Raw genomic sequence first — 137,738 nt, 5'->3', positions numbered from 1 at the left:
CAGGGGACACGGGTTCGAGCCCTGGTCTGGGAAGATCCCACATGCCGTGGAGCAACTAAGCCCGTGAGCCACAACTACTGAGCCTGCACTCTAGAGCCCGCGAACGACAACTACTGAAGCCCGCGTGCCACAACTACTGAAGCCCACAAGCCACAACTACTGAAGCCCGCAAGCCACAACTACTGAAGTCCGCAAGCCACAACTACTGAAGTCCGCGTGCCACAACTACTGAAGCCCGGGCGCCTAGAGCCCATGCTCTGCAACAAGAGAAGCCACTGCAATGAGAAGCCCACGCACCGCAACGAAGAGTAGCCCCCGCTCGCCACAACTAGAGAAAGCCTGCGCCCAGCAACGCAGACCCAACGCAGCCAAAAAAAAAAAAAGAAAAAAGTTGCTGTTATGCCGAGTGAAGGACAAAAAGCTGACAATTTCCCTGTGGTTTGGAAAGGAAAATCTAGCGGGCAGGCCAGGGCCCCCGGGGAACACAGGGGCTGAACACAACACGGTGGAGGGGCAACCTCATTTCCACAAAACATCATCATCTGTCACACTCAGTTTGTCCAGTAGCTTGAATGCTGTTGTTCTTGTAGTTTGGTTTGTGCTTGATTTGTAGCTGTGCGGTGTAGTGGCCAAGAATACAGGACTCAAGACCCTGACTGTGTATGTCCAAAGCCTGGTTCTCCCAGCTGGGTGATTATGGGCAAAAGACTGAGGTCTCTGAGCCTCAGTTTTCTCTTCTGTATAATGGGGACAATAACAATCCCTATCTCGCAGGTGGTGGTAAGAACTCGGTGAGTTAATACATGTCAGGGGCACAGAGCAAGGGCGCAATAAATGTGAGCTAGTACAGTTATCAAGTTCATAGATATTTAGGGAAGAGAATAACTGAAATAATCTGTCACCTCTGGGGCTCTTGAGGCTTTCCCCCTTTAAATGGATGTTTATAATATTTGAGCTGGAGGAAGTTTGGGCTACCATGTGTGTATGGCCCATGTCCAGCCCAGCACTGTTCACGTGTGGTCTGGCATTGTGTTCCCCATCCCCGATTCCCTCCCCTCCCCCAACCCAGACTGAGATTGAGCTCTGCAGGGCAGGGAGGGTCTGTTCACCCCACATCCCCTCTGTCCAGCCTGGTGCCTGGCACAAACTAGCCTCCAGTAAGCAATGGGTGAATAAATGCATGCAAGCAGGCATGAATGAATGGAAAATCCAGCAGTGTGCATGTGACTTCATTACTGAACTTCCTCTCAGGTGATCAGGGAAGGCTTCCAGGAGGAAGTGGGGGGGGGTGGGAGTTGTAGTGAGCGGGGTATTCTAAGCAGAGGAGTCAGTCTGTACAAAGGTTTGGAGACCAGGCAGCATTTTATTCCTTCGGGAAACTGAAAGCAGATTAATCTGGGTGGAGGGAGCGGGTGAGGGCGGGAGGTCATGAGGGAGGAGGGGGCAGGCAGGTGAGCAGGGCCCAGATCACTCACCGTCAGGAGCAGGTAGACTTTCCCCTGAGCAGGAGGGGAGACAGGGCCTGGGATGGGACATCAGAGGCTAGGTGGGGAGCAAAGAAATCCCAGCTGGGCTGGTGCCCCACCCCCAGGGCTGCATATTGCTGTGTTGGCTTTGGGCAGGTTGCTTCCTCTTTCTGGGTCACAGTTCTTCCATCTGTGAAATGGGCACTGGGTTCTTATGAGGGTGGACACCAGACTGGACCACAATGTACACTCCCCTAGCCTGCTGATGGGCTGGAAGAATCTGTCTGCCGGTTGGCAGGACAATCTGGCTTAATGTATAATTACATCCTTACAATGTTCTTAACCTTCAACTCAGCAGTTCCTTTTCTTAGAACTTATCCTGAGATAATAATTTAGGACTTGTGAAAAGATTTGGCTCAGAGGATGTTCATCAGAATGTTGCCTGCGATGGCAGAATAATTGGAAACAGCCTAAATGTCCTGCATTAGGGAAATGAACGTGACGCTATCAAAACTGGTGCTGAAAATTTTCATCTAATGACATGCAAAGGTTTTCATTGTACATTATGAAAAGTTTTTACTGCAAAAATAGTACATCTCACTTTTAAAATATTCAAATCCTGAAGAAAATTATAAAGTAAAAACTGAAAGGTCCCCCTCTACTCACCAATTTCTACTCCTGAAAGTTAACCACTATTAGCAGTTTATTAAATTGTCTTTCAGACTTAGATCAATGTGTACACAAACATATAAACATATATACATACCTGTACATGTTAAACAACATATGTGTAAGATGGTATCTTATTAAGAACATGCAGAGTTTCTTAAAATATTATCTAATTACGTATATGGTGCTAGATTGTTATTGTAATGTCCCCCAAAGCATCTTGCCTCCCAGCATCCATGCCCTAGGGTAGGCCCCTCTCATGTCGAATTTGGATCTGATCATGCGACATCATTATCAGGTCCAAGGGACATTAGCAAGCACGAGGCAAGCAAGGGCTTGATGAGGGCTTGCACTTTGAGGCTTGTCCTTTTGAAATACTCATTCTTGGGATCCAGCCGCCATGCTGCAAGAAAGCTCAGTCTAGACTGCAGAATGATTAGCAGATACGTGGAGAGAGGTCCTGGAAGATGAGAGGCCACCTTGGAAGTTCCAGCCCAGCTAAGCTCCCAGTTGAAGGCATCCACATGAGTGAGCCCTGCTGATGCCTCGTGGGGCTGAAGAACTGCCCTGTTTCGGAGTGGTAACTAAGCAATAGATGATAGAAACATGGATTGCTCTGCAACTTTTAAAAAATCTTAACAATACATATATATATCGTTAACAGCCTCCTAGGTCGGTTCATATAGATCAGCTCATTCTTTTTTGTGACATTTCTTTTTTTTTTTTCTTAATTAATTAATTAATTTTTATTTTTGGCTGTGTTGTGTCTTCGTCGCTGTGCACGGGCTTTCTCTAGTTGTGGAGAGGGGGGCTACTCTTCCTTGTGGTGCGCAGGCTTCTCATTGCGGTGGCTTCCCTTGCTGCAGAGCACGGGCTCTAGGTGCGCGGGCTTCAGTAGTTGTGGCACACGGGCTCAGTAGTTGTGGCTCGCGAGCTCTAGGGCGCAGGCTCAGTAGTTGTGGCGCACGGGCTTGGTTGCTCCGCAGCATGTGGGATCTTCCCGGACCAGGGCTCGAACCCGTGTCCTCTGCTTTGGCAGGCAGATTCTTTATTTATTTATTTATTTATTTATTTATTTATTTATTTATTTATTTATTTATTTATGGCTGTGTTGGGTCTTCGTTTCTGTGCGAGGGCTTTCTCCAGTTGCGGCAAGCGGGGTCCACTCTTCATCGCGGTGCGCGGGCCTCTCACTATCGCGGCCTCTCTTGTTGCGGAGCACAGGCTCCAGATGCGCAGGCTCAGTAGTTGTGGCTCACGGGCTTAGTCGCTCCGCGGCATGTGGGATCTTCCCAGACCAGGGCTCGAACCCGTGTCCCCTGCATTGGCAGGCAGATTCTCAACCACTGCGCCACCAGGGAAGTCCCTAGAGTGTCTTTAGGATAAATTCCCAGAAGCAGAATTGCTAGGTCAAAGGGTATGCAGTTGAAAAGTTTTCACAGATATGGTTAAACTGCCCTCCAGGATGGTTGTACCAGTTTGTGTTCCTACTCACAGTGGGTAAGCGGGCCAGGCCCCCAACCCTTATCCAAGCTTGAAAAGCCACGTAAACAGCATCATTAGGCAGCACGAGTGTGTGAAAGTGTTACAGAAGTGGCGGGGGGAGGGCGGTGAGGTGCCGGACCGTGGGGAAGATTCTGTTGCAGCTGCAGGGAGCAGGGTCTGGGGCCCCAGCCCAACCCCACCTCAGTTCCTTCCTCTTCTGCTGGGGCAGCTGTGCTCAGCACATCCTCTTTCAGTGCAGCCCTTGAAGGCGCTTCCCCAGCAGACGGGCTTCACGGGTAGGCTCAAGTTCCTCCAGCCTTGACCCCTGCTCACAGTGATCCTCTGGCTCAGAAGGGCCCCAGCCCCAGTCCCCACCTCGTGCAAAGAGAGGAGCTTTCCAGGTTTGCCTGTGACTTTGGACAAACCTCTGATCTTTTCGGAGCCCATAACTGCTTTTGAAAAAATGTGGGGACTTCCCTGGTGGTCCAGTGGTTAAGACTCTGCACTCCCAGTGCAGGGGGCCAGGGTTCAATCCTGGTCAGGGAACTAGATCTCACATGCCACAACTAAGAGTCCTCATGCCACAACTAAAGATCCTGCATGCTGCAACTGAAGATCCCTCGTGCCTCAACTAAGACCTGGCGAAGCCAAATATATAAATAAATAAATATTTTTAAAAAAAGAAAGAAAAAATGTGGATGATAACAATACCAATCTTTGGGTGCTGTTCTTTATTCCTTCAGTAAACATCTCTCTCTCTCTCTCTCTCTCTCTCTCTTCCTTCTGAAAACATCCTAAAGAAGCATCCTGGTCTCTTGGTCCCCATGGTCTAATGGGAGGCAGAGCCAGACCAGGTAACTGCATAGGTATCTATTTTTATGTACTTGTATGTGGGGAATATGTCATCTGAAATCAAGTGCAAGTACGCAGGAACCTGATTTAGCTAGAGGGTGGGCAACGAGACAGCCATTGAGTTGAGACCATAGGATGAAGCTGCTAAAAGAGTGGAGAGCAGGGTAACTGCATTGCTGGTGGGTGGAACGCCTTGTGCAAAGGCCCCGAGGTGGGAGGGGCATGTCACATTCATTTCTGGGACTGAAAGAACCCGAGTGCAGAGAGTGAAGGGGAGAGAGGACTCAGATAAGACCTGAGGGGTTCACAGGATCACACTCTCCTTATGGACCAGTGTTGACCTTTAAACTAAGAACACTAGGGAGCCATTGACTGATGGTGAGAAGATTAAACGAGATAACATCTTGTAAATTTCTTAACCCATGGTTAGGGCACAATAAATGTTGTTATTATTATTACTAGTTTTAACTTTCTCCACCCTCTGGGGTATCAGGCCAGAAAATTCTCTTTGATCCCCAAAGGCCCTGACTAGTCTGGGTCAGCTGTGTCCCTTGACTGGGAAGGACCCCAGAAATAGCCCTAATGTTTTCAGAAATTGGAGTCCAAATCCAGAAAGCATCAGTAACTGGCCCCCAAGGCCACCCAGGGAGGCAACGCTGGGAACTCAGTTCTCGACTCCAGGCCCAGTGCTCTTGCCAAAAGCAAGTTCTCATCATCTCCCTGCCCTGCTTGAAACCTTCAAGGGCTCCCCACTGCCTCCAGAATGCCCACAGCCTGGCACTCAAGGCCCCCTGCTTGGGGTTATCTCACCCTGGCATGAACCTGCACTAAAGTGAAGGGCACTGTCCAGTGTTGCCCAGAGGACGCCCGAGAGCCTGCTGCCCCACATTCACTGGTGCTATCCCTCCGCCAGGAATTCGGGGAGTGCGGGTGCTCCAGTCTCTTCCCCAGTCATTCCTGCAGCCCATGGGGGCCCACCTGTCCTATATCAGTTTCCTACTGCTGCTGTAACAAATTACCACTTAGTAGCTTAAAATAACACAAATTTATTACCTTACAGTTATAGAGGTTAGAAGTCCAAAATGGGTCTCACTGGGCTAAAATCAAGGTGTCAGCAAGGCTGAATGCCTTCTGGAGGCTCTAGGAGAGAGTTCCAGCTTCTAGAAGTTTCCTGCATTCCTTGGCTCATGGTCCCTTCCTCCATCTTCAAAGTCAGCTGTGTAGGGCTGAGTCCTTCTCATGCTGCCATCTCTCTTTTTTTTCCTTCAGTCTCTCTCTTTCTCACTGAAGGATCCTTGTAATTACATTGGATGTAATCACACTCAGATAATCCAGGATAATCTCCCTATTTTAAGGTCAGCTGATTAGCAACTTCAATTCCATTTGCAACCTTAATTCCACTTTGCCAGGTAACCTAATGTAGTCACACTAATCATAGGATTGGAATGTGGACATTGTAGAAATTCCCCGGCAGTCCTGTGGTTAGGACTCGGCGGTTTCACTGCTGGGGCCCGGGGTTCGATTCCTGGTCAGGGAACTAAAATCCCGCAAGCCCCGAGGTGCGGCCAAAGTAGTTGCCCCCAGGTAGGAACCCAGGAGGGAGTGGGTGCTCCCTACATTTCTAGAGAGGAAACAAAGGCTCTTAACAGCACACCTTTGTGGAATGTGTTTGAGTTTGTAACTGAGCTTTCACATACTTGGGGGTAAGTCGTGTTTGTTTTGCTCCACATCCGAGAAAACTGTGGTTAGGAAGGTCAAGTGGCTGACCCAAGGTCACAGGTAAGAAATGAATATTGCAGGGCTCACCCCCAGGCCTGACCCCAGCTCCTCCCTTCTTCCCCAACCCTCCCTGAATGGTCTCACCCTCCCCAGACCATCTTCGTGATTTTCCAAGGCTGCTCCAAGGGAGTCCTGTGGCCAATTCACCCTTATTTCTGGCTGTTGGCCAAAAGTCAAGGGGTCATACTTGAAAGACTTCCTCAAACCCTGCAAGTCATGGCTCTGGAGGTTTCCGCCTGAACTGGAAGCAGGACTGTTTCCTACACACTGCCAACGGGGCTGTAATGGGTGCAGGTTTCCAGGGGAGCTTTTTGTCAATGTGTTTCAAAAGCCTTAAAAATGTACATCCCTTTTACCCATGATGTCACATGAAGGAAATGAACAAATGTAGAAGGAAATGAACATCTAGGTTGTGCATCACAGCATTAGGGAGAATAGCGAAAAATCAAAGCCAACCTAGATGTCCATCAACAGTGTCTCGATGAAATAAAAGGATGGATCCAATATTGCGGTCCCACATGGTGATTAAAAATGACAATGTACTGGGACTTCCCTGGTGGCGCAGTGGTTAAGAATCTGCCTGCCAATGCAGGGGACACGGGCTCGAGCCCTGGTTCGCGAAGATCCCACATGCCGCGGAGCAACTAAGCCCGTGCTACTGAGCCTGCGCTCTAGAGCCTGCAAGCTCGTGCACCACAACGAGGACCCAATGCAGCCAAAAATAAATAAATAAAATAAATAAATAAAAATGACAATGTAAGACCCACCAAGGTCATGTGACTTTTCTGTACTGTTAAACTTCATTGTAATAAAATGAGAGGAAAAAAAATTACAATAAAGGTGTACAAAGATGGCCTTGAATAAGCACATGAAAATATGCTCTGCTCCATAGTCACCAGGGAAACACAAATTAAAGCCATGACAAGATATTACTACACACCTATTAGAATAGCTAAAATTAAAAAGATTCACCATATCAAATATTGGCAAAGATGTAGAGTCACGGGAAATCACATATACTGTTGTTGGGGGTGTAAAATGGTATAACCATTTTAGAAAACACCCTGGTAGTTTCTTTTTTAAAAAAATTTATTTATTTATTTATTTATTTTTGGCTGCGTTGGTGTTCGTTGCTGCACGTGGGCTTTCTCTAGTTGTGGTGTACAGGCTTCTCATTGCGGTGGCTTCTCCTGCTGCAGAGCACAGGCTCTAAGGCTCTAGGGCGCCCGGGCTTCAGTAGTTGTGGCACATGGGCTCAGTAGCTGTGGCACATGGGCTTAGTTGCTCCATGGCATGTGGGATCTTCCTGGACCAGGGTTCGAACCCGTGTCCCCTGCATTCGCAGGTGGGTTCTTAACCACTGCACCACCAGGGAAGTTCCACCCTGCTAGTTTCTTAAAAAGTTAAACATACACTTATCACATGATTCAGCCATTCCATTCTAAGGTATTTACCCAAGATAAATAATAGTGTAGGTCCATACAAAAACTCATATATAAATGTTTACAACAGCTTTATTTGTAATAGGTCCAAACTGGAAACAACTCAAATGTCCATCAACAGATGAATGGATAAGCAAACTGTGGTGTAGCCACACAATGGAATATTACTTAGCAATAAAAAGAAATGAACTATCAATCCATTCAACATGGATGCATCTGAAGATAATTATGCTAATTATTTAGAAGTCAGATAAAAAAGAGTACATACTGTATGAGTCCATTTATATAAAATACTACAAAATGCAAACTAATCTGCAATGACAAAAAGAAGGATCAGTGGTTGCTGGAGTGTGTGTTGAGGGGGGAGTCTGGGAAGTGGCCGGAGGAATTACAAAGTGGCACAAGGAAAGTTTTTTGTGGGGGAGTATACGTTCATCACCTTGAATGTGGTGATGGACTCATATACATATGTTGAAATTTATATTATACACTTTAAATATGTGTAGTTTATTGCATGTCAATTACTCAGTAAAGCATTTTTTTAGAAAAGATGCCCTCCTTCCGGGTTTAAATAAGCACTAGGGACGTAATGTACAACATGATAAATATAATTAATACTGCTGTATGGTATATATGAAAGTTAAGAGAGCAAATCCTGAGTTCTCATCACAAGGAAAAAAGTTTTCTATTTCTTTAATTTTGTAACTCTAGGGATGCTGGATGTTCACTAAGCTTATTGTGATAATCATTTCTTTAAAAAAAAAATGTATATTTTATTTTATTTTTTTGGCCGCGCCCCGTAGCTTGGCTGGGGAGGATCCTAGTTCCCAGACCAGGGATCAGTTCGGAGTCCTAACCACTAGACCACCAGGGAATTCCCCAATCATTCCACGATGTATGTAATTCAAATCACTATGCTTTACACCTTAAGCTTATACAATGCTGTATGTCAATTATATAATAAAACTGGAAGAAAAAAAAAGTGCTCTCTTGATACATTGATGAATTTTAAAAAAGGGGGCGGGCAGGTTCCAACGATATACACAGTCTGATTTTCTTTCTGGGAAAAAAAAAGGCGTTTGCGTGTTGTGTATATTTCCTGGGTGATGGGATCAGAAGTGAAGTAGACTTTTTTCTTTAAACTTTTCTGCATTTACGTAACGGTTTTTAACAACCACACGTTTGCATTTATATTTTATAATAAATAAAACAACTTCCATTTTGCAAGAGGAAAACCGACTAAGCAGGGTCTAGCCCCGCCCACCCCGGGAGGCTCCTCCCCCTGCCCCGTCCGGTCCGGCTAGAGGCTGGGAGTTGACCGAGACTCAAGAGCTGCCTGCGAGCCGGTCCCCGCGCGCAGCGGTCCCCAAGGCAGTGACGAGAGCAGCCCTGCAGCTGCTTCCCGGAAAGCCCAAGGGTCAGCCTGGGCTAGACCAGTAAATCACCCCAGGAAGGGGCCCGAGCATTTCCTCTGCAGAGGGAGGGCAGTCAGGCGGGGAAATGCGTGCAGGGTTTGGATGAGTAAGGGGCCCCCACACATGCTTGGGTGAGGGATTAAGCTGGTGGGCATTTAGAAAGAAGAGGCGGTGCAGCCCAGCTCCCAAGGAACCAAAACAGGCACCTGGAAAACCAGCAGGACCTTCCTGAGTTCTTGGTGCCAAGGGCTCCCCCGCCTTCACTCTCTGCTTCCCTGGGCCTGTGGCTGGTAGGTAGTTCACCGGCCACCGAAGAGTAGTTCTGAGCCAATTTCCCAAGACAGAACCTCATTGGCCCATCTTGGGTCACGTGGCACACAATCTTGATCCAGCCAATGGGGAAGGGTCAAGTATACTAAGATGCCTTCCAAGGGGTTCTCCGGGAAGGGGCAGGCGCCGGCTGGATCGCTCCCCAAAGGCTGTCCACTACGCTCCACGAGCACACACGAACACAGAAAAATCTGACTGGGTGGCTTAGCCTCCAGACAGCATGGTGCCTCCCCATGTGGCAGCTGTTCTGAGGCGCCCAAGTATTAGAAGGACAGCCTGGTCCAAGCCCCCTCCCATGGAGCGGATCCCCACCCAGGTCTGTGCACATCCCTGGTGACAGCTGCTAAGTCACCTCCCCCAGGGCAGCAATGGCAGAAGTCCTCTGAGGAATCTGAACAAGGCTATGCGGAGAAAGGTCAGCTATGTCAGTAGGAGCAGGGGTGAAAAGATACGCACGGGGTGGACAGAGGAGTCAAGATAATGGTGATGGCTCTTGACCATCACCAGAGCTGCAGGGTCATCGCGGCAACACTGATGCAGCAACCACCACAACAAGGCACAGCAAGTCATACTTCCGACAGGCTAAGCAGTTTCCACGCAGGAGGACCGCGAGTAGGAAGCCACCAGTGCCCGCTACACACAGACGCTCAGAGCCCCTTGTCTAACTACTAGCGTTTAATGCTAACATTCGCACTGATCCAGCACCTTCAACAGGCCAGGCACTCATTCTAAGCACCTCATATATTACATCCTCTCATGCAGCCCTCCTAACAACTCCAAGAGGTAGGTACTATTACCCCCATTTTATTTATTTATTTATTTATTTGGCTGCGCCATGCGGCATGTGGGATCTTAGTTCCCCAACCAAGGATTGAACCCGTGCCCCCTGCAGTGGAAGCGCAGACTCTTAACCACTGGACCGCCAGGGAAGTCCCCTATTACCCCCATTTTACAGATGGGAAAACTAGGTACAAAGAGATTCAGTAAATTGCCCTGGTTCACGGGGGTGGGATTCAAACCTGGGCAGCCTGGCTTTGATGTCATGCTCGTAACCACTGCCCCTTCAGGCGCTGGCATGTGTCTGACACTGTTCCAGGCACTGGGATACAGACATCCTCCTTGTGGGCCTGGGGAAAATGATGCAAATAGCAATGACCCACATCAGGAGCTGTCGCTGTTGTTTTAAGAGCTGCAACTTGGTACTCTAAGAGAATCTAGGAACGGACCATCCTTGCTTGGAGGGGTCAGGGAGGGCTTCCCTGCAGAACTGATGCTGAGGTCTACAGAGTGACAAGGAGTGAGGGAGGCAAAGCGGAGAGGGCAGAGTCTACGGTAGGAAGAGGTCCAGGTGAGAGGGAACCACATGTACAGCATGCCCGAGATTAGGTAAGTGCTTTGCTGAGGGTCACCCCAGGCACAGGTGAGAAGGCATGATAAGGACCCTGCCCTGGCCTCCAGGTGACTGGCCCTGCCTCTCTGTGACCCTGCCTCACCTCCCCACTGGCAGTCACCATCAAATGCCCGCAGCTGTCTGAGGTGGCAGCAGGACAAACCCGTGGATGTATTCAATCGCTGTTTGCTACCAAGTGGCCCGGAAGGACGCTAATCACTTTAGTGCCCAGTTTGCGGGAGTCATGATGATTCAGGGAAAAAGCTACTTGCTGGATTCTGGAAGGGTATTCAGCCGATCCGGCTACCCAAGCGTAGAGATGCTAATCAGAGGCCAGGCCGGCCACTGGTCACCTCGAGAGTGGGGCCCCAGTGGTCTGTGGAGCAGCCCTGGCGTCTTTCCAAGGGCTTATTGTGGTCACTGCTGGCTTTTCTAAATGAGTTCAAGAGCAAACGCTGGGGTTTTCGAGAAGTGCTTCAGCCTCAGCATCTGATGACATTCTCGACAAGAATGGTCAATTTCTGGACCCCAACGACAACAGAGGGGCTGTCAACATGGGAGGCTGGGTCACTCTTGAGGGTCAGGCACCACTCAACAGGGCAAGACAATGGCTTGGGCTCATACTAACCAACTGGGCAGAGGTGGCAGCAATTATGTGAGGGCAGGGAGCTCACCGTCTCCTGCTCTTCAGGCAAAGCTGGTTTTGCCTTCTTGGAGGGAATGTTTAAAATGCTCTTGACTGTTGGCCCAGAGATTTCACATCTGGAAATTACCCCTCCTGGGATCCTCCATCAGCACACAAGGGGCATTTACAAGGGTGCACACTGCAGTGGCTTGAAGTAGTTAAAAAATGCAAGCACTGCAAACATATCCTGATGGAACTGGCTAAATCTAGTGTGGATGTCCTCACCATGGACAACTGCAGTCCCCAAAGAGAATGTTCCAGCAAGGGGAAACCTCTAAGAGTCACTTTTAAGTAAAACAAAACAAAACAACCTAAAAGTGACAAAACAATGTGTATTGTATTATTCCATTTTTCTTTCTTTTCTTTTCTTTTTTTGAAGATGCCAGTATTACAAGCTTTAAAAAAGCTACCTGAAGCATCTTAATGGAGGTCATCTTTGGGAGGGGGCATCACAGGGGATTGTCACTTTTTAAACTTTCACTTTCTAGAGCATGAAATTGTGCTGCTTGAATTTTTTTTTAACATCTTTATTGGAGTATAATTGCTTTACAATGATGTGTTAGTTTCTGCTTTATAACAAAGTGAATCAGCTATACATAAACATATATCCCCATATCTCCTCCCTCTTGTGTCTCCCTCCCACCCTCCCTATCCCACCCCTCTAGGTGTTCACAAAGCATCGAGCTGATCTCCCCGTGTTATGCGGCTGCTTCCCACTAGTTATCTATTTTGTGCTGCTTGAATTTTTCAAAGATGAGCATATGTTACTTTTGCTTTGAGATCTTTTTTTTTTTTTGGCCACGCTGTGTGGCTTATGGGATCCTAGTTCCCGACCAGGGATCGAACCTGGGCCCCTGCAGTGAAAGCACTGAATCTTAACCACTGGGCCGCCAGGGAACTCCCTGAGATCTTTCTTTTTTAATGTAAGCATTGACCACTGTAACCTTCCCTCTTATTACTGCTTTCGTTGTATCCCGTAAGTTTCGGTATGTTGTGTTTTTGTTTTCATTTGTTCTCAAGATATTTTCTCATTTCCCTTGAGATTTCTTCTTCGACCCATTGAGTGCTTAAGAGTGTGCTGTTTAATTTCCACATATTTGTGAATTTTCCAATTTTCCTCCTGCCACTGATTTCTAGTTTCAATCTGCTTCAGAGCGTGTGCTACATTTGAGATCAGCAGAGCAGTGACTAAAAAGAGAAAGAGAAAGTCTGGATAGCACAGTGGTGAAGAGCTCAGGCCCGGGATCCAGACTGCCTGGATTTGAAGTCAGCTCCATCATCAATTATCCGTATGACCTTGGGCATGACATCACCTGTCTGTGCCTCAGTTTATTCATCTGTGAAATGGGACATACCTAATGGGACTGTTGTGAGGATTGAAAGAGTTCATCTGCTAAAAACCTTAGATCAGTGCCTGGAGCACATACTAAGGTTCAGGGAAGTGTCAGCTGTGATGATTGGGGGAGGACGGGACAGTGGCAACAGCACAGTCTAGAGGATGTTTCCGCTGAGCCTTGTATGGTGGCCACAAGCATGTACAATGGAGCTCCCCGCCCTCCAGGAGCAAAAGGGCTCCTGAGCCCCAGTGTGATGCTTACCCTGTGGAAGGATTAGTGTCAGTCGTGTTCTGTGTTCATTTGTTCCTTCCTTCTTTCTTCCACTCACTCACCGGCCCCCTGTTATGTGCTTGGCCTGGGAGGGGGAATGGACATGAACTCTTCTGTGAAATGGGGATAACGATTGTCTTAGTCTGTTCTGGCTGCTATAACAAAAACACCACAGACTGGGTGGTTTACAAACAACAGAAATTTATTTCTCACAGTTCTGAAGTCAGGGAAGTCCAGGATCAAGGTACTGGCAGATTCGGTGACTGGTGAGAGCCTGTCTTCTTGCTGTGTCCTCACATAGCAGAAGGGGCAGGGGAGCTCTCTGGGATCTCTTTTATAAGGGCACTAATCCTATTCATGGGGACTCCACCTCATGACCCAAACACCTCCAAAAGGCCCCACTGTCAAATACAATCACGCTGGGGGTTAGAGTTTCAACATATGACTTTGAGGGGGTGGAAACAAACATTTGGTCTATAGCAGTGATGGAACCCCCTGCAGGCTGTTGGCTTTTGAGGAGAACTTAGGAGCACAGGGCTTAGCCTGGGGCATGGGCCCCCAGGGCGAGGTCAATACACAGAAGCTGTTGCTTAGACAAAGAGAAGTGACAGCATCAGAGCATCAGGGCCTCCTTGAAAGCCAACCCCCTTGCAGGAGAATGGTCAACACTGCCCTGCCTTGGGGCCACATCACTGTATCGCTGTGCTGATTTCAACCCTCCCCGCCAACAAAACCTCACTGAGATCACCACTCTTACCCAATTGTTCACACTTGTACCCCCAGTGCTCACATCAGTGCGTGGCACAGAATGGGCACTCAGTTTTTGATCCAGTCGAACAGGCACTATTCTAAGCACTTTACAAAAATCATTACTCATAACATCCCTGGGAAATAGGTACTATATTTCCATTTTAGAGATCAGGAAACAGAGGCATAAAGAGGTTACATAACTTGTCCAAGGTTTCACAGCCAAGTAGTGGCAGAGTTGGAAATTTGAACCCTGGGAGGTATTTGTTGAAGGAAGGAAGGAAGGAAAGGGTGAGGGGCAGGGTCTGGGGTCTGTAGTTCTGAAACGCAGAATCAGAGAACAGGGGCCTTAGCAAGCATCAATCTCCACTCCACTCCCCTGCTGTTCTACAGGTGGGCAGTGGGGACTAAGGTCTGGGAGGGTGGGGCCCTAAAGCCAAGCAGGAGAGTAAAATTCAGGATTCCCAGTTCCCAGTCGGGAGTTTGGGATGCGTTAGAAAATCCCAAGTGTTGAATTCCTCACTGTCACTGGAAAGAGTTTCATAGTGAGTTGAGTGGAAGGGACAGGTTACAAGACACGGTGTGATGTTAATAGCTAACATTTGACGAGTGCTTCCCCTGTGCCAGGTAATTTACAACGCCCTTTATGTACATTTTACTACCTTGTAGAATCCTCAAAAGAATTTCATGAGGTAAGTATGGTCACTAAACCCATTTTACAGCTGTGAAAATTGAGGCTCAGTGTCTCCAAGCGACTGGCTCCAGGTCATGGAGCTAATGAGTGAAGGAGTCTGGGACTCATACCCTGGCCCCTGCTGCAGCCCCTGTCCCCCACTGATCCCCCAGTGCCTCACCACTAAATGGCACCACTGATGATTTTCACATTTAAAAATAATAGCTGTTATTATATATAGAATGGATAAACAACAAGGTCCCACTGTATAGCACAGGGAACTATATTCAATATCCTATGAGAAACCACAATGGAAAAGAATATATGAAAAAAGAATGTGTATATATATATATATATATATATATATGACTGAATCCCTTTGCTGTACAACAGAAATTAACACAACATTGTAAATCAACTATACTTCAATTTAAAAAAAAAGCTGTTGCTGACAGTAACACCAGGCACTGTGACTAAGAAATCATAAAATAAGCAGAGCTCAGCAAGGGCTAAAGGGCTGTGTGAATGCCTAAGAGGTAGGGAGGTGACCTGGGAACACTTCCTCTCAGTAAACACAGCCCTGATCACTGGGTGAAAGGTGTTGGACTCCTGACCAGTTAGGTAAGTTCAGGGTCCACCTGCCGACTCCTGGTCTGCTGGGTGGGGGTCTGAAAAGGTTCAGAAGACCAAGTCTAGCTCTGGAGGTCCCCTCTGAGGTCGCCTAGCACACGGGCAGGCTGCCTGAGAAAGGCCTCAGGCCAAATCCCTCCCTCTACCCTGGTCGAGGCCAACAGGGACACAGTGACACTTCCCAGAAATGGGACTTCTGCCTGCCCTTTCAGGAAACCCTCAGAGGCCCCCTCCATGGCTTTCATTTGACTTTGCACAGAAGGAATTCAACTGGACTCTATTTCCAGAGTGGCTCTGTGCCATACACTTTCCCCTCATAACTTGTATAACTGTGCAAAGGTGTCATTATCTCCATTTTATGGGTGAGGACACTGAAAGAGGTTAATAACTTGCTTGAAGCGATAGGGCTGGGATTTTTTTTTTTTTTTCTTTTCGTTTTTTTAGGGCCGGGATTTGAACCCAGGTTGCTTTAAACAAAAGGAAGGTCCCGAGAACTGTGTGTTCATGATGTACCTTGAGATACAGGTGGCAGGCAGAGAAGGGAAAGTTAAAGAGGCTAAATTCCCTTTTTTTTTTTGGCCACGCTGCTTGTGGGATCCTAATTCCCCGACCAGGGATTGAACTCGGGCCCCTGGCAGTGAGAGCACCAAGTCCTAACCACTAGGCTGCCAGGGGATTCCCAAAATTCCTGAATCTTACAGGCCATGTAGGGAGCTGGCCTGGAATAATCACATCATCCTCTCTCTAAAACCTTCCATGGCTCCCCTTTACCTTTAGCATAAAGCACAACCTCATTAACATGGCCTGCAAGGCCCTCCTGTAGGATGGGGCCTGCCTACCTTTCTAGGCCTGCCCTCACCCCTCACAGATCCTGGGCTCCTACATTCTCTCAGCTTAGTCTTTCCTCTCCACCAACTCCCCTCTCTCCTGGCTGACTTCTATCCATTGCTCAGGCTCAGGCTTACGTGCTACTTCCTCAGGAGAGTCTGCCCTGACCACACACACCAGGCCAGGCCTCTTCTGTGTCCTCACTTCTCCCTGAGCTCCTCCTGACCTCAGGTGTATCACAGCTCTCATCACTTGGGCCACATCTACATGCCTGCCACTACAGCCCCAGTCCCAGAGCAGATGGCGTGATAAACATCTGTGAATGAAAAATGAATGAATGAAGTGCTTGGCAGACCTTGGAAGGCTGCGGTAGGCAACAGACAGAGGGGGAGGGTGGTGAGGTGGCTGGGCTGACCTGCAGGTTGTATTAATGACAATACTGCAAGGGTAGGGCCAGCGCTCAGAGGTGGGAACACAGGCTGAAGTTTGGACTTTGGCCCATCAGCGATCTGGAATCCTGGGCTGAAGGCATGCTGGAGCCGAAGCCCTGGTTTAAGAAAATAAGTCTGGCCTTGAAGCTGTAGGGGAAAACGAGCAGCTCTGGGGAAAGCCACCCATGGGCCTCTGGACACAATGAAAATGGTGTAAACACACTCTCATGTTTCAACCTGGGAATCTGGCCTGATTTTACACAGTGTTGGGTCAGGCATTGGGCCTTGGCCTTCACACACTCACTAATCAAATCTGGCCAACAACCCCAGGAGATAGGGACTGCTCTGGCCCCACTGGACAGATGGGAAAACTGAGGCTCAGAGAGGTTGAATGACCTTCCCCAAGTCACACAGGGACTCTCCATTGCTGCCTTAATTAAACTGTATCACAGCATACTCAGAGGTGGGGGATCTAGACCATCCAGACTTGCACTGTGTAATACGGTAGTCATTAGCCAACTGTGGCTATCTAAGTTTTTAATTTAAATTCAATGGAGTTTAAAATTCAGTTTCTCAGTCACACTAGTCACATTTTTAAGTGCTCAATAGCCACATGTGGCTAGTGCTTACCATATTGAACAGTGCAGAGATGGAACATTTCCATCATTGCAGAAAGTTCTATTAATAGTGCTTGTCTAGACCATGGAGGTGGACAGTTCTACAGAGACCACTCAAATCAATGCTCTTATTTAGCAGATAGTGAAAGAGAGGTCAGGGACTGGTTCAAAGTCACACAGTGAATCAATGACAGACGTAGAACTCAAAACCCGGGTTCCTGACTCCCAATCCAGTGCTCTCTCCACTGAAGTAGGTGGATTCCTATCTCTTAGCTGGGGTTTGGTAAGAGCTGCTGTGAGGCAAATAGACACCATAAACAAAGTCCAGTGACCACTGATTAAGTGGAAGTAATACTTTAACATTTATAACAGAGGTTGATATCCAAATATGTAATAAGCTACTACAAATAAATAACAAAAAGATGACAACTCAAATATTTCAAAATGGACAAAGGATATGGCCAGGCAATATACAGAAATTCAAACTGCCAAAAAAAGATGAAAAGATGCTAGTGCAAGAAATGCAAGCATGGTAGTAGAGGGTGTTTTGTTTTGTTTTGTTTTGTTTTGAAACAGATTGGTAAAGATGGAGATGGGAACGGGCACTGTCTTATACTGCTGGTGGGAGTATAAATGGGTCCAACTTTTTGGAAGGCAGTTTGGCAGCACCTCTCAACAGTAAATATGTAAATACCCTTTGACTCAGTAATCCTTGGGCTGGAACCCGGGCTGCCTGACTCCAGATCTCATGTTCTGAACCATGACTGCTCTCCACGAGTGATGGTCAGGCTTGGGTTGGAAAGGGCAGAGTTGGCTGATCAATGGGGAGACTTGTGGACTTGGCCGTGGGAGGTTTAAGCAGGACAGATCACCGTGGGTGAGTTCTTTGGAGCCTTTATCTTCATGTGTGACTGGCTCAGATATTAGCAAGGAGCCTAGCACAAATCGATACGCCCTTGGTCAGCTGCTGGGGTGGCTCAGCTGCCATTCCAGTTCTGCAAATAATTGGAGCCGAGTCACCATTGAATCAGCACTGACTGCCTGTGGCAAGCAGCGCTGGGAAAATGGCTTGACGTGGCACTCTGCGCTGGCTGTCAGGTGACTGAGAGAGCAGGCCAGCTGGGTAGCTGCCTGCCCTCAGGGTGATTTGGGCAAGTGGCATTTTCCATCCCAACCTCGATTTCCCCTTTCTTTCTTCCTTTCATTTTCTCTTCCTTTCTTCCCTTTTTTCCTCCCACCCTCCCACCTCCCTTCCAATGAATGCCAAGTACACACCAGTTACTGTGACAGAAAACAGAAGGCCAAGCCCTCATTTCTCCGCACACAGATGGTTGGTAACTTGGGGGCACAGAGCAGGGAGTGAGCACTGTGCCTGATGTGGGGGAATGGGGTGGGAGAGGATGCTTGAGCTGAAGCCTGACACTTAGTAGGTGTCACCAGGTGGGCAAGAGGACAAGGCCAGGACCTTTGAGCAGGGCGGCAGGGGTCCGAGCAGGGCAGGCAGGGAGAGGCTGAGCAGTTGATTCCAAAGGGGACTGAATGCCTGGCTAAGAACTTTTTTTTTTTTTTTCTCTAAGAACCTTTGACTTGCTCTCGCCTTCTGAGATGGCCCAACTCTGTCTGTGAAGTGTGTTTCTCCCAAGGCCGTTCTCACCTTTTGAGATGGACCGCATTCTGTCTATGGAATGTGTACCTCTCTAAAGAAATCCACTTCTTACCTAAAAAAAAAAAAAAAAAGAAAGAAAAAAGAAAAGAAACTTTTACTTTTACTTTATCCAGAGGGTGTTGGACAAGCATGGAAGGCCTTTTGTTAATAATATCCTTATAATTATATATTATTAAATCATAAAATAAATCTATCATATTACAAAAACCAAACAATATCCCAGAATATTCATTAAAATAATAAACATTTCCCCCCAAACCCTCTCCTTAGTTGAAAGCCTCTGGTAACAATTTAGTGTATCCTTCAAGATTCTCTTCTATGCACACATAAATAGATCTATTTTTCTTGACAAAAATAAGCTCATCCTTTATATACTGTCTGTGATTGCTTTGCCACGATAGGGTGGACATCTCCCGCCTTGCCACACACATCTCCAGCATCCTTCTCAACAGCTGGACAGCATCTCACTGATGATGCTTCCCTTCATTCCACAAATATGTATTTATTTAACCCTATTGGGTACTGGGTATTGTCCCAGGTGCTGAGGATGGAGCAAGGCACAAAACACAGTCCTTCCCCTCAAAGACCCCCTCTTCCTACTGTCAGACATCAGGCTGCTGCCAATATTTTAGTATAATATATAATGGTGCAGGGCCATCTTGCACATGTAACTTTGTACGCATGTGTGAGTATTGCTATTGGGTAACTTACTTTAAATGGACTTGTGCATATTGAATTTTGATAGTTATTGGCAGCACCAAGGAGTTTTAAAATAGGAGGTGACAAGGTTAAATCTACAGTCATCCATCCATCCACCCATCCATCCATCCACACATCCATCCATTCATATATACATCCATACATATGTATGGATATATGCATATGCATGATATATATGCATCCATCCATTGGACAACCATTTATTGACTGTCTATCATGTGACAGGCCATGAACTGGATGTGGGGACACCATGGGTGAGGTGTCTGATCCTGTGAAGCTCATGCTGTAACGAGAGAGAAGAAGATAGCATCACAAGAGTTTGTCTAGGGCCAGATAAAGGTAAGGATTCTCTAAGGGTACCCCCACTTTCTCCAGCTGTGATTCTGTTCTACAGGCTGATGTCCCACGCAGTTCTTCCATTCCCCTCTACTCCTGCCTCACTCCTATTCCAATGCTTCAGCTCACTTACCTCCTGACTAGGAGAACCTGGTACCATTCAGTCAAATTCAAAATCCTGGGAATATTCAAAAAGTTCTAGTGGGTGACTATTGTCACTTCTCAACAGGTGTTCCCTCTCTCTTCCCATTGTTCTGGCTCCACCGTGGTCTGAGCCACCAGTTTCCCGTTGGAATGGCTGTAATAGCCTCCTCACCTGTCTGCCTGCCTCTGTTCTCGCCTGCTGACGATCGATCCGTTCTCCAAAGAAGGGAAAGAACCGGAAACAACTTTCAAACTGGAAAGAACTTTCGTAAAGGTATTTTGGACCTTGTCACCAACCTGCTTACATCCTCCCATGGTGTCCTTTTGGGCTTAGACTAAAATCTAAACTCCTCCCAGGCCCAGAGGGCCCACGTGAGCCGGCTCCCGCCTGACTCCACGCCTCTCTCTCCTCCCTCCACACACTCCCCTCCAGGCACACAGAGTCCTGGAAACATGCCAGCTCCTGACTCTGCTCCCAGAGCTTCCTGTGCTTGGGGCCCCCTTCTTATGTAGGTCTGGGCTGAGATAACCCCTTGCAGAGGCCTTCCTTGATCATCTAAATCAGGACTCCCAATCTGATCATCCTCTCTCAAATTCTCCTGGGATTCCTTTTCCAGACCACTTACTTGTCTGAATTATCTTGTTAGGTACTGGTTTACCTCATATGTCCGGTCAGGGCCTCAGGGAGGAAGGACAGGCTATGCTTGGGAATTTAGGGGACTGGAGAAGTAAGGAAGTGCCAGCCTGGAGCTCCCTGCTGACTAACTCGCTCAGATTCCCATGTCCCTCCATGCCTGAGCCTTTTGCAGGCACAGCCTCTTCTGGAAAGGTTGATATTCTTTTTTTTTTTTTAATATTTATTTATTTTCTTTCTTTATTTTCTTTCTTTATTTTCTTTATGTTTTTGGCTGCATCGGGTCTTCGTTGCAGCACGCGGGGTCTTCGTTGCGGCGCGGACTTATCTCTAGTTGTGGCGTGGACTTCTCTCTAGTTGTGGTGTGCGGGTTTTTATTCTCTCTCTAGTTGTGGCAGGCGGGGTCCAGAGTGCATGGGCCCTGTAGTTTGCGGCACGTGGGTTCTAGTTGTGGAGCGTGAGCTCAGTAGTTGTGGCACCAGGGCTTAGTTGCCCCGCGGCATGTGGGATCTTAGTTTCCTGACCAGGGATCGAACCCCTGCCCCCTGCATTGGAAGGTGGATTCTTTACCCCTGGACCACCAGGGAAGTCCCAAAGGTTGATATTCTTATTCCTAATTTATAGATGAAGAAATTGTGGCTCAGAGATGGGAAAGTTTAGGGTGTCTCCTTCAAGATTCCTTCCTATGCATGCAAAACTATACCCAAAGTGTGCGTGACACAGGTGGTCGGTGTTGTGTCAGCCAGATTTCGGACCCAGTTCTGTTGGCTCCAGGGCAAGCAATCCTAGCCAGACCGTACTGAACCCCCTCTCGGTTTGGAGTCCCCGAGCCTTGGTGTTTCGAACCAAGGCCATACTACCAACATGCAGCAGAACCAGGATCCTAACTCAGGTTTGTCTCACCCCAAATGCGGCGTCCTGTCCTGGCACCTAGCTCTCTCCCTTAACCAGGACCCACCTGGGAAATGAGGGAAGGGAAACTTCCTGGGTTCCCAGCCCAGAGGCTCAGAGAGATAAATACCCCACCCGAGCTAAGTCTGGCAGCCAGGCCCACCCTGCTTCCTGTTGGAGAGGCCTGGGGTTACTCACGGTCACAGCTGAGAAGTCAGCCGGGCCTTGGGACATCCTTGGCTGGCTCCCTCCTCTGAAATCCCCTTCTGGGGTCAGATAGCCGCAGGCCTTTCCCCTGTGGAGCAGGTCCAGCCAGGATTAGTGAGAACCACCACCCCTACCCCAGTGTGAGCAGCACAGCTTAGCACTCTAATGCCTGTGCTCCAGGGTCAGGACCCTAATCAAGTAATTTAAACTCTCCAGGCCTCAACCTCCCTGGCTGTACATGGGGATACATAAAAGTACTGGGAGCTGCTATTATCATTCTTCTCCTATCTGGCTAACTGTGTTTTTCAAATTATGGGACAAACTGGAGAGAAGTACAGGTTGCCACCCATTTTATGGCTGGGAATCAGGAAGGAATCAGAAATCTGAGTCCTCAGATACATGTCCCAACCTAACTCATCCCCAGGTGCACTTGATTCTGTCTCTCAAATGCCTCTCGGACTCCAGTTTTCCTGCAGTGCTGTGGTTCCGCTGTCATCATCTCTGGCCTGGATCACCACAACAGGCCTCTCACCCCTGTTTCCCATCTTCTCTCTTCCACACTACCTGTAGTCAGAGCAAGCTTCTTCTAACAAAAAGCAAATCTGTCTGGGTCACTCTCCCGCTCAAAACATGTGCGTAGCTCCCCTCCTTCCTCTATCTACAAGACTCTGCAAGATCCAGCCATTACAGGCCTTCCAGCCATACCTCCCGCCTCCTGCATCTCTCAAAGAGCCACAGTGCAGGAGCATGGAGGTACTCACAGCTTTCTGTGGGCATTGCACTCTCTGGCCGCCAGGCCTCTTGAGGCTCCCTCTGCCTGGACCCTGCCTGACTCAGGGTATGCATCCTGCCAGTGGCTTGGATAACTTTGTGAGGCATTCTCTCTGAGTCCCCCTCCCCTCCACCCCTGCCTCCACTGAGCTCCCTGTTAAGTCCCCCATTACAGTCCTCATCCACCAGATTTGTCTCTGCCTGTGTCCCTGTCTGCTTCTCCACCTGATCTTGAGCTTGGCGAGGTTGGAGATGGCAGGCCCACCAGTCTCGCTCCTAAATCCGAGCCTGGCTCAGGGGCACCTAAACATTTGGGGACTGAATCAATGAACTGCAATATGTTGAAAGCCTGGGAAGTAAAAAGCTCCTGAATTGGTCTCTGTGTCCAGGGCAGTTAATGCAGTCAGGGAGACCCGCCATAACTAGGTAAGAAGCTAATCAACAACAAAAGGCTTTGATAGAAGCTTGGAAAGGGAGAAGCTGGTTCTATCACAGGTTGTGTGATGAACTGCTTTAACTCAAGCCCTGGCGAAGCCTTTACAGGCACTTCCCTCCTCAGTGCTGAGAAATAGAGATTCGAAGCCAAACACCTGCATGGTCTAGTTCCGGCCACCTCTCTTGGGTGTGTTTTCTGAAAAATGGGACTCGCTACCTTCCGGGCCTGATCTAGTCGTCAACGAACTCAAATCTGGGAGGACACTGGAGGGCCACTTCAGCCATAGTGCTCATATTGTTTCTTCTCGTCATTGTTTCTCCTTTTCTTTTGCTCGCGCCCTCCGCCTTGCCGGCCTGCCGGCCCCGGCTTTCCGCCCCGCGACCTCCCACTGCCTCCCCAGGGCCCCTAGCCTTTTCCCTCCGCTCCGCCCCGACCGAGGAGGCGGGCCCAGATGGGCGACGCACCAATCCGAACGCCTCAAGCTGCCTCGGCCTCCCGCGAGTCCCGCCCCACGCCGCCGTCCGCCAATCGAGCTCCGCGCCCGCCCCGCCGGGCCGCCCAATCGTGGGCGGGCTGAGCCCCTGGCGCCCCGCCCCTCCCGCGCTCCGCGGCGGCTCCGCGGGCGGCCGCGCTGGGCCTCGGCATTCTCCGAGCTGGGCCGCGCAGCGTCTGGCGGGCGGTGGCGTCGGGCTCGCAGGCGGCGGCGCTGCTGCTTGCGGGGGTGCTGGCCAGAGGCGGCGGGTGAGGCGGGTGAGGTGGGCGCCACCGGCAGGCCGGAAGGGCGCCTCAGCTCCGCCGGAGCCCGCGGAGCGGGACGCAAGACCGAGGAGGAGGCGGCTCTCCTGCTGCCTGGAGCCCGGCCCGGTGCCCGCCGGGAGGGGGCAGTGGCTGGACGTTCCCAGCCCGGAGAGGCCCCCAGAGCTCCCGGCCGCCCCCTGGGGGTGCCCTCAGCCTCCCCGGACTTACCTGCGCAGCTGCCTGGCACCCAGGAGCGGGAGCGTGGGCACGGCGTGGGCGCCTACCCCCGGCCGCCAGCGGGGCGGGGGCGGGGCCGCCCTCGGCCTCACCGGGCCGCCCATCGCCCTCAGTCTCACCGGTCCGCCCGCTGCGCCCAGTCGCGCGGCGTGAGCTCCCTAGGGACCGCGGCTCGGGATGCTGTCCGCCAGCGCTGCCGCTCGCGCGCCGCCCGCCACCCCTTCCCTTGACTCCTGGGCCATGCCCCAGTGTTTACATGCCGGTGAAGCCCCCGGCCACTCCGAACCCTTCCAAGCCCCAGCTCCCCGAGGGTGAAGCCAACCGGCCTGCGAACTGGACTGGTAGTTCAGACCAGGGCCCTCCGGACTCAGATCCCCATCCGCTCTGCCGCCTCAGCCACCATCTGGGCGGGATCCGGCTCTGGTGTTTTGAGGAGGGGGTGTGGTGTAGGGAAAGGAATCCTGGGGATTTCTGGCTCCCCCCCTTTTTTTGGCCTTCGGGGCTTCAGACTCAGGGAACTCGCTCATGGCTTTTTTGATGAAGAAGAAGAAATTCAAATTCCAAACCACTTTCACCCTGGAGGAGCTGACTGCGGTCCCCTTCGTGAATGGGGTCCTCTTCTGCAAGGTCCGGCTGCTGGATGGCGGGGATTTTGTCAGCTTGTCGTCAAGGTAGGAGCTGGGGCAGGCCTGCCTGCGGGGAAGGGGGATAAATGAGCCAGATCTAGCCACTTGGCGAGTGTGGAAGTGCCTCTTGGGGTCCAGAGAGTCCTGGAGATTATGTGTGTCTGGGGCAGGTTTGCACAAGGCAGGAAGGACTGAGTGATCTGGGAGGTCTGGGCCTGAGGAAGCTGGCAGGGTGCTGGGCACCCATCTGCAGGTGACCAGCCAGATACCTGGGGGTCTGTTGTTTCAGCCCCCTTGTGGGGCCTTGCACACACAGCCCACAGTAGGCCCATTCTGCAGACTAGTATGAAGAGCCCAGCGGGGTTTGGGCTCGAAGGGCTGAGAAGGGGAGGAGTGTTCCAGGGCATCTTGCACCCAGCTGGCCGCTCGGGCTGTCATATGATTTAGAGCCCGGGCCAGCCACAGGTTCCCTGGCACTCCCTGGCTCCTGGGAAGGTCCAGCCCCAGGCACTCCTGGTCTGGCTGGAGGGTGGTGGCTGGATTTTGGCCTGCCCAGCCCCCTCTGAGTCACTGCCCTCTTCTGGCTGGAGCTGGGCTGCTTTGCATTGCAAATGCCCTTGTCAAGGAGGCTGCTGCCCTCTCTGAAAGAAAGAGGCTCGGTCAAGTTTAGTTTTTGTGTTCTTCCCCATCCTGCAGGTCCAGCTGCCCGGCTCATTGCTGAGGGCGGCTGAGTTCCCAAGCTGCGCCCACTGCCTGGGCCCATCTGGGGTCACATAGTCCTGGAGTGTGACAGATGGGAGTTTGAGTCCTAGCTCGGCCACTTTGTGGGCCCAATACACGTCTCTCTGTCAGAGTTGTGAAGAAGTTTCAGCAGAGAGAATGCGGTGCAGGGCCTGGCCCAGTGCCTGTGACCCACTGGCTCCCTTCCTTGGTCTGTCCCTTTGCTCCTCAGGCCTCCTTGTGGGCCCAGTTAGCTGGAGCTGCCTCACAGTTCTGAGATGAGGTGCCTGTTACGGATGGAGAAACTGAGGCCCAGAAAGAGGGAGTAAGTGGCTTGCCAGGGACCTCGAAGGAGGCAGTTGTCAACTGAACTTGGCCTGTTTGGAGACCTGTTGGATGAATCTGGTGGTCGAATGTTCTGCTGGGAGGAGGGAGAGGAGGCATACAGCCGAACCCAGATTTAGGAATCTCCAGTGTGGGACAGGGTGGGGTGCCTTTTCTGTGCACTTGGGTCCGCTCAGGCTGGGAGCTGCTTATCTGAGGAATTCAGACGAGGGCTGCCCTTTGCTGTGGGGGTGGGAGGCTGTCCTCGTTGCCTGGGAAGCCTGTGATCCCGTGGCCACCCACAGAGTAGCCCAGCCTTTCTGGGAAAGGGCTGTGGTGCTCAGAGCTAGGGCCTGGGGTCAGCCAGTGAGTGGCCGGGTGACCTAGGGCAAGTTACCTAAACTCTCTGATTCCAAGAACCAGCAATTATTGGTGCTTTGCTCCCTGTTTCACTAGCACCTCTCACTTAACCTGTTGACTATGCCATGGAGCAGAGTGGAGGTTGGGGGAGGCCTGTAGTATTGTTATTCCCATTTTATAGAGGTGGCTCAGAGGCTCAAAGAGGGATTGATTTCTCTGCGTTAGTACAGCAGAGCCCAGATTCAAACTCAGGATGCGCTTTTAGCCTGTTCTGCCTTTTCTGCCTTTGAGCCTTAGTTTCTTCTTCTGTGAAATGGGAGAAGTCATACCCACCCCTAGAGTTGTGATGGGGAATGGGTACTGTATATACCATGTCTGGCCAGGCAGATTGTTGCAGCAGCTGTTGTTACTATGGTACAGGGGCCCAGGCCCCAGCCCCTCCTACGTCTTGGGGGAACCAGGTGGAGTCAGCAGAGGGCCTACATCTGACCTGAGGGCTGGGGGCAGGGTCTTGGATCCTACTGAAGAATTAGTATTCAGCCCCAGGCTGAGGTCTCAGCTGGCTTCCCAGGCCCTGGGGCCACTGTCACCCTACCTGTCAGCATTTCAATTGCCCTAAACCTGCCCCCTCATCCGGGAAAGTCTGGAAAGTTCCAGGTCTCAGCCCACAGTGTCTGGATTTCACCTCTCTCTCCCCTTCTTCCCTCTTGGCAAGGGGCCATGGATTCCCTGAACCCGGCTGAGCCTGCCTAAACAGGCTTTCCCAGCCCTCATCCTGGATGAAACCTGAGTGGCATGAGGAGGGAAGAGCTGACATTGAACCCCACACAACTGGGCACTTAGTGGGCTCTGGGTACCTGTTTGCTGCTGGGCATGTGTGGCTGGAGGGAACAGACACGTTGGGACCTGAGGCTGCTTTAGAGCTGCTTTGGCTTTTGCCCAGGAGATGGGGGTTCCTGGGTTCCTACCCTTCCACTCCCATCCCCCACACCCTGGTCTGCAGCCTGGGAGCCCCTCTTCACAGCCCACCTCTCCAGAGGGCCAAGGCCCTATTGTTTTCGAGGTGGGGTAGGGTCAGGGGTGACGAGACCTGCTTAGTTTATTAGCACACTGTCCGTAACCCCAGAGACCCCTGACATGTCCCAGGGTGTGGGGGTGGTGGCAGCATGGGTGGTGTCTGAGCAAAGCAGGCCCGAGGCCCCACTCCTGCAGCAGCCACCCTCCTAGCTAGAGTGTTTCCCTGTGTGTTGGGTGCCATGGCAACAGCTGGGTACACAGCTCCAGCCTGACCCAATTTGAGCAGGTAGAACAGGTGGTACATTGCACTGTTCCCCAGCCTCATCTTTCTGAGGCCTCCTTATGAACCATAATCCTCACAGCTACCCTGTTCAGTGCTACGTGCCAGGTGCCGTGCTGAGTGTTTTTGCACATGCTGTGTCCGTTCATCCTCTCGGCCATCCGGAGAGGTCACCTGGCTAGAAATGCAATTGGGAAAATAACCATTTTATCATTAGGGTTTAAGCTGCTTTTGACTGTGCATTATTAGATGCCAGGGACCTGCTGAGCACCTCGAATGCATGATCAGCTGAGTCCTTGAACCACCCCGTGAGCTGATGAGGAAATTGGGGTCAAGAGACCTAAAGTGATGGACCCGTGTCACTCAGCGAGGGAGTGGCAGAGCTGTGATTTAAATGTGGGCAGGTCCGGCTCCAAGGCCCTGTCTTGCCTTGGTGGCAGAGGGCTTGAAGTAGCTACAGCCTCATGTCATGTCCTCAGACTTTTGAAGGAGGTTCTTTTTAGTGGGTTGGGTGGTACAGGGAAATCCAGATTTGGATCATTTCAAGGCACTGGGCTAGATCCTGTGAGATCTGAGGAAAAGGGGCCTTGGGGCCACAGGTGGGGATGGGGCTGAAGTCCACTGCTGTGGACTTGGTGCCAGGCACGGGCTGGCACTGGGGCACAATGGGCATTTGCCAACATCTCTGCCTAGAGGCCTTCCAGCAGACGCATCCAAATGGCATCTGGGAGGCTTTCCTAGGGGTCCCAGGAGGGATGCGTCCCAGCCAAGTCTGGTGAGTCGGGAAGCAGTGGACCAGGCTGTGGTCTCCCTAGGGCAGGCTGGGCACAGGCTTCCAGCCTTGAGCCAATCTGTCTTTCAGGCAGGAGGAATCCCAAACATCCTGAGAGGTCTCTGTGCCGAGCTGGCACTGGTCCTGTGGCCTGCCCCATGCACGTGGCTGGTGGTGGGAGGGAGCGAGAGGGAGGCGTTGATTTACCTAACAGCAAGTCCTCTCTGGAGGAGACAGGCAGGGCGAGCCTCCTAGGCCAATGGATGGGGAAACTGAGGCTGGGGACAGGGAAGTCACTTGTTCAGGGTCACTTCATAGGAGGAGCTAATGGCACAGCCGGATGGGCTCTGGTTGGCCCTGACTTCTGTCCCATCTGCAGTATCCCTCTTTGCACGAAGGGGCAGGCTGGGTCAGAAAGAGAAGAGGGGCCCCTCCGATGGCTCTTCCTGCTCTGCACTTGGGTGCCAGGCTGTCTAAGAAGCAGACTGTGTGACTTGGGCAGGCTCCCACCCATCCTTTCTTTTTGGCAACTTTGAATTTTCCACTATCTCTTCGGTGGGGTTTTTATTTGGGCATCCTTTTGAAAGAGGGCATGCCTGCTCACAATACAGGTACTGACTTCTCTCTGTGGGCCTGGCCTTGAGCAGGCCAGGACGGGAGACCTCCGAGGGATGTTTGGGATTTGTGGGGGGCATGAAGAAGACCTTGGACAGGTCAGCTCTGCAGCTGGAGGCCCTGTGCCCGGGCCTGGGGAGGCCAGGTCTTTGCACACACACACCACAGGCTTGGCTGGGCCTCTGCTTCCCCGAGGCCCTCTCCCTCCCTCCTTGGAAAAGGCTGCAGCTGCCACTTGAATCTGCTGCCCTGCGAGGCCTGCTCTCATGCACATCTTAATGTGGAGGGAGGGTCATGTGGAGATGGACACACAGTTCTGTCTCTTGGGCCCAAGGGTGCAGGGATGTGGAGGTGCAGTGGGACCCTAAGGCAGGCAGGACATCCACTTCCCTTCACAGATCGGGAGCTCTGGAGACCGAGTCGGGAGGGGGGAGGAGGAGGAGGGGGAGGAGGCTGGCAGGCACAGGTCCCTTTTCCACATTTACCGAGCACCCTCTTGGTCCTGGGCTTTCAGAGGTGACCGGGACCAGACAGCCTTGCTCCCATGGAGCTCCCCATGGGGTGGGGGCAGTATGCCTGCAGGCATCACAGAGGAAGGGCTTCCCTGAGGAAGTGACCCTTCATGGGAGCCTTGTGGGCCGAAGGGAAAGCCCTCCCTATCACAGTGATGTGCCCCATCCTGAAAGCATAAGCTCCGTGAGTTTGGGAAGAGGTCAGGCAGAGGTCCCCAGCTGGAAGGCACTTGGTCAGTGATCTAGGCAAGGGGCTGGCATGGTTGGGGAATGGAGAGGGGTGGCACGGGGCTGGCTGCAGTAAATGAAGATGGGGGTAGCTGGGCTGGACAGTTCCTGGCTTTGGGGGTCCAGCCGAGGGGCAGGGGGGCAGTGTGCCTGGATGCTGGCTCTTGGCTGCCAGGTGGAGAAGATGCCAGGGTGCCTGACCGGTACTCAGTAAGGGAAGTTGGAGTTGTGGCCTGGCTGGGCCGTGGCAGGCAGGGGGAGGAGAGTGGGCACACTGGAGAGAAGGTGGGCGGGTAGAGCCGGCAGGTGGGTTTCCTTGTCCTCAAGTTCCTGGCACCACACCCAGCACTTAGTAGGTGCTGGAAGATGGAAGTTCAGAGAGTGCACAGTGGCCAAATGCGGCTGGGGTTTTGTTGCCCTATACAGTGCTCTAAGAGTTTCTGACAGCATAAACAAAAATCTTTTAAATCAGAAGATCGAGCAACGGTGTCACGTGGCAGCATCTGGCCCAAGGGGCTTTGCGCTACCTCCTCCGTGGGCTGCCTGCTCTGGGCTCTTGCTGACCCCCTGCATGCCCTTGGATCCCTGACGGTGGTCTGCCTCCCTCATTTACTCGGGCCAGCCTGGTCCCCGGGGCCCTTGTGGAAGGCCTTCCGTGCACAAGCTGGGGCCTGAGGAGGCGGGTGCTTGTGGAGAGATGTCTTGCTGGCAGGCTGCAGAGACCACCCATGGCAGCCAGGCTGTGGCACCAGGCCAGCTGCGGGCTCCCTTGGGGTCAGCCTGTGCGTGGCCTTGGTGTCTGCTCCTTGAGCCCAGCCTTTGCCGCCAGCTGGCCACACCATTGGCAGGTGCCACCCTGGCGGCCCCTGCCACCTGCCTGCCAGCCTGGCTGTGGCAGAGCCCTGACCCGAGGTGATCTGGCCCTGTGGAGCCAGGGCTGTTCCCCGAGGCCTGTTCCTCACTTTGATCTCTGTTCTGGGAGCTACTCTGGCCAGGGGTTCTTAGTAGCAACCACACCATGTGTCGGAGGGCCCCGAGTGCCTTTGAACTCTGCTTGTTCACTACCTGGAAGTCCTGACTTGCATTCACGAAGCCCTGCCTGGACCTCATGATAGCTGCTAGCATGTCTGCTCACGGGCCTCGCGAGCCTGGGGACTCAGTATGTGGAGTCTGGTGACTGCTGTGTGGTGACCTTGCGGTCACTTGCCCGCTGCTGGGAGGAGCAGTATAGCACCCATGGCAACCAATATAGATTTATCCTCATCTCATCAGACAGCCACGGAAAGGTTTGAGCAGGGGAGAGACATCAGATTTGCTTAGAACGAGACCTGGAACTAATTTGGGGCGAGGGCTGTCTCTCTTCATTATCCACTTGGCCTGGCAAGTGCTTTGGGTTCTGAGGCTACCAGACCTGCCCCCAGGGCCTCAGATGTGCTCTGTGACCTGAGGTCTATCACCCTTGGGCCTTCTGGCTCTCCACGAGGTCACACTGTGCCGTTGGTGGCCTTGGTGAGGCCTGAAGCTGCCCAGCCTGTGCCTGGCCTTGGTGTCTGCTTAGGACTGTCGTTGCAAACCCTCGGTCTCTGCTGTGAGCTTCTTTTGGTGGCCTGGGCTTGGAATGGCTCTCAAATGCAGGCCTGGAACCACCCACCCCCCCATCTGCCCAGATGTCAACTGGGAGTGGCCAGCCCGCAGTTGGGAGGAAGGAGCCCCGATGGAGGACGTGCCACCTGTTTGTTCAGGCTGATGGCTTGCCCTGCACAGGCCTGGGGAGGACATTCCCGTCCTCTGCCTCTTGTCGCCTGTTTGACCTTGGGCAAGGGACTCAGTCTCTAAGCCTCAGGGGCTGCTGGTGTCTGCCTCGCAGTGTTCTTGGGAGGACCAAGTGAGATAATGCCTGTCAAACGTCCAGCTCGGCCGCCCATCCTTCCACCCCTGGCTGAGTCAAGGTGGTGGGCTGGATGGCGCACCTCAGTTGCCCTTCTGTGGCAGCTGGAACTTCCCTGTGGGCCAGGACTGACTGGGGTGCTGTCTCTGTCTCATGATTCTAGGGGTGCCGTGGGGAGAGGCTACTTCCGGAGGGGTGGGAAGCAGGTGAGGAGCACACCTAGTGTCTAAGGAGCTGGGCCTCACGCTGGAGCTCAGGGTCCCCAGTGGGGCCTGTGCACTTTATTGCCTCTGTTGGCTTGAACCTGCCCTGTCTTGGGGTGCTTGGCTCCGAGCCAGTGAGAGCTGGAGGGCTCCCGGGGTGGGGCGGGACTAGGGTGTAGGGGGCTTCTGCCTGCGGGAAGAGGCCCTCTGCCCAGCCAGTTCTGGGACCCACTCTGGCAAGCAGAAGACCGCCCCCCACGTGAGGCAGAGGGCAGACTCTGCTGGGGGACGGGGGAGCAGGGGAGAAAGCCAGGGGCCCTCGGTGGGTGGCAGGCCCCTGGTGCTCCCTGACTTTTACCACACCTGACTTTTCTAGTTGTTTGCTTCTGCGGTTGCCTTGTCCTCAAGCTCCCTTCCCCCGCTTCTTCACCTGGCTGAACTCCTGCTCAGCCCGAGAGCCACCTCCTCTGGGAGGCCTTCCCTGGCCTCTTTTGGCCTTGTACACCCCTGTGGGCCATGCGTCTTAGCTCCTGCCCCAGACCGTGGGCAGGAGTGGCCTCTGTTGCATCTTACTCCTGGGGCTTCCTGCCGAGGGTTGGCGCTGGCGCAGGGCTGGAACTTTTCTCCCTTGGCCCTGAACCAGTGTGGGCGCTGATGGTGCTGGACCAAGTGCCAGTCACCGCCAGCTGCTTGGGCCCAGCCCCTCCCCACCCTGGTGCGGGAGGTATCAGCGCGTGTCAGGAGCAGCCCTCGCCTGCATACCATGCAGCTGGGCACTGCCTTGGGCTCAGAGGCTGCGATTGAGAGGCAGCTGGCCACACCGATGGGTTGTGTCGTGTGGCCCCTGTGTGTGGAGTGGGGATGCTCCTGGGGGATGGGGAGGCGGCAGAGGCTGGTGCCTGCCCCGGGAGGCCCCTTGGCAGCTACTCACTGGCTCTGTGACCGTGGCCAACAGCCTTGTCCTCTCAGCCTGGGCTTGCTCCTCCATCAAGTGGGGTGCGGGTGCCCATGTGGGGGCGGGAGGGCTCCCTAGATCAGGGCGACCTGCTCGCACAGGGCCCGGCACCCGGCAGCTGAAACCAGACTAAACGTGCTGGGGAGGGCGCTGGGGAAGGCAGAAGTCTGCGCCCTTTTTGCACGCAAGGCGCCCTTACTTCCCACCACTTCCTCTGCGTGAGTGCTGGACTCTCTGCAGACACACAGAGGCAGCACACCTGCGGCTCCCCGACGCCCAGTCCCTCAGGGACAAGTTCCTGAGCACCTTCTGTGTGTGGGGCCCCCGTGCAGCTTCCCGGGGTTCCAGCCCCGCCCCGCAGTGCCCTGCCCCGAAGTGCCCCGCCCAGGAATGGATGCTGGGCTCCGTCCCAGGGACAGTGGGTGAGTAGGTTGGGGTGGAGGGGAGAGAAGAGCAGCACAGGGCAGAGGGAGGCAAGGGCAAGAGTGCTGAGCAGGGAAGAGCTAGTGGCCTGGGGGCTCAGAGTCGGGGGAGGCCACGGGGAGGGGCTTGGACTTCTCTGACCAGGGACCCACAAAGGGGTGTGAATCAGAGTCAGAGTTGTAGTTTAGAACCCCCAAGGGCAGCCATGGGGTTGACCACTTGGGACTCCACATTGTAGGAGGGGAGGCGGCTGTCAGCTGAGAGGAGCGGTTTCCCACCTCTGTCATCATGGAATGATTAAAAACAAAACTCGAGCCTGCTGTGCAGCAGCCAGTGCTACTCACAACAAGGACAGTGTCGCAAACAACCTCGAGGGAAGGAAGCCAGACACAAGAGCATGCTGTGCGGTGCCGTTTATATAAAGTTCAAAAGCATTCTGATTAAAAAAAACCCATCCTGATACGAGTCAGGATGATGTTGTCTTTATTGGGGTGGCGGTCATGTCTGGAGGGGACTTCTGGGACCTGTGAAGTCCTGCTTCTAGGAGGCTGGTTACACAGGACTGCTCTGAGAGGCAGCCAGCTGTGCACTGACATGTGCACATGTCTGTGTGAGAAAGGCCTTGAGACACCCACACCTTTGATCGTGCTGGGCACCTGAGACCCTGGAGGAGGTCCTCAGGTCTTTCCAGACTCTTTCTGGCAGGGCAGCCTGAACCATCCCTACCCAATAAGCATCACTTATGAGCCTTAACTCAGCAGTTGCCAGCAGTCTTCTCTGGCTGGGGATTTTCCTCTGCCTCTTGCAAACCCTGGCAGGGGCTGCTGGGTGTGGGGCTTGGCGGTTCAGAAGGAGGGCGGGCTCCCAAGGCTGCCAGACCACCGATCTCTCTGAGCCTCACTTTCCTCTTCTGTGAAATGGGGTGATAAGCTCCTTCTTGGTGCTTGGATTAAGTGGGTTACCACTCCCCTGCCCCAACGCCCCCGTTAGGTGCCCAGCATAGCCCCCGGCACAGAGTAAGTGCTCAGGAAAGGCTGGCAGTGGTTGGTATTAATGCAGGGCAATTATTGGAGAGGATCCAGGGGTGGGAGCAGGAAGGAAAGGTTCACCTTCCTCCTGCTCTCCCCTTAATTGTTTCTCTTCTCTCTTCCTATGTTTCACCCATTCAGCAAACATTTGTGATTAGAGCCAGGCTGCTGCCCTGGCCCTGCACTGGGCACTGGGTCCAGCATTGGCTGAGACAGCCATGGCCCCTGACCTTGGGCCCATGAGCCAGGGGAGACCATTAGACACATCAGCTCTCCAAGCAGTGCTGAGCACGGTGGGGGAGGGGCGGCATCAGCCACTCCTGCCTGCTCTGGCCCTGACTGCTGTCTATGGGGATGGGCCTTTGACTGGGTACTCTCCCTGAATGCAAGAGAAGGCCTGACCCAGGGCTCCAGCACCTCCTAAGGGTTTTCTGTCGGCTAAAGAGGAATCACATGGACCTGGGTGAGAATGGCCATGCCCCTTTTGGATGCAGACAAGACCAAGGCCCAGGTTTGTTTCCCAGTGTCCCACTCAGGCCTGGCTCATAGTAAGTGCTCAGTTAATGTGTGTGGACTAAGTGAATGACAGGGGCAGTGATTAGCCCAAGGTCAGTCCATGAGCCTGCAGGAGAATCAGCTGTCTGGGGAGGAGGTGGAGATTGGTGAGTCCGGGCCTCCTGGTCCCACCTGACCCCGAGCCCTTTGTCTTGTGGTTGGAATCTCAGAGAGCTGCTGAGGATGGCCAGCAAAGCAGGTCTTAGTCTGTGCTGGTTTTGTGAGGAGACGTGACTCTGGCTGAGTGGTCCCTGATTATTCCTCGGTCACCTCAGAAGTCCAAGGAGCCGTGGGGAATGCGGTGTGGAGCAGTGGGAACACCTGGGGGCAGATGAGAGATGGTGATGACCTCTGACCCCTCAGTGACTACAGAGAGCTGGAGAACATGACCTGACCACAGCTGGAGGCCCCTTTCCTGGAGGTGGAAATATCAGTGGAAGAAGATCTAGGGTGGCCCTTATTGGGAGCAGCGCTGTGAATATCACTAATTTAGTCATCAGAGACTTACTGAGCACCTCCCATGTACCAGGTGCCATCCTTAGGACATGGGAAGCAGCAGTGAGTGAAACAAAGGCCCTGCCTCCAGGACCCCTGCGCTCTGGGACATGGACGCCTCCTTCCATTTTCACCATTAATAAGACCCATGTCCAGAAGAGGAAGTAATTTGTCTGCAGTCGTTGTGGGGAGGGTGCTTTCAGGAAAGGCTATGGGGTTGGGTAGGGGCTCAGAGGACAGGGACATCCCTGTGACTCACTTGAGTCCAGCTATTCAAGGAACTGGGCTCCAGGGATGGGGATACCTCCCTCCCGTTTCTTCCCTTCCTTGGGTGATTCAAACACCACCCAGGCGTGAGTCAGCCAGGAGTGGCCTGAGCTTGCCTGGGCTACCTGCCCGTCCACCTCCCAGGACGTCCCAGCCAGGTTCAAGGTCTGGGGAAATGTCCTGATCCATGGTCCTGGGGTGGGGAAGTGGGGCCTCCATCAGGGCCCTGGCTTCCTGTTGGACCATCTGTCTCAAGAGTTACTTTCGATGGTAGCGGCCATATCCCCCTTTCAGTGTGAGTGTCCTCTGGGTATGTGCCAGGCCCTGTTCTCTCATTAGGCCTTTTAGCAAACCCGTGAGACAGGGTAGGGCAGTGACTGAGGCCCAGAGAGGTCGTGTCCAGTGAGTGGCAGATCCTGGCCTTGGTCCCCAGCCTATCTGCCTCCTGTACCCTTGTCTTGTGAGTGAGTGGTCCCACTGGGGATCTCAGGGGCTCAGGAAGGGAAACTCCCTGTGCACAGCCAACCCCACAGCTCTGTGTTTTACAGTCGTGGGTTCTGGAATGGAGGAGGGAACATTGCTACTATAGCCCAGCTGCGGCTCCTTGCTTTGAATTTCGAGGGCCTGGGCCCAGTTTAAGATTCTGAGGTCAGACAGCTATGGGTTCAGATCAGATCACGGCCTTCTCCAAGCCAGACCTGGGGTCGGTGGCTTCTCTGCTCTGAATCTCAGTTTCCCTGCCTGTGACGTGGGGATGATGGTAGCTACCTCCCAGGCTTGGGGTGTGGACTCCAGGAGGTCAGGCAGGGAGAGCTCTCAGTTCAGTGCCCAGTAAGTAGGAAATGCCCAGGAGGCAGGAAGCTGACATTATGGACTTTTATAGGAACATTTCCCCACTCTCCCTTCGACCCTGGATTGACCAGGCTTGGTCCCCAACACCAGCAGGTCTTGACGAGTTTGGTCCAGTGCCCTGCCCCACTGACCGTACACTTTGACCTCATGACCACCCCTCCTTTAGGATAAGACTGGTCTCAAGGCCGCCTCTTCCCTGGTATTGAGACTCGTGAAGGGTCAGCCCACAAAGCGCAGGGACATTGACGGCTGCTGCTGTCCCCTGAGAACAGCTTTTCTATCTTAGAGCATCTTCCCAGCGGTCCTGCAGGGCGGTGGGGGGGGGTGCTCCTGAGGTAGGGCTTGGAGGTGCAGTTCACCCCTCACCTCTTGAGTGACCTGCGGACTCCCTGAGTGTCCATTTGCTCATCTGTGAAGTGGGTGCTGATCGTGTCTGCAGAGGGTACATGCTTGAGCAGCACCTGGCACACAGAAGGGTACCTGGGAAACAGGAGCCAGGCTGGGCCACATTTGGTGATGGGGGCACCTTCACCCAGGTGCCTGGGTTTGGACCAGCACTTGGTCAAAGCCAGCAGTTTACTTTGGATTCCTTTCAATGGCCTGCTCTCCTCCTGGGCTGTGCATCAGTTGAGAATAGCATGCCCACACGTTCGCCTGGGTGATGGGGAAGCTCGAGCTGCCTGCAGAGCCTGCCTCTGGGTCCAGGCACCTCTGCGAAGGCGGAACCAGCGAGGCAGCGTGCCTGTGTCTGTAAAATGGGGAAGCCAGCATCTGCCCACTTTGGGTTTTTTGATGCGGTTCCAGGTTACCGGGCTGGTGAGTAGCAGGAGTAGAACCCAGGTGCCTCTGACTCCGGAGTCCTTACTCCTAATACTGATGCCTCTCCACCAAGCCTGAGTGGCTTGACTTCTAGGAACTTCTTGCTGCCTCATCGTGTCACGGGAGGAGGGGCTGGCTGTGTCAGAACTGCAACAAGCTGCTTCCCCTGCATGCAGCCCTGAATTCCTGGCAGGAGCCAGATGCTGCTGGGCGGCCACGTTGGCCACGTCACTGGAATGGAGGCTCTACCGCCCTGCAGCCCCTGGACAGATGCCTTGCCTGGTCCCCAGGGTGGGCCCCTCCCCAGGCGGCTGTACTCTCTTCTCTCAGGCGGCTGTACTCTCTTCTCTTCAGGGAAGCACAGGCAGATGTTGTCGATTTAAATTGTTTCCTTATTAGACTCTCGCCTTTCCTGGGCGAGACCCAGCCTGGGCTGGGTTTCATCAGCCGGGAACCTTGATTGCATCACTGTGACTGCTCGCTCTTCCAGAACCCCGGCCAAGGACCAAGGTCGGGGAGATCACGGAGTGGGTGTGGCTGAGGAGGTGCAGGCTGGACGTTGTGACTGCCGGCCCAGCGGGGAGGGATTCATGCGATGGGGCCTTGCTCTGGTTATCTCTCATCCTGGGGGCAGAAGGGGAGGAATCCGGGGACCAGCCCTTTCAGGAACACAGGAGGGCAGTGGGGCTGGGAGCCCCTGGGGTCCCACTCAGTTCTCATGGATATGCCCTCGCTTAGCCAGGTGCCCAGCTCCTGCCTCAGAATCACCTGGGAGCTGGTTTAAAAAGTCCAGTCCAAGGCCTGCAGCAGTGGTTCTCAACCAGGGGTGACTTTGCCCCCAGACAGTTGGCAATATCTGGAGACATTTTTGGTTGTCACAACTGGAGTTGTGCTACTGGCCGGATGCTGCCAAACATCCTGTAATGCACAGGACACCCCCCAAAAAGCAGAACGGCTTAAAATGTCAGTAGTGCTGAGGTTGAGAAACCCTGCCATAACAGAGTCTAGTTCTGGCAGGGCCTGGGAATCTTCATTTGTGACAAGCCAAGGAATTTTCAGTGTTGACTTGAGTCTGAGAAGCTCTGTCCTCCCAGGCCTCACCACCCCCATCCGTAGATAGTGGCCACAGTTGAGCTGCCCCCTGCCAGGCAGGCTCTGTGCTGGGTATACGGTGGTGACCAGACGGATGTGCAGACGAGTACTTGCAGCCAGGCTGCTGGGGAGGTGAGGGACTGAGGGTGGGTCAGGCTGGAGCCCTTCCATGGCTCCCCACTGATACCCCGGTTTCCCTTCTCTCAACTTCCTGCTCTGAGACCACTGCTGGCTGTGCCTTCACTCCGACTCCGGGGAGGGGCCCCAGATGGTCCCTGTCTATGAGAACCCTGTGGGCCATGGGCAGCCTGTGGCCAGGAGGTGGCTCCCATGGAATTGACCCCTCATCATCTGCGTGATGGAGACTGGGGGGTGCTAACGCTCTGAGATCTTGCTGCATTTCCTGGGCAGTGAGGCTGGTCTGGGCCAGGTGCTAGGGATGTGGCAGTGAGCCACCCTCGGGGAACCACGGAACCCGGACTCTGGGGTGGCCTTTTGCTGGGAGTCCCAAACTTCCCCATCTGAGAGGCCGAGGATGGTGGCTCACTTCAACCTGGTCTGCTGCCCTTCACAGCCTTTGAGGCATCTTGAGTTGTTGGGGCCCTGGGAAGAAGCATTCCCTCCTCCCAGGTATCCACTTACCTTCCTGCTTCTGAAGGGAACCAACATGGGGAAGAGGTGAAGGCATGGCCTTGGGTCAGCATACAACCCTATTTTTCTGTCCAACCTTGCTTGGGCTTGTTCTGCCCTTCTCTGGACCTCAGTTTCTTCATCTGTAAAATGGGAATGATAATGGCACATACCTCCTAGGCTTGTGGTAGTTTGCTCATGTATATAAAACACATGTCCTGTAGAACAAGCTCAATGAACAGGACTGGGTTTTACTGTTGATTAATTAAAGATGAACCTGGGAGGCAGGAGCGAGTGTTCTAGAGCGAGGGTCCCGCTCTGTGCAGCTCTGTCTTGAGCTCTGGGGAGGCAGTGGTGGCAGATAGGTGCCATCTGTGTGGGGCCCCGATGGTGGCCAGCTGCCTTTCTTGGTCACTGACACATGGTAGGGCAGGTGCTAGAAAGATGTGGCTACACACCCATCGTGCCGGTAGAATTCTCTGCATCGCCTCTCTGGGTGAGCAGTGGAGAAAGGAGCTGGACACGGCACCGCAGGGTCATGCGACAGCCCCACGCGGTGGGCAGTGTCACCCTTTCACAGATGAAATCGAGGCTCCCGGTGGTGGGCCTCCGGGTCACTCATGCAGCCCTACCCTCACCTGCCTGATTATCCCCTTCCCCCCGGCCTTCTCTCGCCTCTTCCTGAGAGCCACCTCCTTCCTTCTGGGTCTTCCTGGGCTCTTCCTACCACCTGGACCATCTCCCCGCGTCTTCGCCCAGCCAACCGCAGCCTAGAGGTCCCAGCTATGGCGTCACTGCCCCGACCAAGTCAGGCCCCCAGTCTGTTCCGCTTCCTCGCAGCCCCTTCCACTTCCTTGGAGGCTGGCGGCAGTTGTCAGTTGCTTTTTGTGTGAGTCTGTCTCCCCACTCAGCCGGGGGCTCCTGAGGAGGTCTGCTCCCGTTGTGTCCCCACACCCACGTGGGCCTGGCACCGAGCCGGCCTCCACAGTGAGGCTTTGTGGATGCATCATAGAGGCCCTGGTCGGGATCTGGGGCCAGGGGAGCTCCGAGGGAGACACCAGCCTGGTAGGATGCTCTGCTCTATTTCAGGACAACCCAGAAAGAGCCGAATTCTGCCAGCGGGCTGTGGTGGGTGGAGAGGGCTCGCCCTGACTCTCTGGGATTTGGACATCTAATTGTGTATCTTAAAGCTAAAAACAAAACTCCCCTGAAAACCCAGTCTCTGTAATTACCTATCCCTGGCAGCATGGAGCTGGGGACTCAAGCCCTGAAACCCCAGGCTAGGGAGGCCATCTTCATCTCTTACCAAGGGGCGCCCGGTCCTGCCGGGAGGGTGAGTGTGGGCTCAGGCCTTGAATCAGGCAGATGGGCATTCAAATCCCTTTGCTTTTGACCAGCTCTTCTAACCTCACACCCTTTTCTCATTTTTCAATTTCAAGTTCAATTACAGAAACAATTCTTGGACAGACACGAAGACAGTGGCCCTGCAGTTCCTCACCCCACCTTAGCCAGACCGGCTCCGAGCTCCCTCCTTCCTTCAGCCATTGTCTCCTCCTGCCCCTTTGCAGGTGGAACAAGCCACTCGGCTTGGGAGCCCGGAGTCCAGGGATCTGGACTGTGTCCTCTTTGGGCTTGGTGCCATCATCTTTACATTTCAGTTCTCAGCACATCTTCAGCCACGTTAGCGGGGCAAGCGGGGGTTGGGGTGGGGGGGCGGATGCACAGTCCTGTGTGTTCTTTTTTTTTTTTTTTTTTTTAAACAGAATGCTCAGATGATTTTTTTTTATTTTATTTTTTATTTATTTATTTATTTATGGCTGCGTTGGGTCTTCGTTTCTGTGCGAGGGCTTTCTCCAGTTGCGGCGAGCGGGGGCCACTCTTCATCGCGGTGCGCGGGCCTCTCACTGTCGCGGCCTCTCCCGTTGCGGAGCACAGGCTCCGGACGCGCAGGCTCAGCAGTTGTGGCTCACGGGCCTAGTCGCTCCGTGGCATGTGGGATCTTCCCAGACCAGGGCTCGAACCCGTGTCCCCTGCATCGGCAGGCAGATTCTCAACCACTGCGCCACCAGGGAAGCCCTCCTGTGTGTTCTTAATGAGCATCTTCTTTATGATTTTTCGTCATAGATGCTCATTTGTCGTAAGTTTTTCACACTCTTCCTCTTTCTGGCTCACTGCACCTGGGGAGTTGGGGAATGTATGCAGAGATCCACGTTTCCCACACAGGCCCTGTCCCTGCCCCCAGGGCCACAGTCCATCGAGGTCATGGCTGGTGTCAAGCGGTGCTCAACTTTCAGGATCCTGGTCACCCTTTAGGGCTCTTGGCAGCGCTGCAGTGGGCCTTTGCTGTTCCTGGGGTGGCTTTTTGGCCTCTAGCCTCCTCGTGCCTTCTTTTTTTTTTATTTTTTTAGTAAATTTATTTACTTATATTTATTTTTGGCTGCTTTGGGTCTTTGTTGCTGCGCGCGGGCTTTCTCTAGTTGCGGCGAGCGGGGGCTACTCTTTGTTGCGGTGCGCGGGCTTCTCATTGCGGTGGCTTCTTTTGTTGCGGAGCACGGGCTCTAGGCGCGCGGACTTCGGTAGTTGTGGCGCACGGGCTCAGTAGTTGTGACTCGCGAGCTCTAGAGCGCAGGCTCAGTAGTCGTGGTGCACGGGCTTAGTTGCTCCGCGGCATGTGGGATCTTCCCAGACCAGGGCTCGAACCCGTGTCCCCTGCATTGGCAGGCGGATTCTTAACCACTGCGCCACCAGGGAAGCCCCTCCTCGTGCCTTCTTAAACATGTCAGGCACATTCCCACCTCAGGGCCTTTGCACTGACTGTTCCTCGTGCCTGGACTGCTCTTCCCCCAGGCGTCTGTGTGGGTCACTCTCTCACCCCCTTCAGCTGTTTGCTCAGATGTCACCTTCCCATTAACACCTTCCCTGGTCATCTTTCCCTCAGGCGCCCCCAACCCAGACATTGCCTGCCTCCTTCCCTGTTCCTTTTTCCTCCACAGCACTTACCACCATCTGTGTGGTTTTGCCTTATTTTGTCTGTCTCCTTCCTGCTGCCAGACTATAAGCCCCTTGAAGGCAGTAATTTCTGTTTTGTTCACTGTTTATGTCCCTAGGGCCTTCAGCAGTACCTGGCACCTAATAAGTGCTTAGTAAGAGGTTTTTGAATGAATCAAGCCCCTGAGATTCCCTCAAACCTGGCCTGGCAAGCTCCCACCTGGGGCTCATGGTCCCCTGCTTGGCATCTTAATTCCTGTCTTTTTTTTTTAAATGAATGCCCCCTCACCCCCACCCCTGAGCCTGTGCTCATCTTTCATCTCCCCCCATTATCCCTGCCCTGTGCCTGAGAAGCCATACCACCTGACTGAGGGTGCCCAGCTCCCTCTCTCCAGAGGGCCCTGGAGGCGGCTGCGGGGCTGAGTCCTGGCTGTGCCATCTCTGGCTCTGGACACAGATGGGCCTGGAGTCAAGACCGGGCTCTGCTCCTCACCACTCTGTAACTGTGGGTGAGTTTCTCAGCCTTTCTGAGCCTCATTTTCCTCATCTGTAAAGTGGGCCACGATAACACCCAACTTGCAGCGTTCAAGAGTTCCAGGCAGCACACAGTAGGCCCACAGGGAATGGCCACTGCTGGGGTGTTTGTTTTTATCCTTGCTGTGACCTCCTGGGGTGGGCCAGGGCGAGGCTCTGAGCTTCTTCCCATGGGAGTGGTGGCATTTAAGAGTGTGTGTTTAGAGCCCTGTGGAAACATGAGGGAGGCCCAGGGCTGATCCCGTGAGCCCTGCCCCTGCCCACCTTCCCACAGCGGGAGAGGAAGCAGCCTGTTACCTGAGCCTGGAGGGCTCCGCATGGCTTTCTCTGGCCAGGCCTGCAGGAACCACGGTCAAGCAGGCTTCCTGGCCGGGTGTTCCCATGGCAGACTCACAAAGGGGAAGGGAGAGAGCCCACAATTCGATATCGGCTTTTGTTATTCCTCTGGGTGTTTCAACACGCCCAGCACTGTGAGCTTCCTCCTCAGGCTGCAGCAGCTGCTTCCAACTCCTGGCTGGCTGAAGCAAGTGGAGGGGGTGGGCAGAGATCTGAGGGTCCACATGGGAGCCCTGGCCGCCCCCTAGCTTTCCCTGCTTTCAGGCTTGGGCCTTTGGCTGCTTGGGAAGTATTCTGCTCTTTTCACCCATCCGTTCACCTCCTCAGGGCTGCTTTCAGCCTCTGCCTAAAACCGGAATCCATAATGGCGAGACAGAGGCACCGTCAGAGGAAGACTCAAAGTTCTCACCATGGCCCAGCATGACCTACCCCTGTTCCCTCGACAGCCTCGTCCCCTCTGCTCCCCTCCCCAGCCCCATTCAGCCGCTGGCCCCCATGCTGCTTCTCCACTTGCCAAGCTTGTTTCTACCTCAGGGCCTTTGCACTTGCTGTTCATGCATCAGGACAGCTCTTCCCCCAGTCTTTGCTCAGTCCACATCCTCACTTCACTCCAGACCTTGCTCAGACGTCACTGCCAAAGGGCTTTCCCTAACCACCTGCCCAAAGTAGCAGCCCCCACCTTCTCATCTCCCTCCAGTACTCCCTACCCACCTTCCTTGTTCTGTTTTCTCCATTTTTCTCTCTTTATTTGAACTACCATGTTTTCGTTTTGGTAACAGCTTTATTAAGATGTAATTCACAGACCACACAATTCACCCATTTAAAGTGTACAACTTGGGGGCTTCTGTGGTGGCACAGTAGTTAAGAATCCGCCTGCCAACACAGGGGACACGAGTTCAAGCCCTGGTCCGGAAAGATCCCGCATGCCGCAGAGCAACTAAGCCCGCGAGCCACAACTACTGAGCCTGCACGCCACAACAACTGAAGCCTGTGTGCCTAGAGCCCGTGCTCCGCAACAAGAGAAGCCACTGCAATGAGAAGCGCGCACACCGCAACGAAGCGTAGTCCCCGCTCACCGCAACTAGAGAAAGCCCACACACAGCAGCAAAGACCCAATGAAAATAAATAAAATAAATTAAAAAAAAATAAATAAAGTGTACAGTTTGGTAGTTTTTAGTATATTCACAGAGTTGTGTGACCATCTCCACAGTCAATTTTAGAACATTTTCATCACCCCAGAAAGAAACTCCATACCCATTAGCAGTCGTTCCCATTTTTTCCCACCTCCCCCATCCCCTGGCAATCATCAGTCTTTCTGTCTCTTATGGATTTGCCTATTCTGGGCATTTCATAGAAATGGAATCATACAACGTATAGTTCTTTGTGACTGGCTTCTTTCACTTAGCATAATGTTTTCAAGGTTAATTCACATTGTAGCATGTTTAGGTGCTCAGTTTCTTTCGATTGCTGAATAATATTCCATTGTATGGATATACCACATTTTATGTATCCATTCACCAGTTGATGGACATCTGGGTTGCTTTCACTTTTTGGCTATTATGAATAATGCTGCTGCGTACATTTGTGTACAAGTTTTTGTGTGGGCATATGTTTCATTTCTGTTGGGTGTATACCTAGGAGTAGAATTGCTGAGTCATATGGTAACTCTATGCTTAACCTTTTGAGGAACTGCCAGACTGTTTTCCAAAGCAGCTGCACCATTTTACATTCCTACCAGCAGTGCGTGAGGGTTCCAATTTCTCCCCATCCTCATCAACACTTATTATCTGTCTTGATTATAGCCATTTTAGTGGGTGTGAAGTGGTAACTCGTTATATAGTTTTGATTTGTGTTTCCCTGATAGTTAATGATGTTGAGCATCTTCTCATATGCTTATTGGCCATTTGTATATCTTTTTTGGAGAAATGTCTGTTCAGATCATTTACCCATTTTTATTTTATTTTATTTTATTTTATTTTTTTTAAATTATTTATTTATTTATTTATGGCTGTGTTGGGTCTTCGTCTCTGTGCGAGGGCTTTCTCTAGTTGCGGCAAGTGAGGGCCACTCTTCATCGCGGTGCGCGGGCCTCTCATTATCGCGGCCTCTCTTGTTGCGGAGCACAGCCTCCAGACGCGCAGGCTCAGTAATTGTGGCTCACGGGCCTAGTTGCTCCGCGGCATGTGGGATCTTCCCAGACCAGGGCTCGAACCCGTGTCCCCTGCATTGGCAGGCAGATTCTCAACCACTGCGCCACCAGGGAAGCCCTACCCATTTTTAAATTGGGTTGTTTGTCTTTATTATTGAGTTGTAAGTGCCCTTTATATATTCTAGCTACAAGTCTCATCATATATATGATTTGCAAATATTTTCTTTCATTCTTTGGGTTGTCTTCACTATTTTGATGGTGTTCTTTGAATCACAAAATTTTAAAATTTTTATGAAGTTCAAAATATCTATATTTTTCTTTTGTTGCTTGTACTTTTGTTGTCATATCTAAGAAACTGTTGCCGAATCCCAGGTCATGAAGAGTTACCCCTATGTTTTCTTCTAAGAATTTTATAGTTTCAGCTCCTAAACTTATGAGTTACTTATTGTATACGGTGTGAGAAATGAGTCCTGCTTTATTCTTTTGCACGTGAATATCTAGTTGTCCCAGCAAGGTTTGTTAAAAAGGCTGTTCTTTCCCCCATTGGCACCCTTGTTGAAAATTAACTGACCATATATGTGAAGGTTTATTTCTGGACTCTCAATTCTATTCCATTGATCTATGTGTCTATCCTTATGCCAGAACCACTCTTTCTTGATTATTGTAGCTTTGTAGAAGTTCTGCATTCAAGACATGTGAATCCCTTAATTATGTTCTACTTTTTCTAGATTGTTTTGATTATTCTGGTCCTTTGAATTCCCAAGATTTAGGATCAACTTGTCAATTTTCTGCAGAGAAGCCAGCCGAGATTTTGATAGGGATCATATTGAATTTTTAGATCAATTTGGGTGTATTATCATCTTTTTTTTTTTTTTTTTTTTGGCTGTGTTGGGTCTTCGTTGCTGCACGCAGGCTTTCTCTAGTTGCAGTGAGCAGGGGCTATTCTTCATTGCTGTGCGTGGGCTTCTCATTGCAGTGGCTTCTCTTGTTGCGGAGCATGGGCTCTAGGCACGCGGGCTTCAGTAGCTGTGGCTTGCGAGCTCTAGAGCGCAGGCTCGTCGTCGTGGTGCACAGGCTTAGTTGCTCTGCGGCATGTGGGATCTTCCCAGACCAGGGCTCGAACCTGTGTCCCCTGCATTGGCAGGCGGATTCTTAACCACTGCGCCACCAGGGAAGCCCGGGAGTATTATTATCTTAACAATATTAAATCTTTCAGTCCACGACTGTGGGATGTCTTTCCATTTATTTAGATCTTCTTGAATTTCTTTCAGCAATGTAGTTTGTAGTTTTCCAGAGTATACGTTTTGTACTTCTTTTGTTAAATTTATTCTTTTTGATACTATTGTAAATGAAATTGTTTTCTTCATTTCATTGTGGATGTTCACTAGTACTGTATATAGAAGTAACTGATTTTTGTATATTGCAACCTGGCTGAACTCATGTATTCTAATAGTTTTTTTAGTGGATTCCTTAGGATTTTCTACATATAAGACTAAGTCATTTGCCAAAAGAGGTAGTTTTCGTTCTTCCTTCCCACTCCCAGCAAAACGTAAGCTCATCACTGCTGTGGCCCCAGTGCATAGAACAGGGACTGGCACACGACTGGTGCTCAATTATTTGAATGAATGAATGAGGAGAGCCGCCATGGCTGGGTCAGATGATGCTCCAGCCCAGGGTTGCCACTCCTCCTTTGGCACCTGCTTCCTGAGGGTCCCTGCCCATGTCCGCTGCGGGGTTGGGAGCTCTCCCTTCCTCCCCCTTATCTCTAGCCCTGACCTTTTCTGTTTGTCCCCAGTCTGCAGGGGTTGCTGGAGCTCACCTTCCTAACAAGGTCAGAGCATTTTGGGGATTGGCCCCAGCCCAAATTGCACAGTGAGTGTGAGGCTGCGAGCCCAGGTCTGACCGACTGAGTCCTGTTGCTTCTTGTCACAGCCCTGGCAGGATGTGGGGAAGCCTTGGTCCCATCCTCAAAGCCTTGTGGGGCTAGGAGGGAGCTCCTCATAGAGGCTTGGCTCGGGGGCTTTCACTGGCCGAGAAACCAAGAATATGTTTGTTCCTCACTCATGCGGTTCCCTCTGCCAGGAACCGTCTCCCCCGCTTGCTACTCCCCCCTCTTCATTTGGGTCTGAGCCTGAATGCCACCTCCCTGCAGCCAGTCACCTTCCCTGACTCACCCCTTCCCCCACCCTGTCCTGGTGACACGGAGTCATCAGTGGGGTGACTGTCAGATGTCAGTCTGTGAATCAGGTCCACCGCAGTGTCCAGCACCTGGCACATACTTGGGACTCAGAGGCATGGGTAGACGCCTCGGGTGCAGATTAGGGCGCCGCTGGCTCCACAACCCCAGGGGGTTCTGTCTGCCATGCTTTCCCGAGCCCCTGACCCGTGAACCACGGTGATGGCTGAGCGCCCTGACTCTGCAGTTGGACCGTCCTGAGTTCAGATCCTGCTTTGTCCATCACCGGGGGTGTGACCTTGGGTGGTCTCCGGGAGCCTCAGTGCCTTCAGCTGTAGAAGGGGTGGCACAGAGTCTCCTTCTGGGGTTGCCGTGAGAAGCAGGCCAGCCCGTGTTCAGGAGATGCTCAACCTGTGCTGACCCTCTGCCCACCGGCCCCCGTCTGGCCATTAACCCGAGCCCCTCCGGTCTCCAGGGTGTGGAGCGGTCACTTCCTCAGCTGTACACTCGCCGTTCCTGTTAGGTGGGATGAGGCTGGAGATCATGCCTCGTACGCCTGCCCCTCCCTTCCTGAGCGCGTCCTGCCGTGGCAGGGGGGCTCATTTCCACCACGTGCCGCTGCCGCCCCCGGGGCCCACCGGCCCCTGAGGCAGCTGGAGAGGCTTGGTGGACTGCTCCCACTGGCTCCCACTCACCCCCAGGGCACAGGGTGCCTCCCCAGTGGGGGGGGGGTGCTGAATTGGTGGGCTTGGTTGTCATGCTCCTCAGGTCCAGGAGGCGCTCCAGGGGCTGGAAAGCCAGCACCGCCCCCCCACCCCGCCCTGACCCAGCGGGGAGGGTTGAGCATGTGGCACCAGAGCCAGGCTGCTTGGGTTCAAGTCCCTGTTCTGCTCCGCCAGTGGTGGGCCTCGGGCTGGGGTCTTAGCCCTAGAGCTCCCGGTTTCTTTGAACGTGAGCTGGGACTACGGGTAGTAGCTGCCCCAGACAGTTGCTGGGAGGGTTAGCGTGACCTTGGATCGCCAGCACTTGGAGAAGGCTCCTGTGGCAGCTGGTTTTGTGAAGTGCTTTGGGTGGTGCCTGGCACACAGAAGTGCCGTGTGAGCATTAGCTGTTGTTATTATTATTATTATCATCATTATTACTGGTGAAGAAGGGGGCTCTGGAGCCAGGCAGCACTGGGCTGAGGGCCAGCTGTTTCCTGGCTGGGCAGTACTGGGCAGTGTATCTAGCCTGAGTTTCTTCATCTGTAAAAAGGGCTGGGAGTCCATCCTGGGAACACCGTGTGAGGCTCACTTGAGATGGCCAGTGGCAGTCCAGCTGGGGGGAGGTAACGGGAGCCGAAGGAGCTCCCGAGACCCCAGAGCAAGGTTGCAGGTGGGACAGGCAGTGCTGGAAACAGACAGCTGCCCCCAGCCTGATCTCACCCTCGCCTTGTGTTTTTTCATTTTTTTATTTTTATGTTTTTGTTGTTTTTTTTATAACACGTACGCAAGCAGATTCTTGTTATGAAAATACAGTCACTTTGTGATACAAAGTGAAAAGTGAGAGCTTCCCTCCCCGTCCCAAAGGCAGCAGGGCCCTCACCTCCCTAAAAGTGGACCCTGTACCCTTACGCTCACTGTCTCTCTGACCCGCAGGGAGGAGGTGCAAGAGAACTGTGTGCGGTGGCGGAAGAGGTTCACCTTCGTGTGTAAGATGAGCGCCAACCCGGCCACCGGCCTGCTGGACCCCTGCATCTTCCGTGTGTCGGTGCGCAAGGTGAGAGGCCAGGGGGCGCTGGTAGGGCCACGGGGCTACTGGCTTTAGGCCCATCCCCTGAGTGAGTCAGTCAACCCCTTTGCTTGTCCTCCTTCCCTGGGAGTCAGATTGGGGGGTGGGGTGGAGTGGGGAGACCCATGAGGTCCCTGGGATCCCCTAGTCATCCTGCTGCCTTCGTCTGTTTCCCATGCAGGAGCTGAAAGGCGGGAAGGCTTACTCCAAGGTAAGCTGGGCCATGTGAAGGGGTGGCGGGGTGGGACGGGATGGGTGGATGGGACAGGCATGAGAGAAGCTCCTAGATGAACCTCCAGCCGCCTCTCTTGCCCCAAACAGAAGACGCCCTGCCCTCCATGAGATGTATTACTTTTTTGAAATATCTTTTTTTTTTTTTTTAATTTATTTTTGGCTGTGTTGGGTCTTCGCTGCTGCGCGCGAGCATTCTTTAGTTGCGGTGAGCGGGGACTACTCTTCGTTGCAGCGCGCGGGCTTCTCATTGTGGTGGCTTCTCTTGTTGCGGAGCACGGGCTCTAGGCGCGTGGGCTCAGGAGCTGTGGCTCACGGGCTCTAGAGCGTAGGCTCAGTAGTTGTGGTTCACAGGCTTAGTTGCTCCTCGGCATGTGGGATCTTCCCGGACTGGGGCTCGAACCCGTGTCCCCTGCATTGGCAGGCGGATTCTTAACCTCTACACCACCAGGGAAGTCCCAATTTTTTTGAAATATCTTTATTGATAGTCTTTGCACTTAACATAAAGGCAGTGGATGCTTGTTGCAGCACAAATGGGACAGAGGTTTTCAGAGGGAAAGGGTGGTTTCCACCCCATTCCTCTCTAGGCCTCCTCCTCAGACTCCACCATTTTGATTTGTTAGGGTCTTTCCAGACCTTTTAAGGAAAAAAAAAAAAAAAATGCATGAAATATACGTCCAGAGCAGTGAATAAAACGTGTGCATATGGTTTAGAGGATCATACAAGGAGCACCCTATGTGTATACTTGCGCACACGCAGGTGATATGATTTTTAAATTCACAAGAGGGACTTGTTCTAAACAGATTCTGCAACTTGGTTTTTTACTTACCAATACATCATGGGCATGTTTTTGTGTCATCACAAATTTCCTTGTGCTGTCTAACAGCGGCGGGGCCCATCGTTTGGCTGGGTGAAGAGGGCTCGGCCAGGCCCTGCTGTTGCACATCTGTGTGGTTGCCGGGCTTTCCCTGTGCCCACAGACAGTTCAGGCCTACGCATTAAAACCTTTTCCACTGCGGAAGGTGGGGGAAGACGGCTCTGGAAGGGTTACCTCTGGCTTTGAATCCGCCTGCTCTGCCCTAAGCCCCCTTCTCGTGGGGACTCTCGCCCACCGTCTGCGGCCTGGGGAGGCACCCGGCAGCAGGGGGTGGGCTCAGTCAGTCCAGAGGGGACATGCCTCTGCCTCACCTCACTCTGCGTGGAGAGCCCGAGGGAGGTGCTGTGCAGGGCGTGTTCCTTCCCACCGACCAGAGCCCAGGAAGCTCAGTGGACCAGGCCTTGTACTCCGCCTTGGCCAGGGCGCTGATGCCCTCTCCAGAAGCAGAGGGCAGGGTGGCTAGAACCGGGCTGTGGAAGATGCTCTCGGAGTGGAGATTTCTCCTCCTGTTGATGCGTGTGGGTGAAGGACAGCCAGGAAAGAAACTGCCAGCAAACAGCCGGAACATCCCACCTCCTTCCCCCTCCCCCCAACAATCCTGCTACGTCACATGTCAGACCTGCCAGGCCCTTCCCTTCCATTCTTTAATCAAACCTCCACCACAGGCTCAGCTCCCCTTAATCAGAGGAGGAAGCTGAGGCCCAGAAAGGTGGTGAGACTTGGCGCAGATCAGGCCTAGTGTCAGTTCTGGCTCTGCCGGTTAAGGTGTGTGAGCCCCTGAGCAAGTCACTTCCCCGCTCTGAACCTTAGTTTCCTTGTCTGAAGCATGTGCCCTAAGCTCTGCAGTAGAGACTTGCATGCAGCAGGTGCTCAATAAATGTCCCTGATTGGCTTGGTTTGTCTTCCAAGTCGCCAAGCCCAGCATCCCCCCAACCTCAACCTCCAGGTCTGGCAGACTTGGCTTCCACCCAGGAGGCCTTCTCAGCTCATACACCATGTTCTCACACTTTCTCGCTTCCCTCCGCATCCCTTGCTCCCTTCTGCATCGCAGGAGCAGCTGGGAGTTCCCACCAGCCCCTCACTCCAGCTCCCGCCAGGGTCTCCTGCTCACCCTGCAGTGCCCTCCACCCTCCCAGCCCAACGCCAAGTTCCCACGGGCCTTCCCTCCCCTCCTGTCCGCTGGCCTGGTGGCTCCCACAGCACGGCCTTGTTTCCCAGGGAACAATGCGTCTGTGTCACAGACAACAATGTCCTTTCATCTCGGGCGCTGCCCTGGTGCACGCTGGGACATGGCACAAAGGGCGCTTTGTGCAGCTCAGGGATGTGAGCTCCTGGCTTTGCCACATTGGAGCCGCCAGCCCGGGCCTCTGTCCTTGGGTGCCGGTTATGCAACAGGCATTCTGGGCCGTGGGGCGGGCCCGAGGGCTCTGCCTCCCCTCCCCATCCCACCTTGCCAAGCTAACCCTTGGGCTGCCAGCCATGCGCCCGCACTCCCCTCAGCCTCCCACCCTCTCCTCTGTCCCCACAGCTGGGCTTTGCCGACTTGAACCTGGCGGAGTTTGCAGGCTCGGGCTCCACAGTGCGCTGCTGCCTGCTGGAGGGATATGACACGAAGAACACCCGACAGGACAACTCCATCCTCAAGGTACCAGGGCTCCGCTGCCCCATCCGCCCCTTCCCAGCAAGGGGCGGGGGCAAACGTGCCCCGTGTCAGAGTCCCCCGAACGGTTGTTAAGAATACAGGTTCTCACCCCAGACAGGCAGTGAGAGACACTGGGAAAGACGTGGGTCCTGGGGTCAGGAAGCCACCATCAAAGGCCTGGCTCAGGCACTGGCCTCAGTTTCCCCATCCATAATCGGGGGTCGGGGTGGACCCAATAGTCTCTTTAACGCTTTGGTGAGCACTTTCGGTGAGCTCAGCATGGCTGAGTGCTTACCACCCCTTATCTCGTGGTGTCTGACAACAGCCCCGTGGGGTGTGGTATCTATTATTGGCCCAAGTTTTGCACCGCAGGGGGCTGAGGCACAGAGGTTAGATCATCCGCCTGGGGTCACAAGCAGAGCTGGCGCGTGACCCTGCGGTCCAGCTCCCAACCACTGCCCCACACGTCATGAGGCAGCCTGAGCCCCCAGAGCATCAGTGAGCAGATGGCCTGCCGTGCCCGGACCTGGCAGACCCGGCCGGCTGCTCAGAGGGCCCAGCCGGGGCATCACCCTCCCCCCAGGCAGCTGCCGCTTTGGCCTCTTGGGACAGAGATATCTGGGCATCCGCTGCCAGCATGCCTCTCTTCCTCGTCCCCACACCCTTCCACCTGGCTGAGAAAACAGTCTTGTTGTAACCACACCTCTGCAAGCTGACCCAGCGGGAGCATGTTATGCCTGGCAGAGCCGGGCAAGAGGTGGCAGGCAAGGGCTCTGGGGCCTCCTGGGCCTTTTGCCGAAGAAACCAGAGGCACCTGAAAAGGTCCAGGCTAGTTGTTGTGAGAGCCAAGCCCTTGCAGCCTCGCTCCAGTGGCCCAGTGCATCCTCAGGCCAGATCGAGGGGGCCCCAGGGGCAGGTGGCCTCCAGTTCAAGGCCATCTCCCCCACATCCTGTCTGCAGGGCCTTGAGCAGTCCCTTCCCCTGAGTCTGAGTCTCAGTTCCCTCGTCTACAGCCTGGGGCCATCATGTACTTTGTAGGTTGCTATCATGGCCATATGAAACAATCCATTAAAAACAAAGCCTCACCCCAGCGGTCACCATTTTTGTCAGAGGTGTCCCTGTGATCTGAGCACCTCTTTCCCACCCCATCACCCCTCTGCCTGTCACTCCGTCCCAGCCCAGATTTGGGGACCCAAACCTTGCCTTGTTTAGACCATTGCCAAAATCTTTGCCCGAGTGGATGTTACATTTCTAATGGCTTCTTGCTTTATTCAACAAACTTTCACAAGCCCCTGCCCTCTGTGTTGGAATCTGTGAACCCCTCCCCACCGCGTAGGCATCGAGAGCCTCCCTCCCACCTGCTCACCCGCTCTGAGGGCTGCGAGGGGCGCAGAGGATGGAGAGTGTCTGCGGCTCCTCCCTCGAGGGCCTCACAGTCTATCTGTAGTTTTGCAATGACAGTAGCTGACTTTCCCTCCTCACTCACCCCGTGCCAGGTGCCCAGCATCCTCTCCACTATTCCACAAGGTAGGCGTTATAATCAGTTTTGTCCTCTGCACGAGGAAACTGGGCTTCACTGAAGTTTGGTGGCTTCGCCAGGGCCAGCAAGGGACAGAGATAGGATCAGAGTCCAAGCCCATCTGAAGCCAGAGCAGGGAGGCCACAGGAAGGCCAGGCGCCTGGGCTGGGGCGTGGATGGGGCGTGGCTGATTTCTCCGGCTTTTGCACAGGTTACCATTGGAATGTTCCTGCTCTCTGGAGACCCCTGCTTCAAGACGTGAGTGCTGGTGCAGGGTGCCTGAGGGGTGGGGGCTCTGTCCTGGACACGGGGAGGGGGGACAAGGGACTGTCCCCTCCTCCAGGCTCTTGGGTTCCCCTGTCTTCTCCGACCCCAAAGTGGGGCACTCTGGTCACACCCATCTGTCTTCCCAAGGCCGCCGTCCACTGCCAAGTCCATCTCCATCCCAGGCCAGGATTCCTCCCTGCAGCTGACGTGTAAGGGTGGCGGGACCAGCAGCGGTGGCAGTGGCACCAACTCCCTGACAGGGTCCCGGCCCCCCAAGGCCCGGCCCACCATCCTCAGCTCAGGTACTGTTCCTCACCTGCCCTCCCTACCCCTCCCGTGGTCGAAGGCTTTTACCTCCCCATATCCCTAGGTCCCAAGGGGGATGCTTGCTGGGAAGAGAAGGCTAGTGGGATGGCGTCACCCACCCATGCTTCCATTAGGCAGGCGTCTGAGCCCCTCCTGTGATCCGGGCTCTGTGCGTGGCCCCAGGATCACAGCAGCGCCCTGGACCGAGACTAACCGGGTCCCTGGCCTAGCAGGAGAGACAGGTGTCAATGAGACAATAAATATGTCAAATGCATGTCCACCTACAGCTGTGACGAGAGATGTCAGAGAGACACAGAAGGTGTCCGCCTGGGGACGACCGGGGAAAGCTCCCTGAAGGGGTGTCATCTGAGCTGAATCTAGGGTGTGGTGTGCAGTGTTCCTGGCAGAGGGATGTCCTGTGAGCTCTTGCTCTGCTACTTGCTGCGTGACCTTGACTGGCCGTTTTGCCTCTCCAGGTCTCAGCGTCCTCCTCTGCAAAATGGGATCAGCAGTAGCAATCACATCTTGGGTTGCTCTGGGGATGAACTGAGCAAACGTACGTGCGTGCCTTGCCTGGCACGTAGTACGTCCTCTGTATTTCCCAGCACGTGTTTTGTTAAATTATCATTATTACTAATATTATGAAAAATGCAAATGAGCTTGAATCCCCAGAGGAATCAGTGTGGCAATTAAGAGGGGGAGGTGATACCAGGAGAGAAGGCTCCAGCCTGCACCACCCCGCAACCCTGAGTGCTGTGCGGGGTGAAGCACGCCCCTCCGAGCATGAGCCTTGGCCTCTGCACCTCTTCCCTGGGGGTGAGCTCAGAGCTGGGAGGAGGACTGCCCCTTAGCTGATCAGTAAGCAAGGCGGCACGCGGCGGCCCTAATCTGTGCCGCAAGAGCAATTAGGGCACAGGGCCTCAGGCCCTGTTTGCTGGGTGATTCTGCCCCAGAGGATGGGAGCAGTGAGGGACCCTCTGACCCCAAGGGCCAGCTTCCCTCCACTCCCGTTTTTCCTGCACACCCAGCCTAGTGGGGCCCAGAGCAGAAAGCTCGGCTTCTTAGCTGCCTCAGCCTGGCGGCTGCATGCAGGAATGGGGGCTCCCCAGCTCCGTTGCTCTCTCCAGCTTCAGGGTGGGGGTCCCCAGAGGAGAGATCTGGGGACCAGGCCACTCCAGCAAATATGGAGCCTTTTGTGCAAAGTAGAAGAGGTGCCTCTCCCACGGGGGGTGGGATTTGAGCCCCCACAAGCCTCTATAGCTGGTTTTCTGCCTCTCGCTCTCCCTCTTCTGCAACCCCTCAGATGTGGAGAACCTGCTGACTTGAAAAGCCATGTGGCTTTGGGTGGGGACACAGGCAGGCCTGGGGTCCATCCTATGGCCTGGGTGTGCTCATTTCCGAAGAGAGGATGGATGAGTCCTTGCTTCCTGTGTTGACCAGGAGGACTGGTCGGGGTGGGGGTTACTCATGGAGCCCTGGGCAGACCCTGCCTGGTTCCCTGGAATCTCCTGCTGTCACTGCCCGAAAGTGTGTTCCCCGCCTCCCGCACCCCCTTATTCACTCCACTCCAGCTACACAGACCCAAGCCCGTTCAAGCCTCAGGGCCTTTGCTTATGCCATTCCCTCTGTCTGGAAGGCCCTTTCCCTGATGCCTTATCTGGCTTGCTCCCTTCCACGCATCCTGAAGGTTTCGCATTAAGGCCACCTCCTCAGAGAAGCCTTCCCTGATTCCAGACTGGGTCAGACCCCTCCATACGCTCCCTGCTCTGCACCATTCGCCAGTTGTGGTTGATCGTGGGTCATTTTTGTTCAACATTCTTCTTTCCCACCATTGGTGCCTGTGACACCACGTCTCCTGTTCCCAGCACCCAGTAGAGCGCCCGGCGTGGAGGACGTCCCCAACAGATATTTGTGGAATGAACGAATGATCCTGGGTTCGAGTGGTGACCTGCGGCTCGGGGCAGGTTGCTGCTCCCCTGGACCTCAGCTTTTCAGTCTCTTAAATGGAAATACATAATGTGCTCTCCACCCCCCGCCACACTCAGTGAGAGGAGGAGCAAGGGCGAGGGCGGGCACACTGGTAACCCCTGCCCCTACCCGGCTTCCAGGGGTGCCAGAGGAGCCGGACCAGAACCTCTCCAGCCCCGAGGAGGTGTTCCACTCCGGCCACTCCCGCAACTCCAGCTACGCCAGCCAGCAGTCCAAGATCTCTGGTGAGTGCCCGCCCGGCCCCTTGCCCCTGGCCTTCCACCTTCCCCGGCTCCCGGCTCCCGGTAATCAACGTCCCCGACCGCCCCCCAGGCTACAGCACCGAGCACTCGCGCTCCTCCAGCCTCTCGGACCTGACGCACCGCCGGAACACGTCCACCAGCAGCAGCGCCTCGGGCGGCCTCAGCATAGCTGTGGAGGGTCCCGAGGGCAGCGAGCGTGAGCACCGGCCCCCCGAGAAGCCGCCGCGGCCACCCCGGCCCCCACATCTGTCGGACCGCTCGTTTCGGTAAGTCTCACCATACGTGCTCCTGGAGAGCAGACCCCGCCGGTGGCTCCCTGAGCCTCTGCTTCTCTACCTGTAACGGGGACAAGAGGGCCCCCGCCGCAGCGGCGTGGGCGTGGCTACTCAACCAGCTGACGCTCACAGGCGCGGCGCCCCGGCCTGGCACGCATGCTCAGTGAGTGGTTGCTGCGTGCGGTTTAGTGTCCCCTCTGTCCCCGCCTGCTCCCTTGCTCTGCAGCCTCTCAGAGGCTGGTACTTAACCTCTCAGGGCCTCCGTGGCCTCCTCTGTAAAACCAGGTCGTAGCAGCATCCGCACGTAGGGTTTGATGTGAGGGTTAAATGAATACAGTCTGGACCAGCTCTCACGTGCACTTTGAGCCTCCTGAGCGCTGCGGGTGCTTGGTCCTGTCGTCGTCGTGCCTGTTGCTGCCCTGACTGTTGTGACTCTGCCCCGCCCCGCCCCAGGAGGAAGAAGGACTCCGTGGAGAGCCACCCGACGTGGGTGGATGACACGCGGATTGACGCTGACGACATCGTGGAGAAGATCATGCAGAGCCAGGACTTCACGGACGGCAGCAATACTGAGGGTGAGCTGCCCGCGCCGGCGGGCCAGGGACGATGCCCAGGGGCTCCCTGGTGGCGCCGCCCCGCTCAGCCCCCATCCTTCCCTGTGTCCCCACAGACAGCAACCTCCGGCTGTTCGTGAGCCGCGATGGCTCCACCACCCTGAGTGGCATCCAGCTGGCCAACAGGTAGGGCTGAAGGTTCTGGGTGGGTCACGAGTGTGGCTCTGGGGCATAGTGGTGAGAGCATATGGCCTCTGTAGACCACTGACCTAGCTTTGAATGCCAGCTCTTGTCAGTGTGACCTTGGACCAGTCACTTCTCTCTGAGCCTCAGTTTCCCCATCTGTCAAATGATGTGGACCACACCACCTTACCTGGAAACCTGGGACAAAGGCCCTGGGTTTGGTTTTGGGGGTTCTGAGGAACCTTGGTAAGTGCCTAGCACAAGGCTTGGCACATAGCAGGGGCTTAATACATCTTTATTTTGGATTCTACTTTTCTTTCCCTTCCTCCTGGATCTGGGAACTCCTAAAAAATGATGATGATGACTTGTTTATTTATTGAACAAATATTTATTGCACACCAGCTACACACCAGGTACTGAGCTATCCGTAGGTGCTGGGGATACGGCAGTGAGCAACACAGATTTCTGCTGCATGATGTTCAGAGACGAGGAGGTGGTAGGATCAAACTTGGACTTGAACTCTACAGTTTTATAGAGTGCCCTCTCATGATCATTCACTTACAGCGTGCTTTCTGTGTGCCTGGCTCACTGAATGAGTGAACGAATGAGTGAGTGGTGGAGCTTCCCACCTGCGGGGTTGTGCTGAAGCCTTTTCCCCTGGTTCTTGTGGGCCAGATGGGAAAGTGCCCATTTAACATCTCCGGCCGGAGCGAGAAGGGGGCTTGGCTGGGCCATGCAGGGCCTCCAGACCTCCCCTCTGGTGCTGCTCTGCTGACCCCTACTGGCTGAGGCTTGAAATTGCAACTGCCATCTTTCCATGGCCGCCTCAGCTGCCCCGGGTGGGGTGGGCAAGAAGAAAACAGAGGGCACTTCTTTGGGGCTTTGTGACATCCCTCTCTAGCCCCCTCTGAGGATGAGGAAACTGAGATGCAGGACGGGAAGAACCAATCTATTTGGCAGCAAGGTCATTGCAGAGCTGTATGCTGAGCCCTGAATGTCCACAATCCCAGGGGTGGCTCTGGCCTCCCTCAGTGGGGAGAAGAGCCAATCAAGCTCCCCAACCTTCTACTGCGCTTTTAGCAAGCCTCATAATCCCTCTGAGCCTCAGTTTCTTCACCTGTCAAGTGAGGCTAGCTGCAGACCCTCCCTGCCAGAGTTGTCGTGAGGATGGGCGCAGCACACCCCAGCGTGAGAGCTGCCGGTGCCCAGGAGGGCTTGGGGCATGGTCTGTGCCAGCTCTGCACTCCTACAGACTCCGATACTTAACATCTGTGTTGCCCTGGGCAAGTGATTCAACTTCTCTGAGCCTCAGTTTCTTTCTCTGCAAAATGGGGCCTGCTTGTGAAGTACTCCCAAGGGCCTGGCCCAAAGGACCTGGCCCAAAGGACCATCAAGGATGACAAGCTGACCTGTCTCTCCCCGCAGGGTCTCCTCTGGGGTCTATGAGCCAGTCGTGATTGAAAGCCATTGAGGAGCGGGCGTCCAGGCTGGAGAAGGGCCCTGCCTTCACAGGCATCCAGACGCAAGTCATTCCACAAGGGACCTTCCCCTTCGGATCACCATCCGTGCCGCATTTCATCTGTGCCTGCTCCGTGCACTCCAGCCCCAAAGCATCATTCCATTGACCTCCCATCATTGCTGGGACGCTCATGGCCCGCCAGGGCCCCGGGCACCACTGTGAATATTCTCCTCTGAACCACTAGAGGGCAGGACACATGGGCCCGTGAAGCAGGTGGGCCAGACAAACATGGCGGGGACTGCCCCTCTGGACACCCACCTGGCCCCTCAGCGAGGACATGCAGCAACTCCTGCACATGCAGGGATGCCTGTGGCTGAGGGCCCTCTTGTCCTGTGTCCCTGCTCACTCCAGGAGCACTGGCCCAGCCAGTGGCCCTGGCAGGGCCTTGCTCCATTGCTCCCGTGCCCTTGGGGGGCCAGTCCACCCCTGGAATCCTGCCACCATGGCCCTCGGACTGCTCAGTGCTTCAGCCGTCCCTTCCCTGTGTCCCGGGGGACCCGCTGGCGGCCTCCTCCTGGGAACCAAGACCTCAAACCCCACCCACACTCCAGATTGAGACCCCACCTCCCCCCGCAACGAATGTTCTCCTGCTGCCCTGGCAGCCTGCACTTTGCACACGCTTGTCTCCAGCACAGCGCCCTGGCCCTCACCTGCCCCTGCTCTGAGCCCTTCCCAAGGATTCCTGGGCGCTGCCTGCTGTGCGGTCAGCAGCCCAGCCCTAACAGCCCGGCTGGAACGTGGCACTGCCCCTCCCCCCTCCAGTTAGCTCCAGCTCAGGCCCGAGCCCCCTGCTGAGAAAGGTGTGAGCGTGGTCGGTGGTTCCCCTCTGCCCGGGACTGGGTCCTGAGCAGCTGGCTTCCAGTAGGAGGCCAGGGCAGGTGCCTCCCAAGCCCTTGGAGCTCAGTGGCCTGGCTGGGCTGGGCTGGGCAGGCAAAGCACCCTTTCTCTCCCCTCAGGGTCAGCTGGCCCAGGCCGGGGCCAGTGCTGGAGAGGCAGGTGGGCTGTGACTGGACTGGCCTGGAGCTGGCTTCCTGGCCAGAAAAGCCTCAGCCATCCTCTGAAAGCATCCCCTCTCTGGGCAAGGGCGAGGTGGGGTCCATTAATGGGGTTTTCCCAGCGGGGGGCAGTCTGGCCCTGCCCCCGCCCCCGCCCCTCCCTAAATCCTCTGCTCTCAGCACTTTCCCCGCCCTAGTCCTCGTTACTTGCTTGAAGGTGGGTTCTGACTGCCAGCCAGTCCCTGGACAGAGCCCCCTGCCGCTCTTAAATTTCACTCATTTTGTATAAACCCAGCAGGCTGGTGTTTACTTAGCCCTATTCCTTTTTCCTTTTCTTTCCTCTTTTTTTCCTCTTTTTTCCTTCCTTCCTTCCTTTCTTTTTCTTTTCTTTTTTAGAGTTCACAGTTTGGTATTTTCTCCTCCCCCAGGCGAGGGGAGGTGGTTCTGTTCTCTCCCTACCCGCTGGCTGGGTCCCAGCAGGGCTGGGGATCTGGGTGGGGTGCAGATGGGGGTGTCTCCTCCCCAGGCTGGGAGGGGTCCTTGCCCTTCTGCCCCACTGGCAAAATTGGAGTCTTGGTCTTGGAACCTCCTGGCGTTGGGACCAGAGCATTTCTAGGATTTTTGTTGTTGTTGTTTTTAATTACCTAACTTTTAGAAAATGAATGTTAGAAGGTGCCTGCTGAGGCAGGACGGAGCATTTGCTCTGGCTGGAGAAGGCTCTGGTCAGCTCTGCGGGTCCCTTCCTGCCCCACAGACACCTGGCACTTTAAAAGGGAGCTGGCCGCACTGTCTCCAGTTGAAGTGACCCCCCAGAAGATGGGGGAATGCTGTCCTTCCCTTCTGTGTCTTCATGACCTCAGCCCAGTGAGGAGATGCATTCAGGGTGTATTTGGGGTCTGATTCAAAGTTCTGGGGCTTTAGACATAAAATAGCTGGCTTTGGTGCTGTTGGGGAGAATTCCCCAAACCAGGAACCCTAGCCCCAACCTAGGCGAGGCCTGAACTTGACAGTCACCCAGAAGGAGACAGAGCCTGCCACACCCTCCCACGCTAGGCCCTGGGCCAGGGTAATTGGACTAACAGAATTCGGCCACAACCAAATTAATGCTGGCTGGAGCCGGAGGCCTGGAGTCCTGGCCTCATCCCCACGTGGGAGCTCCTTCTTCGGCCCTCTGGTCGCCTCAAGCTCAGTGAATTCCAATTAGGTGCCCACAGCTCTGGACTTAAAATCCTATATATAGAGAGAGAGATAGAAAGAGTATATTAGAGATATTTTTGGAAAGGAATTGGTCTATGCAATGCCAGTTTGGAATCTTCTTGAAAGACAGTTTAACGTTTTTACTAGGAGATTTAAAGAAAAGAAATAAAGGTCTACAATATTTTTAGTTTTTTTTTTGTTTTTTTTTTTCTGGTCACCCCACAAACTGACCGCATGGCATGATCTGCCAGGACGGAGAATGTCCATGGCTTCCTCTCTTTAGGGAGGTGAGCAGGGAGATGGGGGGAGGGGAGGTCTTTTTTTTTTTTTTTAACACCCCTCCTTTCTAACAGAATGTTATAACACCGCCACCCCCTGATTCAGTGGGCTGTGTTTGTATCTCTGTCCCAGCTTCTATTGTAGAAAATAACATTGTAAAGGGAAATCAGCCTAGTGTCAGTGTCTTGGTTTTGGGGGGAAAAAAATTAAATGTTGCAGTTTTTGTTTGTTATGGCATGTTGGCCTTTGTTTGTTTTACTGAGTTGAAGTCGGGGTCACAGACAGCATCAGAAGGAAGCAGGATGTATAAGGTGACATGCTGGGGGTGGGGGAGATGTCGGTGCCCAGGGTTCTCAAAGTCCTGACTGTAGTTATCACAATTACCACCACTGTTATTACTCCAGATTTCTGGGGAGGAAACCGATGCCCAGAAGGGCAGTTTCTTGCCAGTCTCACACCTACTAGGTGGCAGCTCTGACCTCAGAGCCCAAGTTCTAACCTCCCCAGAGTCAGGTAGCCTCTAACAGGCATGCCTGAGGACAAACAACTGTGCCTCAGTTTTCTCAGCTGCAAATGGGGTTGTGAATCAAATGAGAAAGTGGGTATACAGGCCTTCCTAGGGAGCTAGACCCCGGGAGGTGCCGAGCGTTTCCCCAGCCTCTCTAAAGCCACAGGCCAGCACCGTCTCCAGGCCGGGACCACCCCTCACTCTCTGCCCCTGACTCAGAAGAGCTGACTTAGCCAAGCTCTGGGAAAGGCAAGTCACCCTGGGCCTTTAATGAGCTCAGAAGTGGCAGGAATCCTCAGGGCTTTGGACAAGCCAGAAGGGACCAGACTACCAGGCCTTGTCCCTGCCACAGCACCACATTGTCCCCACCCTTTCTTAGTGCTGATGCCCACTCATGGCCCCTGTAAACCCTGGAGGCTGATTCTCAGTCCTTTCCTCTGTTCTGTGCACACCTGGGGAGGGAAAAGGTGGCTCCTGGCTGAGCTCAAATTCTCCTGAGACAGAGAGGGAAGGAATTGGGCTGTAGGCCAAAAAAAGGTTGCTCGTTTGGAACACAGTAATGCTTAGTGAAAAATCAGTATACAAAGTGGTAGGGGGAAAAAACGTCCCTCTCAGCTTTGTGATGGGCTTGGATGACCCAAGGAGACAGATGCTGCCAGCAGGAGCATGTCATGCCCAGTTCAGACCCGATCTCTGTGTGCCCCGGCCCCCCAAGTGAAGATAACACACCGAGAGCCTCCACACAACCCCTCAGGAGGCCTGGAGTCTCCACATGCTGTCCTCTGTAGCATTCCAGAAGTCACCAAAATTTTAAAGGTGGTTGACTGATTCAAAGCTCTTACTTGTGCCCAGCCTCACTCTGGGCACTGGGGATACAGCAGTGACCACAGATGCTAATCTCAGGGAGCTCACAGTCACGTGGGCCAGATCAACAAGTAAATCAGCTAATTAAAACGCAGTGATAAGTGTCATCCTGGAGCCACACTTGGGGCTATGGAGCACAGAGGAGGGAACCCTGCCCAGCTGTGAAGGTCACTTCCCTGGGATGTGTGGCATCCCAGTGAGACCGGATGCGGGAGAAGCAGCCAGCCCCATGAGCTGTGAGGAGACAGTGTTCCGGACCTCAGAGCTGGAGGAGACATCGAAGATGATCTGGCCTCCAAGCCTAGGGAGGGGCCTGCACACCGGCCCAGTCCGAAGACCTGTCTGGGCTGCGGGACACCCAGGGCCCGAGAGGCAGACGGTGAAGGAAGGGAGGGTCACCCTAGCCTCATTCACGCAGTGAAGAGAGGACACCCGAAGGGTCGCCAGGGAAGCCTGGCATGGTAAGGGGGTGCCCTCTCACAGCCAGTCGACATCCTCCCCATCCCTGGGGGCCCCAGCCAACCCCTCCTCGCACCCCAGGCCGGTCGGTGAACTTTTTCTGCACCCTACCCTCAACAGACAAGTTAGGGCCTCGGGACCAGGAAGTAGTGCCCTCGGGTTCTGAAGTCGGCTACACCACTGACTCAGATTGTGATCTCCTGCAAGAGCGCGCCCCTCTCTGAGCCTCATTTTCTCCATCGGAAATATGGGACTTCCGACCACCCACCCCCATCCCGCTCTGGCTATGGGACTCTGGGACATCGAGAGAGGGGCTTTTGTTCTCGGGCGAGTTCGACAGGACTGAGACCACAAATGCCAGCCAGACTAAGTCCCCCCCCGCCCCTCTCTGTCCCATTCCCTAGAGATTCGGGAACGCGGCCCATAATGCCCTTGAGAAACTACATTTCCCGACATGCAAAGGGGGAGGCGGTGCCTGCCTTCTCGGGCGATGTGGTCCTGGACCGGCCTAAGGACTACGACTCCCGGCGTGCCCCGCGGCCCAAGGCCAGAAGGGCCCGGATCCGGAACCGGATGAGGCTTGCTGCCCCAGTGCCCGCAGCGCTGGGGAAATGGTGAGCTTGGGGCCGAGTGCGGGAAACGGGGGCGTCTGGGGTGGGGTCCTGGGTCTGCTCAGGAGCTGGGGCTTGAGTACTTGGAGCCGGCATCGCTCTCCCGCCGGTCCGTCGTACGGGTGATAGACCTTGGCCCGGCGCTCTCTCTCCCGGCCTAAAATTGACCTAGTCCGCCTCGTCTTGATACGTCTGCTGAGTGAATGGGCGTAACCAGGCTGCAACGCCCCCCTTCATTAGTGCACCTAAATGGAGCATCTCTGCCTCAGTTGAGTTCTCCCTTTTCTGCAGGCCACGGGAACAGACCAGGTGGTGGGACTCGGCCTCGTCGCCGTTAGCCTGATCATCTTCACCTATTACACCGTCTGGGTGATTCTCTTGGTATGTGTGCTGCCCCGTCCTCTCTCACCTCCCATCCCTGGATCTTGAGGCCAACTCCTAACATCATTTAAGCAGCTGCAATGTGATGACAGGTGCTGTGCTAGGTGCTTTACCTGCATACCTCACGAAAGCTCCAGAACAGCATTATGAGGAAGATGCTAGCGGTGTCCCCCATTTTATACACGAGGAAGCGGAAGCTCAGGGGGAAGCCTCAGGCCCAAGGTGGAATCCTTAACCACTACACTGTAAAGTCCTGTCCTTGATTTGCGCTGCCTTTGATGGGAGTTCTAGTCGTTATCTCGTTATCCTGCGGACCCCTGGGCATGACAGGTGCCAGTGGATTTTGTGAGAGTCTTTAAGATTTTTCTTTACCCTATGGGAAAAGTTCTTGGTTACTGCTTTAAAAGTGTAGTGTTTGGAAGGCAAAATCTTGCAGAACTTGGTATCCTTTGGAGAAAAATGTTAGTAAAGAAGACTTTGGAGCCCAGGTTGGGAATCATTCGAGGATTCCTCATGTACCCTTTGCCCCTGCTAAGCTGTGGGGGCCTTAGGGCAAGTCCTTTGTCTTCTGTCCCCTGCCAGGTCCCCAGCCCCAACTTAGGGCAGGCACCAGGCAAGTGCCCCGTACACAACTATTAGATAAATGAAGGAAGGGAACAAACCAAGGCACCCCAAATGCCATCATCTTAAAGAAAAGCAAATGCAGTCTCAGTGCTTTGATGGGGTCAGTCCCGGAGACGGAGGAGGTGGGATGTTTGGGCTTGGGGAGCTGAGCAGGGCGAGGAATGCTCACCAGAGTTCTGCCCTCGATGCCAGCCATTCATCGACAGTCAGCATGTCATCCACAAGTACTTCCTGCCCCAAGCCTATGCCGTTGCCATCCCACTAGCTGCCGGCCTCCTGCTGCTCCTGTTTGTGGGTAAGTTCCCCCAACCCTGGGCAGCGTGTCTGAGGGACCCCATGACCCTCTCCCAGCCCTGAACATGCTGCTACACTTTGTCACTGGCTGTACATCTCCGTGAGGCTCCTTGCCCCCAACTCATCCCCTGGGGTTTCCCTGTTCATCCTTCAGGGCTTTAAGTCAGTCTTCCCGATGCCCCAGGCTCACTGGACTCTAATGGGATGTCTCCCTTTTTCCTGCTCCGTCCACCACCACCATCACTCTGCTCACACCTCCATCACCTCTCACCCCCTTGTCACCCCGGTTCAAGATCCCTGCACCTCTCTGTCTCCCAGGGTCTAGTGTGTGGGCCTCTTAAGGGGCAAGGACTGTTGCTTTATCATTGCTGTGTACTCAGCCCCCAGCACAAGCTGTGGCACTAAGTTGGTGCTCAAGAAAGTGGTTTGGATGCATCACCAGTCAGGTGTCTGGCTGATGGGATGGGTGGATGATGGATGCTGAGTGGGTCAGTGGGGAGGTAGGAGGATAGGTGGTTGACGGGGTGAGTAGATGGATAGTTGGGTGGATCTTATTCCCTGTAGAATTGGAAGCACTAAACTCAGCAAATTGCCTGTGGTAGGCACCCGGCTGATGTTTTTTGAATGAATGGGTGGATGTGTGGCTTGATGAACAACTGGGGAGATGACCAGGTGGCCTGGAGTGTGGTTGGGTAGATGCTTGGCCCCCTGTGTGGGTCGCTCTCCCATGCTGTGTCCTGCTCTGGCCTCCCAGCAGCCCTGAGCTTTCTTACCTGACCTTTCTGGTCTGTATATTCCAGGCGTGTTCATCACCTACATGATGCTGAAGAATCAGAAGGTGACCAAAAAGGCTCAGTGAAGGCCCAGCAGGGATGAGGCTGCCGGCCCCTTCTCTGCTTCTTCTCCAGGGCAGACCAAGGGTGGGGGCCCAGAGGACCCATCCAGGCGCTGAGGGCCCCTCAAGCCTGGCTACCCTGCAGACACCCTCGTGGGATGGAGCTGTTCAGGACTCACCCCTGACTGACCAGAGGCCCTGCTCACCCTTCCAGAAGCCAGGAGGGAGGAGTCCCTGGAAGTCTCCCTCTCACCCTCTTCAGGTTCAGGGCCTGGAAAATGCTGGTCCTCCCCACCTCACTTTTCAGGCTCCCTGTCGCTTTTTCCTCTGGCTTCTACACTCTTGCCTCAGTTTCCCTCATGTCACATGCTGTTGCTGGACTTGGCAGGTTCTGGGGCATCACGTGACCTCTCCCCCCATGTCCTGCTCCTCTACAAAGGCAGCTTTCCCAGGTCTGACATACCCCAGACCCCACAAGGACTTCTGGACCTGGAAAGCCTAGGGGGAGGCCTGACAGGCCCCAGAGCACATTAGGGTGGCCACACGGGGGGCCCCTGGATTGACCGCTTCTCATGGAGGCCCAGCCCCCCAGCCTCAGTGCTGGCCTGTTGGGGAGAGCTGAACAATAAACGTTGATGGTGTGTTTGTCTCAGTGCCATCCCTGACCAGGGGACTGGGCCGCCGAGGGGCTGGAGGGGGGCTGGGAGCTGGCCTCTGCGTTGGTCTCAGGTCAGGAGGCCCTGGTTTGTGCCCCTCAGGTGCCTCCTGGACCATCTGTCTGCTGGACACAGGGTAAAGCAGGGACCGGGACCGGGACCGATACGGGTCTGGCCTGGCGCAGCTGATGGCTGGGGAGTCTGTGGAGGCACAGCGATCTGCCAGACGCCACATCAGCCTCTACCAGGTCTCCCCTGTGCCAGCCTAGCCAGCTGGCACTGGTATTTTAAGGACCCTCAGGCTAGTCCCCGAAAACCCAAGCCTGTCATCTGTCTCTTGTACCCAGCAGCCCAACTTAGCATGGCTCTGAGCAGAGGGCTGTTATGAGCCAGAGCAGGGCTGGTTCCACTGTGTTCAGGTTAACTGGCATAGGCCCAGCCTTAGTCCCTGGCAATCCCGCCATGCCCCACTGGGCAGCCAGCTCTCCCATTCACAGTGTGGGCCTCCACCCCTCACACCTTGGACATTCATTCTTCCTCCAGTTAGCAAAGGTGTCCCCCTCATCAGAGAAGAGAGAGCAACTATAGGCACACCTGCCCTGTCCTTACCTGTTTCTCTCTCCATCTTCCAGTTCAGGCAGAGCTGCCCACCTGGACTCTGGGTCCTGTCTGCTCCCACTGCTATAGCAGGAACCTCTGTCTGATGATCCCTCTCAAGGGAACAGCCTCTGCCTTTCAACAAGGTCCCCCAGTGTTAAATGAATATGTTACAAGCTCCGTTTAAGGGACCCTCCATCAACCCAGTAATTCCCTCCGGGTCTCTCCCGCGCTCTCCCCTCCACAGCCAAACTTCCGAAAAGGGTATCCACACCTGCTTCCTGCATTTCCTCACCCCTGCTGTGCTTGGCAGCATTCCAGGGGGGCTGCACTCAGACCACCTGTGACATCCAGTCTTTAAATCCAAAGCACATTTCCTTGACCCCTCTGCCACATTTGGCCAGTGACCTCCCCCCTGGGTACACCCTCAGACGCTGGATAGCCCATTCTCCTACTTTATGCTCTCTCTGGCACTCATTCTCCTCTGCCACGAGAGGGTGGGTTCCTCGGGACTCATCACAGGCTGTTTCACCCCACGCTGTTCTGGGTGACCTCATGCTTACCCAGGCTCACCTCCAGCCCAGCTTTCTTCTGAGCCCCAATGTACTGCACATGCACCAGCTGCCCACCTGACATCCTCATCGGCTGTCGTAGTGACACCTCAAATTCATCCTGTCATGATCTGAATTCTCAGACTCCCTCACTCTCCCCCCGCACAAATCTGGCTCTCCCCTCGTGCCCTGCCTTAGCATCATCACCCTGCATCCCTGACCCACAGCCAGAAGCCTGGCAGACATCACTGACCTTGGCTTTCCTCTTCCACCCCCCCATCCACATGACCCCAAATCCTGTCAATTCTCCCCTTTTCTCCCCTTCCCCCATCACCTTCTAGATGCAAAGGCACCGTCCCCTGCCCTAAATCACCAAAGGCTTCCTCACTGCTCTCCCCTGCCCACAATGGCCCCCTCCAATCTGACTGCACTACAACCAGTGGCCTTTTGAAAACATCTGAGCATCTTTTCTTTTTTTAATTTTTGGCCGCACCACGCGGCATGCGGGATCTTATCTCCCCAACCAGGGATCGAACACGCACCCCCTGCAGTGGAAGTGCAGACTCTTTACCACTGGACCGCCAGGGAAGTCCCTGAGCTTTTTTTTTTCTTCTTCTGAGAATCTTTCTCACACACTTACACTTACTTACACTTACACTTACTTCTCTGGGTTGCCGTCCCTCTCCCTCCCATGGCCGGCCGACAAGAGCCTGCATGCTCGCTTGAGCTCTCCTCACTCCAGTCACACTGGCCTTTCATTTCCTGGGACTCACTGAGGTTCTCTGCACATCCTACTCACATTGGTTCAGCATATACTTCTCAGACACTGGTTTGTGCAAGGTACTGAGCCAGGGAAGGAGCCTGGCATGGTTCCTGCCCTCCTGGCACTCCCACTCTGGGTGGGGGAGGGGAGATATAATAAACAAATAAATGAACAAGACAGTCTCTGACAGTGTTAAGTGTGATGAAGAAAAATAAAGCGATGTGATCATGACTGAAGGGAGGGGACACTTAGAGTCGGGCAAGGTGATAAGGAATAAAGCAAATCAAGTCGAGGGTGGAGGTGGGGGAGGATTTCAGGCAGAGGGAACAGCACCTGCAAAAGCCCGGAGGTGTGAAAGAGTTTGGTGGCCAAGGGCCAGCAGGGATACCCTGTGACCGGGTGCTGGGTGCAGGGACAGTGATTTGAGATGGGGCTGGAGAGCGGGCAGGTGGGCCTGGGGCCACACCGAGATGTTTGGACTTTGTTCCAGTGCCGTGGGAAGCCACTGGAGGCTTAGAGCGTGCGAGTGACATCATGCGATTTATGCTTTTAAAAGCTCACGCTGGCAGCTGTGTTCCTCCCTCTCACTCACCACTAAAATCCGCCTCCCCCCCCACGCCACCCCGGCCTACACTGCTCCTGGCCCATAGTGAATGTTCAAAATAAGTGTTGAATGAACGCACGCCCCTGACTTCCTGTGTGACCTGGAGGTAGTCACTTCTCTCTCTGGACCTTAGTTTCCTCACCCGAAATACGGTCGGTGGGAATTTCACGCCAGGGTGGGTGGGCGGGACTGAATTTAGGTTACCCGCCTCCCCGAGCGCCCCGAGACCTGAGTCTTCCACCCCAGGAAGGGAATGTGGGGTCTTCTCCCGGTGGGGGCCCTAACCAACGCGCGGCGGCCCTGCCCCGCCCTGGACCACGGTCCGAAGGGTGCTGCAGCCGCGGGGGCGGGACCCGGGGGCGGGACCCGCAGGCGATTCCCCCGCGCCCCCGCTCGGATTGGGTGCAGCCGTGACCGGCACCACGCGATTGGTCGGTCCAGAAGCAGGGGCGGGGCCTGGCTCCTGCAGCGGGGCGGCCCGGCAGCAGGGGACGCGGCCAGAGCCCGGGGAAGCTGCTGCGGGGGCGATGGCCGCGCCGAGCCCGGGGCCCCGCGAGGTAGGTGCAGACCCGAGAGAGGACAGGAAAGGAAAGGGTTGGAGGGCAGGGGCAGGGCCTCCCCTCCCCGTGCACGGCGAACACACCCCCATCCAAGCCCAGAAGGGGTCCTGCACTGGGCGGGACTGGGACACGCCCCACATGGGGCCGCAGGTCTGAAGCGGGGAGTCCGGCGGGTATCCCCCGAGAACTTCCTCAGTTTCCTCATCGGGAAAATGGAGACAATGATAAAAGCTTCTCCTTCATAGGGCTGTTAGGAGGTCAAGCTCTCAGACAGTGCTGGGCACTTGGTGGGTGCCCAATGCTAAGGGGTCAGCAGCTATGATCTCAGCTTTGTGCTGACCCTCCGCGCTGGCCTGGAGGAACTCGGCATAGACGAGTGGAATAGATGACTGAATCACTGACATCACAGCTCCTACTATAAGGAGTTCCTGTGCAGGATGCTCAAACTCAACAGTAACAACAGTTAATACCTGCCACGAAGGAGTTATTGTACTTCTCATTTTACAGATGAGAAAACGAGGTGCAGAAAGGTTAGGTGATTTACCTAAGCTAGTGAGAAGTTGCAGAACAAATGCTCTACCTACTGATAATAACCATCACTATTTTGGGTGCTGACTGCATTCCAGGTACTGTCCCCTCACAACACCCAGTGAGGTGGGTACCAGCCTTATCTGCATTTTACAACTGAGGAAACTGAGGCAGAGAGGGATGAGGGGTGAACTGACAAGCAGTGGACGTGGGACTCAGACGAGGGTCTCTCCCCTGTGGGATGCTTGCTGCCTCAGGCTCATTGCTTCTGGTGCCTCCCACCCCAGGTCCTGGCCCCCTCCCCAGAGGCTGGACACAGAGCTGCCACCTCGAGCTCTGGCCGCCGTGGCCTCCTCTGGCGTCTACGAGACAAGCAGTCTCGCTTAGGCCTGTTTGAGATTGGCCCAGGGCATGAGCTGCACCAGCTGACGTGTATGATGCAGGCAGGGCTGTGGGCTGCCACTCAAGTGTCCATGGACCACCCGCCCACGGTGAGTGGCCAGTCTGTCCCATGCACCTCCACAGCACAGACAGCAAGACCAGGCTGAGGCCCTGTCCTGCTAATACTGCAGGGCTGGGGAACAGAGCGGGCTAGATAGAAGGAGAGGAAGGCAGGGGCTTGGTGAAGGGAGGGAGGGACATTCTGGGGTGGGGGCTGAGGCCAGAAAGCCAGAAAGCCCAGGGTGTGTGGGGAGTGTGAGGAACCCCCTGACCCGGGTGGTTGATGTGTGATCTAGGTGGGTCTCTGCCTCTCTCTGGGCTTCAATGTCACCTCTGTATAATGGGTGGGAGGGATTGTACTCCTTGGTCTCTGAGGCCCTCCCGGTTCTGCCAGGCTGTGTGGTTGAGAAGGGACCCCGCCCCCACCCCACCAGCCCAGCCCATCCTCCCCGGAGCTCAGGCTGGGGCCAGGCTGGCTCAGCAGAAAGGGTCGCCCACTGCAAGCTCAGCAGCTGGACGGCCCGGGTGAGCATGTGTGTTGTTTGTGTGTGTGCATATGTGTGCACAGTGTGACCACATCCTGTGAGCCAGGTCCTAGCACAGGGACCTGGAGGTCCAGGGAGAGAGTAGGAGTCCTCTAAATCTCATCACCTGCTGAAAATCTTCCATGGCTCCCCAATACTCAGCCTGGACTCACGGTCCTGCTGGCTCAACCCCAAGGGCCGACTGTCCAGCCTCCTTCCCAGTCCATCCTTACTCGCTTCAGTCACTCAGGCTCTCCTTCCCTTCCTGGTGGCCCCCACTGCTGTTCCCGCTCCTATGAGCACCCTGCTCCTCCTCTCCACTACCCTTGAGATTTCAGCTTAGGGGGCACCTCCTCCAGGAAGCTTTCTCTGATTCTGCTTCTCCCAGGCTGAGTCAGACAGTCCTAGGCTTCTAGGCCATCCCCTTCGACTGGGAGGGCATCTGGCGACACTTTGGCCAACGTGTGTCTGGGCACATGTGTCAGGCTCTAACTCAGAGACTGGTGCTGGGGACCCAGCAGTGAATGAGACACACCTAGGACCTGCCTTGGGTTACTCTCCTCCTCCCTCCAGCTCTGGGAGGGCTGGCAGTCTATCTGCCCAACTCAGGCACACCCAGAGTGGTCCCCACTGGCTGGAGGAATCAAATTGGGGGGAACGGGGGTGAGGCCAGGTACAGGATGCTTGGAGACCCTGGGCTGGCACCGGGGGGTTGAGACTTGCCCTGAGCCCCTCTGCTCCTTGCTACAGGGGCTGCCCACGGAGGAGGATTTCTCTGAGGTCCTGACCCAGGTTCACGAGGTAGAAAGCCCAAGAGTGCTGCATGGGAGGGGGTGTGTTCTGCTCTTCTCCTCAGTTTCCCCATCTGTGCAGTGGGAATGATGGCTTGCCCCGGGGCTTTGCAGGAAGGGTGTGCTTACCCTGACCCTCCCGCGCCAGAGCCGACTGCACACACCTGGGCCCCAGGGACACTCTTGGGGCTGCTCTTCCTTTCCGCAGGGCTTCGAGCTGGGCACCCTGGCTGGCCCCGCCTTCGCCCGACTGCGGCGCTCCCTAGGGCTGGCAGAGGAGGACTATCAGGCTGCGCTGGGTCCCGGCGGCCCCTACCTGCAGTTCCTCAGCACCTCCAAGAGCAAGGCCAGCTTCTTCCTGTCGTGAGCTGGCGGCTGGGGTGGGGAAGGGGTGGGAGAGGTGTCCGGGGTGGAGGGGGGCTCTTGAGGAGAGAGGCAGAATGGCCAGGTCAGGTTGGGTCAGGGCCAGATAGAGGTCAGATGGAGGAGGAGAGACTGAGGGCGAGGGCAGGAGGCGAGAGGGGCGGTGGGGAGGCGGCTCCTGCCCCACCTGGTCAGTGACCTCTCCGTCCCGCCCCCCAGCCACGACCAGCGCTTCTTCCTGAAGACCCTGCGGCGCCGGGAGGTGCGGGCGCTGCTCGCCCACCTGCCCCGCTACGTGCAGCACCTGCAGCGGCACCCACACTCGCTGCTTGCGCGGTTGCTGGGTATGACCGGCCAGGGACCCGGGACTGCGGGGCGAGGGGAGGGGTGAAGAGAGAGAGCGAGAAGGGGAGGGGGTCAGGGAGTGGGCGGTTTCAGGACGGGGGCTGTAGGGGACCTGAGCCCGAGCAGGGTGGAGGGGACTGGACAGGAGGCGGGGCCGGCTGGGGGCAGAGCTCAGTGGAGGGGCGGGTCCTAGACAGCAACGTAGGAGGGCGGGGGTCGGTGGGCGGGGCCAAGACCTCGGGCGGGGCCCAAAGGGGGCGAGGTTGGGATTGAATAGTCCCGGGAGGAGGATATATGGGCAGGGCTAGGCCTGGGGGACACGGCATCTTTGGGGCTAAATTTAGAAGCGGGTCGACTTGGGACACTACCCCAAGCTGGGGAAGAGGTATGGGGGCGTGGCCTGGAGGCTCGGGAAGCGGCGGATCGCGAGAAGGAGGCGCGGCCTGGAACTGGGGCAGGATGCACCCGGCGTTACCGAGTTTGGGGCCTCTCTACCTGACGCCCTCTCCCTTTCCAGGAGTGCACAGTCTGCGGGTGGCCCGGGGAAAGAAGGTGGGTGAGGCCGAGGCGAGGGGGCCGGGCCGGAGGGGGCGGGGGGAGGGTGAGATCCTGTCCTCCCTCACTCCCTACCCCCGTCTCCAGAAATACTTCATCATCATGCAGAGCGTCTTCTATCCCACCGGCCGCATCTCCGAGAGGTGAGTCGGCCTCCCGGCCCCACCCGGAATGTGCCACCTGAAGCACCCACACTCACTAGACAGACAGCGAAACTGAGGCGCAGGGAGGAGAAGGGACGTTACCAAGATCTCCTGACGGGTCGGAGACAGTGATTCCCACGACCAGCATCTCTTGAGCACTCAGTATGCCATGGGCGCTGTGTGAGCCATTTGCATTCATCACCATCCTTATTCCCAGAACAACTCTTGAGGGGTAGCTGTCCTAATCATCCCCATTTTGTCGAAGAGAAACTGAGGAGGGGAAAGCCACACAGCTACTACGTGAGGAGCAGGGATTCAAACTAGCCTCTGATTGCAGGTGGCCCTCTGAGCCTCCTAGCCCTGCCTCTGCCTCCGAGCTCCACTCTGGTGCTCTCCCAGGGCCGCGGACTTCACTCATGCCCTCTGGTGCTGCGTCTAGGGTTGGGCCCCTCTGTCTGGGATACCCCAGGGATGACAAGGTGCCGAGAGGCAGTCACAGGCAGGGGTAAAGGCTGGACTGGACGTTCAAGGGCCTGAGTTGGAATCCCTGCTCTGCCCTTTTACTCACTGTGTGGTCTTGGGCAAATTAAAAACAAAACAAAACAAAAAACCTCTCTGAGGCTTTTTCTTCATCTCTAACATGGGGACAATAACGGACTGGGGTTGTGCTGAGAATCTGGACAGTCACCCAGTGGAAGCTCTTGTTTCTTATTACCTTGTGAGTTCCCTGTATGTCTCAAGTCTCTATAAGGTTGAGTTCTGTCTCCCCCACCCCTCATTTCCCAGGTATGACATCAAGGGCTGCGAGGTGAGCCGCTGGGTGGAGCCCGCCCCTGAGGGCAGCCCCCTCGTCCTGGTGCTGAAAGACCTCAACTTTCAGGGCAAGACCATCAACCTGGGTGAGCCACGGGGGCGGTCACTGCCTGCTCTTCCTCCATTTAGAGTGAAGTTAGAAGGGTGTCCCTGGCACTGCTCTCTGCCTGAGTCTTTAAGAGCCCAGATTCTGGAGTCAGGCAGAGAATCCTAACTCCACAGCTTTCTAGCTAGGTGACCAAGGCAAATTACAGATGAGTTTCCTCATCTGTGAAATGGGACAGTAATGACATCTGCCCTTCTGGGGCAGATGTGTGTGGAGCCCTCAGAAACTTGCCTGGCACACAACGAGCACTCAGGTGGGGGCACTGATGCTCCGGCAGGGCCCCAGCGGAGCTGGCTCCTCCGCCAGATGGAACTGGACACCGCCTTCCTCCGGGAGCTCAACGTGCTGGATTACAGCCTCCTGATGGCCTTTCAGCGTCTCCATGAGGATGAGCGGGGCCCAGGCAGTAGCCTCATCTTCCGCACAGCCAGGTGGGCCCCCCAGAGGCAACAGCAAGAATGAGGTGATGAGAACATGGAAAAGACAGATGGTGTAGTGGGGGAACAGCACAGGCAAAGGCTCGAAGACTGGAAAGTGCAGTGTTTGTGTGTATGTGTGTGTGTGTGTGTGTGTGTGTGTGTGTGTGTGTAGGGTGGAGGGCTGGAGAAGTCTGGCCGGCAGGGGTAGCAGGCACAGATGGATCACAGCAGAGGAAAGACCAGGTGAGATCCAGTTGTGCTTTTGAAGAACCTGCCCATTTTCCAGAAGGAGATGTGGAGCCATTAAAGGTTTCAGAACTATTTAATTTTTGCCTTAGAAAGAGCCCTTGCCCCTTAACTTGGTCATTTCACTTTGAGGACCCCAAAGTCATCACCACTGGCACCATCATCTTGTTGCCTTCCTCTTGCATGCAGCCAATCCTTGCATGCTGACTATGAGCCTCATTGAGAGGATGGGCTCGTTCCCATTTTAGAGATGTGGAAACTGAGCCTCAGAGAGAGGAAGTGAAGTTGTAGAATGACTTTTGAGGATTCATGTTAGTACTTGGTTAGTTACTTGGATTTCAGTCCTCCAAGGCCCACATCTGTGGTTGAACCGAATTACTCAGGGATTAAGACAGGCACTTCAAGGAAATAAGTTCATTGATCCAGTGGGTGGACAAGACAAGTGAAAAATGATGTCCACTCACCTAGCCCCCATCCCCACCCTTTGGAGGAAGACCTTGGGATGGGTGAGTCTTGGGCACAACCCAAGGTAATGGCTTGGTGGGCACATCCTGACCAGATGGTGGAATGCCTGCCATGGGGCACAGAATCCACCAAGTCTGCCCATCCAACCTAGGTCAGCTTCTCCCTTGCCCTCTACCCCCAGATGGTGCTCAGATTACAGCCGTCATTCAGCAGGTAAACCCAAGTTTGCCTACGATGGTTGTTTCTCCATGCTGCCTGGTAAATTGTCACAGCTACAGCCCCACCCCCACCCAGTTCCCAGCCCCTCATTCAGAACCCACCACCCCCAGGTTAACCCTGGCACTGCAGAGAGTACCAGGACTCTGTCCTGGCTCCCAGACCACTCGGTTCTGATTGGTTGGCGCCTGGGTGGGGCTTTCTTTGATTGGCTTTTTTCCCCCAAGACCTGGGCAGGGCAGGGATAAAGCCCTCAGCGACCCCCCCACCCCGCGACCCCCACTCCCAAACTCCCACCATCACAAGAGGACAATGTTAGGGAACTGAGCCTGCTTCTGGTTGGGATTGGGGGCCCAGCCAGAGGCATCTTCTGATTTGGAATACAATTTGAGGCAAAAAGACACACCATCTGCAAACTCAGGTTGGACTTTGTCTGCAAGGTTTCAACTCTGCCACCCTGAAACTTCCAGGGTTGGACGACCCCAAACAGCAGTTTAGGAAGTACCCAAACATGGGACTTACCCAAAGTGATGTGGCACATAAGTGCAGAGCCAGAGTCTGTGTGACCCAAATGCTCTAGACCAGCGCTACCCAGTAGAAATTTAATGCGAGCCACACATGTAGTTTTAAATTTTCTAGTAGCCTCATTTTAAAAAGTAAAAAAGAAATAGGTAAAAATAATTTTAATAACATATTTCACTTACTTCGTACATCCAAACTTTTATCATTTCATCATCTAATCAATATAAACATTTATGAGATATTTTACATTCTTTTTCTCATACTGTTTTGGAAATCCAGTATGTATTTTATACTAACTGCGCATCTCATTTGGGACTGGCCACATTTAAGTGCTCAGTGGCCACATATGGCTGGCTGGTGGCTGCATAATGAACAGCTCAGCTTTAGACCGTCAGCTGCACTTCACTCAGCCGCCCAGTTTATCTGACGTCACAGGTCCGGGCACACGGGAGGTGTGAGAATGACCCAGGGGCAGCATGGCCATGCTGACAGGGTCCATAGGCTGGGGCTCCCTGGAGGAGGTGGTAACCTCACCCTCCTGTCTGCCCCCAGGTCTATGCGAGGGGTACAGAGCCTGGAGGAGCCAGAAGCCCAGAACCGCCGGCTGCTGCCCGACGCCCCCAACGCCCTACACATCCTGGACGGGCCAGAGCAACGCTATTTCCTGGGCCTCGTGGACCTCGCCACAGTCTACGGGCTCCGCAAGCGGCTGGAGCACCTGTGGAAGACGCTGCGCTATCCAGGCCGGACCTTCTCCACCGTCAGCCCAACTCGCTACGCCCGTCGCCTCTGCCAATGGGTGGAGGCGCACACCGAGTGACCGGCGCCCAGCCGCGCTCTCCCCACCTGGACAATGGTCGCCCGCTGGGGACGCGGGTTCCAGCCTGGCCCGGGCAGCGGGTCGGGCTCTCCTCGCCTGTTGTTCCTCCACTTGGCCTCCAGAGGGCAGCATCCCCTAATTAATATTATGAACTCATTTTGCTGGGGATGCTGTGCCTGGCATTGTTATCAGGGACTCCCCTACATTAGCTCATTTAATCCTCAAAAAAAAAAAATGCTATTATTCTTTTTTTTTTTTACAGACCATGAAATGAAGGCTCAGGGGGTGAAGGGACTGAGCAAGATCATTCAGCAATAAATGCTGGAACCAGGACTCAACTATGCCTTTTGGACTCAGGAGCCTGTATTCTTACTCACCAGCTCCCGCAGCCCTGTCCTCACTGGGGAAAGGGGGAGGCTGAAGCCACCAAGCCCAGCCCCTTTGTCGTCCAGATGGGGAAACTGAGGCCCAAAGACTTTAAGGGGCTTATGCACGGGTAAGTGGCAAGGCCAGCCCAAGAACCCGCGCCACCCACCCCCCCGCCCTGGCTCAAGCAGGGCCCACTGGCCTCCCTCTGGGGTGGCCCCCCTCACTCCTGCTCCTCTAGGATGCAGGTGGGAGGAGGTGGGGGAGTGGGGGGGCTTCAGCTCTGGGAAACATTAGACTGCGGTCCACTATTGATCTTGAGTAAGCTCTGCCCTCCTCTGGGAGTCACTTTTATCATCTGTGAAATGGGACCAGGGGTTGGTGGTCAGACAGAGGGACCTGGACACACAGACATCACTGGGAGCAGAGAAGAAAATTGCCTGCATAGCCTCTGATCTTTCCTTCTCCCCCCTCCAGGAAACTCCAACTCTGCCTTTGACCCCAGTCCAATCCGACCATGCCCAAGTGGCCCTTTCCTCTAGAGCTTCTCTGGGGCCTGGCTGAGTGATCAGGACAAGGTGCTAAACCTCTCTGTGCCTCAGTGGTCTAATCGTTAAAATGGAAACATTTAACTCATTAAATATTTACTGAGCACCTGCTATGTGACAGGCCCTCTGCTGGGAAATGGGGACGTGGGGTGGAGCAAGATGCATAGATTCTACCGCCACAGAACTCACAGTCGGGGGGGGGGGACAGTGACAAAAGCAACCTGTGTGACAAAGCCTTGTGAAGGCACATGGGGCCGTGGAGCTCAGGGAAGGAGCCTCTACCTAATTATTTGATGGGTGGGTGTGCTCTAACCCCTTCACTGAGACCAGAAGAATCAGATGCAGCTCTGGGAGGGTCCCAAGCCAAGGACACAACAAAGATCTGGAGTAAGAGAGAGCCTGGCACTAGAGAGAAAAACATGACACTGTGGTTGGAGTTCAGGGCTGGGGGGACAGTGTGATGGTGTGGGGGGCTTTGTGGGCCAATGGCTGATCCCTGGACTGGATGACTCCAGACCTTGGGAAATTCACTCAGTTACACCCACCACTGCCATTCCATTGGCCTTGAGAGAAAAGGAGGAAAAATGGCTGGTGGGGGAAGGGAGAGGAAAGGGAAATCTTATGCTGCAGGGCTGGAGTGAGGGTTCCTGGAATATATATACATATATATAATTGACACCACCCCTAGCCGTCTGGGTGACTCTGGGTGATTACTCTACCTTTCTGAGCTGGCACAAGCCACAGAGCATTTCTTGTTCTGGCTCAGCAGGAAGCTGAGACATAGAGTGCATTAAGGTCATCACTAAGGAGGTGGGTGGGTCGTGGAGACTCTGTGGTGGAAGGGCAGCACAGCAGGAAACTGGGGTTTGGCCCTACATTTCCCTGGGGTCTGGATCCGACAGGGCTGAGTCAGGGCCCGAGCCCTACGCTCAGAGATGGGGATGGCTCAGCCCCTACCCACTTTGGATCTCTGGCAATGGGCTGAGGCAGGGCCTGCGGCTGGAAAGGAAGTGGTTTGTCCAAGGTCTCACGAGGCCCAGGACTCCTGGCTCTTCTAACTGGCTCATCCAACAGACATTCTCTAGCACTGAGTGTGTGCCGAGCACTGTGCCGGTGTCGGAAATGCCCTAAGAACATGACTGGCCTGACTGCCCGCATGGAGCTTAGAAGCTGGTGGGCAGATGGACCATAAACAAGAAAACCAGTTAATACACAGCATGATTTCAGAGTGTGACAAGTACTGTGAAAAAAATAACTCATGTCGGGACAAGAGGGATGGTGGTGCGGTGTTGGATAGAAAAGTTGGCAAGGGCCTTTCTGAGGAGGTGATATTTGAGCTGAATGACAAGAGCAGGCCACCTGAATGAAGAAGCCCAGGTAGAGGGTACAGCAAGTGCAAAAGCCCTGAAGTAGGGACGAGCTCAGCGCAGCCGGAGATTGGAACGGCGGCCAGGGTGGGTGGACGGTGATTAAGAAGGAAGCAGGAGGGCCTCCTTATTCTATGAAGAAGAGTAAGGAGAGGACTTTGGCCAAAGCCAAATTGAAGAGCTTCATCTGAGGCTGTGGGACTTCCCAGGGTCAGTTCCACTGTGGATGTATGATCCTCATCTACTCTGGGAGCCCAGGACATTTGGGCATGTCTGGGCTTGTCAAGACAGGAACTTGACCATGTCTCCATGTGGCCTTAGCAAGGAAGGATTTGCCTCTCTGGGGAAGGAATCGTCACCAGCCATTGTGGGTGATCAATGAATCCATAGGGAACATCTCACCATTTTCCCCCTGGGGTTGGGGCCACAGAGAGAGACTGGACTGAGGTGTGCCCAGGCTGGAGTGGGGGATACAAGGAAGGCTTGTGCTCAACAGAGGCCCCGGGGGCAGGGCTGCTTCAACAGCAGCCCCCAGCAGGATGGGGAGAGGCATGGAGGCCTAGATCACCGGCTTGGGGGAATTTGGCTTTGCATATGGAGTGCTAGCCCTGGAAAGCTGCTGATCTGGGTGCAGATATCCAACACAGATACCCTGCTGTTGTGCCCACACCAGAACCTCTTAGAAAAAGGAAAATGGAGTTTGAAATGGGACCAGAGCCGGAGCCCAGGCTGGTTCCCAGGCCAGGGCCCTGCAGAAGGGGATGTGTGTGGTAAGATGAGCTTTCTTTCAATGCTCATGAAGCATTTTGTAAAAAAGAAAAACAGTTTAGATGGGAAGTATGCTTTCCACTTCACCCCAGGCCCACCTCTCCCTATTGCCTCCTATTTGCCCCTTCGATCCTATCTGGCCCCGGAAAGCACTTGACTTTGAATCCCCAAGGGACCCCAGGTGAGCCTTTGAATGGGACACATTTCAGCACCTGCAGGGGCCCTACACTGAGCTGGCTTAGAATTGGAGGACACTTTGAGAAGGGGGGTGTTATAGTGTGACTTCTTTTGTACCATGATTCTTCCTTATCTTGTGTGAAACTCATAGGATTTAAGCTCAGTAACTCAAGATGGAGTCACAGTGGCCAATGTGAACTTCCATATTAGTTGTTGTGAACTGTCCAGTACAGGACTGCAAGTGTCTGAGTGTCATAAATTAATAGTGTTGCTTTAGGGACTTCCCTGGCGGTCCAGCGGTTAAGACTCTGCACTTCCACTGCAGGGGGCATGGCTTCCATCCCTGGTTGGGAACTAAGATCCCACATGCCGCCTGGCGTAGCCAAAAAAAAAAAATTAACAGTGTTGCTTTATTTATTTGGCTGCGCTGGGTCTTAGTTTCGGCACGTGGGATCTTCGTTGCCACGTGCAGCGGCATGCAGGATCTAGTTCCCTGACCAGGGATCGAACCCGGGGTCCCTGCAGTGGGAGCGTGGAGTATTAACCACTGGACCACCAGGGAAGTCCCAGTAGTTTTGCTTTAGGTAAGGAATTTGTTTGGTTCCTCGGGAAGACTCTACTGGCACAGAGACTGATAGAGACAAGATTCTTTGGGGCATAACTGTTACACCTTACAGGCAGATCCTTTAAAATGAGACTACAAGACTGAGCAACTTGAAGGCTCTTTGCTGGAGGACTTGGCGCTGCTGCGAGCTGTTCCAGACGGATGCTCTGTTGGAGCGGAAGGCGACTTCCCACTCACATTTGTCATGAGATTCTGGTTCAGCTGGACCAAAGCCCGCCGCTCGCTCGTGCTGAGACGTGACCTTCCCAGTCTTCTCCTTGTTGTTTGTTACCCCCTTTCCTATTTTCCCCACTAACCTGTGTTGTGTGCAATAAACCAAGTGACTCATGAATTGAATACTGGTTATGGTTTTTGTTTTTTTGTTTTTTTAAAATATTTATTTATTTATTTGCTGTATCAGGTCTTAGTTGCGGTGCGCGGGCTCTAGAGTACCCAGGCTCATTAGCTGTGGCATGGGCTTAGTTGTCCTGCAGCATGTGGGATCTCAGTTCCCTGACCAGGGATCGATCCGGCATCCCCTGCATTGCAAGACCGATTCTTAACCACTGGACCACCAGGGAAGTCCCATGGTTATGTTCTGTATATCCCCAGTCCTGTGATTCTAACCTGGTCTTACCGCTGGATCTTGCAGCAAAACGGGGGTATTTGGGAGGTGAAAGTAGGTGGTCAGAGTCCTGGCTCTGCAGTAACTGCCCATGGTTTGAATCTTGGCTCTGCCACAAGATGCCTCTGCACCATCTCACTGGGAGATGCTATCATCAGGTAGGTGCTATCATCACCCCTACTCCACAGAGGAGAAAAACTGAGGCTCAGGTGAACTCACCCGAGGTAGTCCAGGTAAGGTTGCCAGAGAAAATACAGGACGCCCAATGACACTGGAATTTCAGATTTCTAATATAATTATTGGTTGTTGCTGAAATTCCAGTATAAGTGGGCATCTTGTATTTTACTTGCTAAATCTGGCAACCCTACCAAGCTTGAAACCCGGGGCTGCCTGAGCCTAAAACCCCGCTTAATTACCGTCCCGCACCGCTCCCCTCCCCGCCCCCCGCCGCCCGACTTCATAAATGGAGAAACTCCAGTCCGGACGACAAGGGAGCCACGGCACTTTGGCTCCGACACTATCTAGCCCTTTCCTAGGCGGACCGCCCAACCCACCTCCGGCAGGAGCTTGGGAGACGTGCGGGAGGACAGCAAACGGGAGACACTGCAGCTCAGACTCCGCCCCCAGCTGCCGAGGCCCGGCCCCCAGCCCCGGAGGCCCCTCCGCCACTGCCAGCCGCGTACTTCCCACTCACGCCGCGCAAGCCGCGCTCGTAAGCCCCGCCACCGCCGTTCAGCCCTGCCCCCAGCGCGCCTGTCTCCTCCCCGTCCTGGCAAACCCCGCCCCTGCCGCCGGCAGCGACCGCCCTTTCAGTTTCCAGCCTCCAGAAGCTGCGGCGACGGCGTCGCCTCCGCCCCGGGGCTCCGGCTTCCTGCCCGGCTCGTCCGGCTCGCGGGTCATGGAGCTCGGAGCTGCGGATCGGGAGCAGCCGGCGCGTCCCAACCTGCCCTCCAGGTTAGCGCCCGGCCGGGTGAGGGGTGGTGGAATCTGGGAGTGGGGTGGAAATCCCTCGTGCTGTCCCGCCCCAGGCCTCTCCATTAGTGAGGTAGGAGGGATGGGATGGGAGTCGAGGCTCCAGGCTCCTGATTCTGTCCGACCCAGAGTCGAGGGGTGACCTTGAGCCGAGGGCTCCTCTTGTCTGCCTCTCCTTCCCCATCTGTGCAATGGGGACTGGGTTGGCTGGAGGTTTCCCAAGGGTCACTGATTCCAGCTCCTTTAGGATGGGGACAGTGCTTCCCCGTGTTTGGGGACTTTAAGGCGTTTGATTCCCAGAAGCCATCTGCCCCGACCCCGGCCTGTACCCTCCCCTGCCTCAGTTTCCCTGGGCAGTTTCCTCAGAGGCCTGGGACCCAGCTCTGAGTGTCTGGGTCTTGGCAGGTCCCCGGCTCCCATCCCTTCCCAGCGTGATCCCTGGAGGCAGCAGCCCCCCGGCTGCTGAGCGGCAGTGACGGCATGAAGGCTCCGGTAAGTGGCGGAAGGAGGAAGGCTCACAGGGGACTTGGAGGTGGCTTCTGGCACAGCAGCCTCAGTAGCCTCTCCCACCCCAGGGCTGACCGTCACTTCCGACTCCACTGCTCCTGGGCTGAGGAGAAGGCCAGACTGGCCTCAAAGGCCAGCCCTGATCTGGCAGGCTGTGTGGCCCCAGGCAAGTGGCATTCCATCTCTGGTTTCAGGGCCTTGCCCCTCTTCCTTGTAGAATGGAGATAATAGTACTACCTCCTGTGAGCATCCAGGGTCACCCAGGTGAGGCATCTGTCTACCTGGGAGTGGAATATGTTGTGAAAGTTCAGTTTAGCTGCTCTTGATTTTATTCAGGAGCCCCTGGTGAGAGCCTTGGATGTTGTGGGAAGTCAGCCACGGCTGCCTGAATCAAGGTCTCTGGGTCCCTTGTGGGCAGGGGACCAGGTGCCAGGCACAGCCTGAGGCTTCGGGGCTGAGCCCCCTCCTCCGCACAGCTGGTCACACAGAGATTTATTTTTAGAAGCTGAAGTGGCTTGTGGGCAGAAAAGCGAGGGCCTCTGGCAGGATATGCCTGGGGGAGCTGGTGGGGCTGCTTTTTCACCTCTGATTTTCACAGAGCCCCAGCTAGCTGCTCAGTGGTTTCTGAGGGGTGGTAGAGGGACCTGTGCCTTGGGCAGGCTGGGGGAGAGTTAGCACCCAGAGAGACACAGGTGGTGACCAAGGTGGCCCAGCACACAATGGCAGGCCCGGGTTGTGTCCCCCACTAGGCAACCCTGCCTTGAAGGCTTGGTGGGGGGTACTCATTAAGTCTGCCCGCCAGGCAGTGGGCCAGGAGGGCTTCCTGGTTCAGATGGCCTTTGGCACGTGGTTTCTGGAGGCGGGAGCCTCTGGGCTGCAGCTTTCAGTTATTTAAGCCATTCGTTGAATGATGCTCCCCTCACATCCCTTTCTACCATCCCTTTACTCAGCCGGTCTGCTGACCCAAATCGCGATCATCAGCTAGGGGGATGGCCACTGAGTCAGCTGGGGGAGGGGATGGGCTATGGGCATGCAGGCAGCCTCAACCCAGGGTCTGAAGGGGGCTGGTTACCCTTCTGATGGGCCACTCTCCTGTCCTCATGTGCACAGCGCTTCATGGTAGTGCTTTGGCCACTGTCCTCACAGTAAGTTCACGCTGCGGGCATTATCTATTTCAAAGAGGAAGCAGGCCCAGAGAGGTGGAGAGTTATACCCAAGGCTGCACAGTACACCTCAGCTTCTGGTTAAGAGCACCGTTTCTGGTTTTGAGGCCCCACCCTGCTACTTTCTTACTGTGTGGCCTTGAGCTACCCATTTCACCCCAGATGGGTTCCCTTATCTAGAATATAGGAATAATAATAGGGCTTATCTCAGGGTCATGTGCTCTGAGCCTGGCAGCCCAGAGGAAGGCCTGGTTAACAGAGATGGTGGCCTCTGCTGATGTTCTGGGAACTACTGAGCTGGGGTTTGGACCCATGAGGCTGGGGTACAGCACCCCTGCAAAAGCTTCTAGGAGTCCCAGCGACCCCCACTCCCACCCCATGACAACTGTCTCCCCCAGGGTCGGCTCCTACTCGTCACCCTGTGCTCCTTGGGCTTTTCCGCTGTCTACATCCTGCTGTGCTGCTGGGCGTGCCTGCCCTTCTGCCTGGACTGCCACCTCTCTATCAACCCCAGGCCCACTGTGCCAGGGCCCCAGCACTTCAGTGGCTACAGCAGCGTGCCAGATGGCAAGGTGAGTTGGCTGGGCAACATGTGGGGGGCAGGCCCGGCCGAGGCTACCAGGGTGCCCCCCAACTCTCTGGGGATTGTGAGAAATGGGCTCATGTCAGACCAGCCTGGACCCAGGGATTGAACGCGGGCCATGGCAGTGAACGTGCCGAGTTCTAACCATTGGACCATCAGGGAATTCCCAAATGTCTTTTTTTTTTTTTTAATTCAACAAATAATTGCCTGGCTGCTCTCAGCTGGGTGCTGGGGATAAAAAAAGGTGAGTCAGACAGGGTGGCCACCCGGAACTCCCAGTCCAGCGAGGGGAGCCAGACATCATCACATCACAGTGATACGTGTGTCTTTAGATTTACCTGTCTACGCACAATCCGTTTGTTCAACAAGTGTGTATTTGGTGCCTTGGATGTGCCCTGCCTTGTGCTGATTGCTGCTGGGGGTACAGATGACACAGATAAAAGTCATATCAGCCCCAGAGCTCTCCCTCTGGGAGAGACAGGGACAGTGGGGCCCAGGGGTGACAAGGCAGCTGAGGCCCCTGCCCCACGGCACGCACCTCCCCATGCTTGCTCTGCTGGGCGAGGTTTGGAGTACTTTATCCCCTTCACCCTGATTTCAGCGGCCCCATCTGGTATGTTTCTCAAAGGCATCCCCCAGTGACACCCGGTGCAGGAAGCTCCCAGTTCGGAGTTTGACAGCTCTCTGAGTGTTGGTCAGAGGGAGGCGTGCTCAGGGACCCTGGCTTGGAGGAGACCTATTTCAGGCCTTCATCCCTCTGAGTCACAGTTGCCTTATCTGCAAAAGGCTGTCATTACAGTTCCTACCTCAGTAGGGTTGCTGTGCACGTCCAACTGGATGATTCATGGACAGTGTTTAGAACGGGTGCTGTGTAAATCTTTGATCAAGATTCAAAAACAGCTGGGGTCGGGGGGACAAACTCAAGTGCCATACAGGTTTGGCCAGGTGGGACAAATGGCAAGGTGGGCTGGGTGGACGCTGTCCCAGCTCCATGGTCACGGCCAATGTTCATTTCAGATGCTCAGAGCTCATGGTGACGTGGGCCCAGGGTGGCCAGATCCTCTGAATTTTTTTGTTGTTGTTGTTTGTTTGTTTTTTATGTATTTTTGGCTGCGTTGGGTCTTTGTTGCTGCGCGCGGGCTTTCTCTAGTTGCAGCGATTGGGGTCTACTCTTCGTTGCGGTGTGTGGGCTTCTCATTGCAGTGGCTTCTTTTGTTGCGGAGCACGGGCTCTAGGCGGGCGGGCTTCAGTAGTTGCAGCACGTGGGCTCTGTAGTTGTGGCTTGCGGGCCCTAGAGTGCAGGCTCAGTAGTTGTGGCACACGGGCTTAGTTGCTCCGTGGCATGTGGGATCTTCCCGGACCAGGGATTGAACCTGTGTCTCCTGCATTGGCAGGTGGATTCATAACCCCTGCACCACCAGGGAAGTCCCCCAAGTTTGTTAACAGAGCACGAAATCTAAGTTTGGAATGTCAAAAGGGCTGATTTTTATAAATTAAGTATTAATTGTCTTAAAGACCCTGTGTAGGACAAGCAGAACACCTCCTGGGGCTGATGGTGACATTGGATCTGACCAGACCCCAGTTGTCAGGTCAGGCTCAAACTGAGGGCAGAATAAGGAAGTCTTGTTGTTTATTGCTGGGGCATGGAAAATGGGGCTACGAGCCCTTAAATCAACATTATGTCAGACATAAAATGTCCCTGAGTGGGCTACAACACTGTGTCTTTTATTGACTAGAATTAATGTTCCCATATCCTTTACACGCCTCCATAAACCTGTGTTCCCCCAGGAGGGAATGGAGGCCTGGGGTAGGCAGCAAGTCATTTTCTGGGAGCCCTGACCCCTGACACCCAGTGAATGTTTGCAGGCTTGTTGGCTCAGCTTCCGCCTCTTGGGGGATAATGAGGTGAGGGTTGGACCCTTATTGTGCCCTTGGTCTGTGCTGATCACTCTCCAGGCATTTTCAATTGAATCCTTCCTTACAACCTGGTCAAGTAGATGCTATTTTCATCCCCATTTTACAGATGAGGGAATTGAGGCTCAGAGAGGCAAAGTGACTTGCCTAAGCCCACACAGCTAGGAAGGGGCAGAGCCAGGATTGAGGCTCAGAACGAGAGGTTCCCAATGTTGTCGTGGGCACTAAAGACTGCTTTTACTTATAAACTGGGACAATGAGAATGGGACTGGGGCTGAGAAGGGAGTGACCTAAGAGTGATTCCGAAGAGCTGAGGTTCATATTTACCTAACAAACACATACCTGACACCCAGTCTGTGCCAGGCACTGCTCTGAGTGCTTTATAAATATTTGCTTATGTAACCCTAATGAGGAAATGCAATGCAGGGCCTCTTAGGGCCTCAGCAATAGAGACCAGGGTCAGGAATGTGGCTGATGAGGAAGCACGAAGATTCCCTGAATGCAGAATCTTAGCTCTGCCACTTGTCATCGGTCTGACCTTGAGAAAGTCACTCCAGCTGCCCAGCCTCGGTTTCCTCATCTGCAAAATGGGTTGATAAAGGGACTTACATCCCTTTACTGATACATCTTACTGATGCAGATGTCAAGTGTGGTCAGGGGGTGTTCCTGGGTGGGGGAGCTGGCAGGTGGAAGCTGTGTGCCCAGGACTTTCTTTTTATTTTTTTAAAGAATTGTCTTAGTTTTCATTCTTTTTTTATATAAATTTATTTTATTTTATTTATTTTTGGCTGTGTTGGGTCTTCATTGCTTCGAGTAGGCTTTCTCTAATTGCAGTGAGCGGGGGCTGCTCTTTGTTGCGGTGCACGGGCTTCTCATTGCGGTGGCTTCTCTTGTTGTGGAGCACGGGCTCTCGGTGTGTGGGCTTTAGTAGTTGTGGCTCGCGGGTTCTAGAGCGCAGGCTCAGTAGTCGTGGCTCACGGGCTCTAGAGCGCAGGCTCAGTAGTTGTGGCACACGGGCTTAGTTGCTCCGCGACATGTGGGATCTTCCCGGACCAGGGCTCGAACCCATGTCCCCTGCATTGGCAGGCGGATTCTTAACCACTGAGCCACCAGGGAAGCCCCCCAGGACTTTCTTTCTCTCTCCCTCCCCCTGCAGCCGCTGGTCCGAGAGCCGTGCCGCAGCTGTGCCGTGGTGTCCAGCTCGGGCCAGATGCTGGGCTCGGGCCTGGGTGCCAAGATCGACGGTGCTGAGTGTGTGCTGCGCATGAACCAGGCGCCCACCGTGGGCTTCGAGGCGGACGTGGGCCGGCGCAGCACCCTGCGGGTCATCTCCCACACCAGCGTGCCGCTGCTGCTGCGGAACTACTCTCACTACTTCCAGCAGGCCCGCGACACCGTCTACGTGGTGTGGGGCCAGGGGAGACACATGGACCGGGCGCTGGGCGGCCCCACCTACCGCGTGCTGCTGCAGCTCACCAGGACGTACCCGGGCCTGCAGGTGTACACTTTCACCGAGCGCATGATGGCCTACTGCGACCAGGTCTTCCAGGACGAGACGGGCAAGAACCGGTGAGCCAGGGACCTGCCTGCTGGGGTCTCCCTGGCGGCTGGGGGCCTGCCTTCTCCAGCAGCCTCTGGTCCATCGAGGATCTGCTCTGTCAGGCGCCGGGGCTCAGCAGTGATACAGGCGGACGTGGTCCTGCCCTCTGATGGGGGATGGGAATCAGAGGGCTGTCATTCTTCGAGTTATCATATAGATGAAGAATTCCAAACGGTGGTGAGGGGCTTTCGGCCTCGCCAGCACACGTTCGGGGGTGACTGGTGTGGGCCTGCTCCCACTGGTGTGGGAGCTCTTCTCTCTGGAGGGGGTGCTCTGAGACCTGAACTGGTCTCTGACGTCCCTTCCTGATAAGGAAAGCAACAGTGACAGTTCTAACAGCCCTTTTCATGCACCAGGCGCTGCCCTCAATATCTCATTCTACCACACGCCTAAAAGAGCGCGCCGACTCCTGTGGCCCCCTCCTCCACACACGGGCTCCTCCCTGCCACCTCCCCAGCTCAGAAAATATGGCCGCCAGCCTCCCTCCAGTTTTTCAGACAAACACTTGGGCTTTGCGCTTGACTCCCCTTGTTTCATCACCCGCCACGTACGATGGGCTCTTGAATCTCCTCCCGTGCCCACGGGTGCCACCTTGACCTAAGCCACCATCCCCCCTGCTCTCGCAGCACCCCCTGCAGTCTGAGCTCCAACTGCCCCAGGGAACTCACCCCATCAGTCACCGGCCCTCACCCTACAGCAGCTTCGCATCACGGGGAGAGTAAAGCCCAGACTCCCACCTCCTCCCTCCCCTGGCCTGTGAGCCGCACGTGATCTGGACCCTGCCTGCCTCTGTGACCTCATCCTCCTTCGCTTACCCTGTTCCAGCCACCCTGGCTGTCTGGGCCTCCTCAGACATCCACGCTGCTCTCACCTGCAGACCTGTGCACATGCCGTTCTTTCCCCCAGGTCCTCCCACGGATGACTCTTTGCTTCCAGATGTGGATGGAGGGTCATGTTGACCCCAAATGAAGGAGCATCTGCTACCTGACATCCTTCATCCCATTCTTTTGTTTCTTCGTCTTCCCAGCAGTTCTCTCCCAGCTGCCCCCTCCCTTGAGAATGTTAGCAGTGGGCGGGGCCGGTTCAGGCCAGCACAGGGCTTGGGAGGTGTTCAGTTTGAATGACTGAATCACCCCACAACCCCTCGGTAGAGGTGGAGGTGAGTGGCCCTCGGCTGGGAGAGTAACCAGTGCTGGTGCTTTGAGAGAGTCGAGACCTGGGGTGGCCACACAGTTCCTTGCTCTGAGTTGGGTGTTGGGGCCTGGGGGAGGAGCTAGGCTGACGGTGTTCCCTCTCCATAACCACCCATAATTATCCCCATTTCACGGATGGCTCACTGAGGCTCAGAGAAGTTCACGAGCAAACCTGAGGCCGCAGAGCAGATTCAAATCGAAGACCATTTGACTCCAGACGACCCTCTTCCCCACTTTCAACGACGGTGCTCTGCTGCCTCGTGCTGTCTCCCCAAGCTTGGTCCCTTAGCTGTGGACAGGATGTGATCAAGGCTGCCGCACCCCCGCTGGGGGAGGGGTGGTTTGCTCAAGTCCTCTGTGGGTGGGAAGAGTTGAACGGACCCAGCTTTGCACCCCGCCCCCACCTGTTGCCCACTGCTGGCCTTGGGCTGGGGCTGCCCCGTCCTAAGCCACCCCCAGAGCCCCACTGTGGGCGTCAAGGTGAGAGGTCCTCTGCTGGGAGGGGAACCAGTGCTGTGCCCTGAGAGAGCTGAGGCTGGGGCCGCCTTGCTCCCAGTTGAGTTGGGGGTCGCGGCTGGCTGACTGCTTCCCTCCCTCTGCCAGGAGGCAGTCGGGCTCCTTTCTCAGCACCGGCTGGTTCACCATGATTCTCGCCCTGGAGCTGTGTGAGGAGATCGTGGTCTATGGAATGGTCAGCGACAGCTACTGCAGGTCAGGCCAGCCAGACGCCGGGCGGGAGGGCACCATGCGTGGGCCCTGTCCATGCTGGAGAGTGCGTGGGCTTCCCGATGGGTGGCCGAGGCCCAGGGTGGGAAGGAGCCCGGCCTCTGGAACAGGCTGGATACCAGCCTCCGCTCTGCCCGTGTGGCCTTTGGGCCTGGCCGCCACTTCCCAGAGCCTCTATTTTCTCATGTCCAAGAGAGAAAATAATCACACTTTCCTCAGAAGGTTATGGAAAGGTTTAGAGAGAGAATAATCTACCAAAGTGCCTACCACAGCATCAGGGCTGATGGTGTCAGTGATCTATTACACCTAAGTTTTGACTTGTGATATTATATAGTTCAACGTTATCATAACTGACATAATTAACTGAACTGAAAGGGTCCCACGTCTTCACCCTCTTTTCTTTTTGGAACTTCTTTGCTGAGCACGTGGGTGAGATGGAAGTAGCCCGTGTGCCCTCTGCCATGGCACCTGGCCAGACAGCCAGTGTGTAGGTGGGTGTGCAGGGCTGGCAGCTCCATGCTGTGGGGAATGAGGGGTCTGTCCCCAAGAGCCCAGCACCAGGCGCTTTGCATATTTTGACCGGTGGTTTCAGCCGAGAAGGTAGATAATCACCATCCTCATTTTACAGATGGGTTATTGAAGCTCACGGCGTACGTCTTTGGCCTAGAGTCAGACAGCTTGCAAGAGGCAGAGCCAGGGCTTGAACCCCGGCCTTTGGGATCCTCAGGGGCTGCCCTGTTCCTCCTTTGTTCTGGCCTCCCCTGGGACCAAGCATGGGGCTCTGTGGCCTGTAGTACCTGGCGAGGGGTGGTCCGGTAGGTGGCAGGGTCTGGCGGGAGGCGGGCGAGTCCTGGTGCCTCACGCTCGTCCCTGTTCCCCACCCACAGGGAGGAGAGCCACCCCTCAGTGCCTTACCACTACTTCGAGAAGGGCCGGCTGGACGAGTGTCAGATGTACCTGGCACACGAGCGGGCACCCCGCAGCGCTCACCGCTTCATCACTGAGAAGGCCGTGTTCTCCCGCTGGGCCAAGAAGAGGCCCATCGTGTTCGCCCACCCGTCCTGGAGGACCCAGTAGCCCCATCGCCCAGCCAGCCACAACGCCTTCACCAGGCCTCTGTTCCAACCACACTCCACCAAAAACATTTAATTTATGGATCCTGCCTCCTATCATGTGCCGAGCAGACCGAAGTTCCCTTCCTGCCCTACCCTGGGGACACTTGGAGCCATCTCAGGCCTCCAGACTTAGGGGGAGAAGAGGAGGGCCGTGGTGACCTTTGCACCCTCCTCCCTACCCTTGCTCCCTGAGTAATCTGAGTCAGGTTCATCCCACCTCTGAGTCTGTCCGGTGGCGTTTGCTCCCGGGGCTGGTGGCGCCTCATTCACCAGCACCATGAATTTCAACTGAGCACCAGCCCTGGCCCTTCCTGTCTGCACTCCCTCTCCACCTGCCTTTGGTGCCACACTTCCCAGGCTGGTCGCCCTGGTCAGGGCAACCCAGAGCTTGGGGTTTGTTGGGCGAAGGGGCCTTTGAACTGTGACTGCCAGGGCCGCCTCTGGAGTGTATGGGTAAACATGTTTTCTGAAAGCCTGTCCTGGCTGTTGTCACGTGTCTGGGGGTGGGGATTGGGGCTCCTCTCGCCGCCACAATGCCATGACCTGTTGTCTTGAGGGCAGACCTACAGCCGGCTGGGCTTCTGGCCATTTAATCTGCCTGCATGTTTCTTCCCCAGGAACCTACCCGCTTCCCCACCAGGTCAGGGAGTCTGACCCCATGACTGCACTTGACCCAGGGAACACCCCAGCTCAGAGGCTTCCATGGGATCCCCACCCTGTACCCAGTGGGAGGAGAGTCAGGGTGGGAGGAAATTCTTCCACATCATGTTGCCTTCCTGGTCCAGGGTCAAATTCCTCTGGCCTTGCCAGTTAAATTCCCAGTTAACTCTGGGGTTGGTTACACTGCTAGAAAGGAAGGAGGAGGGCAGGCCTGGGGCTTTCCTTCTCTGAGTATCAGTTTGGTCACCTGTAAAGTGGAAAAGCACATCCACCGATGAACAGGTAGCAAGGGTGTACAGCCACGCTGGGGTGGGTTAGAGTTATAGCCCAGTTTACAGGTGAGATGAAGCTGCTTGGCCGAGCCAGGGTGCAATCCAAGGTCTGAGAGCTGCGCCTGAGTGTCTGGGCCCTGCACCAGGGGGCTGGAAAAAGCCCACGGAGGCTTCACCCCCCTCCTCCCTTCTTCCCTCCTAACTTCCTTCCTCCCTCCCTCCCTCTTCTGGAGACCAGGAGACTAATGGAGGGCCGGGACCCCAGGCTGTCAGCTGGGATGGAGCCCTAGGGTTCTAGCTTCCAGCTCCGGGGCTTGGCCACTTCATTGGCTGGTGACCTGTGCAGAAACTGCCCCGGGGCCCCACGCTTAGCTCAGCGTTCTGCTGTTGGCACTTGAAATTCTTCTTCTTTTTTTTTTTTTTAACAAGGGGCTGCGCCTTTTGCACTAGACCTCACAAATCATGTAACCATCTGTGCCAGGGAGTCTGGGTGACCCAGGACAGTCCCTCTCCCACCCCCAGCCTTCTCAGGAGAGACTGGAGACCTGGCACCTGGCCCACCTGCCTTTTGTGCCCTGCCTCCCCCTACCGGGTGCCAGGTGGGCCCAGAAGCCTCTGCAGGCGTGGGAGGAGAGCCCTGGGCTGGGGGGCAGGGAGCACGCCCTTGGGAGGGAGCAGGCTGGCAGCTGAGCCACAGCTGCTGGCCCAGCAGCCGGCGAGTGCTTGTGAGTAGGTGTTGGGCAGAGGTAAGGGGGGAATGTAACCTGGCAGGCAGAGGGGTTGGTGGGGGAACTTTGGGCCCAGAGGGAGGGCTCTGGAGTCAGACCTGGCCTCGTTCTGGCTCTACTTCCTGCTGCGGGACCCTGGCAGGTTAGTGCCTCCCTCGTGTGTAAAAGGTACTAAAGTAGTCCCTACCTCACGGGATGGTAAAAACTGGGAGAGATGGCATCCGTAAAGTGCCTGTCCCCAGGGCTGGCACTTGATATGTGGGAGCCATCATTTTCAATGGGGTCACCCTTGCTCACCCAGCCCTGCCCTCCTCGGTGGTGATAGTTGGGCAGGAAGACTTCCCACTCCCATCAGCTGTGTCTGCTCACCGCGTCATCCGCCGTCTGCAAGGCCCAGCGTCTGCTGGGTTTGCTAGGACTCCAACTCCACCCCCTCCCAGCAGGTTGCCTCCTCCTCCTGTTCCATTGCCTGGGAGATGCTGGCCCAGCCCTTGGGGCCCAGTGCACAGAGGCATCTCTGTCTTGGCCCTGCCCTTGGGTGGGTGAGATGTTTATTGCTGTGTTGGCCCAAGTATTGTGTTTCTGGGTTGGTGACCCAGCAGGGACGATCCACCAGCTACTTCCTCCAGGCAGATGAAGGTGACTGGTGACTGGATCTGGGCCTGCTGACAGCTCTCTGGACCCCCTTCTCTGCCACTGCAGTTCCTACAGCTTCCGGGAGGTGAGTTGGGGGACAGGAGCCACCTCCCAGCCCTGAGGAGTGTGTCTGGGGGGGCACCTTGGCGTGCAGCCCCTTGTTGGGCCTCTGTTTTCCTGTCACCCCCAGGCTCCTTTGTCTCCTCAGCAGGCCTGCTGGGGACCCCCTCTGCTTCCTCCTGAGGACAGAGGGGAAGCTGGGTGAGTCTCATAGCCTGGAGGTATCTTAAGGAGCCTCTCCTCAGAAGGAACTTCGGGCCAGGTCAGGAACTCACATTCAAACCTCATCTAGCCAGGTGAGGACAGGAACCTTGGTTCTCCTAGGTACTGGTGGGCACCCATGTCCGGCGTCACCTGGGCCAGCCTGACTGCTCCAGCCTCTGTCTGAGAAGAACCAAGTACTTCCTGGTTCCAGACCCACTGCCCAGAGGCCTCTGAGGGCTTTTTCCAGTATCCCATGGAAGGGAAGAAACCTAACAGTGTAAAGATTGCTAAGGGGTGAGAAGGGGAGAGTCACACCCTGGACCCCCATCCTGGGGCAGGAAGGGCTGAAGCATAGGCCACCTCCATCAGACCATGGGGGAGCGACTCCGGGGCGGGGGACCGACTGCCCAGCTGCAGGCAGGGTCGGGGAGCAGCGCCGGGATTGGCCGCAACCTGCCGTCCGTGAAGGCCCTGGCGTGCGTGTGAGGCAGGCCTGGGGCTTCCAGGGGGCAGAAAGGCTTGTGGTTATTCAGCCGACAGGTCTGCGGGAATCCCAGCTCGGGCACCTCTGTACTCTCTGTGCCTCATTTTCTCCCTCTGGAAAGTGGGAGTAACAGCAGTGCCCATAGGTTATTTTAAGGATTCAGCGAGGTATGTTTGCAAAGTGCTTATTAGCACAGGAGAAAGCACCCGACACACATGGAGCTGTGTGGGTTTTCGTATCCTTGTTGTTGTTGTTATTATTATTATTATTTTGGCCCGTGCCGCGAGGCATGGAGGATCTTAGTTCCCCGACCAGGGATCAAACCTGTGCCTCCTGCGGTGGAAGTGCAGAGTCTTAACCACTGGACTGCCAGGGAAGTCCCCTTGTTAATATTATGGAAATGGTTGTTATTGTTCTTGGGGCCCAGGAAAGGGAAGCTAGCCCTAGAGCAGAGCCTCCTGGAGCAAGCCTGGCCCCAGAGACACGGCAGGCCTGACGGGGGAGCTCCAGGTCCGGATTTGGTCCAGGAGCTGGGCTGCGGCACCCTTTTATTTCCGGAGTCTAGGTCACTGGCCTGGAGCTGGGAGAAGGGCGAGGGGTGGATTGGGTGCCTCCACCCCTCGCCTCTAACCTGCCTGTGACCTCAAGCAAGGGGCTCCCGTTCTCTGAGCTCCCAGCAGTTACGTTCATCAGGTGTCCTGCCTGACTGCCGGGCCTCCTGCTCTGTGGTTTTCTGTCCTGTGGCCAGCAGGGTGGGTCAGGTGCCGAGGAGGGCTGGGGTGAGGATGGGGCTGAGGCTCAGGAAGCAGATGGAGGTGGACACCAGGGGGGCAGGAAGCCTTGCATGCACCCGTGGCTGTTTGCATTCCCCCCCCCCACACACTGCCTGGTGGGCAGTGCCTCCATGGCCTGGAGGCTGGACCTTGGGGGCCCCCTGACTTTTGTTTTAATTAAAAACAAAGTGGTATTAACTTCCCAAATTAGTCCAATGCAAACCACCCGGAAGTTTATGAAGCAGAAAGTGAAAATAGCACCTACCCCACTCTCCCCACATCCACTCTCCAGGGGAAACTACTGCCAGTAGTCCTGAGTGGATTCTTCCAGAAGCCTTTGTGTGCATTTACAAACATATATGCATAGATAGTTGTATAAAAAAAGGAATCATGCTATACATGCAGTTCTTTTTTTATATTAAAAATAAAATTTTAAATATAAAAACATTGACCATTATCTTAAAAATTTTGGAAAATACAGTTAAGCCAAAAGAAGACAGCAGCCCATAATCTTATCATTCGAGAAATAACCACTATTGACACTTTAATCACTACGACGGGCAAAAGTATCTATTTTCATTTGACTTATCTTTCTTCTTTTTTTCATCTTTTAAAATACTGTGTTACACCTGAATGATGGCATGCATTATACTTGTAAAAATAAAACACATGTAATGAACCTCTTGAACTCATGTCCCACTTAAAAGACGAGACCTTTGTCATTATAACTTGCACACCCCTGCCTTTCTTCTCCTCTCCCTCATCCCTCCCCACAGAGACTGCTGTACTCTTGACTTTTGCTTTTAAAACTTTAATCACTCTGATAGGCAAAACTATCTCCTGTCCTATGACAGGCGGCCTACTGCCTGCTGTATGCTTAAACAGTATGTTGTGTAGTTTCATTTGTCTTCCAGGGCTTGGCTTTTTCACTCCTCATGTCTGTAAGGTTCATCCATGTCATTCCCCCCCACCCCTGCTATATAATATTTCACCATGTGAATGTATCATAATGCAATAAAAAAATTCCATTCTCCTTGATAGCTATATGAGTTGTTTCCAGTTTTGTATTATTTTAAGCATTGCTGCTATGAGCTTTGTTACATACATTTGCAAGAATTTCTCCAGGGTATATACCTGGGAGCAGAATGCAAAATTTTCCAGCTTTGTTTTCCAAAGTGATTATAGAGATGCATTTTAAAAACTTGCTTTCTTCACTTATTACATATCCTGTAAATATCCTGGACATCTCTTCCTGTCGGTGCCTATTGATCTGCATCATTCATTTTAGCGGGGCTGTGTCTTTGTTCATTTAACCAGCTGTCCAGGCTACTTAAGTTATTTTTCACTATCGCATAAAATGATGTAATGAATACCACAATTATTATAAGAAGTAATGTAACATTTTTAATCCTTACAACACCCTGTGAGGTTGTTCTCCCTATTTCCTGGAAGCAGGGGAAGCATAAGTAACGTGCCAAGGCCGCACAGCTAGTAGACGGCAGGGCTGAACTTGAATCCAAGAGTGGATCCCTGAGTTCACCCAGGGTGACTACTGGGTGCAGGGCTCTGGAGGCCCGAGGTAGGGATGCCCAGGGAGAAACTCAACTGATTCCAAGCGCAGTGTGCTCTGGGACTCAGTTTCCCCATCCCCGTCGTGGTAACAATAAAGCGAGGTAGAAGTGGGCCTGACCCACACTAAATGTTCTCCGGAAGACTGTTGTTATTGTCATTGTCACTACAGGCTGCCCAGAGGCGTAAGCGAGGCGCTCGGGTGCCCCGGGCCGGGGCTCGTCCGCCCCTCACCCATCCCCGCCTGCACCGCCCAGGGGCGGGGCCACCCGCGGCCCCCCAAGGCTCCGCCCGCCTCCCAGGCCTGAACCGGAGAGAGGCGAGCGGCGGCGCTAGGACCCGGCGGGCCGGGACTGCGGCGGGGCCTGGGCGGCCAGAGTGGCGCGGACCCTGGCTCTTGGCTCCCGGCGCCATGTGAGGGGGCTCGGGGGTCGCGGGGAGCCGGGCGCTCCCCGGGGGAGGTGAGCTGGCGCCGCGCGGGGGCGGGCAGCGGGAAGGGGGCGCTGCCTGCGCCCCTGGAGGTGGGGGGGCCGTCAGGAGCCACTGGGGATGGAGATTGATATGGGGGCCCCGGGGGCTCCCGTAGACCCACTCACTCTTGGCAACCGCACCTGGAGATCCCGGTCCCCGCGCCCAAGGGCTGTCGCGGGGTTCGCGGGGCCTCCTGCCGCTGACTACCCCATTAGAGCTCGGGGACCCTGCCGCCGTCCTGCCTCCCTTCTCTTCCCAGCTGAGGCTAGAGCTCCGTACCCCCCGGAGTGCTGGAGTTTGGGGGGGTTCAGCGCAAGCGGGGCGCAGAGGGTGAGTCGTCCCCCTCCTAGGTGCACCCACGGTTTTGGCGCCCCCCATTTGGAATTAGGAGCCCCCCTCCCCCTTCTCCCGTGAGTTCTCCTCCCACGCGGCTCGTGGGGGCGTCCCAAGCCTGCAGGAGAACTCCCCGAGCTGGGAGAAGCAAAGCCCCCAAACAGAGGGCAGGGTGTGGCCCCATAGCCTGAGCTCGCGGTTTCAGCCCTCCGGCTTGGCCCACCTTGGGGCTGAGTCCACGATCCTGGCTCAGAGCTATGGGCTGCTGCCTCCCTAGCTTGAGCAAGTCGCTCCCAACAGTCCTGCTCTCCGGTGCTGGGCCAGGTGCTGGGAACGCACTCAGTGGCCTCTGGTCAATTCCAGCCCTGGGGGATCCTTGAGAGGGATCCAGTCAGGCTCAGCCCTGGGCTGATCCCTGGAAACAAGCCGGGAAATAAGGCACCCCAGCAGGCTCTGGACAGCTCTGCAAGGCACTTTGCCTCTCTGAACCTCGGTCTCCTCATCTGTGAAATGGGGATAAGAGCCCCTGCTGTGCAGAATTGCCAGGAAGATTCAGTGAGTGGGTGATGCTTAGCAAAGGCTCCGCATTTATTGATATTAGAGGGAAGTTGCTGGGCCATGCATCAGAGGGCAGGGGAGTGTTTCTCTGGCAAGCTCGTGGAGAGGCAGGCCTTGAACAATGAATAACCACAAAACTAACAGCTGCTGGCACTGATCAAGCACTTTCAAATCCTGTGCTTCCCTTGCCACATCTGCTTGAATTCTTCTAACAACATTGTGAGTTACCTACTCTTATTATTCCATTTCACAGATGAGGAAACTGAGGCTCAGAGAGGTCACATGGCTTGCCCGAGGCCCCTCAGCCAGTAAGTGGTGGAACCGGGATTCGCACTTGAACATGAGATGCTGTACTGACCATGGTCTTCTCAGAGCAGGACTGTGACGGGCCTGACCAGGGGGACAGTGGTCCTGGCTGAGGGCACTGCTCAGGCAAAGGTGGGAAAGTGGGGGCGTGGGCCTGGGAACTGGAGTGCTCTAGTGTGTCTGGAGCTTGGGGCATCCGAAGGAAAGGGTAGTGAGAGGGGAGGCTCAGCTCAGAGAGGCAGCTGGAATGCTAGAGGCGTCAGGGTAGATGAGGACTACCCAGGGATCTGGATGACTTTTGCCTTAACGGGCTATGAGTCTAAGAACAAGCTGCTCTTCCCTTCTGATGAGCCGCAGTTTCCTGATCTGTGCCGCAGGGACTGGACTGGACTGTGAGAGTCTCCATGAGAGTCCGGGGGGCCTCCCTGCCTGGCTTTGAAGGCTGGCTGCGGAGAAATCTGAAGCTGGGCTTGGGAGGAGGGGGAGCCCGCGGAGAGGGGGCGGGGTTGGGTGGTGGGCGGAGTTAAGACCCAACCAATCAGGAGCGGTGTGGGGGCACCTCCTTTGGCCTGGGGTTCTCTGGCTATTCCTGGTGGCGGTGTAGGAGTAAACAGCTGCTAGGTCAGGGGGCGGAGATAGTGGCGGGAGATGGGAGGCCCCTGGAGGGAAGGACGGAGCTGGGGAGCTCCTGGGCCCCAGTTTCTCTCTCTGTGCAGTCTCCTTCCCTTAGTGCCTTCTGGCCTCGAATCTGCTGGAGGTGGCTGGACACAAGTACTTACTCCCTTTTGACAGGTGGGGAAATTGAGATCTGCAGAGAAGCTGCGTCCTGCGTGGATGGGGGAGCCGTTGGGGAGTGAGGAGCAGAGCTGGGCTTGTGTGGTCCCGGAGCCCACCGCGCCCCAGGGTGGGGCTGTGATTATAACCATTGGACAGATGAGTCTGAGCCCTTAACCCCCAAGATCTTACTTATTTTTTTATTTTATTTTTTTAAAAACATTATTTATTTATTTATTTTTGGCTGTGTTGGGTCTTCGTTTCTGTGCGAGGGCTTTCTCTAGTTGTGGCAAGCGGGAGCCACTCTTCATCGCGGTGCGCGGGCCTCACTATCGCGGCCTCTCTTGTTGCGGAGCACAGGCTCCAGACACGCAGGCTCAGTAGTTGTGGCTCACGGGCCTAGTTGCTCCGCGGCATGTGGGATCTTCCCAGACCATGGCTCGAACCTGTGTCCCCTGCATTGGCAGGCAGATTCTCAACCACTGCGCCACCAGGGAAGGCCAAGATCTTACTTATTAATGAACAAAGTCAAAGGGGAAAAAAAAGATAAGAATGAAGTCATTCAGCAGTCCTCCTGCACCCATCTCCAGGGCTCTGGAGACACAGCAGAGAATGTGAGGCCCTGTGCCAGCTGCGACCTCAGAGAGCTCTCAGCGGGGAGGTGGCACGCAGGGGACATTCCTGGCCCACCTCAGGCTGGGAGGATGAGTGGGCATGAACAACATTGTGGAGGGTGTCCTAGTCAGAGGGGCCAGTTTATGTAAGACCTGGAAGGGTATGAGTGTAGAGGAGTTTGGACCTACGAGGAATGTTATTCCCAGGCCTCAGGAACATAAGACAGGGTTTAGAGTAGGGGTGTGAATGGGGCTCCTGCTGGGTGGGGGGCATGCCCCCCCAGCAGGGGAGCCAGTTTTAGGCCTGCCAGCTGCCTTCGAGCGGAGTGGGAGAGTGCACGGGCAGGGAGAGAGGCAGAGCTTTGCCACCACCTGGCTGTATGACATCAGGCCAGTTCCTGCCCTTTCTGGGCCTCAGTGTCTCCACCTGCAAAATGGGTACAGCCCTGAGCCTTGAAGTCATGGGTGGGTAGGAGGGCTGGCAGGGGTGGGGAGGGTGTAGCCTAGGACCAGCTGGACTTGGGGGAGGGCACCCAGGCCATAACTCTTTCTGTGGCTTGCAGGTGTGACCCCACACCCCTGCCCCCTGGGCCACCTGCAGGACGCTGGCCCCTGCCCCTCAGCAGACGCCGGAGAGAGATGAGTAGCAACAAAGTAAGTCCCCCTTCATTTCTTGTCCCCATCTCAGCTTCTTATTTCCCTCCGTGAAATGGGCTCCTTTGGACCTGCCTCATACCCAGGCACTACAAGTCTCTCTTCCCTGCCGAGAAGCTGCTGATGCCTGGGAGACCCTGGTGTGAGCCCTGCTGTGGCCACTGATCTGTGTGGCCTGGGCAAGCTCCTGCCTCTCTCTGGGCCCAGGTCCACCTCTGTCCTGCTAGGCTTGACTGGTCCATCTGTGGTAAAGGATTGGCCGGGAAGGTGACTGTGGAGTGCTGTGCAGGGGGTGGGGGTGGGGAGTGAAGGTGAATGGGAGGTTGGGAGAGGGGCCAGTGATCAGAGTCAAAAATGACATGATATTGTGAGCATCACTCTGAGGGTGTCAGGTTTCCCCATGATCCATTCATTTATGCTTTCCTGAGCACCTACTATGTGCCTGGCCCTGCACACCCCTTTCCTAGCTGCACTACAGCTTTGGCAGAGCCTGGGGGTTGGGGGTGGGGTGATCTGGGTGTGTCTGGGTCCAATCCAGAAAGAGAAACCACACAGTAATTTGAATAAAGTTTAACATAAAGAATTATTAATTATAATTGAGCATTGGAGTAACAGGGGATTAGAACTCTACATAATACAGGACTAGCAGGTATAAGGAGCAGCCACTGGGAATTTCCAGTCGTTAGGACTTGGTGCTTCCACTGCTGGGGCCCAGGTTCGATCTCTGGTTGGGGAACTAAGATCCTGAAAGCCGTGTGGCACGGCAAAAAAAAAAAAAAAAAGGAGCTGCTATCACACCCAGGGTTGAGACCCAGGCCTTGCTGGGCTGGAGAGGGCACAGCTATGGCCCACTGGATGGCAGAGAACTCACTGTGGTGCTGTGCTGTGGAAGTTGTCATAAATCCACCTGCTAGGCTACAGGGAAGGCTGTTCACAGGAGGTAACTCCCAAGAGACACTTCAAGCATCAGGTAAAACTGCTCCAGGGGGCTTCCCGGGGACTTCCCTGGTGGCTCAGTGGTTGGGGGTCCACCTGCCAGCGTGGGGGACACGGGTTCGAGCCCTGGTCCGGGAGGATCCCACATGCCGCGGAGCAGCTGGGCCCGTGTGCCACGGCTACTGGGCCTGTGCTCTAGAGCCTGCAAGCCACAAGTATGAAGCCCGCTGGCCTAGAGCCTGTGCTCCGCAACGGGAGAGGCCACCGCAATGAGAAGCCCGCTTGCCACAACTAGAGAGAGTCCGCTCACAGCAACGAAGACCCAACACAGCCTAAATAAATAAATAAATAGCAATAAATAAGTAAATAGATAGATAGCAATTCCTATTAAAAACAAAGACAAACAAACAAAAAAAACTGCTCCAGGAAGGGGAAGCTTATGTTTTTTGGGTGTTGCTGGTGTTTGAGTGTGCCACATGAGCACAACTCTGGAGAAGCTGTGGTCGCAGCAGGAATCAGAAGCACTCTGCTTCCAAACTGCCTGAGGCTGGATGCTGGAGGAAGCTGCTGGCCACTGGGAAAAGCCATGCGCACTGTAGAAGCAAGTGCACCAGCACCAGGCCCAAAGCCCCCAGAACCAGGAAGCAAACTCCCTTCCTCCTGACATGTCTCTCCAGCGCCCTCTACTGACAAAGTTTATTATGCAGTTCGCTGGCAAGGAAAAACACGTAAAAGGCCCAGATCCATTTTCACAGAGCAGGCAAAAAGAGTAAACCTGGAGCTGAGAAGCAGTACATTAATAACCAGCCCAGGGGGCTCAGCACAAGGAGCCAGGACTCCCGGGTCCCACCTAGCCTTGCAGACCCCAGGCAAATAAATAACAGTGGACACTTCAAATATCACTTTCCTGCCCTTTGCCATATGTTGGTGTACTGATACCCATGCATCCTGATTCCTGACCAGATCCTTTCCCTTCAGGTTTAAATGAATGGTAAACATTTATAAAGAGTTACTGTTTGGGGAAGACCTAGACCCTCTCGTTGGAATGTCCCACCTGTCTCCAAGTATCCTTCCAGCTGCAGCTGGAAGGATCGTTCTGACCCGCACTTCCAATCTAATCCAGCAAACCCTGAGGACCTTCTGTGCTCTGGGCCCTGCCCTGGGAGCTGAGATACAGTGGGGATTAAGGCTGACTCAGTCCCAGCCCTCAGAACTCATGGTTTAATTGAGGGGGACGGCTCTTTGAATGCAGTGTGATTGGTGCTGTGGTAGGCGGTGCTCAGGGGGCTGGAGGAGGCCTTCCTGGGGGAGGTAGTGCCTGAACTGGTCTGGAATAAAGAGCAGGCATGGGAGGTGGCAAGGAGCCTGCCGGGCAGCTGGGCCCTCACTGGCCTCTCCCCTCTCCAGGAGCAGCGGTCAGCAGTGTTCGTGATCCTCTTTGCCCTCATCACCATCCTCATCCTCTACAGCTCCAACAGTGCCAATGAAGTCTTTCATTATGGCTCCCTGCGGGGCCGTAGCCGCCGGCCCGTCAACCTCAAGAAGTGGAGCATCACGGACGGCTACACCCCCATTCTCGGCAACAAGGTAGGGCAGCTGCTTTGGGAAGCTCCCTGGGAGCTGCCTGGAGACTAATCCTCCCCATTGCCCACCATCGCTGCTCCCACCTCCTTCTCCTCCACCTCTTCTCTGTACTTCCACCATCCCTCCTAAAGGAAAGGGTGAATCCCAAGAGTCCAGTGCCTTCAGCCCCTTGTTTGCTGTGTGACCTCAGACAAGTACCCTGTCTCTCTCTGGGCCTCAGTTTTCTCCAAGGTCCCACCCTTAGTGCTAATATCCTATCATCTCCTGAGTCAGAATCCCTTTGGAAAAGTCTCTGGTTTTCACTGATCTCTGTCTCTGCGTGGGAGTCTACATAGGCTTTTGGAGCAGGACACTAGGGTACTTGACAACACAACAACAGTAACAATAATGGCTGCCCATTGTCAGTTGCCTGCTGTGCACTGGGCACTGTGCCCAGCAGTAATCGTCATACCAGCCCGGTGAGGTTAGCGTTATCTCCCTTGAAGAGATGAGGAAATTGAGGCTCAGAGAGGTGAAGTCACTTGCCCAAGGCCACACAGCAAGGGAGGGGAGGAGCCAGGGTATTGCCCCAATGCCTGATGAGCTACAGCTGTGTCAAGAGGCCAAAAGTCATTCTGGGGCTTCTGTTGGCCTTGGGTAACCATGAAACTCAGGTTGTGTTTCTGGAGTTCACCCTGTAGTCCTCTAAGCCCTAATGTTTTCCCTGGGGTCAGGGAGAAAATTATTGGCCTCAAGCATGGACTCCACCTTCTAGGAGGAGGTCTCCCCAGGCCCTGCCTACCTCTCTCTCCTGCCTCACTAAAACCCTCATAAATCTCTCGGGGCCTTTGCATACAGTGTGTTGGTCCTGGGGCTCTGAACATACTCTCACTGGAAAAGGGCCCATTAGCAGGTGTTTAGAGACAGATCAACTCCCAGTTGAGACTTTTTCTACCCTAAGGACCCTTGAAAGAGAAATTTAAAAGGTGGAACCTGGGAGAAAGTGGAATGGCTTGAGTGTGGGCAATGTGGAAGGGAATGAGACAGAGCTTGGCTTGCAGCTGTTTCCAGCCTGATAGGAGAAGCCAGAAAGGAGGAGCTCAGGAAAGCTGGCAAAGCCATCAGTTGAGGTACCTGGGACATGTTGCTTGATCTTAGAGTAAGGGCTCAGGGAAGGCTGTCTGGAGGAGGTGGCACCTGAGCTTAGCCTTGAAGGGTGCATGGGAATTCCATGGGCAGAAAATAGGCTTCAGATAGCTTGTGGTTCCAACCCGTTCATTTCACCAATGTGGAAACAGAGGCTCAGGGCAGCCTCCACACCCTTGCCTACTGACGAGGTGGTGTCCTGTTCATGGGTGATGTGGAAATGTCATGGGTGCATTGGGGAGGATGTCTTCTCTGGGGAGGCTGAGGCTGGGGCTCCGTGGCCACATAGACCTGGGTTCAAATCCTAGCCCTGCACTCCTCTGCTGTATGACTTTGGGGACATCCCCGCATGGCTGACCTGTTCTTCTGTTCCTTAACTCTGCCCCAACCGAGCAGCCTTCATTTGCTTCTCAACACACCATGGTCATCCCACATCAGAGCCTCTGGTCTTGCTGTTTCTCCTGCTTGAATACTTTCCCCTGCATGGTTCCTTTTCATCCTTCAGGTGTCAGCTCAGAGAGGCCTCCCCAGGTGACTTTTCTAGAGCAGCCCTCACTCCTGCCACTCTTGATCCCCTGCCCCTATTTTATTTCCTTCCCAGCGTGTTTAACTTACCACCTGGCATTATTTTATCATTTACTTGTACACCATGTCTCCCCAACCGTGAGCTTCTTGAAGCCAGGAGTGGGGTCTGTTTTGTTCATTGCTCTGTCCCTTGTACTTGGCCATTAGCCAGCTTGCTGTAAAGATTTGTTGAATGTTGAATGAATGGGCCTCAGTCTCCCTGTCTTTAAAATGAACATCGTAATTCCTGCTTCCTGGAGGCCTGGATGTACAGAGCACAGCGCCTGGCACTGAGTGGTCATAACAGTGTTGGCTTTCCTTACCCCCCCAGACTCTGCCCTCCCGGTGCCACCAGTGTGTGATTGTCACCAGCTCCAGCCACCTGCTGGGCACCAAGCTGGGCCCTGAGATCGAGCGGGCCGAGTGCACAATCCGCATGAATGACGCACCCACCACGGGGTACTCAGCCGATGTGGGCAACAAGACCACCTTCCGCGTAGTGGCCCATTCCAGCGTATTCCGTGTGCTGCGGAGGCCCCAGGAGTTCGTCAACCGGACCCCTGAAACCGTGTTCATCTTCTGGGGTCCCCCAAACAAGATGCAGAAGCCCCAGGGCAGCCTGGTGCGCGTCATCCAGCGGGCAGGCCTGGTGTTCCCCAATATGGAGGCTTACGCCGTCTCTCTTGGCCGCATGCGCCAGTTTGATGACCTCTTCCGGAGTGAGACAGGCAAGGACAGGTACCAACCTCCTGCCCGCTCCCTCTGGCCAGCCCTGTGCTCCCTCTCAGCACGCTCCGTCCAGAGGGCCTGTTGCTCCCAGCATGCACTGCTGTGAGGGTGTGGTCACTTCTTGCCACCTTCTGGTCAGGTTTCCTAGGGGAGTTGGCTTCATGTCCAGCTCTTAGCCTGAGTCATTTCCAACACGCTCTGCATGGCCTCCTCTCCCCCAGGGTGCATGAGTGGCTCTGAGAGACTAGGGCTCCCAGCATACTCTAAGGTTGCACAGTCACTCCTAGCATCTTTCTAGGAGAGCTGCCCCATAACATGCCTCATGGAAAGTGTTGACCATTCCCAGCACATCTTACTTTAAGCACACAGTTGTTCCCAGCATGCTCTATTCTAAGGCTACATCACCCTCAGTATGCCCTTCTCTGACTAATCTCCCTAGAAAAGCTAGGCCAGTGCTATCCAATAGAAATATCATGCAAGCCACACAGGTAATTAAAATTTTTATAGTAGCCACATTTAAAAAGTAAAAAGAAACAGGTGAAATTAAATTTAATATATTTTTATTTAACTCAATATGTCCAACATATAGATCCTGTACATATTTTGTTTGATTTATATCTAAATATTTTTAAAATTTTGGAGCTATTGTAAATAGCATTAAAAATTTTTTTTTTGGTTTCCCATTATTCATTGCTAGTATGTAGAAATATGATAGATTTTTGTTTGTTGACCTTGTATCCTGTAATCCTACTAAACTTACTTCTTGGTTCTGGGAGATTCTTGTAAATTCTTTGGAATTTTCTGTGCAAATGATCATGATGTAAGGACATGCAAATAAGGACAGTTATTTTTTCCTTTCCAATCTGCATGCTTCTTATTTCTTTTTCTTGACTTATTGCACTGGCTAGTACTTTCAATATAACATTGAATTGTATTGGAAGTGGTGAGAGTAGACATCCTTGCCTTGGTCTCAGGCTTAGGGGGAAAGTGTTCAGTCTTTCATCATTGAATATGATGTTGGCTGTAGGTTTTTGAAACTGCGGGTTGAGGAAGTTATCAGGTTGAGGAAGTTCCCTTCTCTTACTGGATTGCTAATAGTTTTTTTAAATCATTACTGGATATTGAATTTATCAAATGATTTTCTGCATCAATTGATATCACATGGTTTTTCTTTTTTTTTTGTTTGAATTTTTGAATTTTATTTTTATTTTTTATACAGCAGGTTCTTATCAGTTATCTATTTTATACATATTAGTGTATATATGTCAATCCCAATCTCCCAATTCATCCCACCACCCCCTCCACTTTCCCCCCTTGGTGTCCATATGTTTGTTCTCTACATCTGTGTCTCTATTTCTACCCGGCAAACCGGTTCATCTGTACCATTTTTCTAGGTTCCACATATACGCATTAATATACGATATTTGTTTTTCTCTGTCTGACTTACTTCACTCTGTATGACAGTCTCTAGATCCATCCACGTCTCTACAAATGACCCAATTTCGTTCCTTTTTATGGCTGAGTAATATTCCATTGTGTATATATACCACATCTTCTTTATCCATTTGTCTGTCGATGGGCATTTAGGTTGCTTCCATGACCTGGCTATTGTAAATAGTGCTGCAGTAAACATTGGGGTGCATGTGTCTTTTTGAATTATGGTTTTCTCTGGGTATATGCCCAGTAGTGGGGTTGCTGGGTCATATGGTAATTCTATTTTTAGTTTTTTAAGGAACCTCCATACTGTTCCCCATAGTGGCTGTATCAATTTACATTCCCACCAACAGTGCAAGAGGGTTCTCTTTTCTCCACACCCTCTCCAGCATTTGTTGTTTGTAGATTTTCTGGTGATACCCATTCTAACTGGTGTGAGGTGATACCTCATGTAGTTTTGATTTACATTTCTCTAATAATTAGTGATGTTGAACAGCTTTTCATGTGCTTCTTGGCTATCTGTATGTCTTCTTTGGAGAAACGTCTATTTAGGTCTTCTGCCCATTTTTTTTATTGGGTTGTTTTTTAATATTGAGCTGCATGAGCTGTTTATATATTTTGGAGATTAATCCTTTGTCTGTTGATTCGTTTGCAAATATTTTCTCCCATTCCGAGGGTTGTCTTTTTGTCTTGGTTGTAGTTTCCTTTGCTTTACAAAGCTTTTAAGTTTCATTAGGTCCCATCTGTTTATTTTTGTTTTTATTTTCATTACTCTAGGAGGTGGATCAAAAAGATCTTGCTGTGATTTATGTCAAAGAGTGTTCTTCCTATGTTTTCCTCTAAGAGTTTTATAGTGTCCAGTCTTACATTTAGGTCTCTAATCCATTTTGAGTTTATTTTTGTGTATGGTGTTAGGGAGTGTTCTAATTTCATTCTTTTACATGTAGCTGTCCAGTTTTCCCAGCACCACTTATTGAAGAGGCTGTCTTTTCTCCATTGTATATCCTTGCCTCCTTTATCAAAGATAAAGTGACCATATGTGTGTGGGTTTATCTCTGAGTTTTCTATCCTGTTCCATTGATCTATATTTCTGTTTTTGTGCCAGTACCATATTGTCTGGATTACTGTAGCTTTGTAGTATAGTCTGAAGTCAGGGAGTCTGATTCCTCCAGCTCCGTTTTTTTCCCTCAAGACTGCTTTGGCTATTCGGGGTCTTTTGTGTCTCCATACAAATTTTAAGGATTTTTTGTTCTAGTTCAGTAAAAAATGCCACTGGTAATTTGTTAGGGATTGCACTGAATCTGTAGATTGCTTTGGATAGTATAGTCATTTTCACAATATTGATTCTTCCAATCCAAGAACATGGTATATCTCTCCATCTGTTTGTATCATCTCTGATTTCTTTCATCAGAGTCTTATAGTTTTCTGAGTACAGGTCTTTTACCTCCTTAGGTAGGTTTATTCCTAGGTATTTTATTCTTTCTGTTGCAATGGTGAATGGGATTGTTTCCTTAATTTCTCTTTCTGATCTTTCGTTGTTAGTGTATAGGAATGCAAGAGATTTCTGTGCATTAATTTTGTATCCTGCAACTTTACCAAATTCATTGATTAGCTCTAATAGTTTTCTGGTGGCATTTTTAGGATTCTCTACGTATAGTATCATGTCATCTGCAAACAGTGACAGTTTTACTTCTTTTCCAATTTGTATTCCTTTTTCTTCTCTGATTGTCGTGGCTAGGACTTCCAAAACTATGTTGAATAATAGTGGTGAGAGTGGACATCCTTGTCTTGTTCCTGATCTTAGAGGAAATGCTTTCAGTTTTTCACCATTGAGAATGATGTTTGCTGTGGGTTTGTCATATATGGGCTTTATTATGTTGAGGTAGATTCCCTCTATGCCCACTTTCTGGAGAGTTTTTATCATAAATGGGTGTTGAATTTTTGTCAAGAGCTTTTTCTGCATCTATTGAGATGATCATATGGTTTTTATTCTTCAGTTTGTTAATATGGTATATCACATTGATTGATTTGCGTATATTGAAGAATCCTTGCATCCCTGGGATAAATCTCACTTGATCATGGTGTATGATCCTTTTAATGTGTCGTTGGATTCTGTTTACTAGTATTTTGTTGAGGATTTTTGCACATATATTCATCAGTGATATTGGTCTGTAATTTTCTTTTTTTGTAGCATTTTTGTCTGGTTTTGGTATCAGGGTGATGGTGGCCTCATAGAATGAGTTTGGGAGTGTTCCTTCCTCTGCAGTATTTTGGAAGACTTTGAGAAGGATGGGTGTTAGCTCTTCTGTAAATGTTTGATAGAATTCACCTGTGAAGCCATCTGGTCCTGGACTTTTGTTTGTTGGAAGATTTTTAATCACAGTTTCAATTTCATTACTTGTGATTGGTCTGTTCGTGTTTTCTATTTCTTCCTGGCTCAGTCTTGGAAGGTTATACCTTTCTAAGAATTTGTCCATTTCTTCCAGGTTGTCCATTTTATTGGCATAGAGTTGCTTGTAGTAGTCTCTTAGGATGCTTTGTATTTCTGTGGTGTCTGTTGTAACTTCTCCTTTTTCATTTCTAATTTTATTGATTTGAGTCCTCTACTTCTTTTTCTTGATGAGTCTGGCTAAAGGTTTATCAATTTTGTTTATCTTCTCAAAGAACCAGCTTTTAGTTTTATTGATCTATGCTACTGTTTTCCTTGTTTCTATTTCATTTATTTCTGCTCTGATCTTTATGTTTTCTTTCCTTCTACTAACTTTGGGTTTTGTTTGTTCTTCTTTCTCTAGTTCCTTTAGGTGTAAGGTTAGATTGTTTATTTGAGGTTTTTCTTGTTTCTTGAGGTAGGCTTGTATAGCTATAAACTTCCTCTTAGAACTGCTTTTGCTGCATTCCATAGGTTTTGGATCGTCACGTTTTCGTTGTAATTTGTCTCTCGGTGTTTTTTTATTTTCTCTTTGATTTCTTCAGTGATCTCTTGGTTATTTAGTAACGTATTGTTTAACCTCCATGTGTTTGTGTTTTTTACGTTTTCTTCCCTGTAATTGATTTTTTTTTCTCCTGTAATTGATTTCTAATCTCATAGCGTTGTGGTCAGAAAAGATGCTTGATATGATTTCAATTTTCTTAAATTTACTGAGGCTTGATTTGTGACTCAAGATGTGATCTATCCTGGAGAATCTTCCGTGTGCACTTGAGAAGAAAGTGTAATCTGCTGTTTTTGGATGGAATGTCCTATAAATATCAATTAAATCTATCTAGTCTTTTGTGTCATTTAAAGTTTGTGTTTCCTTATTAATTTTCTGTCTGGATGATCTGTCCATTGGTGTAAGTGAGGTGTTAAAGTCCCCCACTATTATTGTGTTATTGTCGATTTCCTCTTTTATAGTTGTTAGCAGTTGCCTTATGTATTGCGGTGCTCCTATGTTGGGTGCATATATATTTATAATTATTATATCTTCTTCTTGGATTGATCCCTTGATCATTATGTAGTGTCCTTCCTTGTCTCTTGTAACATTCTTTATTTTAAAGTCTATTTTATCCGATATGAGTATTGCTACTCCAGCTTTCTTTTGATTTCCATTTGTATGGAATATCTTTTTCCATCCCCTCACTTTCAGTCTGTATGTGTCCCTAGGTCTGAAGTGGGTCTCTTGTAGACAGCATATGTATGGGTCTTGTTTTTGGATCCATTCAACAAGCCTGTGTCTCTTTGTTGGAGCATTTAGTCCATTCACGTTTAAGGTTATTATCACTATGTATGTTCCTATTACCATTGTCTTAATTGTTATGGGTTTGTTTTTGTAGGTCCTTTTCTTCTCTTGTGTTTCCCACTTAGAGAAGTTCCTTTAGCATTTGTTGTACAGCTGGTTTGGTGGTGCTAATTCTCTTAGCTTTTGCTTGTCTGTAAAGCTTTTGATTTCTCTGTCGAATCTGAATGAGATCCTTGCCGGATAGAGTAATCTTGGTTGTAGTTTCTTCCCTTTCATCACTTTAAATATATCGTGCCACCCCCTTCTGGCTTGTATAGTTTCTGCTGAGAAATCAGCTGTTAACCTTATGGGAGTTCCCTTGTGTGTTATTTGTCGTTTTTCCCTTGTTGCTTTCAATAATTTTTCTTTGTCTTTAATTTTTGTCAATTTGATTACTATGTGTCTCAGCGTATTTCTCCTTGAGTTTATCTTGCTTGGGACTCTCTGAGCTTCCTGGACTTGGGTGGCTATTTCCTTTCCCATGTTAGGGAAGTTTTTGACTATAATCTCTTCAAATATTTTCTCTGGTCCTTTCTCTCTCTCTTCTCCTTCTGGGACCCCTATAATGCGAATGTTGTTGCGTTTAATGTTGTCCCAGAGGTCTCTTAGGCTGTCTTCATTTCTTTTCATTCTTTTTTCTTTATTCTGTTCCGTGGCAGTGAATTCCACCATTCTGTCTTCCAGGTCACTTATCCGTTCTTCTGCCTCAGTTATTCTGCTATTGATTTCTTCTAGTGTATTTTTCATTTCAGTTATTGTATTGTTCATCTCTGTTTGTTTGTTCTTTAATTCTTCTAGGTCTTTGTTAAACGTTTCTTGCATCTTCTCAGTCTTTGCCTCCATTCTTTTTCCGAGGTCCTGGATCATCTTCACTATCATTATCCTGAATTGTTTTGCTGGAAGGTTGCCTATCTCCACTTCATTTAATTGTTTTTCTGGGATTTTATCTTGTTCCTTCATCTGGTACAAAGTCCTCTGCCTTTCCACTTTGTCTATCTTTCTGTGAATGTGGTTTTCCTTCCACAGGCTGGAGAATTGTCTCACATGGTTTTTCTTAAGATTATTAATCTGATGGATTATATTGATTGATTTTTGTATGTTGAATCAGCTTTGCATTTCTGGAATAAACTCCACTTGGTTGTGGGTGTCTTATTCTTTTTATATATTGCTAGATATGATTTGCAATATTTTGTTGAGATTTTTGTATCTTTGTTCATGAGAGATACTGGTCTGTAGTTTATTTTGTACTGTCTTTGCCTAGTTTTGGTATCACGGTAATGTTGGCCTCAGAAAGTGAATTGGGAAATATTTTCTCTTCTATTTTCTGGAAGAGATTGTACAGAATTGGTTTTATTTCTTCTTTAAATATTTGGTAGAATTTACCAGTGAAACTGTTGGCCTGGAGAGTTCTTTTTCAGAAGATTTTAAACTATGAATTCAATTTCTTTAAGAGTTATAGGATATTCAGGTTATCTGTTTCATCTTGAGTGAGTTTTGGTAGTTTGTGGTTTTCAAGGAATTGGCCCATTTCATCTAAATTGTCAAATTCATGTATGTCGTTTTTTGCAGTTTTCTTATTATTCTTTTAATGTCTTCAGGGTCTATGATGATATCCTCTTTTTTTATTCTTGATATTGGTAATTTGTGTCTTTTCTCCCTTCTTTGTCAGTCTTGTGAGAGGTTTATTTTCTTTTAAACTTTTCAAAGAACCACGCTCAATCAAATATATCCAAAATATTTTCAGTTCAACATGTAATCAGTATCAAAAATGATCAGTGACATATTCTACATTCTTTTTTTCATACTATCTAAGGAATCAAGTGTGTATTTTACACTGACAGCACATCTTAACCACACGTCAAGCGCTCACGTGTGCCCACATGTGGCTAGTGACTGCTGTAGCGGGCAGCACAGCCTGAGGTTCTTGGTTACTTGTTCTATGCCTTGCTCTGAACTTGTGGTCACTTCCGGCATGACCTTCTCTGATTAGTCTCCCCTTAGGAGTTTGCTCCTAGCATGTACATCACTGCATCTACCTACCATGATCTGTGATCATGGTCACTCCCAGCCTGCCCAGGTGTGACCAGTCTCCCCAGGAGTTAATTCCCAGCATGCTGTGTTCCTATTCCTCCCCTCAAAGGAGCAGTCCCCACACCCCTCATCTCTGTCCAGACAGCTTGCCCTCTGCCAGCTTGCCCCTGCTGCTGCAGCAGGGCTGGACAGGGGGTGGCTGAAGTGGGGGGAAGGCCCCATGAGTGGGTGGGAGGAGTTCTGGAAAACTCTGTGTGGGTTGACCCTTCCTCCCTGCCTGCATGCCCCCTCATCATGACCCCTCTCTGCCCCCAGGGAAAAGTCCCACTCGTGGCTGAGCACAGGCTGGTTCACCATGGTGATTGCGGTGGAGTTGTGTGACCATGTGCACGTCTATGGCATGGTCCCCCCCGACTACTGCAGGTGAGCACCCCCAGGGCGATGCCCAGCCATTGGCCGCAGGGTGGAGCTGGGGTCCCAGAAACCTTGGCTGGGGTGCCTTCAAGGGCCTCTATTTTATAGAATTCAAACTGCTCTGCTGAGATCTAGGCTCTTTAGAGCTACCCCAGGAGCCTCAATCCCAAGCTTAGCCAGAGCCCAGAGTTTGTATATTAATAATAACTATTTTCATTATTACGATATGAAAAGCCCAGCAGGTGACAGCTATTTTTTACTAAGTGCTGACCATGTACCAAGCATGGCTTTTTATTATCTCATTTACTCCTTATAGTGACCCTAAGGGATAAGTGCACTATTCTCCCCATTTCATAGATAGAAAAACTGAGCAGGACGTTTTGTGAGTGGCCTCAGTTCCCACGAACAGTAAGGGGTAGGGGCCAGGCTCCAGAGCCCACAGTCCTTACCACTACCCCATATTGCCACCCTCTTGGGAAAAGGAAAAGTTTCCACAGCATTAAAAAAAAAAAAAAAGAAAGTTTGAGAGTCACACACCTAGTCCGTCCTACACCCATTTCACAGATGGGGAAACTGAGGCCCAGGGAGGGGCAGGGATTTCTCCCACTGAGGCCCTACAGCAGGTCAGGGGCTGGAAAGGGCAGGATCCTGCTGGTGCCCACCTTGCCCTTATGGCCCCATCTGCTCTGCCCCAGCCAGCGGCCCCGCCTGCAGCGCATGCCCTACCACTACTATGAGCCCAAGGGGCCGGACGAGTGTGTCACCTACATCCAGAATGAGCACAGCCGCAAGGGCAACCACCACCGCTTCATCACGGAAAAGAGGGTCTTCTCGTCCTGGGCCCAGCTGTACGGAATCACCTTCTCCCACCCCTCCTGGACCTAGGCCACCCTGCCTGTGAGACTCTCACAAGGGACACAGGAGAAGTGGGTCTCTGCCCAGCTGCTCGACCAAGGGCCATCGTCTGGCTAATCAAGGCTGGTCAGAGTGTCTTCTGGCCATTCAGGCCTTGAAGAGGATATAATCTCCAGCCATTCCGGGCCTGGGGGTATCTCTTGGCCAATCAGGGATTTGGGCTTCTATGTGGTTAGTCGGGTGTCGAGGGTATTTCTTGTCCAGTCAGGGTCTGAGCATAGTCAATCAGGGTATTTCTGAGTAATCTGAGGCTAATGTCGTGTCCTTTCCCATGAGGCCTTGGTTCAGAGCCCCAGGACGGACTCCAAATCACGTCCTATTGGTTGGGACAGTGGGGTCCTGTCCCAAGGAGCTGGGAACTCGTGTCGACCCCTCACTCCCCAGAGCCAGAAAGAGGTTGTGTGGCGGTGGGAGCTGTCTGGAGCCCAGGCAGGGGCATCTGTGGGGTTAGGGGGGTTCCAGGCGTGGGAGGCTGGTGTCCGGCTCTTGGCTCTGCCCTGAGTGGCCTTGGGCAGACCCCTTGCCCCCTCTCTGGGCATCCTTCTGCCTGTGTCAGGTTCTAGAGTCTGAGAACCCTCCCACCTCCCCCAACGACCACCTTGGGTCTGTCCTCCGTCAAGATTGGACCCCTCCAGCCACCACCCCTTGCCGGGGGGCTCAGCTCTCTGAGGGTCTGGGGTTCCCTTCCCCACCTCCTCCTGGAAACTTGAGGAGATTTTTGCGCAAACTCTCCCAGGCTTTGGGGGACTCTGAAAAGAAGGGACAAACCTTCAGCTGTTTTCTTAGCCCTTCCGCCCAGCTGCCATTAGCGTGGCTCTTAAAGAGCCAGCCCCCCTTTTCTGCCATCCAGCAGTGAGGTTTTCCACCTGTTGGAGGAGCCCTTGGGGCTGAGAGAGGGGGGATCACAGCCCAACTGAGGTTTCCTGCAGCCCCTTTGTCTGCAGCTGCTGGAGTAGTCCAGGGGTCTCCCCCAGCTGGGCCTGGGAATGCCCTAGGGGGCTGGGAGCTGTTGCCTGAGTTCTGTCCCCTCCCTCCACATCAGGCACTTTACTGCTGGACTTCAGTGGGGTGGGTTTAATCCCTGCTCTTCTGGAGCCTTGAGGAGAAGACTGGGGGAGGCTGTGGAACGGGACGAGTCAGGCGGAGGAGGAGGAGGCCAGCAGTGAGCCACTGCACACTGGGACAAGGGGTGGGGGCCGGTGACTACCCTAGACTGGGTTTTGTAATGATTTGTACAGGAATAAACACACCTAAGCTCCGGCTGCGTTTCCTGTGTCTGGGTTCGAGCTCTGCTTTCTCTGGCCCTGTACTTCGGGCCCCGTCGGGACAGTGCCCACACTGTCCAGGCTGGGAGCCCACACACAGGCAGGATGTCCAGCTTTGTCAGCTGGCCAGTGAGTCATGCATTTTACAGCTTGGGTGGAGACCTGGCAGCCCTGGGGGGCTGGAGGTACGTGGGCTTCCGGAGCCAAGCCCACCTGGCTCTTCCAGTCTGGCCTCCCCCTGCCTGTGTGACCTTGAGCAAGTCACTGCCCCTCTCAGAGCCCCAGTTCCCTCTTGGCTGAAACCAGAGACTGCTCTCAAGGAGCTCAGGACAGAGGGAGGGGAGGGGCCCCACGACAGGTTCAGGGCAGTAAGGGCCACACAGAGCAACACAGGGCGCTGCGAGCACAGCTTTGGAGGAGGTGACGTTCTTCCCGAGGAAGATTCCTGCAGAGGTTTTGGGGAAGAGCTTCCGGCAGGAAGAGAAGGGGGGCGGGAGAGGACATTTCTGTCACAGAAGCATCTGCGGGGGACGGGATGGAGGAGGCCAGAGCAGAGGGTTGAGAGGCAGGTGATGGGGTCAGAGGTTGGCTGTAGGAGGGCGTTGCTGAGGGCAGGGCGCCGGAGTACCCTGCAGGCCCCGGCAGGAGGGAGCCAGGCAGGGCTGCAGCCCTGGGCCAGGCGGCGTGTGAACTGTGGATCCCTCACTGCTGCCTCTGTCCTCTCAGCTAAAGGGCTTGTTTACTCCAGGTTGGCAGGAGCAAGGGGGTCCGTGACTCTGGGAGATTACAACCTGTTTAGGAAGATAAGATGCCCTTGGGAGTGGAGGCCTAACAAAGGGTGACTGTGAGACAAGGGCAGGTGGCCTGCTGGAGATGGAAAAGAGCTCTCCTGGGCACTGGGCCAGCGGGATGGGGGCCACGGAGCTGGCCAGCGGGAATGGCCCCTGCATTTGTCTCAGTTCATGTATGCATTGGCTCAATAGGTGGCCACGTACCATGCGCTGTGTTAGGTGCAATTGATGAGGGAGCAGATATCAGGTGGGAAGAAGGGCCCGAATGGAAGCCTAGTGGGAGGACCCACGGCCTCGCTCAGTAGGCAGCGGGGCCGCAGAAGGAGGGAACAGTGGAAGATGAGACCACCTCGGGCCAGATGGCAGAAGGCCGTGAGGGCCAGTCCGAGGCGGGGCAAAGCCTCGATCTTTCCTGCTAGGAGAGGCCATCCTTGCTCAGACAGCAGCAGGACAGGCAGGAGGCTGGGGGGTTGCAGGGTCTAGGCCTGGGGCAACCAGACAGTATCCGAGGGACGAGACTCCTGGCAAAGTCATTACGTGGGGAGCCTAGGGCCCTGCATGGGAAGGGGATATGGGATACGACACACTTCCAGCCCCACGCAAAGGCTTCTGGGAATCTGGGTCCAGGCAGAGGTTTCTAGGGGGAATTTCTCCCAGAATGCTGTGGCTCTCCTGTCTCCCCACTGGTGGACATGAAGGGGAGGTCAGCAGGAGGGAGTCAAGAGGGGTCGGTTGCTGGGGGTGGACCCTGGGAAAGCTCGGTTCAGCATCAGCAGGTAGGACTTTGATGGAGGATGAGGGCAGGAGGTCCAGGGTCTAGTCCTCAACCCCACGTGCTCTCACTTCCTCAGATGGGACCCAGCCGAGACCGCTCCACTCATGGCCAAAGTTAACTTCCTGAAGCCACCTCATCACAGCCAACTTTGCTCTCAAAACTTCACTGGCTTCCCACTGTGGTCAGGACCAAATCCACCTCCTAGTTTGGGGTTCAGGGCCCTCCCATGAACTCTTTTACCCAGTTACCCCTGTGAGGCCCCTACCCCCCACTCCTCCTTGGGGGAGGGGGCATCTCCCACCAGCTGCAAACCCCACATGTGCTGCCCGAAGCAGCCACTCCAGCTGTTTCCTGCGGATGCTCTGCGGTCCAGCCAGGCCCGCCCAGGGCAGCCCCACACCTGAGCCCCATGTGCTGGACGCCTGGATCCAGCTGTGCACCTCAGAGGGGGGCCACCCCAGATATATCCCCCGATGCTGGCTCATTGGAATTCTTTATTAGCTAGAATATTTTTAAATGTTTTTTAAAAATTGGTTTCATTTTGTATGGTTATGTTTTAGGTATTTTTTTATGTTTTAAAATAACTTGAACTATACAAACACTGTAAGATGGAAAGCGAGGGTATCACCCAGTCCTATTCTCTGTTGACAGTCTAGGGTTTAATCTTCCAGATTTTTTTTTCGTGTACTTTGTTTTCTTTCCCTCTCTCCCTTGCTTCCTTTTCTCCTTCCCTACTTCTCTCCTGCCTTCCTCCCTCCCTCCCTTCCCCTCTCCCTTTTTTCTTTCTTTAGAGTGTAACCGGGAAAAAAATCCTGAAACTTTAATATCCCAGCATTGGTGGAAAATCCATAGGTCATGCTCAAATGAAATAATTAAAACAGGTACTTAAAATATTTTTTGTTCAGTTTGTAAGATTTTTAAGGTTTTTTTATTGTGGAAGAAAAGCACATAAGATTTACCACTTACCCATTTTTAAGTGTACAGTTTAGTAGTATTAAGTTTTTTTACACTGTTGTGCAACAGATCCCCAGAAATTTTTCATCTTGCCTATCTGAAGTTCTCCCTTTCCCCTCAGCACCTGGTAACTATCATTCTACTTTCTGTTTCTATGAATTTGACTGCTTTAGATACTCTGTATAAGTGGAATCATACAATATTTGTCTTTTTGTGACTGGCTTCTTTCCCTTAGCATCATGTCCTCAAGGTACATCTATAGATGCTGTTATATTAAAAAAAAAAAAAATGCATGGAGAAGCCTTTAAGTAAGAAGTGAAAGTCCTACCCCCACCCAGGCGATCCTGTGCGCACAGCTGCTCTCTCAGTTCTGCTGTAGTTCGTCAGCTTTAAGATACCATTGATTTGATTATAAGACAAAATGATTTCAGAGATTTTTGTTTTGTTTTATAAATTTATTTATTTGTTTTTATTTTTGGCCGTGTTGGGTCTTCATTGTGGTGCACGGGCTTCTCATTGTCGTGGCTTCTCGTTGCAGAGCACGGGCTCTAGGCGCGCGGGCTTCAGTAGTTGTGGCACACGGGCTCAGTAGCTGTGGCCACGGGCTTAGTTGCTCTGCGGCATGTGGGATCTTCCCGGACCAGGGCTTGAACCCTTGTCCCTTGCATTGGCAGGCGGATTCTTAACCACTGCGCCACCAGGGAAGCCCGATTTCAGAGATATTAAAATGCAAAAAAAAAATAAAAAATAAAAATAAATTCTAGGGTTAGATTTTACACACACACGCACATACGCATCCGTATGTTTAGAATTGTTTTCATGAAGGTGGGATAAGATCAGTGCTGTTGCGCCTTTTGCCCCTTTCTCTTGCCCCACCAGCTACACAGACCTCCAGCTTCCTTTCTCCAGCTGACTCTAGGGCAGTTGCCATCTCCCCAGCATCACTGTCTGTGCCACTGTCCTTCCCATCAGTCAGTCTCCACTGGCACTAGAGAACATCCTGTACACGTTTTGCGCCCACTTGTGTGATTCCTAAGAATAGAAAGACACATTTGAAAGTTTGATTGACATCATCAATTTGCTTTCCCCATCATCAATTTGCCAGTTCACACAACCACCTACAGCTTTCGAGAGGGCCTTTCAAACAATTTCTAAGGCAGACTCTCTGACCCACTACTCACCCCTCCCACAAATGGCGAAACTAAAATCCCAATGAATAAGAACCTTGTCTGACGTCACAGGTCGCAGTGCTGGGATTAGGCCCAGGCGTCCTGGTGTCCAGGCTGCTGTTGTTGCTAAGAAACCACCCATCTAAGGTGGTCTCACCTTTCTGATAGTCTCATCCTCTTGCTTAAACACCTTCCATGGCTCTTTTGTGCCTGCAAGACAAATTCCAAATTCAACCCCCTCCATCTGGGGCTGCTGCCTTCAAGGTTGTGATGGGGTCTAGTGGTCAAGTGCCTGAGTTCTGAAGCTGCATGGTCCTAGGCTCTCATCTCTGTTCTGCTACATCATTGGGCACCTATTGCTGTGTCCCAGTCTCATGCAAAATGCTGGGTAAATACATCACTCTCTACCTGGGAACCCCAGGCAAGCTCTTTTACAACTGTGACCCTCACTTTCCTTCTCTGTATTTAAGGATTGACAGACATGGTCTGAGTCCAGTGCTCTGCCCGGCACCTGGTGCCCACTGAATCTCATTAATGGGAGCTGTTCTTTTTTATCAGGATTGTCAGTCCCCCATCTGGGTGCCCTCAGCATTCTGAGTGACCCACATCCTCACACGGCCTCACTGGGAGCTGCCTGGCTGGGTTTTTTTATAATCTACACAGCCACCGCCTCGGAGATGGGTATGTGGGTGGTCTTTGGAGTCCCGGGAAGTTACCGTCCCAGAGGAGCTCTTGGGTCCCTTCCAACAGAGGAGGAGGAGATCCAGGTGGGTCTTGGCCCAGGGGCCTCTGGGCAGGATCCAAGGAGGGGCTGGGGAACTTTGTCCAGCCAGCAAATCCCCCAGAATCCATGCCTCGGTGCCCTCCGTCTCTGGTTCTGGCTTCTCTCTGCCACCAATTTGCTGTGGGGTTTTGTGCAAAGAGCCTCTCCTCTCTGGGCATGTTTCCCCAGCTGTCATACAGAAAGCCTGGTCCCGTCCCCCTGGAGTCATGCGGGCACAGTGCGGGTAACGAAGGAATGAAAAACCCTGGGGAAGCTGTAAGGTACCCTATGCGTGTGCAGGCACAGCCACCTGCAGGTGCACGGGCGAGGGCGCCCGACCTGGCTTCCCATCAGGGCTCCGCTCTGGTCCAGTGCCCCCTCCCTTCCCGGTCCGCTCTCCCTCCCTCTGTCCCTCCCTCCCTGCCATCAAGGAGCGCTGGCTCCCGGCATGCCGTGCGCTGCTGACAGCCTTATAAATAGTCGCCTTTGCGGGCGGGCGGCCGGCGAGGACGGGCAGGGCACGCACTGTCCCCGGTGCCCACCCGCACCCCTCCCTCAGGTCAGTGTGTGCCCGTGTGTGTGTGCCTGTGCACGTGTGTGGGGTGCCCCTGCGGGGAGTGGGGAAGCCGCGCGCACCTGGGGGGTGCATGTTTGTGTGTGTCAGGGTATCCTCGGGGTTTGTGTGGCTGTGTGTTTGTATCCATGGTTGTGATCTGTATACATCTGCTTGCCTGTATTCCCCAGGCGCTGCTCTGGGTATCTGTGCCACACTGTGTGTGCCATTGTGGATGTGTGTGTGTGTGTGTATGTTGCTCTCCCTCCCAGCCTCCGCAACAGTCACCCCTTTGTCCTGCCGGCACTCTTGGGGCTCCGGGTCCCTGCCCTTGGCATGTCCCAGCTGGGGACTGGGGAGGGGGGAGCTGTGGTTGGACTCCCTGCCCCGAGGACCTGGGCAGGGGCAGCCTAGGTGATGGGAGGAGCTATCCTGTCATGTCATTTTGAGTGCTGGGGGGACGGGAAGCCCCCTGGATGTTTGGCCCCCTGCCCCAGCCTCCTGAAAGGCAGGGGCCCTGTGGGAGCCCTGGGACAGCCCATGGGGCCTTTCCTGAGTGCTGCTCAGTTACCTACCTAGGACTCTCCAGCAGCAGCAGGACTGGGCCTGAGGGTACAAGCCCAGAGAGGGTACACCAGCTGCCCAAGGTCACACAGCTGAGTGATAGAGTTGGGATTTGAACCCTAGCCAGTTGCCAACCACTGGAAATGCTGCTCTTGGTCAGAAGCTGGGAGACCTGGGTCTTGCTCTGGCCTTGCCTTGTGATTGAGATGAAGTCGCTGTCCCATCGGGCCTCAGCTCCCCAGGCCCCTCAGCAGACCACCTAGTCATGTTAGGCGTTGCCGTGGCCCTGATTTGGGGGCCATATAAGGCCTGGGTGCGGAACCCGTAACCCAACTCTGTCCTGGACCCCTGGCTTCTGTGAGGACTCCTCACAACCCAAGTTATTTTGGACCAAGAAGTGGCAGGTGCCAGCAGGACAGAGGGGCTTAGGTTACCAGGAGGGGGCAGGGCAGGGTGGGGTCGGGAACACTCCTCAGGGTGTCGCTGCCGGCTGTCCCTGGCCTGGGGACCCTCTCCCTCCCCCACCAGCTGCAGAGGGGCACTGGCAGCTCCTACTCTTCCTGAAGCACACTCAGCAGGAAAGAGGTTATAACTCATACCCCATGAGCAGCGGGACAGTCAGCAAAGCTGCTAAAGGACCTAGTGGGTGCCAGGTCCAGGGCAGCAGAAAACGTAGCCCCAAGTGTGACCTCGGCCAGGCCCTGGAGCAAGTCTCTCCTCCTCTCCAAGCCTCAATTCCCTCCCAAGGTGACTGTGAGGATGGAGTGAGGCTCCCAGCACTGTGCTCAGCCGGGGCCAGGCCCAGTGTGGTGGACACAGGCCTGCAGTATACAACAGAGAGGCCCAGTACAGTGTGGTGTGTGTGATGCTGGGCGACGGTCACCTGCCAGTGTGGGAGTGGAGAGCAGAGTCCAGGAAGGCTTCCTGAAGGAGGTGACACCTGAACTGAGTCCTAAACAGTAGCACCTTGGGGAAGGGCATCCAGGTGTTGGGTGCAACATTAGCCGGGCCCTGGAGTGGGACACGGTCGTGATGGGTGAGGGAGATCGAAGCAGTTCAAGCAGTGGCTGATAAGGCTGCAGAAGGTGCTGGGGGCCAGCTTGCTGGGCCCGGTCAGCTACGTTAGGGTTCATTTTGGGGACTGAGGGGGCCATACATGGAAGGGTTTTAAGCAGGTAAAGACGTGGTTTGATGCTTGTCAGAGAAAACCCTGCAGATTGCCTGGTGGGGTATGGAGGTGAGGAGGCCCACGGGAGGCTGGAGCAGTGGCCAGGTCCCCTGCTTGGAAAAAGGCAGTGGCGGTGAGGACACAGACTGGAGGGAAGTTCAGGAGCGGAGGGCTGGGACTTGCGTGTGTGGGGTGGATGTGCGTGGGGGAGAAGGGCGTTCGCTCTGACTGCAGCCTCTGGCTGGGTGATAGGGCACAATGCTGGGGACATGGGAGGGACTGTTTAGAGGCTCGGGGTCTGCGGGGTCTCTGGGCCTGTCCAGGGGCTGTAGATGTTTGGGGCCGGGAGAGGAGGCCTGGGCTGGCTGAGCAGGGATGGGGGTCCTGGGAACCTGATGCCAAAAGTGAGAGGGTGGAGTAGGGGCCCCGGGTGGGGACGTCCCGGCAGGAGGAATGCTGGCCAAGGGTTGAGGGTCAAAGGTCAAGGCAAGAGTGTCTCTGATGGTTGCTGGCGGCCTTGGGGAGGGCTGGTGGGTGGGGAGTAAAGAAGTGGGGGCCAAAGATGTGTTGCAGTAACTCTGAAGACACTGATGGGAAGGGAAGGTGGAGGGAGACCCCTGGGGCTGTGGATGCAGAGCGGGGTGGGGGGGGGTCGCAGGAGGCATTGGGCTTGATTTACACACTGAGGGGAAAGTGTGGGCAGGGGCCACATCAGGGGTGGAACTTGGGCCTGTGCAAGGGTGAGAGCCTGGGGAGCCCCTCAGTTGAGGACCGTACAGGCTGTGGCCACGTGAGCAGCCCCGCAAATTTCTCTCCCACCCTGGGCCTCTGTGTCCCTTTGAGCATCCTGGTCCAAACCTCATCCCAGATGAGGACACGTGCATCTCCCCTCCCACCTGCCTTCCTCCGGGCCTTCCCCCCGGCCCTGGGGAGCGTTGTCAAGTTGTCGGGCAGATGCAGGACCCAGGGTCTGTTTTCCGGGAATTGCAAGGGGAGCAGCTCAGCGGTTGCTTGTGTGGCTGTTTGTGCCCCTCGGTGCTGCCCCCGCTGTCTGGCTCCAGAGGGAGGAGGCAGGGACAGGACAGTGGAGGCACCCAGAGGAAAGGGGACTTTGTCAAGTTCTCCCAGCCTCCTGGGCCTTCCCTGCACCCAACGGCCCCTCCACCCCCAGAGGACGGTCAGGGCCTAGCCACACCATGTGGCGGGGCGGGAGCAGAGGCCGGAGAATCCCCCTCACCCGCCCCGCCTGTGCCCTTGTCTTGCAGAGTGCTGCCTCGGCTCCCCAGACCTCGGCAGGATGGAAGGTACGGAAGCTCCTCTCTTTTCCTGCTCACAGCCTGGGCCTCAGTGTGCCCATCTGTTTAGGGGGTGGGCTTTCGGAAGACATTCGGGGAGGGTTCGGACGTGGCTCTGGGGCTGCTAGAAGGGGCCTATCTGGGGGCCTCCAGCATCCTCCTTAGGCCTCTCGCGGGATATGCCAGCTCCAGGATTACTTTTAGAAGGGGAGAGGCCTCCTTGAGGCTCCTAAGGGCCCCACAGCTCACCTCCTACACTGGTATTTATAGAGCTGAATCTCTGGCTCTTTCTGGAGAGGGAGGCGGCACTGGTGAGGGAAGGCCTGCCCTGTGGAGAGGCCCCAAGAGCGCAAATGCCAAGGCAAACAATGACACACCCCTGCCCCTCTCCCGGACCAGCGGGGGCGGGTCTTGAGGATGTCTTGGGCCCTCCTGGCTCCTACAGGCTGGGACCTGGAGGGAGACGTGGGCCAAGAGCCCGGCTGGCCCGCCTCCTGGCAGCACCACCCGTCCCTCCCTGGCGCTGGGCCTCGGCCTGGGCGGCTCTTAAAGGAACCCAGCTGTCCTGGCTGCTGCTGCGGCCTGAGGCCGGCGGTCATCCTTCCACCCCCGGGCCTCTGAACATCCGCTGCCACTGGGCTGTGGCCTCCCCCCACGGCCAGGCTTGTGCCCATCACACGGCAGCAGACGATGGGGACCCACAGAAGTCGTTCTTCGGCAGCTCCTCTAGACCTCCAGCCCCGTGGCTGGGAGGACCCTGGGGAACTGCCGAGCTCACCTCCCCACTGGGGCAGGGACTTCTTTCCTAAGTGCACACAGCGAGCTCCTACTTCCCTGAGAAGTGGGGAAGGCCTGGCAGCCTGGGAAGAGGCCCCGGCCCCAGTCCTAGCTCTGGCATCCCTGGGGCAGGCCCCTGCCTCTAGGCCTAGGTTCCCCTCTCTCTGGTGGGGCTACGATCTTGCTGAGTTCTGAGATAGAGGTTGAAACGTAAGCTCCCTCCCTCTCCGGGCAAGGGTTCCACGTGCCCACCAGAGCCCTCTTCCCCGGCAACCGTCTCCAGGGCAACGTATGTTGTGGTTGCCAACTCCGCACTGGTACCGCCCAGGGAAGGCAGGCGGCAGGCTGGCCCAGGGCCTGGGAGGGGAAGGGTAGGGGACACGGCGGAGCAGGACCATGCGGGCCTGCTGCTCGGCACCAGACGCCCGCAGCGTGGAAGACGCTAATGCCCGAGGTGACCGGGCGTCTCGGTCCAGCTGCCCACAGGGAGGGGCCGCGAGGGCTGGCATCCGAGCCCCTGAGGGGCACCCTCACAGCGTGTGCTGAGCCCGTAGCCTTCAGGCCTCTGCCTCTCTGCCTGGAACACCCTCTTCTCCCTGGCCTGTCTCAGTCTCTGACTTTTCCTCGCCCCATTATCCCTCACTCTGGGCCGACTCATCTGCCTCTCTGACGGGACCATGAGCTGTGTGTGTGCAACTGCCTGGGGCCCAGCACAGGCCTGGGATCCCAGAGGTACCTCTGGTTCTCTGTCCAGTGACTCACTGAGCTCTGCTTCCCTTTTCTCTCCCACAGAGAAGCTGAAGAAAACCAAGATCATCTTTGTGGTGGGTGAGTCCAAGGCAGGCGGGTGAGGCAGCAGGCAGGGCGGGGCTGTGCAGGCCCTGGTGGGAGCCTGGGCCTGGGGCTGCACCCTGGGCTCTGCCCGCGCTTCACTGGGTGACCCGGGCAGACCCTGTCCCTGCAGAGGTCCCATTTCTCGGGGCTTCTGAATGGGCGGGCACTTGCAGGCGGGCCTGGCTCGGGGAAGGGCACCCAGTGTGAGAAGATTGTCCAGAAGTACGGCTACACCCACCTCTCCACCGGGGACCTCCTGCGGGCTGAGGTCAGCTCAGGCTCAGCCAGGGGCAAGATGCTGTCGGAAATCATGGAGAAGGGGCAGCTGGTGCCACTGGTGAGTGGGCCCTGGCAGGGTGAGGGTTGGGGGGTGATGGTGGCGCTGAGTGGACACCAGTCAGCAAAGCCCATGACACACTAGCATGGTGGACCATGACCTTCCCTGTTTCTGAACCCTCCTGAGGGTCCCCACTGCCCTTGGCAGAAAGCTCCTTCCGGAAGCTCCCAAGAGCCTCCAGGACCTGCCCTGCCAACCCTTCCAGACTCCCACCACCCTGGCCTTTCTGTCCCCTCACATTGGTCACACTCTTTCCTGCCTGGAATGTTCTTTCCTCCTCATCTTTCATAACTTGCTGACTCCTCAGACTTAGGCTAAGACCCCCCCTCCCGCCAACTTTATAGTCCAGTAGCCTCCCTTCTTTGCCCGTATAACCCATGTCATGCTTGGAAACTATAAATCAACTGTGTAATTGTCTGTCCCCTCAGCAGACTGTGAGTTTGCGGAGGGCAGGGAAGGTCTGCTTTGTTCACAGCTGTGTCCTCAGGGCCCAGACAGGAGGCTGGGAGGAGGGGCTCAGTCATATTATTGAGTGAATGAAGAAATGAATGAATGAACAAATGAATGAATGATTCAATCAATCAATCAAGTCGTCACAGTTCACAGAAGACTTCCTGGAGAGGGAGGCTTGTTTGGGAAATGTGTGTTAGGGCAGAAGGCGTTTCAGGCTGTGGGGCCAAGCTTGCAGAGGCCCGAGGAGGGGGTGGAGAATAGGGGCTCATGACTCCGCCTTCTTTTGCCATGCCTCCAGGACACAGTGTTGGACATGCTCCGAGATGCCATAGTGGCCAAGGTAGATACTTCCAAAGGCTTCCTGATCGACGGCTACCCCCGGGAGGTGCGGCAGGGAGAAGAGTTTGAGCGGAGGGTAAGTGCAACCTCATGGAGCTGTGACATGGGATGGGCAGGCAAAGGCTGGGGAATTCACAAACCTGGCCGCAGGTTCCAGCTCAGCTGCTTGAGGCCTTGGGCCAGTCAGTCTGCCTCTCTGAACCTCGGTGTCCCCAACTGCAAAATAGGGACAGACAGTTCGCAGCTGCCTTGAGGGGCAGCGTGGGGATTAGAGAGAATGCATCCTTCAAAAGTGGGGCTTGGCACCCCATAAACACACTATCAGAGGGGCAGGGAACAGCATGGCTAGGACTGGAAGGGTCACGCTGGTGTGGGGAGAACAGAATCTGTGGGGCAGGGCAACCGGCAGTGATGTGGGTGGGGACCTTCAGGCCGGGCTGAGGCCTCGAATGCCACAGAGGGGCGTCTAGTCTCCTTCCAGGCACCACGGGGAATCTGGCTAGAAAGAGTGAGCCTTGAGGATGAGGGCTCTGGGCTGCCTGGCATGGGTGTCCCCCAGGAAGACTTTCCACAGTGGGGGAGCACCTCACCCAAACACACACATGTGCAGGCACATGTGCCCACAGGCATACAAGCACACGAACACGTGCACACAGGTACAGACACTTACACATGCACAAGGCCAGAGGCATATGCACACATGTACACAGGCATGTAATGTACACACACGCACACTCATGCAACGTGTGTGCACGGATGCAGTACATCCGGATACAGGGATGCACAGAGATGCACACATATGTGCACACACAGTTGCACACACATACACCAATACCTCTGATGTCACAGGCCATATGGGGGAAACAGATGAAACTGCACGTGCCTAGGAGGAGGGAGAGGTCTGCTGACCTCTAAGGGTGGGTGCGGGCTCAGGGAGGGCTTCTCGGCAGCAGGAATGCCTGCGGGGAGGACGGGGCATCTTAGGGGGCTGGGGCAGGACAGACCTCCATCCCCATTGCCTGTCTCTGTGAGGCTGGGCCATCTTTGGGCTTCCATAGCTTTGAGCCTCATCCAGAGGGAGGATATTATATTCCTTGACCTCGAAATGGCTGCAGGACCTCAAGAAAGTGTCTGTCCTGGTCTGGGCCTCAGTTTCCCTATCTATGCAATGGGGATTGGCTGGGTTTCCTTCAGACTAGAGGCCATGGACCCTGAGGTCAGATGCCAGGCAGCCCTGAGGCATGTCCTGATGTACCAGATGCATGATGTCACCTCAGGCCCTCAGGGTCACATCTAGAAAATGTGGTTAATGAAAGTTAACCCATCCCTCCTGGGGCTGTTGTGAGTGCTACTGTGCGGGCTGGGCACCTGGTCTTCTTAGCTCTGGACACCAGGGGGCGCCTGGGCCTCACCAAAGGAGGACTGGTCGGCCTTCTGGCCCTTCCAAATCTTCCCCGCGGATGAAATGCTTATTGCAATGACAGTGACATTGTTCAGAACCCCCAGAGCTCAGCAGGCCCTCGCCCCTTCACTCAGCCCTCCTTATTCCTTTGTCAAGTTCATATCCAGCCTTGCAGGTATAAGACGCACCTACCTGCCCTCGGGGGCTCCAGGCCTGGCTGGGAGAGGGACCTTAAGTAAATAACCAGAGGCCCTCCTGAGACAAGTTCGAGGCAGAAGTAAAGGGGACTGGAAAAGCATGTCCCAGAGAGCTGGGATGGTGGGGGGGTGGGGGGGGCATCTGCAAAGACTGTCCTAAAGGAATGAGATTTTAGCTCAAATCTGAAGGCGAGCACTTGGTATTGAGGGAAAGGGTTCCTGGCCAAGGTTCCCAGCATGAGCAAAGGCCTGGCAGGGGAGGAGGTGGATGAGAGCCCAGACCACTGACAGTCCGTGTGGCTGAAGCCAGGAGAGCAAAGGACTGAGAAGCACGAGATGAGGAGGGTGGGAAGGGTAGGTCAGGTAAGGAGTTAGGACTTTCTCCTGAGGGCACTGGGGAGCCATGGAAGAGGTTTGAGCAGGGGAGGGGCAGGGCAGATTGGTTTTAGGAAGGTCCCTCAGGCTGTCTTGCAGGAAGGGCTTGAGGGTCTGAGTGGGTCTCAGTGGGGACTCAGAAGTGGGAAGATGGGGAGGAGATGGCCCCAGGGGGCAGGAATGAAGCCCCTGTAAATAGTGCCCCGCCCGCAGATCGGACATCCCACGCTGCTGCTGTACGTGGACGCAGGCCCCGAGACCATGACCAAGCGGCTCCTGAAGCGTGGAGAGACCAGCGGACGTGTGGACGACAATGAAGAGACCATCAAGAAGCGCCTGGAGACCTACTACAAGGCCACAGAGCCCGTGATCGCCTTCTACGAGAAACGCGGCATCATTCGCAAGGTGCGGGCCCGAGGGGGCCCTAGGAAACCTGGGTCTTTGCCTGGCTTGGCCTCAAATTGCTGTGACCTTGGGCCAGCTCTCCTGTCTGGGCCTTGGTTTCCCCACTGGTTGGATGAGGGCCTGCTGTCCGCTGTGGCTGGGCTCGGGGAGCCTGGCCTGGCTTCCGGGAGAGGTCAGCCCCCTGCCTCGGTGGGGCCCACCCAGCCTTCCCCGGCATCCTGCCCTCATGGCCCATCTCCCCACAGGTCAATGCCGAAGGCTCCGTGGACAGTGTCTTCTCCCAGGTCTGCACCCACCTGGATGCCCTCAAGTAGCAAAGCTGGAGCCCCTTCCCCAGCTCAGAGCCCGGCCCCACCCTCGTCCTGACTCAAGGCCTTCCCAGCCTGAGCTCAGTGCTTCCACCCTGCCCGGCCGGGGCACAGGCAGAGGAAGCCACTTTATCCTGTTTTCATGGACAGCCGAGCACTAAAGGAATTTCCAAGGACATTCAGTTTTACTCCTTTTTCTTTGATTCCATCAGGGATGATTCACATGGTGTGGCCGCCCCAGCCTTGAGTCCCCAGCCCCTGCCCTTCCCGTACCTCTTCGGGCCCCTCAGCCCACCTCAGCCGGCGCCCCTCTCCTAGCTCCGCTGGAAGACGCAGGGCCCTTCCTCACACATGGCGTGCTGGGCCTGGGCTGTGCCAGGCCTGGGGACACTGGGTGACTGAGGAGTGGTCCTGGCTCTTGGGGACTCGTGGTCAGGCAGAGCTGGGCCCTGGCCTGGGTTCCTCTGCATCCTTGTCGTGTGGCCTTGGTCCTGAGCCCCTTAGCTCTCCGAGCATGTTTTCTGTCCCGAACCCCTGCTGGGGACTGGGCTGGAGCAGGCAGCGTGGTCATGGGCTGTGGGAGGGCTTCCTGGGCAGTGGGGGCAGCACACATCAGCCGGCCGAGTGGGCAGCGAATTGGCTCCTTGGTGCAAGAAGCTCTGAGGGTCCGGAAAGGGCATCGGGATTGAATGGGGGGTCATGGTCAGGGGTGCCTCCCTGATGAGGCGAGACCTGAAGGATATCCCACCATGTGGTCCTGGACAGGTCACAACCTACCCTTCCTGAGCCCACTTCCAAATCTGAATTAGGATCAGTGCCCCCTCCCCCAACCCTCCCCCAAGGTTAGGATGAGAACACACTGAGCAAGGGGTGTGGGTGGTCAGTTACCGTGGCCTGTGGGACCGGAGACCAGAGCAGCCTCAGGGAGGTGCAGGGCTGGGGTGCTCTGGGGCTGCCCCGGAATCCCCTGGGGAGAAGCATCTTCCCTTTTCTGTTCTCTTTCACTCTTTGACCTCATCACGGAGAGAGTCTCCATTGGTGCTCACGTGTCCCTAACACATGTCCCAAGCCCAGCTGGCTCCCTTTAAAGCCAAGAGAGCCTTCAGCAGGGCACCCCCAGCTGGAACGAAATCCTGTGCGGGGCTGATGGTGCCCCTGTGTGTCCCCTTCTACCTACAGCAAGTGAGGCTGGTTTTCCATTTACAGTAGTTATTTAAACTTTCCTTTAAAATAAACATATTTAAGTTATAAAAGATGAGTCTATTGAAAGAAGAACACGAAATCAATAACTGATAGCACAGGGGAGATAGGTTCTAGAAGGCAGGCATCATGCGGCCCTGGGTGGGGTGCGGGCCGAAGGTCTCTGCAGCTGGTCTTTCTGTGCCCCGTGCCACCTCGGGCGCGCCGGGAAGCCCCAACTCACTCTGTGACCGCCCACCTCGGGGTCTCCAAGTCGCATCTGTCAAACTGGGCTAAAACACGCACACACGCATGCACACGCACACACGTGCACACACACACACGTGCACACACACGTCCTCTGTCGAGGTTGTCATGATCAGCCCAAGGATGAGTGGAAAAACATGCCCCCAAGATGATAAAAAGCTAAGAGAAATCCACCTGACAAAATTGTCTTCAATATCTTCATTTTTTTAAATTGCAGCTTCATTAATTCAGGTGTGTTTTCAGTTTAAGAAAACCTAAGCTGACCCAAACTATTCACCATGGAATCACTTTATTCACTAAAGAAAAAAAAAACCCTTGAAAACTTGAAAAAAGCACAAAATTTTTAACAGCTCCAGTAACTACCACCACCCCATCCTTGCCACCGCGAGCCTCCCTTTGAGGGTTTCCCTAGTTCACGTTTCCAGAGCAACGGCTATGCTGGCAAAAGATGGGGTCGCGAGCCCCCAGCCTGCTGTGCTGTGGCTCCCAGAATGAGGGCAGCCGTATTCACAAAATTCCATCCCACCTACTCAGCCCAGACCAGCTCTGGGCAGCTCAGTGCACAGAGCTCAGAGGGGCCCCTGGTAGCGGGAGTTTCCTTGAACTGGAACTCTGGAGTGGGGCCTTGAGGGTACAGAGGAGTTTGCTTCACCATGAGACAGAGGGCATGGAAGGGCGGAGGGAACAGCTCTGCGGAGCCTCAGAGGTGGAGAGGACCAGTTGTGGGGAGGGCTGAGGCCTTAGAGGGACAGGAGTGCAGGCTAGAGGCAGGGCAGTAGCAAGAGCCAAGCCTGGTGGGTGGTGGGCAGCGGGGCTCTCAGGGCCTTGAATGCTGACGCAAGTATCAAGTCTTTCCCTTAAGAGCAATGGGAAGCTCGGAAAGAGCTTTGTTTTTTAATGAAAAATTTCAAACAAAGTGAAAATTGGAGGAAATAATATCATGAACACCCATATACCTATCACCAAGATTTAGTAATTGGGAACATTTTTCCATACTTCATTGTTTTACTTTCGCCAAGCTATTTTAAAGTAAATTACAGATATGAGAAAATTTCACCACTGAAGTCTGACTTCAGCATGACTCTCCAATAAATAAGGACACTTTCCTATATAACCACAACTCAGAGGTCCAAGAAGACTAAGTTAACAGTAACATTGTGATAGGTAATAATCAGACCACATACAATTTTCCCCAATTGTCCCCAAAATGTATCTTTGGTCAAACCGGGATTCTATCCAGGACCACATGCTGCATTTGGTTGTGATGTCCATTAAACCTCTTTTAACCTAGAATGCCCTTCCTACTCTTTGACATTGGCCTGTGACGGGATCAGCTGTCCTGCAGAAAATTCTTCCTTCCAGATTTGTCTGTTGCTTCTTCGTGGTGGTGTTTAACTAGCTCCCCTGTCCCCTGAATTTATTGTAAACTGGAAGTTAGTTGTAGACGCTTCGTAGATGCAAGTGAAGCCTTTGGGGCAGGAATACCTAATAGGTGAGGCTCAGGAAGGGTTTTTAAAACAGGCAGGATCGTCAGATCTGCAGCGCTTCCAGCTTTAACCTGCACACGCATCTCCCTGGGGTCTTATTAAAAAGCTGATTCTGATTCAGCAAGTCTGGTTTGGGAGGGAGGCCCCAGCTGCTGGTCCGAGGCCCACACTTTGAGGAGCTCAGAGAGAAGCTGCTCTGTGGAGGCGAGAGCCCAGGGAGGGCGTGGGAGGAGGGGGCATCTCTAGGGTCAGCGTGTGCTCAGCCCCTAGTGGTGGGCTGAGAGGGCAGCATGGCATTGGATCTGAGACAGCAAAAGCTGTCACACTCTTGAGGTCTCTGGGGACACTCCAGGTTTGTCCCAGGATGTTGGAACATTCTAACCATTCAGAGGACTGATACAGTGCCTCTGTAACTTCAGGGTCTCAGACAGGGTGGGATCCCAGGTAGGGAGGTGTCCTCAGATGCCTCCCGTTTACTGAGCCCCTAAGTCTTGGCCTCGGGGCTCCTGAGGGCCTGGCCGGAGGCGCTGAAGTGGGAGAGGAAGGAAGCGGAAGCGGGGAGCAGAGGAGGCCAAGGCTGTCGCCTCCCAGCCGCGAGAGGGGCCTCGAGTAAACAGGAAGGCCTGGCGGCTCCACAGTGGGGGGGCTTTGGAGGGGGGTGCAGAGCCCTACTGGATATGCGCAGCAGGCGAGCACAGGGCTTCCTCTCTGGCAAGCAGACCCAGAGAGGTTGTGTGGCTTGCCCCGGGTCACACAGCGAGGCAGGGGCACAGGACTAGACCCTCGCCTGCCTCTCCTGCTTCTGCCCCCATCCTGGGGTTCTGGTGCAGGGTCTCCTGCTTCTGTTGCCCACTGTGGTTCATGGGGTGCTGGACAGTCTCTCCCCTTCTTGGGCCTCAGTTTCCCTTCCTATGAACTCAGAGTCCCTACAACTCAGAGGTTCTAAAATCCTGGCCCAGTGGAATCCTTCTGCCTCCTAGGTCGTCTTCACGGGTTCTCTAGACCTTGGGCATCGTCGGGTTTTGTCAAGAAGGTCAACATCATCCAGGAGGCGGCAGGTACCAGGACCTTTCCTCGGGGAAAGAGAGGGAGACTTTGAGGGATTTCCCTCTTCTAGAATAGAGTCTGGCAGGACCACTGACCCTGGTCACCTCCCTGTACCCTTGGGGAGTCATTTGCCCTCTTCAGAGACCCTGTCCCTGGGCTCAGAATGCCCCCAACATCCACACCCTGGAGACTCAGAATCACAACCTATGAGACCCCAGGCTGTGTAGCCCAGTGGTTAAGTCCATTCATTCATTGCATGAGCACTTACTGAATGTCTGTCGTGGGCCAGGCACTATGCTAAGCGATGGGGATTCAGCAGCAAACAAAGCAAGGCCCTTGCCCTCATGGAACTTCTGTTGTAAAGAGGGAGACAGACAGAATAAACAATATATAGTATGTCAGATGGGGACATGCACCCGAGGTCCAATTGCTGGCGTGGGGAGAGGGCTATTTACAATGCGGTGGGAAGCCCTCACTGCCCATGCGACATTTGATCTGCAACTTAAAGGATGAGGAGCCAGACCTGTGGTTATCTAGGGGGACAGTGTTTCAGGGAGCGGGAAGAGCAAGTGCAAAGGCCCTGAGGTGGGCATGTGCTTGGTACGTTCAAGGAACAGCAAGGAGGCCAGCTGCAGTGGATTGAGCGAGTTGGGGAAGAGCAGAGGTTGAAGAGGGGACAGGGGTGGGGAACCTCCAGGGCCATTTAAGGGGCTCTGCCTTTTACACTGAGTGACATGGTTGCCTGCAGAGGGCACTGAGCAGCGGAGGGATGGAACTTGACTTGGTTTTAACGGATTCCCTTTACGGTGTACAGAATGGGCTGGGAGCAAAGGTGGAAGCAAGAAAGCCCACTGAGGCAGTGACTGCTATATTCCCAGAGGTGCTGGTGGTGACCAGAGCGGCAGCTGTAGGGTGGTGGGAACCCCACAAACAATGGGAATTTGGGGGGAGGAGACAACAAGATTTACTTATAGGTTGGATGAGGGGCATAACAGAAAGAGTCAAGGTCACCCTTAAGTCTTGAGCAACGAGAGGAGGGAGCTGTCATGGTCTGAGATGGGGAGACTGAGGCAGGAACAGTTGGCAGAGGACGAATAGAGCCCAGTTTTGGATGTGTGAAGTCTGAGTTGCTTATTAAGAGCCTGGAGCCTGGGGGAGAGTTCTGGCTAGAGACACAAAGCTGGGAGCCACCAGTATATGGATGGTATTTAAAGCTATTTGTCTGGGCTTCCCTGGTGGCGCAGTGGTTAAGAATCGCCTGCCTATGCAGGGGACACAGGTTCGAGCCCTGGTCCGGGAAGATCCCACATGCTGCGGAGCAACAAACCCATGCGCCACAACTATTGAGCCTGCACTCTAGAGCCTGCGAACCACAACTACTGAGCCTGCATGCCACAGCTACTGAAGACTGCACGCCTAGAGCCTGTTCTCTACAACAAGAGAAGCCACCGCAATAAGAAGCCCGCGCACCGCAATGAAGAGTAGCCCCCGCTCGCTGCAACTAGAGAAAGCCTGCGTGCAGCAAGACCCAACACAGCCAAAAATAAATAAATAAATAAATGTATTTAAAACAAACAAACAAATAAAGCTATTTGTCTGGATAAGGGCACCCAGAACAGTCCTTCTCAAACTTTAATGTGCACGTGAATGCCCTAAGGATACTGATGAAAGGCAGGTTCTGACTCAGCAGGTCTGGGGCAGGGCCTGAGAGAAGCTCCTAGGAGATACTAAGACTCCTGGCTGTCCAGTGGTTAAGACTCTGCACTTCCACTGCAGGGGGCGCGGGTTCGATCCCTGGTCAGGGAACTAAGATCCCGCATGCCACATGGCGTGGCCAAAAAAAGAAAAAAAAAAAAAAGACTACACTTTGAGTAGCGATCATCTAGGGCATTATATTCTGTGGCCAAGACCCATGGGTGGGCAATGAAATCAGTAGGGTGGCTAGTGATCAATATTTGAAAGAAAATGGAACAGGGTGGATGTACCTCATAAGGGTATATATACCTATATATAGGTTCACAAAATGTTTGTTTTAATTATTTGAGCCTGAATCCCAGGGTTTGTGCTGGGACATGATGTCATGGTCACAAAGATTTGAGAAAACCTGACTTGGGAGTGAGGGTAAACAGAGAAGGGAAGAGACCCAGGGTCCAAGCATGGGAGGATGCAGAGGAACCAGCGAAGAGACAGATAAGGCGACCAGGGAGGTGGGAGGAAAACCAGGACGGAATGTTCTGGAAGCCAAGGGAGGAACGACAGGCCCAGATTTGAATTATCCTCTGCTTCTCCTCAGCCCTGTTGTCCTGCACACCTGAGCCTCAGGTTCCTCTATTGTAAAATGGGGACATGACGGTCTCAGCCTGTTAAAGTGGCTGTGAGGTGGCACTTGGCACAGGGCAAGTGTGTGAGTGGTGCAGTGATTCTGATTGTTCTCCTGGGCTTTGAGCTCCCCCAGGCCAGCAGGCTGGCCTCCCACTGCGCAGAGGAAGAAACTAAGACCCAGAATATGTTAAAGTCTTGCCTGAAGCCACAAGGGCAGAGCCTGGATACCCTGACTCCCAGGCCAGTGCCCTCTTTCCCCTGTACCCACTTTTTCCCTTGCCCATGTGGGTCTGGCCCTGCTCTTTTCGACAGCCCCTGGCTCCAGGCCGGTGCTGGAGACGGACTGCCGCCTGGTGGGGGGATCCCTGGGGGCCGCCTAAAATTCCTCCAGTGGCCAGTGGCCAGGGTACACGTGCTCCATCCCTTCCTGCAGCCCTGGCCTTCCCGGCCAGCCAGGGGGGAGGAAGGAGTGGAGTTCATGTACCTGCCCACGGTGGGGCCCAGGCACAGACGTCTGGCTATTGGCCACGTCTCTTTGGCGTGTGGGTAGGCAGGCGGCACCCGAAAATGTCTGTATCAGTCAGAGCCCCAGCAGGAAACAGATGGCACGCTCCAGTGGGATAATTTGAGAAGAGTTTAATGAAGGGTCTGTTGACACAGGTGTGGGCAGGGTGGAGGGGAACCACAGGGGACCGTGCAGAGCCCGGGGCTGGCAGCAGCCGTGACCACCCTTGGCCTGAAGGGCTTTGTGGAGAGGGCCAGGTCAGGGCTGTGGCCTTCAGTGCAGGGAGGCCACCAATTTGCAGTGACCCTGCAGGGAAGGCACCAGAGGAACAAATCCTCCTCCTCCTTCCCCTCTCTGAACTGTGCAGGGCTGAGAGGAGGTAGATGTGTCCACTGGGACGGAGCGTGCATCTGGGGGGCAAACAGGAGACCGCTAACTCAAGGTCTGTCCCCGCCCGTGAGACAGTGTGACCGTGCAGCTTCCTGGGGACAGGCAGCCCAGTCCCGGACTGGCGTCTTCCACTGGGGAACAGGAGCGAGGCTTACCTCTCTGTGCCTCAGTTTCCCTATGCCTCCATGGCCCCAGCCCCTGCCTTACCTTCTAGGGCACTTCATGATTTCAAGGGCCAAAGAGTTCTGGCTCTGTGCTGGGGACACAGCGGTGCAGAAGCATCAAAAGCCCCTGCTCTTGAGGGGCTTCTAGTCGAGTGGAGAGACCTACATAGCACGACACACAAGCGGGGGTGGGGGAGGCCCACGGTGCTGTGGGAGCTTCGGGGTGACCACCTCTCCACCCCAGGGGGTCCCAATCTCTTCCTTCCTCCACCAGGTCTCTGGGGTCAGGGCTCCAGGCCCTCCTGTGCTGCCTATAGATTTTTCTTTCCCTGGAAGTTTGCTGCAAGTTCTTCCTGTGTCCACCTGCAGCCTCTCCTGCTTTCAAGAGAAACCCGGTGGATCTTGTTTACAACGTGGGAGGGGTTGGATTGTGCAGCATGAGGGTGGGAGGGAGGGAGGTTTGAGAAGGGCCTCCTATGGGGTCCATGTTACGGCCTCAGATGCCCCGACGCCCATTCTGGACCATAATCCCCCTCACCCGGTGACATCTGTCCTCTCCAGATTCAGCTCAGACGGGAGCAGCAGGGAAGGAGCTGAGCTTGGAGCCAGGCAGTCCTGGGGTCTCCAGCTGGGGGTCTCCCAAACCTCAGGAGGCCTTGGGCTCCTCCTCTGTCAATGGTGTGACTTAGGGGTGGCTGTGAGGATTCAGAGCTGATAAGGTGAACGCCTAGGGCGGGGCAGAAGGAGAGTTCAGCCCCAGGGAACTGGATTAACTAACTGTCCCTGGGGCACAGACACTGGTAGAGGGGCCTGGGAAACCTCACCCAACCTTCCCGCACTGAAGCCACCTTTTGCCTCGTGGTGCCCACCTCCCCATCCCCGTGGCTGCAGGAAAAGACGGAGGAGCTGCCACTCTCGGGCTGCCGCTTTGGGGTGGCCCCGTCCTCCCTGTCACGGCCTTCCTGGCCTGCTGGCCCGAGATGGGTCTCCTGTGAGCCCACACTCAGGCCTGGCCGGGAATTGGCCACGCAGCCAGCCGCAGGGCTGGGCAAGCGAACCTTCCCCCCCCCCCCCACCCAACCCCGTTCCCCACCCAAGGAGCCACACCCGCCCTTCACCCAGGGGTCAGCTCCTGCAGACACACACACACTCCGGCTCTGCCCTCTGCTCCCTTCAGAGACAGCCAGCGCTCCCACCTTCTCCTCCTTCCCTGGGCTTCAATTTCTCCATCTGTGACCAGGACAGTATAAAGAGAAAAAGCCCTGGCTCCATCCCTGCTGTGGGTCCCGCCAGCACACGCCACGATTTGTCTTCTCAAAGCCTGCTCTGCCGGCACCGTCTGCTCCAGAACCCTTCATGACTCCCCATGGCCTTCAGGAGAAAGGCCTGGCATTCAAGGTCCCCCTCCCAGAGCAGGGCCAGAGTCTGCGCCTCCAGGCTTCCCGTCACCACCACACCCCCGCTTGTCCCATGGTGGTCAGGCCACTTCTTGCCTCCATGCCTTTGCTCAGGCTGGTCCCCAGCCCAACATGCCCTCCTCACCCCTTTTTCTCTCCCCACCCCCAACTTGCCCAGACCTCCACAGGCCAGGCCTAAATGCCACCTCCTCCAGGCAGCTCAAGCTTCCTCCTCTGAGCTTCCTTGGGCCTGACCCTAAAGTGCTACTCGTGACCAGCACCATGGTAAGCATGTAGTTGGCTCTTACTGTTTGCAAAACGAACAAGGGACAGTTCTGGGATTGTCTCCCAGGCTCAGGGAGCACTGAGCTCAGGTGAGCGCTTCCTGAGTGCCAGGCCCAGGGCTCTGCGCTGCAGTGCCCCGACCCATGGAAACCTCACAACAGCCTGGTGAGGAAGGCATCATCGTGCCCACTTTACAAACAGGATGACTGAGGGTGGAGGGCACTGGCTCGAGATCTCACAGCTCAGAGCAAGCACGGCAGGGTCCTGAACGTCAGAAACGCCATTAAAGGGACTTCCCTGGTGGCGCGGTGTTTAAGAATCCGCCTGCCAAATGCAGGGGACACGGGTTCAAGCCCTGGTCCGGGAAGATCCCACATGCTGTGGAGCAACTAAGCCCGTGCACCACAACTACTGAGCCTGCGCTCTAGAGCCCGTGAGCCACGACTACTGAGCCTGTGTGCCACAACTACTGAAGCTGCGCTCCTAGAGCCCGTGCTCCACAACAGGAGAAGCCACCGCAATGAGAAGCCCACGCACCACAATAAAGACCCAACACAGACAAAAAAAAAAAAAAGCCATTAAAGTGTGTCCCACCCCTCCCCATACACACATGCTTTCATTTAGGGCTGTCATTTGTCCCTGAAGGATTTTCCAACCATGGAGGGGACAGACAGAAAGTGGCCCTCTGCCTGTCCCCTGTCCTCTCTGGGCCCTGAGACCTCAGCCCCAGCTGCCATGCTGTGCCACTTTTGGAGTGTTCCTCCCTTACCCTGGGCCTCAGGTTCCCTGTTTACAAAACAAGGGAACGCCAGCCGGGTGTCACACTTATGTAAGCCACCTTTGGTGCCTGATGAGACCTGTTCAAATTCCAGCTCCACCATCTTCTTGGGCCAATAATCTCATCTCAGCAGGCCTCTGTCTGCTCATCTGCAAAATGGGAAGAGTGAGTACATGGAGCCGAGTTCCACATGAAGCACCTTGGCCAGGCCTGGCCCCTGAAAGTGTTCCCCTTGGTGGGCTGTTGGGGTGATTCTTTTCATC

At 54.2% G+C, this 137,738-nt stretch overlaps 6 protein-coding genes across 19 annotated transcripts; all 6 read left to right on the top strand.

Moving 5' to 3' along the window:
• The first annotated feature begins 23,470 nt into the window (after positions 1-23,470).
• Positions 23,471-60,752, top strand: FAM102A (family with sequence similarity 102 member A). 2 transcript variants are annotated; one of them, XM_036855202.1, is made up of 11 exons: positions 23,474-24,497; positions 48,308-48,428; positions 48,622-48,651; positions 51,077-51,193; positions 52,921-52,967; positions 53,124-53,278; positions 55,391-55,495; positions 55,584-55,779; positions 56,242-56,363; positions 56,459-56,528; positions 57,951-60,752. In XM_036855202.1, the coding sequence occupies exons 1-11, from the start codon at positions 24,352-24,354 to the stop codon at positions 57,994-57,996; spliced, it is 1,155 nt and encodes a 384-aa protein (XP_036711097.1). In that variant the 5' UTR covers positions 23,474-24,351; the 3' UTR covers positions 57,997-60,752. The 2 variants fall into 2 exon arrangements, with proteins under 2 accessions (XP_036711098.1, XP_036711097.1); XM_036855203.1 differs by lacking the exon at positions 48,622-48,651 and having other exon boundaries at positions 23,471-24,497.
• A 2,111-nt stretch (positions 60,753-62,863) lies between these two features.
• On the top strand, positions 62,864-65,781 carry DPM2 (dolichyl-phosphate mannosyltransferase subunit 2, regulatory). Its single transcript, XM_036856833.1, has 4 exons — positions 62,864-62,960; positions 63,249-63,338; positions 64,155-64,257; positions 65,057-65,781. The coding sequence occupies exons 1-4, from the start codon at positions 62,958-62,960 to the stop codon at positions 65,113-65,115; spliced, it is 255 nt and encodes an 84-aa protein (XP_036712728.1). The 5' UTR covers positions 62,864-62,957; the 3' UTR covers positions 65,116-65,781.
• Positions 65,782-68,752: 2,971 nt separating this feature from the next.
• Positions 68,753-80,079, top strand: PIP5KL1 (phosphatidylinositol-4-phosphate 5-kinase like 1). The gene is made up of 11 exons (XM_036856013.1): positions 68,753-68,819; positions 69,638-69,841; positions 71,066-71,116; positions 71,315-71,469; positions 71,689-71,813; positions 72,332-72,366; positions 72,457-72,512; positions 73,299-73,411; positions 73,709-73,862; positions 75,852-76,615; positions 80,023-80,079. Exons 1-10 carry the CDS (start codon positions 68,790-68,792, stop codon positions 76,117-76,119), a joined length of 1,191 nt encoding a protein of 396 aa, XP_036711908.1. The 5' UTR covers positions 68,753-68,789; the 3' UTR covers positions 76,120-76,615; positions 80,023-80,079.
• Positions 80,080-81,377: 1,298 nt separating this feature from the next.
• ST6GALNAC4 (ST6 N-acetylgalactosaminide alpha-2,6-sialyltransferase 4) lies at positions 81,378-90,822 on the top strand. Its single transcript, XM_036854887.1, has 6 exons — positions 81,378-81,528; positions 81,952-82,038; positions 83,615-83,788; positions 86,870-87,282; positions 89,110-89,217; positions 90,120-90,822. Exons 2-6 carry the CDS (start codon positions 82,027-82,029, stop codon positions 90,307-90,309), a joined length of 897 nt encoding a protein of 298 aa, XP_036710782.1. The 5' UTR covers positions 81,378-81,528; positions 81,952-82,026; the 3' UTR covers positions 90,310-90,822.
• Positions 90,823-90,942: 120 nt separating this feature from the next.
• ST6GALNAC6 (ST6 N-acetylgalactosaminide alpha-2,6-sialyltransferase 6) lies at positions 90,943-116,892 on the top strand. 13 transcript variants are annotated; one of them, XM_036854882.1, is made up of 8 exons: positions 96,072-96,194; positions 97,349-97,403; positions 98,194-98,305; positions 99,353-99,443; positions 101,787-101,966; positions 103,984-104,390; positions 111,917-112,024; positions 112,715-114,196. In XM_036854882.1, exons 4-8 carry the CDS (start codon positions 99,429-99,431, stop codon positions 112,914-112,916), a joined length of 912 nt encoding a protein of 303 aa, XP_036710777.1. In that variant the 5' UTR covers positions 96,072-96,194; positions 97,349-97,403; positions 98,194-98,305; positions 99,353-99,428; the 3' UTR covers positions 112,917-114,196. The 13 variants fall into 13 exon arrangements, with proteins under 13 accessions (XP_036710779.1, XP_036710776.1, XP_036710770.1 ...); XM_036854879.1 differs by having other exon boundaries at positions 97,349-97,533; XM_036854880.1 differs by lacking the exon at positions 98,194-98,305 and adding an exon at positions 98,132-98,193 and having other exon boundaries at positions 97,349-97,533.
• A 2,204-nt stretch (positions 116,893-119,096) lies between these two features.
• Positions 119,097-127,832, top strand: AK1 (adenylate kinase 1). The gene is made up of 7 exons (XM_036856598.1): positions 119,097-119,206; positions 122,198-122,236; positions 123,797-123,832; positions 124,012-124,175; positions 124,927-125,043; positions 127,155-127,346; positions 127,592-127,832. The coding sequence occupies exons 2-7, from the start codon at positions 122,230-122,232 to the stop codon at positions 127,658-127,660; spliced, it is 585 nt and encodes a 194-aa protein (XP_036712493.1). The 5' UTR covers positions 119,097-119,206; positions 122,198-122,229; the 3' UTR covers positions 127,661-127,832.
• The last annotated feature ends 9,906 nt before the right edge of the window (positions 127,833-137,738 follow it).

The sequence above is a fragment of the Balaenoptera musculus genome, chromosome 6, assembly GCF_009873245.2.
Source record: "Balaenoptera musculus isolate JJ_BM4_2016_0621 chromosome 6, mBalMus1.pri.v3, whole genome shotgun sequence".
Lineage (NCBI taxonomy): Eukaryota > Metazoa > Chordata > Mammalia > Artiodactyla > Balaenopteridae > Balaenoptera > Balaenoptera musculus.
The sequence above is the reverse complement of the archived record's forward strand: the minus strand, read 5'-3'. Positions and strand labels throughout refer to the sequence as shown.

Bases quoted from the DNA above. Each gene is read 5' to 3' on its own strand.
- FAM102A (XM_036855202.1), top strand. From the start codon at position 24,352: ATGGCTTTTTTGATGAAGAAGAAGAAATTCAAATTCCAAACCACTTTC. The intron at 48,652-51,076 runs GTAAGCTGGGCC...CTGTCCCCACAG, and splicing joins GCGGGAAGGCTTACTCCAAG to CTGGGCTTTGCCGACTTGAA. The intron at 53,279-55,390 runs GTACTGTTCCTC...CCCGGCTTCCAG, and splicing joins GCCCACCATCCTCAGCTCAG to GGGTGCCAGAGGAGCCGGAC.
- PIP5KL1 (XM_036856013.1), top strand. From the start codon at position 68,790: ATGGCCGCGCCGAGCCCGGGGCCCCGCGAG. The intron at 69,842-71,065 runs GTGAGTGGCCAG...TCCTTGCTACAG, and splicing joins CCATGGACCACCCGCCCACG to GGGCTGCCCACGGAGGAGGA. The intron at 71,117-71,314 runs GTAGAAAGCCCA...TCCTTTCCGCAG, and splicing joins TCCTGACCCAGGTTCACGAG to GGCTTCGAGCTGGGCACCCT.
- AK1 (XM_036856598.1), top strand. The intron at 123,833-124,011 runs GTGAGTCCAAGG...GGGCACTTGCAG, and splicing joins CAAGATCATCTTTGTGGTGG to GCGGGCCTGGCTCGGGGAAG. The intron at 127,347-127,591 runs GTGCGGGCCCGA...ATCTCCCCACAG, and splicing joins AACGCGGCATCATTCGCAAG to GTCAATGCCGAAGGCTCCGT.
- DPM2 (XM_036856833.1), top strand. The intron at 63,339-64,154 runs GTATGTGTGCTG...CCTCGATGCCAG, and splicing joins CCGTCTGGGTGATTCTCTTG to CCATTCATCGACAGTCAGCA. The intron at 64,258-65,056 runs GTAAGTTCCCCC...TGTATATTCCAG, and splicing joins CCTGCTGCTCCTGTTTGTGG to GCGTGTTCATCACCTACATG.
- ST6GALNAC6 (XM_036854873.1), top strand. From the start codon at position 97,378: ATGGCTTGCCCGAGGCCCCTCAGCCA. The intron at 97,404-99,352 runs GTAAGTGGTGGA...TGTGGCTTGCAG, and splicing joins TGCCCGAGGCCCCTCAGCCA to GTGTGACCCCACACCCCTGC. The intron at 101,967-103,983 runs GTAGGGCAGCTG...TTACCCCCCCAG, and splicing joins CCCCCATTCTCGGCAACAAG to ACTCTGCCCTCCCGGTGCCA.
- ST6GALNAC4 (XM_036854887.1), top strand. The intron at 87,283-89,109 runs GTGAGCCAGGGA...TCCCTCTGCCAG, and splicing joins GACGAGACGGGCAAGAACCG to GAGGCAGTCGGGCTCCTTTC. The intron at 89,218-90,119 runs GTCAGGCCAGCC...CCCCACCCACAG, and splicing joins GTCAGCGACAGCTACTGCAG to GGAGGAGAGCCACCCCTCAG.